Consider the following 144,179-nt stretch of genomic DNA (forward strand, 5'->3'; position numbering starts at 1 on the left):
GGGTACCTGAAGAGGGAGAACAAGAAGTTGAAAATATATTTGAAGAAATAATGATGGAAAATTTTCCTAACCTGGTGAAGGAAATAGACATAAACCCCCAGGAAGCTCAGACAGTCCTAAAAACCAGAAACCCAGAGAGGCCCACACCAAGACATACCATAAGTAAAATGCCAAAGGTTAAATACAAAGAGAGAATCTTAAAAGCAGCAAGAGAAAAGCAGTTAGTTATCTATAAGGGAGAACTCACATGACTGGCAGCTGATTTCTTGAAAGAAACTATGCAGGACAGAAGGGCTAGGCACAAAATATTCAACATGATGAAAACTCAGGATCTACGACCAAGAATACTTTACCAGCAAAGATATTATTTAGAGTCAAAGGACAGATAAAGAGCTTCCCAGACAAAAGTAATCTAAAGGAATTTATCAACATCAAGCCAGTATTTAAGAAGAAAAAACATGTATCAAAATCATGAATAAAAAATGGGAATAACTACCTTCCTATCAACAAGTACCTCAAATGGAAAAGAATTAAGTGCTCCAACCAAAAGATAGAGTGGCTGAATGGATAAGAAAACAAGATCTCTACATGTGCTGCCTACAAGAGACTCACTTCAGATTGAAAGACACACACAGACTAAAAGGAAGGGGATGGAAAAAGATGTTGCCTTGATAGATCTAGGGAGTATTGCACTGAATGAAGTAAGTCAGATAAAGACAAGTATTGCATGATTTCATGTACACATGGAATCTAAAGAAATGACAACAACAAAATCTAAATTAATGGCAACAACAAAAACAGAAACAAACTCATAGATACAGAGAATATTTTGAGGGCTACTAGAGGGAAGGGGAGTTGGAGGGACTGTGAAAAAGGGCAAAGGGATTAAGAAGTACAAATAGATGGTTACAAAATAGACATGGAGATATGCTTAAGGAAAGTAGTTAACAATGTAATAAATATGTAAGGGAGAAGAGGGGTACTTGATTTAGTGGGGTGATAACTTTGTGAGTTATATAGATCTCTAATCACTATGCTGTACAACTGAAACTAATATATTATTGTATGCCAACTATAATTTAAGAAACTCATTGAATTGTAAAAAAATGTTTCAGATAGACTCTAAAAAACAGGTTGATAATTATTGAAGCTAAGCAATGGATATGTGGGGGTCAAGATATTATTTTCCCTATTTATATATAGTTTTGAAATTTTCCATAATAAAAGTTTTATTTTTAATTCCCCCACACACACCCACTTCCAACCCTGACCTACGGATGTTGCCATCTCCCCTTAAGAACTGGATCTCTGAAGGTGGGGCATCTCCTCCCATGCACTCATGGCGCACACCCTGGGCACAACTGGGGTCTGGCGCACCTGGGGTATGGACCGTAGCTCCACTGGGGCTAGAATCCAGGACCTTCTGCATGTAAAGCAGATGTGCCAACCAGTACTCTATGGAAACACCCCCATAATAGGAGATTTTTTAAAAGAAAAAAAAATACAGTGTGCTCTGTACTATCATATGCATCCTTAGAGATTTGGGATATGGAAAACATGATGATTAATAGTGGATAATTATAATGATCACAGTAGAACACAAAAAAAGTGAAAGAGGAGATATTACAATGGATGCCACAGATAAGCAAAGGATGAACAATTATTAAATGACCAATAACTAAATGAACAATCATATGCCAACAAACTGGACCACCTAGAAGAAATGGATAAATTTCTAGGAACATACAACCTACCAAGACCGAATCAGGAAGAAATAGAAAATATGAACAAGCCCATCACCAGGAAGGAGATTGAAACAGGAAACAAAATACTTTCCTGCAAATGAAAGTCCTTCAATGGTGACCCTACCAAATGGGCAATTCTTCTCAAACTCTTCTAAAAAATACAAAAATGGGGAATTCTTCCGAACTCATTTTATGAGGCCAGCATGACCCTGATTTAAAAATAAACAAACAAACAACAACAACAAAACACCCAGATGAGGACCCCCCAGTAAAGAAAATTACAGGCCAATATCTCTGATGAACATAGATGCAAAAATCTTCAGTAAAATATTAGCAAACCAAATTCAGCAATACATTAACAAGATTATATAGCATGATCAAATGGGATTTATTCCAGAGACTCGAGGTTGGTTCAGTATCCACAAATTAATTCACATGATACACATTAACAAAATGAAGCATAAAAATTATTATCTGAAAAGCATTTGACAAAATTCAACATATATTTGTGATAGAAACTCTCAACAAAGTGAATATAGAGGGAATGTACCTCAAAGTAATAAAGGCCACGTATGACAAACCCACAGCTGATGTCATACTCAGTGGTGAAAGGTTGCAATCCTTTTCTCATTCCTATGAATTCTGTTCTGTAGATTATCATAATTGATATTTTTTGCTAGTTTCAGTACTAGATTTTTAGAAATTGAAAAAAGACATGCATTGCCAGAATTCCTTATCATATTTACTGAGCATGTTCTGATAAAGTTAAGACTAATTTGTTTTAGACACTCAAATGAGAAAAAGAAATGAGGCATCCAAATTGTAAAGAAGTAAAACCATCACTATTTGTAGATGACATGATATATAGAAAATTCTAAAGACTACACATACACACACACACACACACACAAATGTCAAAACTAATAAACAAATTCTGTCAAGTTGCAGGATGCAATCGATTCACAAAAATCTGTTGAATTTCGACACACTAATAAACTATCAGAAAGAGAAACAAAGAAAACAAATCCATTTACAATTGTATCATAAAGAATAAAATACTTAGGAATGAATCGAATGAAGAAGGTGAAACAGCCATATATTAAAAACTTCCAGACATTAGTGAAAGAAATGAAGACACAAATAAACAGAAAGATATTTCATGATCATGGATCAGAAGAATCAATATTGCTAAAATGTCTATACTACCTAAAGCCATCTACAGATTCAGTGCAATCCCTATCAAAATGTCAATGGTATTTTTCAAAGAAATAGAAAAAAAGAATACTAAATTTTGTGTAGAACCATAAAAAAACCTGAATACCAATAGCAATCTTATAGAACAAAGAACAAAGCTGGAGACATCAGACAACCTGGTTTTAGCTGTATTCCAAAGCTATAGTCATCAAAACAGCATGGTTCTGGCATAAAAACAGACAGAGATCAATGGCACAGAACAGAGAACCCAGAAATGAACCCACACATTATGGTCAAATAACATACAATGAAGAAGCGAAGACTACTCAGTGGGGAAAGGACTATCTCTTCAGTAAACGGTGTTGGGAAACCAGGACGGCCACATGTAAAAAAAAATAAAACCCGACCACTTTGACACCATACACAAAAATAAACTCAAAATGGATTAAAGTACTTGAATGGAAGACCTGAAACCATAAAACTAGATGAAAACATAGGTGGTAATCTCTTTGACGTAGGTCTTGGTAATCATTTTTCTTTTAAGATTCAGCAGCAACTATGTATGTATGTATGTATGTATGTATTTATTTATTTATTTATGTATTTATGTATTTATTTATGTCCAGTTAAACTTTTAAAAGGTTTTTTATTTTTTCTCTTTTAACGTTTTTATTTTTATTTTTTCTCTTCTTCCCTCCCCTCTGGTAACCATTAGTCCATTGTCCAGGTCCATGAGTCTCTGTCCTGTTCATTTGTTGCTTTTAGGTTTATATCTTACATATAAGTGATGTCATGTGATTTCAACCTTTTCTGTCTGGCTTATTTTACTTAGTATGATAATTTCATGGTCTATCCATGTTGTTGCAAATGGCAGTATTTCATCTCTTCTTATGGCTGAGTATTATTCCATTGTATATACGTACCACAGCTTTTTTGAAGTCTCTTGCGTCCAATATTAGTACCGCTACTTCTGCTTTTCTCTGAATGCCATTTGTTTGAAATATCATTTTCCATCCTTTCTCTTTGAGTCTATGTTTGTCTTTGGAACTGAGATGTGTCTCATGGAGACAGCATATGGTTGGCTTTTGGTTTTTGATCCAATCTGCAACTCTGTACATTTTTATTGGTGAGTTCAGTACATTTACATTTAGGGTGATTATTGAAATACGAGGTCTTCTTATAGCCATTTATCTTTTGCTTTCTGGTAGCTCAGTGTTTCCATTGCTTCCTTGTCCATGTGTTTGTTTTCTTTATTTTGGTTGGCTTTTGAGGGTTTTCCCTCTGGTCCTTCTTGTTTTATGTTATATACTTTAGTTCTGAATCTTTGGCATGTGGTTACCATTATGAATATGTAAAAGTTATACACACACACACACACACACACACACAGAGTCATCCATTTTCTTCTGCATGTGCCTTATCTCCACTCCTCTTTGTGAATTTGGATCTGTGAATCCTCCCCCTTTCAGTCATTTTTGTCTCAATTTGTCTCTATGTATGCTGAATGTTCATTACTATCTTGCTATAGCAATTCTCTTCCTGTTTAAGCTTATAATGCCCTGTTTTTAATAACGGTTGCACTCCTCAGCTTCTATTTGCCTGATAGTCACCTTACTCCTAATTATGTATTGTTTTTGTCATTTTATTTTAGGTAAGATAACTCCTTTCAGAATTGCCTGTAGTGCAGGCCTCGTAGTGGAGAATTCCCTCAATTTTTATATGTCTGGTAGGTCTTAATTTCTCTTTCATATCTAAAGGAGAGCTTAGCTGGATACATTATTCTAAGCCAGTAGTTCCTTTCACTTAATATTTTGAATATTTCATTCCACTCCTTTCTGGCTTGTCAGGTTTGTGCTGAGAAGTCTGACGATAATCTAATGGGTTTTCCTTTATAAGTTACCATCTTCTTTTCTCTGGCTGCCCTAAGAATTGTCTTTGTCGTTGATCTCTGAAAATTTTAATACAATGTGTCTTGGTGAAGGGCTTTTTCGGTTGAGGTAATTAGGTGTTCTGTTCACTTCTTGAATTTCAAGCTCCAGCTCATTCTTTAGATTTGGGAAATTCTCATCAGTTATTTGTCTGAAAATGCTTTCTAGTCCCTGCTTCTTTTCCTTGCCTTCGTAATGCCCATTATTATGTTTCCTCTCCTTTCCTCAGCTAGTTCTTGTATTTCTCTTTCATTATTTTTCATTCTTTGGTTTCTCTTCTTCCTTCTGATTTATTTCTAGATTTCTGTCTTCGATATCACTGATCCTTTCCTCCATTTGGTTGACTCTGTTTCCCAAGCTTGTTATTCCATTTTTCAGCTCTTGCAGTGTATTCTTTATCTCCAGGAGGTCTATTCAGTTCTTTTTGAGGGTTTCAATCTCCTTGCTAAAGAACTCATTCTGCTCATCTAGTTGTTTTTCAATTCCTGAAATTGTTGATATGATTTATTTCAGATCTCATTGTTTTTCAGAAGTACCATCCTGAATTCTCTGTCATTTAAGTTGCATATTTCTATGTCTGTAAGCTTATTTTCTGGAGATTTTTCTCTTTCTTTCTGAGATGCCTTGTCACCTTATTTGTTCATGGTGTTCAATAGACTATTTCTCCACCTGGGCATTAAAGGAAGTGTGTTCTGCTTTTTTTTCTCAGGAAGATTGATTATATAATGGTCCCTAGCCTGTTGCAAAGAAGGTGTTTTTCTTTTGGTTTCCAGTAGGTGGTGTCTAAGCCTCTTGGATCTCTGCTTTATATAAAGTCTTAATAATGTCTTTTTTTTTTCTTTCTAGATGTTTAATCGTACTCACTACCCTCAGTCTCAATTCCTGTCAGTGTTAGTGACAGTTTCGGTAGTGTTTGCTCAGATTCCCTTGGGGCTCCATGGTGTTTCGTCTCAGAGGGTATGGGAGGAGAATCCCTCTGGGTTGGGGGATGGGGGCTGTGGCTCAGCCTTTGTTTTGCAACTACGGCTGGTAAAAATCAACTGTTTCTCTGCTGTCCCTGCTTTTCTGCTGTCCCTGTTTCTTTGCCTTCTGCCCTGATGACTGGACACTGCCATTGGCCACATGGAGCTCATAGCAGTCCCAGGGAGGGCTGTTCAGAGAACTCACCACTCCTTCTTCCCTTCGCCTTTTCCTACAGGGAGCTCCAGCTGCAAAAGGCAGCTTATTTATTTCTCCCGGTCTACTGCCCAATACCTGGGGTTCTGACCTGTGGTAACTCTGATGCACAGAACCCATGCTCAGATATGCTGGTGTGCAGTTTTGGTGTTCTTTGTTGAGTTTTATATGTTCAGCTTATTGTTGTTTCAAGGGGAGGAATCTGGGATCATCTCGCACTCTGCTATGTTTAATCCAATCACTTTGGTGATAATTTTTTGAATCTGACACCAAAAAGCAAAAGCAAAAGCAAAAATAAATGGAACTACATCAAATCAAAAAGCTTCTGTACAGCAAAAGAAACCATCAGCAAAATGAAATAGAAACCTACTGAATGGGAGACAATATTTGCATATCATATATCTGATAAGGGACTAATATCAAAAATATTTTTTTAAATGCTCATACAACTCAATAGCAAAAAAAAAATAAAGTCTAATGAAAAAATGGGCAGAGGATCTGAAAAGACATTTTTTCAAAGAGGACATATAGATGGCCAACAGCTACATGAAAAGATGCTCAACATCATAATCAGAGAAATACAAATCAAAATCGCAATGAGATACCACCTCACACCTGTCAGAATGGTTATTATAAAAAAAGAAAACACAAGAAGTGTGGCAAAGATGTGGAGAAAAAAGAACACTTGTGCACTTTTGGTGGGATGCTAATTGGTGTTGGCACTGTGGAAAATATGCAGTTTCCTCAAGAAATTAATTCGTAAAAAAAGCAAAAATTAAAAAGTGGAACAATTCAGTAATTCCACTTCGGGATATTTCTCTGAAGAAAAAAAGAAAAACACTAACTCAAAAAGATATATGTACCTCTATGTTCATTGCAGTTATTTATAACACCCAAGATATGAAAGCAACTTATCATTGATGGATGAATGGATAAAGAAATTGTGATACACACACATACACATAAACAATGGATTATTAGCTATAAAAAGAATGAAATCTTGCATTTATGAAAGCATGGATGGACCCAGAGGGTATTATACTAAGTGAAATAAGTCAAAGAAAGACAAATACCATATGATCTCTCTTATTTGTGGAATTAAAAGAAAACAAAACTCATGGATACAGAGAACAGGTTGCTCATTGCCAGAGGCAGCAGTGGATGGCAGAAGAAATGAGTGGAGGCAGAGTCACAAGGTTAAAAAATGCAGTTGGTATAAAATAGAAATTTTGAATTATGTTCAAAATACTATATACAAAATGGGTTTGTATTCTCATGTATATGATATCATATTATATATATAAAGACAGTTACATACCCAGTATTTCTAAAATAATGAATATCATATATAATTTCTTTACAATGAAACCAAATGATAGCATATTCTTAGAAAATGGAATAAAAACTGTAAAATAAAAATTCAAGAAAACCATGTGTGACTTATTTTTACCCAGCCCAACTTTATAAGAAGGTACAAAATATTCATTTAGCTGATTACAATGCAGCATTTCAACTATGCAGAAGTAACTTGGAGATCATTCTCTTCATCTTTAAAAGCCATTAAACACAGAAGGACTCATTCTGTTGTCATAAATTTCCTTTCTCAAGTTGACCAAGAAAAATGTGGCGGCGGCGGTGGGGGGGGGGCAAATCTAATATTTAGAAGCACAATAAACACAGTAAAGAAGCATAATATATTGAGTTTGTCTCATAACCACTTTAATATGTAATGAGAATTATTCATAGTAAAGCATGTTCTTGAGTCTATTGGGGCTAAACAGGCAATTTTCCGATTTATACGGCAGGCAGATATGCTTTGAAGTTGAATATTCCTACTTTGTAGTCCACAAGTGACATGTACTTGAAGCATTCTGTAAACAGCCTTAACATTTACTTTAGAAAAGCAAAAAATTAAGTGGAGCCACATCAAACTGAAAAGCTGCACAGCCAAAGAAACCTTTAACAAAATGAAAAGGCAACCTATGGAAAAATGGGCGAGAGAATCTGCAAACCACACACCTGATAAAGGATTCAGATCCCAACTATGTAAAGAATATACTGTGCTCTCCTTACTGGTTGTCTGATATCTTGGCCACACTGCCTGCACTGAGAGCTCACAGCCCTGCCTCCAGGAACCAGGGTCTGGCAGGAAGCAACCGCTGTGCTCAGCTGCCACTTCACTTCCTGCTCCAATAAAGCTTCTGAGCTTGCATCCTACTGGACTGGAGAGAGCCACCTGACACCCACTTGTCCCAAGATATGAGGGAGGGCTTGCAATATGCAGGTTGGTTCACGTCAGGGAGTTAGAATCTCCCAGGACCTGGGATGGAGTCAGGCCCACAGTAGAGCTCTGGAGGCCAGCTGGAGCCATCCTCACATGAAATCCAGAACCTACCCTCAGGACGCAGGAGGTGGAGCTGTCTGCCTCAGCTCACACCCAACTCTTCCTCTAGTCACTGTTGTGACCTCTGAGCCCTAGCTTCCTTCCACACCAACACTAGCACTGTTCTATCAGAAAGTCTAGAAAAGACAACCCTTCCAAACCCACATTACCTCTTTTTCTTCAGGAGTTGGTGAAGCACTGTCCCCCTCTCAAGCCTATGAAGCGACACTTCTATTTCACCAATGAACTGTTCACCACATGCTTATTGAGTAGTGACTCTGCCCTACTGTGTGATTGAGCTGGATGAGTTTCACTGACTCAGGACCTAGAGTTGTGACAAAGGCAGTGAGCCTGTTGACAGGGCACTCAATGTAAAATGTCCCGAAACCATGTTTCCATTGCTCCGAATGTAAGGTCAAATCTATAAAAATTCATCTAGGTTAGTCATAGGTAACATATTGGACATAACAGGTAGCATTTGTGCAAACGTGTCTGAATTAGCATGTGGCAAAAAAATGATGGCAGTGATGTTAAAACTGGATGTAAAAGCAGTCTTAAAACAACTGGAATCAAATTAGCATAACATCAAAGGGAGAATCTCTTTAGATAGGTATGAAATTAGAAGTATTATGAGAAACACCATAACTACAAAACACTAAATAATCCCTCAGGCTAGATTAACCCTATAGACTTTAATATATCAGTGAATCAAAACCATGGTAAATAGAAATGGAACAATGAAAAGTGAATATTTCCTTTCTCTCCACATGCACTTAATATCTCACCCACAAAACCATTTACTTTATAATTTTTCTCTCAGAAAAATTTGATAAAGAACAAGTTGGTTATCACAAAGTATTATGTTTCAGGACAGGATTCACATTAAAAGACAGGCAGGTAACATTTAGAGCTATTTCAGGGTGTCTGTCTTGGGTCTGTACTCTCTCTGCCTCCTTGGAGAGGCCAGCCTCCCTCAGAGCCACAGCTAGTCTCCTTCTTGCTTTCTTCATTTTCCAGGTATGTCTGCGGCTATTTTTAGAAGTTATCAGTTGTCTGCAGAGGGGGTGTGAGAGACCCAGACCCAGTACTGGGTTCACTTCCACCCAGTTGAAGAATGGCCAGTAGGGAGTTGGGCAAGTGTCCAGAGCCCAGCCCATGGAGTCAGCTGGCCCATCCACTGCAATTAGTCTTAAACAGTTTTCCAAAGTGATAGTTGCTCCAGGTACTCTTCTCCACCACCTCCCACATGCAGACTCTGCTGGGTGTGTCTGTGTGCTCCTCCCCTTGGTTTCACCTGACCTTCTGGCCAGCTTGGGGCTATTCTAGTAACTGGCCTGTGGAATAGGCAGCAGGCTGGGCCCATCCAGACTACAGCACCTAAGTCAGACCTCCTGTTCCCTCTAGGAAATCCAGGGCAGCATTTTTATGCATGCTTTTCCTTTAAAAACAAATTACAGTGCAAAGCTTTAACCACGAACCACATGGGGCTGAAGCGAGCCATCCTGGAGCCCTCCCTTGGCTCACTGGGACCCTCCCTCTTCCTCTCCTGGAGGTCCTGTCTCATCCAGCACTGAGATCAGTCATCTGGATGGCTGTTGGACCTCAGACCAAGTATTCCTCATTTGGGGACCAGGAACGTGCATTTCTTCAACATGGGTACCAAATATTGAGAAGTAGCCCCTGGGGCAGCATTGAACAGATGAGTCCAGGAAAGAAAGGTCAGGGTTATGTCCCTTCCACCACCCTCCTTTGAGGAGGTCGCTCTCTTCCTGTCCCTGTCACTGTCAACTGTGCACATGCTGATATCCTCAAACCCACATTATCTGAGAACAGAGATGACAGGTCTCTTTGTATTCTGAGGGTGTATTTCTTTGTTCTCATCTCACTGTCCATGGTTTCATGCCCACTCCAGTCCACGTCTTGTGATAACAGTATACCTCTCCACCTGATATTCTCAGTCTCATGTCTGCAACCTGTTTCACCCTAACTTCTCTGCTCATAAATTATGAACTCTGAATGACCATGTCCCAACCCCACACTTCCAGTGTGACACACAAAGACTGCCACTAAAAAGGACCATGCAAGTACTTGATCTCTTCTAGCCAGAACCTCCTGTGAGGACCTTCTCCACTCCCTACTGGTCTGGGCTCTTTGTTCAGCCCTGACATGACTGGCAATGCTTCTCAGAGATCCTTCCTGCTCTTACCCACCCTGCTATGCAAGCTGCATCCACTACACTGGATTTGAATTCCATTAGTGAACCAGAATCAATTTGTTAATTGACAGAATCTGTGCAGATCTGACTCCAACTTGCAGATTAAACATCTACTAACCCACTCACCACATCATAGATAATGTCCATGGCTCAGTTCACACTGACCAGGTATCCCAAGCTGGACTGATTGCATCCCCAGATAATATGATCTTCCCTTATTGATCCCTGACTCACTTTTTGGTACTGATAACCTGTCTAACCCTGAGTTTCATTCTGGACACCCTGCCACCCCACACTCCTGTCAATGAGCCATCCATTCACCCTCCTGAATCCACCTAGAGATTCTCAGTGTTCAATAACTCCTTGTCACCTTTTAAGTTGCATACCAAATGTCATTTCCACAGAGCATTCTTTCTTGATGCCACAATCAAAAAGATATTACATTTTTTCTCTTTAAAAAAAAATTTTAGTTGTGTGTATTACCTATTCCTTTCATATTGTTTTCTCTTGACTTGATGAGATGCTCCTTGAAGACTAATGTGAACTTTAAGCATTTTACACAGAAGTATTCAAAGATTACTTTGTAGTAAGTGCTCAGATTTATTGAAAGTCTAGATGACTCAAACTCCAAACTCTTAATAGTATTTCAAATACATTCACTTAACTACAAGTATATAATGATACAATTTTTGAGTGGTACTCTGCAATAATTAATTGCTACAGTTGAAATCTGTGTTTTCTATAATCCAATTATAAATTCATAGTCACAATTTAAAAAATTCCTTTACTTCTGTCTTCGGCCATTATTTTCAGAAAGATGGACCTTAAGTCTCATTTCATTCCAGTTGTCCTGATGTAATTATTAATACTATCCCTCTCAGTACCCAAAGTGTCCAAGTTCAAAATGAAAAAAATTGATCTTTTTATTTATAGAGCACTAAAACCCGTGATCCAGAAACAAACTTGAAATCGTTGCCCGTTTACTTTAATCATGGAAAGAAATAAGCCAACAAAAAGACCGATGAATTTCTAACATAAATCAGGTATAATTAAGTGCCACGATAAACAATCAGGCAGAGATAGAAATCAACGATGACTGGGGTGATGGTGAGATTAGGGAAAGACTGACTGATGATGTGATATTTGAGCAAACAGCTGAATAAAAGGAAAAGACCCAGCACGTTCTGGAGAAACAATTTTCCAAAGAGGGAAACAATTTGAACAGTTCATGAAAAAAGGACTACTTCCTCCTTCTGGCGATGCTGGTTAAAAAGACTCAATGCCAGCCTATCGTCCCGAGAAGTCTTCACCTACCAAAAAACATGATACGGTTCGTATCACTCAACAAATATTTATACCTCAGATTTAACTTTCCAAAAGATATTATCTTATTTTGAGAGAACAGTTGGTTAACTTCGAGAGGTTTTACAGAAGAAAAAAGGTACACAGGGACCATCTTCTGTTGATATGGATTCTGTACTCACTGGAGATGGCTGGCTCAGAGTCCAGGCGAAGGCAGGTGTCCCCGGGGCTGCAGATTGCCATCTTCAGCTGGAAAAAGCAGCAACTGGATTCCCCTATGATGGGTGGAGAGCAGCGGATTGTGCAGAAGAGACATCCTGTCTCACTATGAGACTCCAGATTCCTGAATCTTTATACAAAAACACTAGTGTGATAAGTCATACCATCAGATCCTGTTGGTGGGGAAAAAAAACCTTAATACATTTGTGAGAGTGATATTTGCAATTTCTATCAACATTTTAAATGTTTCCTTTCTCTCCCACTATTTCAACATGAATATATTCTACAGAAACAGAACTTTCTGTGTGCCAAATGTTCAAACATCATTCAGAGACTGTTTACCAATAGAAGAATGTCCAAACATCTGTTAACAATTCTATAGAATAAATCATCTGGCCTTTAAAAGGTAGTGTTTTGTGTATTTACATTTCAAGTAAATTTCAGTTTATTTCAACCACCTTCTTATTTCCCTATGCTTTGTCCTAACTTCTTAATGGCCCTTCCAACTCTTGACTTGACTTCCCTGAGACCCTCTCCTGAATTTTCAATCCTCCCCTGAATTTTTCAGCAGTGTTCAGCTGTGCTTTTGTTGGGATACTAACTCTTGAACTGCCTTCTGGTATCATAACCCAGCTTCTAGCTTCATTCAATCTCATCTTAATTTCTTATATCCTTAATTTGAGTTCTTGACTTTAAAAACACAATAGCTTTTAGAAAAATATATTAGAGCAGCTTCCCAACTAATGAGAAGAATTTTTTTTTTTTTTTCTGAAGGGACAATAACGCTCAAAGCAGGAGAAAAATCACTTGGTTCATGTCAAGATCTATCAGAAGCTACTGTTTATCAAAATTCAACAATGAGAGAAATGGAGATGAAAGGGAGATGAGGTTTACATTATACATCTGATGAAGTACATCAAGCTGGAAGATAATCTTGTCAAATAAAATTTATGTACTGAAAATCCATTAGAAAAATGGGTAAAAAAAACCAAAACCCTGAGTAAACACCGTACAAAAAGGAATAAACACATGGACAATGAAAGTGTAAAAGAAAATATTTAACCTCTTCAGCTTCATAAAAATGCTCATAAAATCACAAGACGCTAATAACAGACGAGAGTGATGCCAGAGGCTGCCAAGTCTGTGGGGCAATCAGACAACCCAGGGACTGCTGGTGGGAGTGTAAATTAGTAGCGCTTGTTTAGTCAGGGTCTAGTTACTGGCTTAATTTGGAACACTTTTGGCAGCAGCTGTAATATGTATACACTCAGGCTGTTGTCTGACACCGATGACCCTAACACGAGTGTGTGCATCCAGCACAGGTGTGCTTCAGAATAGCCACAGCTCGACATAGCTCCACACTGGAAACTGACCTGATGCTCATCAGAGGGAGAGGGGACAAATCCGTGCTTGGTACCCCACACAGCAGTCGAAATTCACAAATAGAACAGACTCGAAACTAAGGCGTCACCCCACGAACCTAATGTTCACCTCTTTCCCTGAACAGTGAATACCTGGTGATCCCTTCCATGTGTGCAAAACACTGAAACTAGTAAAACTTCTGCGGCCCTGTCAGGGGCTTTGGGCAGCCAGAGCAGGATGACAGCTGGAGTAGGATGACAGCTGGAGGCACTAAGGGGAAGAAGCTGATGTGCTGTTCCTTCAGTGCTGGCACATGTGTGTGTTTACAAGAGTTCAGTGTGCTGAGTCCTAACTGCTTTTCCCCATGGAAGTTATAACTCGGTACTGATTTAGAAACAAGGTTGAAGCATGTCAGTCAGCAAATGGTGTTGTGAAGCATAGAGGAAGAACAGAATCATCCCCATGATAGAATTACATATTTGTTAAAAGATATGCATTTATATACATTCAGATCAAAGATGTGAATAGAAAAATTTCAGGTGGCTACATGTTGAAAACTATATTAAAGATCGAAAAGGAATACATGAAGGATTGCAAGATAGATTTTACATTTGATTATACATATTTGGCTTTCTGAAATACCTAATGAACTGTGGACTTTTCTACACAAAATTATGACTAAACATAATAAAAAAAAAAAGAAAAAAAGAAAAAAAAAGCATGCGCTGCACTAAAAAATTGCATTTTTCAAGCGATTCACTTCTGCCAATAGCTTATAGCAATTTTAAAGCTGATTTTCAACATTTTCACTTTGGGGGATGAAATTGTACAATTTGAGTGACATTTTAAATGTTGTATACCTTTTTTCACATTTTAAAAGTAAATTCAGAGACTCCACATAGAAGAACAAAACAAATGCACCACACAGAAAGGCCCATAGATACAGAGAACAAGCTGAGGGTTGCCAGATGGGATAGGGGTTGGAGGGCTGTGTGAAAAAGGTGAAGGATTAAAATGTACAAATTGGCAGTTACAAAACAGGCATGAGGACAGGAAGGACAGCACAGAGAACAAGGTCAATGACACTAATAACTGTGTGGTGCCAGATGGGTGAGAGACTCATCAGGAGGAGGATCACGCTATAAATGATATAAACGTCTAACAACTGTGCTGCACACCTGGAACAGACAATGTTGAACGTCAACTATAATTTTAAAAAAAAATAAACTAAGAGAAACTAGAATCCAATAATACAACGATTCATTAACAAAGATTTCATAGAAGCTTGTTATTTGATGTTGCAAACCCCCATGAGTTACTACATGAGCAGCCCTGGTCTGTGGCTCATGGAATGAGGTCATCGCTTGGTAACCTCTTCCTCATATGCTACTAATATTAAGGTTCTCCACTCATAGTCAATACTAATCATGCTGCACAAGGCAAACATTCTGTTGATACAAACAAAAACATAATTATGATTATTTCCTTCTCAACTTCAGATATACAGATTACTGCTTAAGTTTTAAGCCAAAAATGAAACCCCTAGTTCTTACCCATGCACATCTGCTCCACTACATAGCATTAGGATGTAGTTCTTCATGGAGAAATCCCAAGAAATAAGGTGGTGCAACCAGGGAGGATGGAGGTGAGGCTTCCTCTGACCCCAGGCAGCTAAAGGGTGGGGCACAGCTAAAGTCTGCCCAGAGATGTCCAATCTGACCTGAGGCACATGGAGTAAAGAGGGGTGTGTGGGGTGGGATGCCTTATTGGTATTCTGATAACCTCAAGAATTTTGCATGCTTCCTGTATCAAGCAAGTAGTGAGTGACCAGCTGTAACATCTCTAAGCATGGGAGACCCCACAAGCTCACGTACCCCGGGATTTGCTCAGCTCTTCCTTTCTCTCCCTCTTCTGTGGGGAAATATATACTTTGCGCTGAGTTCATGGTGTCTGAGCCTGTTCTCTCCAAAGTTCCTCGTCCTTCCAAATGTGGCTCCCAAACCTGCATATCTGGCCTTTCACCTGGAGGTAAAAGATTCCTGTGGCCATTGCAGACAAACACCCCAGAGCAAAATGGTGGAAGCCAAATTTATCACCTAGCATCATCTGCTCTCAATTGTGAATCAAGCCTGACCATCTACTCCAATTGTTCTCAGCTCTGGCTTTGGGTTGCATGGGCTATATGGTAGCTCTGAGGCATGTCTTGCCTCTTAGGAACGGCTGGACAGTTGGGAATTGCTTGAAAGTTAGATAAATTCAGTTAAACATTCCTACATGGAAAACAGAATAAAGCCAAGATGGAAACTGATGAAATGCAAATCCATTCTATCCTATTGCCAGCCTCTCTCTGCCATACGCCTGCCCAACTATTTGCCCAATGAACAAGAATTTGGGGGTTTAGGGATATTTCTGGAAGAAGCATGGTTAGTTTTGTGGGCCTTCTCGTTTAGGGCGATTTGCAAATGGACTAGGGTGGCAGGTGGATCCCAGCAACCGTGCTTTGGGCCATGTTCCTTTATCAAGTTGACAGCCGGATACTGAGCCCCCAGAAACAGACTCTCGGGGTCACTGCAAACAGACTGATGCACTTGGTTCCTAGAGACAGACCAGGTGGATGTATGAGGGTCGCTTGTCTCCCACCTTAAGTCAGCCTGAAATTGCTGACCCTAAGCCTCCACCATGCTGGACCTATCCAGAGCCTTTGTGACTTGCAGAATTACATACACTTCTATGAAAATCTCTGATCCCCAAGGCTTCACAGGCCCAGTAGATGGCGATTCAGCTGCTGGCCCTTTAATCCTTGTCCTGTCAGATGCAACACCTCTAGACCTTAAAGAGGAGGAGCAGAGAAGCTGCTTGTCTCACTTTCCCCAGGCCCACCTCTGCTCAGTTTCTTCCCACCTAGATAACAGCAAACATTCCTGCGTACCCAGTTCTCTCTTCTTGGCTGATCCTGGGAGCTCTGTCTGTGCTACTTGGGAAAAGAAGGCGGTGTGGGGGACCAGAGCTCTGCAACAGGAGAAAGTAGAGAACATGCTTTTATTTGGCATCAGAAGCCATTCAGAGATGGAAGGTGCATGTCTGATTGTCAGATCTATTCCCCTCTCACCCTCAACATCCAAGGGAAAACTCAGAAATATGGCAGCCCCAGGATAAAAAGTCTGTGTTGAGTTATCTAACTGCCTCAGTAGTTATCTAACTGCCTTCCATCTACCACGTACCTTCTCTGCTTGTCACTTCCAAGTGAAGGGACTCACAATCTTAAACCTTTATTTGATAAAAAGCATTTTCTTACATTACATTAAAATATAGCACCCTGCAGTGTCTTGTACACTACGAAGACCAGGATCCTTTGGGTGGTCATTGTCAGAGTTCTTGGGGAACTTGAATAAGAATAGCAGAGACCTACTGGAGACAGCTTGTATTGGCCATTTTGCATATTGTATTTCGGGGAACTTATGCAAGGTCAAAAGATTTTGTCAAATCCAGCATGACACTAACATCCCTGGTCCTGATCCATTTCCTCCCCATCCCAGCGTGGTCCCATAACTGTCTATGTCTCTGAGTGTGGATGCTGGGGGAATTGATCAGGGCTGCTCCCAGACTGGGGCCCCAGATGAGGACACAGTGCAGCAGTGGGGATCTGATCACCATGAGTGGGTCAGAAACAAGCCCCTTCATTCTGGAACCAAAGTTTTATGAATGCCTCAAAGATGGCCTCGACCTTTGGTGGTCTCATTGCACTGCTCACATACTGAGTTAATGTCAGCCATAATACCCACATATCTTTTCCTTAGTATTTTATTATTATATTATATTTTAGTGGGTGCTAAAAAGTGGGGTGGTGGTGATGAGTGTGGCTATGGTGTCTCATCTTTGTACCTTTACAAAGCCTCTAGTACAGTACTAGCATCCAGAGACTCATCACTAAATGCCTGTGTAGTGAATGACTGTGACAATATCCCTAACTCCAGATACAGATGTATGGCTTACCAATTCATGCTTTAATAACATTTTGTATATCTACTATAGCACATAGATTTTTAAAGTTGTAAACGATTTTAAAGAAGTATAGAGGAGACTTGGTAGCAATCGAGGCAAACCACCATCCTTTAAAAATTATATATGAACAAAGCCTTCTTTAACATTAAGGAAATTTATATTATCCTTTTTTTCTCCTTGAATTCATTGTACTAATTCTCTTCCAGTATGTAGTTTCAGCCTTGTATTATACGTTTTTATACTTATTGATCACCCCAACCAAATTGTCTATCTTAAAATTATGAATGTAAATGGGATTGAACTTTTAAACCATTTCCTATCACCATAAGGCTCTAAGTGCTGAAAATTTATTCTGGACTGAGTTATCAATATGATTCATTATTAGCATACATTTGAAACAAACACAGATGTATTAAAACACTGGTAAATAATCATTTAACATTGCATTATTTAAGGTAATGATGGCTGCTTAAACAAACCCCCAACTCCAGAGGCCCACCACCATCAAGGTTGATTTTTGCTCATCTGCCAGGCTAAGGTGGATTTCTGGTCTGTACAACCCTTCAGTTTTTCAGAGATTCAGTGTCCTCACCATCTTTGTAGAATCCAGCTGGGGGGGAGGGAGGAGAAAGTTTAGAAAAGACACAAACTTTTCTTAAAAGCTTTGGCCTGGAAATCACATACACCATGACTGCTTATTTTGTATTGATGACCTGTAATAACACAGTCATCGGTACATAAGGTAGCTGGGTGAGCAGCTGCTTCCTAGGGACGACTTCAAATCATAGGGTGGGATGGCAGGGAGCACAGAGGTTGTCAGGTGGGCACACACACAAAGCAACATACGTGCAAAGTACCACATGCAAAGTAGAGTTTGTTGAAAACATCTCTAAATGAGGTGGCTGGCTTTTAATAAATTATATCATGTTCCATTGATGGATTTTACTTCATGCTAAAGTGGGACATTATTTAGTCTCTATTCCATTTCTGTTTTCCATTTCTATGGATATAAATACTAGGAAACATTGTTCTCAGAAATATGTAGGTGGAAATAGGAATTATGTTATAGAATTAGCACTCAATCCTTGGAACTCCTTCCGAATTATATGTCAAATCTGTATCCTTATCCATTATCAAAGTTGTTTTTTAAATTAATTGTTAGCTGATGACTTAACTAGTTTCTCCAGCAATGCTACTGAAATCAAATAATTTGAAACCACCTTTTATGCAAATGGATGTTACCCATTCATTACAGTTATTCCTTATTTAAATCTCTGGGAAGTCTAACCAAAAAAACTTTCCCAATATGTATTAAGTGACAATTAATTAATTATATACATGCCACCTCTTTACTTACAGGTACCTTATTTAATCAGAAAGGGTCGGGGAAATTGTAATTTTAATTTTTATGTAACTTTGTCAATACAACATTATTTTATAAAATGTCTTCATCATTTTACTGCTTTATACATATTTTTATTGTGGTGGAAATTGAGCTTATCAGGTTCACGAAAAGCGTCAGTCACATAACCCAGTTAGCAAAACCAGTCCTTGTTGGCCAACCAGCCAGTCATATCAGGCTTACTCTATTTAATAAAATTAGAAAGAACCAAGTTTATTTTCCAATGTGTTTTTGAAGAATATTATTTTAAAAGTACTGTTAAGAAGTAAAAGGGTGCGGTATGTCCAAACCCAGAGCATCCTGAAACAGGCCAGCCACCCTGGTTCCAGTGCCTCATGTGATCCTTCCAGCACCATTTCAGAGGTCTGCAGCAGAGATGGCCTGTAGTGCTTTGATGAGTCATCACAGGACTCATGCCTACAGGCAGTATTCTCAGTTGTCTCTGGTGCCACAGGGTGTCTTACAGCTCAGAGTGAAGTATAGCAGTTAGGTTGGAGAGGAGCCAGGGCACGCCTTTCACTTTTGTTAAAAAAGGCCATTGTAGAAGGGAAAGTGAGAGAGAAAGATTTTCCTGCAAAGTCTCTTGCTCTTTGTACCCTCTCCTGCTTACAGGACAGGAGAAAAACCTCATTTTATAAAGTTATCTTAAAGGTCAATGACAGAGACCAAGGGTGAAGATGCTACGCTGAAGGAGATGTAAGCCTCAGAAATCAGTTCTGAGGGACCTGAGCATGATTTCCTTACATATAAAGTTGACCTCTCTGAGGTGTCCCAGCTTAGCAAACAAGTTAAAACTAGTAAAAGCAATTCCCGAAAATACAACTTCCGAATTTCTGTACCACACAGACAAATGCATCGACTACAAAGGATGCGTTTCCTTGATAAACCATGATAATGGAGTAGCAATTTAACAAAAGGAGGAAAAAGAATCTGTAACAAATATTAAGCTTTTTCTTTGATTAGCCAAACAAACATGGAATGAATGTATGTTTACCACCTATGCTTCACTCTAAGACTCCCTTTTCTGTTCGCCCTTGCTACGCGCGTTTTGTATTTTGTATTTTCATTGTTTTCAAAGCCTTCTTTTATGGCATCTTCATGCTCTCTGGTTGATAGTCTCACACAAGGCAATTTGCAGCACCACCACTGTGTGGCAGCATCCCCCAGTCGTTGGTGAGTTTCCAAGAGGGGACAACCAGGGTGGCTCCATAACCTCAGCAGCCTTGGACAATTGGGGCTGATCCAGGACAAAGTACACAAAATCCCCAGGAACCGAAGGGAGAAACACCCACAACAGACAACAGGCAAGCTAAGGCCTCCAAGTCTCATTTCCACTCACGTCAGCACAATGGCTCAGGAGATGCACACTTAGCAGAGGCGGTGAAGGCTGAAGGTTTCTCTGGGGCAGTGAGGAGGTAGCTGGTGACTGTGGGGACAGTCCTCATTTTCCCCCAGGGAAGGCTCTGCACAGTAGCACCGGGCTAGCTCACTCAAGTAGCTTCTGTCTAGAATCATCACTGGATGTCGCTGAAGTCTGCTCCCCTGTGCCCAGTGTTGGAGGCCAGACTCAGTGCTTTCCTGGAACCCTTAAGGGAGGACAAGGGAGCACACATGACCTGGCCCCACCCTGCCTCGTGGGAGCTACTTGCTATCCCTTAGGGGCGACAAAAACTTTCACTAGCCCAGTTCCTTCGTGCTTTTAGGGGCTCTATGTGCTGTGTGATTGAATAGTCAGTCCAGACTCCTTGACAGACCAACGTCACAGCTGCCCATCCTGTTCCCATAGCACCTGCCCCTTTCCTCTCAGAGCTCACTGGGCTCCTGAAGCTGAGAGATAAGAATACCTTGCCAAAATGTGGCACTGCTGTCACCTCCGAGAGTGCTCATGTTCTATCCTCAGTCTCCTATGCATAATGCCATTTACATTATGTCAGGTTCTGTGGTCACATGCAAAGAGCCCTACTGCATATATTAAGATCGCTTTGTACTGAATCCATGCCTCAAATCTTTCTATTTCCATTCCGGGCACATAGAAAATGCTCAGTAATTTTTGTTGAATAAATGAATGAGTAAACAGTAAGTGCAGAGAGTGACTGTGTGACAGGGTATGTGACACAGGAACAAAACTGAATGGAGGGAACAGGGCAGAAGTGAGAGGCAAAGCAGGGGAGATGTTTAAGCAGAAGTGAGGTGTAAGCTGTTCTGATGGGTAGATATGGTTTAGAGCAGGGTGGCCAGGGAGATGGGGTGAAGGATGGCACAGCTGTGGATCCGGGCACATTTGCAGGCATGGTGTGGCCACCTCGGGCCAGACATCTCAATTCCATAAACATTTACTGAGGACCTACTGTACGCCTGTGGAGGCACTGCAGATTCAGAGATGAGATCCAGTCCAATTGTGGTGGGATGACCAAATTACCCAGAGGACACCAATCATGACAGCTCAAAGCAGAATACCTAGATCGCTCCAAGAGAGGTGCATGCCAGCATTCTGGGGGCTCCAAAAGGATTGAGAGCTTGAGCGTGTCCAATGCATGATGAAATGCAGAGCTCCCAGCACAGTTAAGTAAGCCATAAGTTTCAATTATTCTATTATTCAATTAACCAATTAATTATCCAGTTATTAAATTAACCAATTACTCCATTATTCAATTACCCAATTATCAATAATCAATTATTCAACTATCCAAATAACCAATTATTTAACTAAATAATTATTCAATTAACCATTTATTCAATATCCAATTGTTCAATTTTCCATTTATCCATTTTTTCAATTAACCAGTTATCTGATTCTTCAATTATCAATTAATCAGTTAACCAATTATTCAATTATCTGAGCAAAGTGATGGAGCCATTAGCTGTTATGTGACAGTCTCTTCAAACCTCAGTTTCCTCATCTATAAAATGGAACCCTAGAATCATGCTGCTTCATGGATACTTCAGGAAGTGAAATGAGATGACTTTGATAATGATGAAAGTGAGCTTTTACCTAAGTTTATCAATCCAACCTTCTTTATAGATATGCATATAGGCATGTGTATGTACATATAGATTTGCTCTTAGGTACTTATAAAATATATCTCTCTATGTTAAAAGAGGGTACAAGTTAATGCAAGAACGTTTCATTCCTTTCTTGATGACATTGGAGTAATTGATTCCAGAAGCATCCCACTGAACCCTTACTGCATGGTGGAAACCAAGATAACACTTCTACATAAATAAAGACAACAGATGATAGAATTCAGTGTTGTCAGTTTTCAAAATTTGGATGAAAACTGGTGGAAGATTGAGTCCAGGCATAATTTGCAAAACAGGTGGGTGTTCAGGCAAATGCGATTTTAAACAGATGGGTCTGAAATACTATCCCCATTGTGCTGTGCCTATGAGAAATCTTCCCCTTCCTTAATTATGGATGTGTATAAATTTTGGAATCCAGCCTGATCTTTAGCTCAGTGGAAAATTCTGTTGATTTTTGAGCTGAGTTTCATCTGACCACTGGAGAGACAATAAAATGTCCTAGCTGTTCCTTCTCCCTGAGAAAAAGCTCTCTGTGCTTTTATTCTCCTCACTTTGTCTCTCATTAACATCCCTCTAATTCTTCCTCTGTTCCTGCTGCCCTCAGAATGGTCCGCACTGCCCCGTACAGCTCTCAGATGATGACAGTAGCCGCCTCGATCTCACCCACTTTGTTCTAGGCTGCCCCAGATCAGTAAATGCCATTGAGATCCACCAAGTTGATGAAAACCCAGAAGTGTTTCCTCATTTATCTCCTTCTCTGGAGTCCCTGCCTCCAGTCCATCTGCAAGTCCCACTGAATCAACTTCATCTTCTCCCAGTGCCTACGTACCTCTCAAAAATATTGTGTACATAGTTCTCTCTCCTAGATCAGATCACATTAACTTAGGCCTGTGTATCAGTCTGGGTTCTCCAGAGAAGCAGAACTAATGGAATACACACCCAGACACACGTATATACACACACATATATATACATATATGTTAAATATCAATATTAATTAATTTATAATATAATATAGATCATATATTTCATGTGATATATTTTGTGTAATGGATTTTCTATATAATATATTTAAAATATAAAATAGTTTATGTTATATATTTTATAACATTAATATCAATAAATTACATATTATAATAATATGTTTTTTCTCTCCCTCTCTCTATACATATATATGTATTTTATGAGTCCACATGGCTAGGTTCAGTCTCCCAGTTGTTATGTACCAATTGAGATGTCACTGTGAAGGTATTCTGTTGATATGATCGACATTTAAATCAGAAGACGAAGTAAAGCCAATTACCTTCCATACTGTGGGTGGGCCTCATCCAATCAGTTGAAGGACTTAAGAGCAAAATAAATGAGGTTGCAAGATTGGTCAGCCCCTCCCTGATGGCTCCCAGTTGGGGAAAAGCACATTAATAAGAGAATCTAGAGATGACAATTTACAAAAACAGATTGAGGTGTTTTATGTGTGGAAATGGGTGCCTGCACAATCTCATCCCATTTCTTAGGTATGCAGTTGCATATACTGCCTGGAACCCAGCCTGGCATTTAGTTCAATGAAAATTCCATGGATTTCTGGGGAGCTGAGGGTCTATCTGGCCACTGGGCCTTGTCTGAAAATGTGAATGGATTCTTCTTCCTGATCACTAATTCCTGATTAAAAGATGGGGATGTCTTTTTTATTTTTAATCTGCCAGGGGCTTTATTTGATTGAAATGGCAGGCTCATCTCATAAACGCAAAATTCTAAACACAATGTTGCCACATTCTATCCAACAATGTATAAAAGGATAACACATCATGCCCAAGATGACTCATCAATACTGTAACAAAATAAAAGTTTGATATAATCCTCATCCATTAATGATGAAAAAATTTAGGAAACCAGCAACAAATTTCAGCAAACATCAAAAGCAACAGTGAAGTACTGAAAACATTTTTTTGTGAGGTTGGGAATAAGATAATGATGTTCACCCTAAGCACTTCTGCTAAATGTCACATTGCCCCTTTATCCTTCAATCTTGCCAATGTGTCTGATTAATTTTAATAATTTATGTAGAGGTCCTTTGGATGCAGAAGTGGATTTCTAATCTTTCTCCTTTGATCAGACTCAATCCACACCATAATTATCTCCTTTTACTAAAAAATCTATCCAGTCCACTCACCAACCTTGTGCCTTCACCCTGGTCCATACCCACTTGGATGACAACAGCAGTCTCCCAGGACCCCCCTCCAGCTTCTCCACATTGCCTGCCTCTAAATGTCACCACTATCCACCAAGTTCCTCAAGCTCCAAACCCTCCTGACTTTGCCCTTTTCCCCAAATCCCCAACTTCAAGTTCTGTTGACTCTACTTTTAGCATTCACTGTTTGCAGATTTCTAAAGAGCTTTCTCTGCTTTTCCAATGCCCACTTTCCTCTGCTCCTACAGACTAGACTGAAGTCCTACACTAGATTTGTAACTCATCTTTTTATCTCTTTTCAATCCCCTGACTGATGTTTTATTGGGTGTGTAACATGTCTGCATTGATGTTCTCAAGAAATTAAATAAGATGCTAGACAGATGCATTAAATAATATTAGAATTAAAAAAAAATCTTTTTCAGTCTCTTTTGGGCCGTTATATTACATAAAGGATAATGTCTTTGATTTGAATGCCTTTAGCAATATTGACATCTTTTTTGAACCATCTTCCCTACCCTCCAACAAATAAAGCAGATGTTAGGCTCAGAACTTTGACTGGTAATATGGTAATTGCATCTAATTAGTACTAAAAAACATTTCTCTGTATTTTCTTTGTATTATCTCTCTTTATTTTTATTTTCCATTTATGGCAAGTAAACTGGTGTTTTAAAATTCCCTTTAAAGAGAATATTTATTTCAGGTATAACAGAGAAGATTTTTTGAAAGTATTAAGAGTTTAATAATACAGCAAAATGCCAATATGGCAACATTCATCCAGGTGATACATGAAGGGCTGTATTTTTTTAAACATTATGCTCATCAATTCATATCCAACTCATAGCTCAAGTGGCCTTTCTAAAATGCAAATATGACCATGTCATTTCTCTATTTAAAATTCTAGTGCTTTCAGGAGAACACCTACTTTTCCAAACATGACTAATGGAAGAACACACCTAGCACTCAGATCCTGTTTTCCAAATACCATTCTCCACTCTAGGGAGCTAGGGATCCTTGGAGAAATGGCTGAGTCCTGGAATATCTTGACATGAGCCTGGAATATCTTGAAAAGAAAAAAGTGTTCAAAAGTTCTTTTAAAAAATGTTAAAAGGTACAAAAGCCAACTTCCTAAAAAGTTTCCCATGACCATGACTGGAACAGTTCCAGAGAAAAGTAAATTCTGATAGTAACACATTACAAGCCATAAAGCAAAGTTAGCGTCTATAAATCAACATTGAATAGATAAATATGGGAGAAAGGAAAACACAGATTTACCGAAGTATACCAACAAATAAATATATAATAAGGGGTGGAATTAGAAACTCGTTTTTTAGCAAGCAGCACAATAATAACTACTCCAGGCAAGAATCATCAATGGATACTATATATAACTGGTGAGCAAAAATATAAGGAGAAACAGGATATTGACATAGGAGCTCCCCACAGATGATTAATTACGAGGGGTAAATGATAACTTCACAGTGGCAGATGCCACTTTAAAAAACGATGAAAGCGAACTCTATCAACATTAGGACAAATGGACACCATAAGCCTGGTGATAGGATACAGTGAAAAGGAAACAAAATCACTTGTGCACCAAAATGCAAACCTTAAATTCATTATGAGGGAACATCAGACAAACAAACTGAGGGACATTCTACAGAACTTCCGTATTTCTTAAAAATTTCAGTGACATGAAAGATAAAGAATGGCTGACACACTGATTCATATGAAAAAAGACTGGAGACAAGACAACTAAACAGAATGCATATTCCTGGATTTGACTCAGAATCCAGGAAAAAAAATGGTATCAAGGAAACTGTTGGAATAACAATTAGTGTGAACATGGGCTGTACATGAGATAATGTGGCAAAATGTTAACAACCAGTGAAAAATGGGAGTCCTCTGTACTATTCTTGAAACTCTTATGTCAATTTGAAGTTTTTTTTTTAAATAAAAGGTTATATATACCATCTTCTCCCTCAAAAAATTCTATCTGGACTTGAATACCACACCAGCCTCTTCCCTCATTACTGTCTCCAACCCACCCTATATTCCAAATTAATTGAAAGAATATCTATGAAAATAATAAAATGTATTAAAAAGCACCTGTGATGCTTAATTTTATGTACCAAGTTGACTGGGTCATGGGGGTGCCAGATATTTGGTGATACATGATTCTGGGTGTGTCTGTATAGGTGTTTCTGGGTGAGAGTTACATTTGAATGTGTGGACTGAGTAAAATAGATTGTTTTTTCTAATGTCAGTTGGCCTCACCCCATCAGTTGAAGGCCTAAATAGAATAAAAGGCTAAGTAAGAAATAATTCTTTCTTTCTGCCTATTTTTGAACTGGAACATCAGTCTGCTCATGCCTTTGGACTTAGACTTGGAATGGAACTTATGCCATTGGTTCTCGTAGATCTGGACTTCTCAGCCTCCATTGTGCGAGTCAGTTCCTTATACTAGGTAAATGGAAATATGATCATTGGTTCTGTTTTCCAGGAGGACCCTGCCTGACTAATGCAGCATTTTCTTCTCTGTCCTATTTTGCCTGTAGGTAAGCCATAAGGTACACTTCAAAGTGGAAATTTCAGAGATGGGGTCTTGGTTTCTTGGGAATTGCCCAGAAATTCTCTCTGCCACAGCCTATTGGCCTCCTATTTCACATGGATATGGGGCTAGTGAGAAGATGAGTCAACAGTGAAACTCAGCAGTCATCTTGACATCAGGGATTTCATCGTATCACTCACACAGGAAGTCTTGCTAACAACTTGTCCACTACAGAGCTTAGCTGAGTGATAAATGTCCACCACTGGGTAGATTGTATGTGTTGTGGGTGGGGAGACCTGCCATTCATTCACAGATGGGCACAGTTTGTAAGAGTGCATTGGACTTTACATTTGTTTAGGGCCAATAATGTATGTTTTCAATTTTAAGATGTGCTAATTTTTTGCTCATTTTCTCATTTTTTTCTTATCTTATTTTTTTTATTTATTATAACATCTCAGAAATTGAGTTGCCTCTTAAAGTTAATGGCATGTTATAGTTTAATTGACTATAATTTATTTTTCTTAATGATCTCTATAATAATGATTCATTCACAGTGGACAGCATCTTCCATTTGAGGAAATATAGGACTCTATTCATAGAGAAGAAAATTTGAAATTCTAAAAGCACATATACGTGAAAAGATGCTAAACATCACTGATCAACAGGGGAATGCAAATTAAAACCACAATGAGATATCACTTCACACCTGTCAAAATGACTATGATCAAAAAATCAACAAACAACAAGTGTTGGTGAGAATGTAGAGAAAAGGGAATCCTTGTGTACTGTTTGTGGGATTACAACTTGGTGCAGCCGCTATGGAAAACAGTATGGAGATTCCTCGAAAAACCAAGAATTGATCTATCATATGATCCAGCAATCCCTCTAGTGTGTATTTACCCCAAAGCCTTGAAAATCCATATCCAAAAGATATTTGCACACCGATGTTCATAGCAGCATTATTCACAGTGGCCAGAACTTGGAAGCAACCAAAGTGTCCTACGATAAACGATTGGCTAAAGAAGCTGTGGCGTGTGTGTATGTGTGTGTGTGTGTGTATTTTTTTTTCCCATGTGACTCGCTTTATTGCAGTGGTCTGGAACCAATTTGTAGTATCTCAAAGGTGCACCTGTATGTGACTTTCCCCTTACACTCCTGACTTTAGAAACTGGCCCCAGCATAAGACACTACTCCAGTGAACAAGAATCTATTGATGTACAGGGCACTAAAGTCCAAATACCTCTTCATCCATAAAATCCTCAGGACCAAGAACAGATTTGTCTGCTCTGTTCTGCCGCGAAGACACAAAGGAAGAGGGTGTCCATCCTTCTTTTGAGCCAACAGTGTTGAAATACTCAGCAGAGAACCTTCCACTGAAGGCTCCATGAAACTGTTTATACCTTTCTTTTTCATCTCTGACAGTCTGATCCTGAAGAGGAACTGGTTTCTTTGGTCTTTCACCATCTTCAGGTCTCTGCTCAAAGGTTACTTTCTCCATGAAGCTTTCTTATTTTAAGAACAATCCATACCTGCTTTGCTTCTTATCTCCCTTACCCTGCTTACAATGGCATATTACTGAGCCATAAGAAGAGATGAAATACTGCCATTTGCAACAACATGGATGGACCTTGAGATAATCATGCTAAATGAAATAGGCCAGACAGAAAAAGTTGAAAATCACATGATATCACTTACATGTGGGATATAAACCTAAAAGCAACAAATGAACAGGACAACCAAACAGAGACTCATGGACATGGAATATAGTCTAATGGTTACAAGAGGGTAGGGGGTGGGTGAGGAGTGGGGAGGTAGACGAGGTAAAGGGGGTCAAATATAAGGGGGTAGGGGGAGGGTGAAATGGGTAAAGGGGATCAAATATATGGTACCTGAAGGAAACTGGACTTTGGGTGGTAAACACACAATAGAATATACAGATGTAAAATAATAATGTACACCTGAAAATTATATAATTGTAGTAACCAATGCTACCCCAATAAACTTAATTTTAAAAAATAAAAATTAAAAAAAAGAAAATTAAAAAAATTTGCTTTAAAAAAATAGAGCTGCCACAAAACCCAGCAATTGCATTTCTGGGTATTTATTCAAAGAAAACAAAAACACTAATTTGAAAAGATATATGTGCCTCTACATTCATTGCAGCATAACTAGTAATAACCAAGATAGGGAAGCAACCTAGATGTCCATCAATAGATGAATGGATAAAGAAAAAGTGGCACATATATACTAGGTAATATTACTCAGCTATAAAACATAAAATCTTGCCATTTGTGACAACATGGATGGACCTAGAGGATATTATGAAAGAGAAAGACAAATACTGTATGATTTCTTTTATATGTAGAATCTAAAAAAAATTACAAAGTGAATGAATACACAAAATAAAACAGAAACAGACCTATAGATATAGAAAACAAGCTAATGGTTGCTAAAAAGGAAGGGGTAAAAGGATGGGAAAAACATCTTTTTTAAATGCACAAACAAAAATAAAAAATAAAAGCACATACAGTGGAATGTTTCCTCCTCACTTGTATAGGCAGTGTTGGCGTGGATGTTATTAACAACTTCTTCTGGAGAATTGCACCTGGCTGATAGGAGCTACCTCCACCATAGAGGCCTTGGAGGTAACACCATCTCTCTCTCCAACTGGAGGCAGCCAATGACCGACTGTTGGGACTACAAAAGCCTGGCCCCCTTGTCTCATAATGAGGCAACTCTGAGGTATGATTTATACTCCTAATCTTTCCTGGATCAGGCCAAGCCTAGACTTTACCTTAGAACATGGACTTGCTAGGTAACTTCCCCTTCACTACCTTATTCCCCTTACTCTCCCATAGGAAAGGCCCCCTCAAAATCACATGTACCAAATCCCTGCCTATTTGGGCTGCTATAATAAAATATCTTAGATGGGCATGCTTATAAACAACAGAAATTTATTTCTTACATTTCTGGAGGCTGGAAGTTCAAGATCAAGAAGCCAGCAGATTTAGTGTATGGAGAGGCTTGCTTCCTGGTTCATAGATGTCCATCTCTTCCCTATAACCTCACATGGTGGAAGGGGTGAAGGAGCTCTTTGGGGTCTCTTTTATAAGGGCACCAGTCCCATTCAGGAGACATCTACCCTCATGACTTAATCACCCCTAAAGGCCCTACCTCCAAATACTGTCACGTTGGTGATTAAATTTCAACATATGAATTTGGGGGTATCACAGACATTCAGTCTACAGCATCACCTTAAGACATCACCTCTGTCCACCAGCCACCCAGTACCCCTACATGATATGACATAGTGTATGAATACACTCATTGCATATATATTTTATATACCATTATATATTTTAACATATTTTATAATTATATGTTGAATTATATTACATATATTTATATGTATTATATATTCCCTTTTCCCTTTTTTACACAACAATGGCAACCCTTCACATTATTACACCTTTTGCTCTTTCAGTGACTAAAGAAGTTCATACCTTAGAATTTTACAGCATAGAATCTCATTGAATCCATTCATCAGGAAATATCTAGCCAGACCCTCATAAAGAATATTGAGTTTATTTCCAATAGTTTGTTATTACAAATTATGTTACAATAAAAACCAGGGTTGGGAAAAATTTAAGCTTGTATATGACCCAGCAAAGGCAAGCTAGCAGGAGTAATGAATGTGGTCCAATGTTCCTGGCTGACTATGACTGCACCACACTGTGTATTTCAAAAAATCTGTCTGCATGGATGTTTGTAATTATCTCTGAATTCTTCACTCTCTGTCTATTCTGCTTAGGATCATTACATAAACTCTTTTCATTACATAAACATTTTCAGTTTATTTTCTGTAAACCTCTGCACAAACTCTCCTCTCTAAACCACCATCATTTACTTAGAATTATGATATTTTAGAGCCAGGATGGCCACAATTTGAAAAAAAAAATCAATCTGTGAAAAGGCCCATCATCATTAGACCAAAATTCTGACAATTTGTACAATTTCATGGGGAAAAGCAAGGAAACATTTGCTAGAGCAGATGGTCAAAGCTTTGTCTCCTATGCCATCTGCTTATTGAGAATTTCCCCAGCTGGCCATTGAAAGTCCCATTGGGAAGCACCTGTCCTGAGATTTTGAATTGTGATGAATAATTGCAGCATCTCGAAATCAACAACAATCCATTTCTGACTGTATCACCAAAAACAATCTCCGTTTGCAAACCCTCTATCCTGAATCTTGAAAATAATGTAATTTGGGTCACAAGTTATGGCTGATTCTTCGGTTTCATTCAAGTTATTGTTTGTGTCTTGGGGTAATTGGGTACTAATGGAGAGCAGAAAACAGGTGCCCGTCACCTTTTGAAATGAGGATAATTGGAACTCTCTTACTCTTGTGTTTCTCGGGGAGAAAGATATGTGAAGGGGAGAAAGATATGTGAAGCTTTTGAAACCCGGTTTTCATTTCTTTGTAAGGGGTTTTTTGCAATTATAGTCAAGTGCCTGCAATGTCCTGGGCACTCCATCAACTTGTGTGGAAGGAAGAATGAGGTACAGCTGAATGGTGAGAATAGATAATAGATGTGTTATTAACACCTGCGACAGCTGCTTAAGGGCGAACCTGTGATTTTTTTAAGAGTCAGCAGGAGCTTGCATTGACAATTTCTTTTTTCTTTTCTTTTCTGTACTATCTTTTCTTTTCTTCTTTTCTTTTCTTTTGTTTTCCTCTCTCTCTCTCTCTCTCTCTCTCTCTCTCTCTCTCTCTCTCTCTCTCTCTTTTTCTCTCTCTCTCTCTCTTCCTTTCTTTCTTTCTTTTTTGTCCTTCTGCAAAAACCCCATCCAAGGAGACCTTTTAACGAGGACTGAAAGCTTGAGTAACCAATAATGGAGGGTGGGGAGGGACTGCAGGACCTAGCCATCTCCCTGTCACACCATCCCCTGTCCATGCTCTTCTGTTGTCAACAATTCCTCCTTCTCAAGGATCCTCAACTGACCTTACTTAGCAGATTAGTGGACCGACTGTTGCCATGGAAACTACAGCTGGAGTGGGCGACAGGGAGGGCTAAGGAAGATGCAGCCTGAGACTCGGAGGTTGGAATTTTCCAGGCCCTCAAGTCATACAATGTGTAGATACCAAATTCTAGTCTAGGCATAGAGCAGGTGGACAATAAATATCTGTGTTTATTATTTGTGAATGAATGAAAATACAGGGTCTTTGATTTCACCTCTTCGAAGCCCCAGTTCAGTTACTAGGGCTGTGGAGTGGATTAAGCTACTCCCTGCCTACCCAGGCCTAGCTGCCCAAGTGTACCTGGGGATACCCTGGCTCAGAAGTGCCTGGCCAGGTGGAGGTTTGTAGAGATGCAAATCCCTAGGCTACTCTCTAGACTTCCCAAAGCAAAATATATTAGCCAAAGTATCCATCCACCTTCACAATCCTCGACACGAGGCCAGGCCTCAATGGCGAGTCTTGGAAATCTGAGCAGTGTCCGGCCAAAAACAGTAAGCTCACTGACACTGTCCCCTCCTTCATGTGTCCAGGCCACCAAGGCATGGCACTAACACCTCCTATTTACAACCCAGGCTCTGACTCCCCAGATCTGCCAGCAAGGCAGGAGGTTGTCCCAGGGCTCAGCAGAGGTCCAGCCTTGGTCAGCCTGGTGGGAGGGATGGCATATGAGGACAGAGCTTTGGCAGGCCCCTGACTAGTCACAGACCTGTGGACAGGTCCCTTCCAGCTGTGCCTTTGTTTGCTCATCTATAAGACAGGCCTGATTGCATGGCGAGCTGGGCAAGGCCTTGCCATCTGCTACATCCCTTTCCCACGTGGGACAACTCAGGCTGAGAGGAGACAGCCTCGCCCTGGGCCCAGTGAACTGTGACCACTGCCCAGAGTCTCCAGGACCCCCGAACCCACTGACCCCAGGGGTCCAGATCATGTTCACCTGTAGCGTCCAGGTGGCCATTCCACAAGCTGGCCAGATTCCGGGAACCCCGGGAATCCCAACGTGAATATGGGGCAGGCCATGCTACTCGGATACTCATCTTGGAGCGGGGCCTCAGGAGCATGGTCTCAGGAATGTGGAGAAGAGAAGCCGCCCTGGGACTCGAGGGATGGGGCTACTTCCCGGAGGTGGGCTGCTATGGGAAAGGTACTTCTGGTTGCGGTGGGGCAGGTGCCAGACCTGAGCCTTCAAACGGAGTGCGGCTCTGGAAGGGCACCAGTAGGGGCACCCAAGAGGTTGCTGAACTACTTGTCCTGCGTGCTCAGGAGCTGGAAAGGGGTGGCTGGGAGTGTGGGCGGGACCCCTCCCCTGTGCAGCCAGGCTGCTGCCTCATCTTTCAACATAGCAGTTTTTTTCTTTTCTTTTCTTTTCTTTTCTTTTCTTTTCTTTTCTTTTCTTTTCTTTTCTTTTCTTTTTAATTTATTTTTCAATTACAGTTGACATGCAATATTATATTGGTTTCAGGTGTACAGCATGATGGTAAGACATTTATATAACTTACAAAGTGATTCCCCAGGATTAGCCTAGTACCCACCTGGCACCATACACAGTTATGACAATATCATTGACTATATTCCCTCTGTTATAATTATATCCCTATGACTGTTTCGTAACTGCCAATTCATGCTTATTAAGTCCTACCCTCTTTCTGCCCAGTGTCCCATCTCTTCTCCCATCTGGCACCCATCGATTTGTTCTCTGAATCTATGAGCCAGTCTGGGCCATTTATTTTGTTCTTTAGATTCCATATGTAAGTGAAATCATGTGATCTTTGTTTTTCTCTGTCTTATTTCACTCAGCAGAATACCATTTAAGTCCATCCATGTTGTCACAAGTGGCAGGGTTTCGTTCTTTTTTATGGCTGAGTAATAGTCCATTGCATATATGTCTCACCTCTTCTTTATCCATTTGTCTATTGATAGACACTTAAGTTGCTTCCATATTGGTTATTGTGAATATAGTGGTGCATATGTCTTTTTGAGTTAGTGTTTTAGATTTCTTTGGCTAAGTACCCAGAAGTCCTCCACTGCAGTGTGTAGATCTGTGCCTTCCAATATGGTAGCTGCAAGCTCCTTGTGGCTACTGAGTGCTTGAAATGTGGCTGGTCTCAAAGAGACATGTTGTAACTGTGAAACATACACCAAATTTTAAAACCTAGACAGAAAAAAAAAACCATAAAATATCTCACTGATAATTATTTTACATTGTGTCATTGGTTCAAAGGGTAATATTTTACATATATTGAGTTCAATAAAACCTATAGTTAACATTGACTCCGCTGGTGTGTCTTTTTACCTTTTTCAATGTGGCTACTGGAAAATTTAGAATTACATTCATGGTATGCATTTTTGGCTTGCCTTCGAGTTCCACCATACAGTTTTAGAGTCTGAAATAATCTTGCTAATTTATTTCTTACTCATTTGTTTTCTGCATCCTCGTAGGATGGTGAACATTTCATTAAATAAAGGCTTAGGATATCTATCTTCTTGTTTATCATGTTCCCAGTACCTAGAATAATCAAATGCACATAGTCGACTACTTTGGGTTCTGGAGAAACTACAGATGTTTTTTGTTAGTGCTATGGTTCAAAATTGTCCCAGGAGACTAGTACAGATTTGGGGTTTGGGGGAAAGTGCAAGGGCCTATCAACCTGCCATCAGAAACATCTGTTCCTTGTAAATTCCCTGTCCCCTGCTCCACACCTAAAGTAGCTCCTGATTTGTCACTTTCTGTGCCCTACTCCAATTTATTATTCTCTAGAGAATGCCATTCTACCATAGATTTGGCCGTATTTATTAAATAGTTACATATATTATTTATATATATACATATATACATATATATGTGTGTATATATGTATATATACACATATATGTGTATATATATGCTTATATATACACATATATGTATATATACATATATACATATATGTATATATATATACACATATATATGTATATATACACATACTTGTATTTACTGTGTCCTTGAGTAAGACGTCATGGGTGCCTACCACCTAGAACAGTGTCTGGCAAACAGTATGAACTCGGAAGTATTTCTCGAATGAGTGAATCAGTCAAAGAACTAATTATGAGTGAGAACAAAGCCTGTTTATGTTATTGGAGCTGGTGGCCGCTGCAGAACAAAAACATGTTATTTCTACTTGTGTCTGCAAAGGCATACACAGCCTGTTTTCATTTGTCTGCTTTGTTTTGTACCCTTCTGCAAAGATACCATTTTTAATGGGCCTATTTTAAATTGTGAGGAGCCCAAATCCTGGGCAGGAGGCATAAGGCCTGTGCCCTCCCCTAGACCTCGCCTTCTTCCTGTCCTGTCATCTATTACTCTGCCCTGGTCCTTGAGAGCTCTCACTGGGTCTCAGTGATGAGGGCAGGCTCTGCCTGTCACCGTGGGAACTCTGGCCAAAGTGCTGTTGGGAAGGAGACTGAGAGACACTGAGCAGATGAAAGTTTCTAGACTGTGTTTGAATTAGAACTCCAGCCTGCCCCTACTAATGGTTCTCTATATTTGTGGGGGAATTGAAAAACTGTGGGATCATGGGAAAGTGACTTCACCTTTTTAAGAATCAGTTTTCTAAAAGTGGAGAATTATTTTTTTCTGAACCCCAGGGTTGTAGTGAGGGTTACGATAGATTCTGCTTACAAATCACTGGCCATTATGCCTGTCATATTGTAGCCAGGATTTGTAAAAAAGATGTTCTGGTCTTCACTTGCATCAGAATGGAGAGGTGGGAGAGATGAATGATTAAAAAATACAGAGTCCTGGGCTGCCCTGCTCTCTGCTCTCACTTCTACTCACCATCGCATCTAGGAAACAATAGGGAATGGTGTGGAGTTTGGCAAAGGGGAGCCTGTGTTTTGCTGAAGTGGGCAGATGCCACCAGACACAAGCCAATGGCTTCTATGCATTAAATTGAACCTAATGTTGCTAAATCATCTGGAGAAACTGAAGATCCATATTTTTATGTAGGATTTCAATGCTGCTTTAATGCTCATACATGGTTAATGGGTGCGTAAACTGGTACAGTATTTATGTGGGGCAAATTGGCATTATCAATACAAAATTTAAGTGCCTATCCCTTTTAACCCAGCAATTTTATTTCCAGGAGTATGTTGAACAGATGCACTTGCGTGTAGATGTGTGAAATAGTGTGTGTACACAGCAATTCACAGCACTATCATTTGTTGTAACAAAGGGTTGGAAATTACCTCCATTTCCACAAGGAGGGGATGGATTATATGTTATGGGACATCCCTAGAATGGGTCTAGATACTCTGAATCTATACGGAAAAACAAGTAAACCACATAAGAACTGGTATGCAATGATCTCTAGGATTTCTCTGTTTTATTTAATGTGTGTGTATCTGCACTCTCGGTGTTTTGCAGATATTAACTCGTGTGATCCTCACAACAAACTCTATTTATAAAAGCTGAGGAAACTAACGCACCAGGAGATGAAGCAACTGACCCAGAGTCCCACCGTAACATATGGAGAAACTGGAGATCAAACTTAGTTGGCTTCAATCCACATTTTTAACCACCATGCTATTCTGTCTTCACGTTTAGTGGAACATAGAAAGTTGCAGGAAAAATAGATGTAAAAATTACCATTCTGTTAAAAAAAAAAAAGGCAGGGGAGGTTGAGACAAGGGAAGAAGGCCAAATTTTTATTTTACAATATTGCACAGAAGATGATTATGTTCATGAATTTAAAATGTAATCACTATTCAAAAGGTACTACCATTTAAAAGGAGGGGAAAAGGTGAAGTTCAAAACAGTATTGGTGGCTTTGTCCTCCCAGAACTTACCCATGCCTGCTATCATATTATATATTCATCTCCACATGCGTGCCACTGCATCTAAGTTGTAAGAAGAATCATTAAAGAGGGCACTGTGGGCTTTTCTTTCTTCCTCATGGTCTCCCTGGAACAAAGCCTGGAGTTTAAAATAGGTATAGAATGGACATATTACAACAAATTATCTATGTTCACCATCAACTTAAATAAATGTTTGTGGAATTAATAAATGGTTTAATGAATGAAAGCATCACTTGGAGAAAAGGTAAGGTTTATATCACCGGTTCTTTAGAGTGATTTGGGGTTTCTATCAGGCTGCAGAGACCCTCACAAACCCTTCTCTCTTCCCCCCTTTCTGCAAAGACCCTTGTCTGAGGATGCATTTTAATTGCATAAAAGCCACAAGAGGACTTTTAATAGGTCCCAGTCCTTCCCATCCCCCCACCAGGCTACTTGGGTGGTTATCAGCCTCAAGAATTGTTATCTGGCAACATTCATTGCTATGGAAACCTCAGCCAGCCAGGGAACGGGAGGAGGCTGTAACAAGAGCAGAGAGGGACTCAGGGAGCCTAGAATTTTCGAGGACTATGAGTGCCTGCAGGTTCAAAATCCCAGCCTGGATTCCAGCAGGGCTTCTTAGAAGTTCGTGGAGGGCATTATTGGGAAGTGGGACTGTGGGCAGGTGGCTTCTCACCCCCACTCAGAACCCCTCACCACATGCAGAAAAGCATCAGAGTTCATGGGGCCTGGTGACAACTAACTCAGCCGCTGTCCAGTATTTAGTTCCACTCCTGGAGGTCCCAGCCTGTGTTTCTCAAGATGGGCCCTAAACTCCTCCTGCAGGGTCCCAGCCAAGGTGAAATTTGTTAAACATGCAGATCCGTGGGCTCTACCTTAGAAAAAAAAATTTCTAGACTCTTCCATCATTCTCACCTCAATCATTTTCTGGTCATATTTTCTCCAGATAATCTGTCTGTGTCTACGATCTTATTTCTTGTTTGCTTGTATTTGTCCCTCTCTCCAGTTCAGTATAAGTGAATCTGTGAGCTGGGCCATGTCTTAGTTACCTCTGGTCTCTTGGTGCCTTTAATAGTGTTTGACACAGGGTAGGCCTACGGTACAAAGAACTTGGCTTGAATGAATGGGTGAATGGGTGAATAAATGAATGGATGGTTGGAGGGAGGGATAGACTGATGAAGGGATGGATGGATGGATGGATGGATGGATGGATGGATGGATGGATGGATGGGCGGGCGGATGGGTAGGGTGGATGGATGGAGGAATTTGTGCTTTCCTGTTATATCATGATCTCATAGGAGGTGATTGGAGTGGAACATATTCTGGATTCTTCTGGCTTTCATGGGAGGTAAAATGTATAATCCTGGCCTGCGCCTCCTTCATACTCCTCTCCAACAAGAGGACTCAGATTCTAGGACAGGAATGGGGTACATATACCACTTGATAAAGAGCCCGGATTCTCTTTTTTGGTACCAGCTTTACTGAGGTATAATTACAAATTAAAATTGTATACATTTGAGGCATACAGGGTGATAATTGGATATACCTGTACATTGTGAAATAACCATCATTATCAAGTTAATTAACATCCATCATCTCACAGTTACTCTTTCTTTCTTTCTTTCTTTCTTTCTTTCTTTCTTTCTTTCTTTCTTTCTTTCTCCATCTCTCTGTCTCTGTCTCTGTCTCTGTCTCTCTCTCTCTCTCTCTCTCTCTCTCTCCCCCTTCTTCCCTCCCTCCCTTCCTTTCTTCCTTTCTTTTTCTTTCTTTTCTCTCTCTCTTTCTCCCTCTCTCTTTGTGTGTATGTGTGTGTTTCTGTGTGTAGTGAGGACACTAAAGATCTACCCTCCTAGCTAATTTCAAGCACACCACACAGTATTGTAAACCATTGGCACCTTGCTGTCCAATAACAGGAGATCCTGGATTCTTCCAGGTCAGGCGGTGAGTGGAGGGCATGCTCTCACCTCCCTTCCACCACTGGTATGCCTGGATTTGAAGCCAGGTTAATTAGCTGTGCACCCCAGGGCCAGTCACTTAACTCCCTGTGCCTCGATTTCCTCATCTGCAAAATTAAGCTAATAATAATAATGCCTACCCTGTGGGATCATTGTCAAGATTGAAAGGGAAAAGGCATGTAAGCTCTCAGCACAGAACTTGCACATAATGGAGGCTCAGGTAGTGTCCTGTGGAGTTACATTCCATATATTTTTTTCATTTCATAAATATATACATTTCAGTAAATAATCAATGATCAACATATGTTATATGTAGATAAAATCAATATATATATATATATAATCTACCTGTATAAAATATAAATAAAACTCGATAGTTCTCAACTGAGGGTAATTTTGCCCCTCAGGGGACAATTTATCGATGTCTGGAGGAACTTTTGGTTGTCGCAAAGGGCATCCCGTGGTTGGAGGCAGGAACGCTGCTCAACACACTACAATGCACAGGACAGGCCCTCACAGCAGGATGATCAGGCCTCAAATGTTAGTAGCACTGAAGCTGACAAACCCTGGAATATACACTATTTATAAAAGTCTAGACCAGTAAGAAATAAAGATATAACATGGGCCACATATGTAGTTTAAAATTTCCTAGTATCCTCATTAAAAAAGTAAAAAAGAAAGTGGTGAAATTAATTTTTAGACTATCTTGTTGAACCCAATACATTCAAAATATTATCCCTTAATGAACATGTAATCAATATAAAACATTATTAATGAGATAGTTTCCTTTTTTTCTCATACGTCTTTGAAATCTAGTGTGTGTTTTATACTTTGCAGCACATGCCAATTGGCACCCAATTTCCAGTGCTCAACAACTGGGTTGGGCTGGTGCCGTGGTATTAAATAGCTCAGGACAAACCACATCACATGCTGAAAAAAATGGCCAGCAGAGGGCGTCACGAAAATACCATGGAGTTCTTTAAACCCTATCCAACTCGAGAGAAATGTATCCAATTGTCAGAGCCTGAGAAAGAAGAGAGTTTAAGGCCATAGACTCCATTCTCTCTTCATGCAGGGAGAAGGGAAGCAGAGAGGAGAGGCAGGCTGCTGTCTCCTCTTATGTATTGTACGTCACCTTCTAGGGAGATGAAAGCAGTTAACAACAAAGACTTCCAAGCCTGATGACTCAGATCCAAATCACTCTCCTGTCTGCACAGGCCCATCCACCCTACTGACCTAGTTGTGTCAGTCTGTGGCCTGAATTTCCTCCATGGTCTGTCCAGCCTCAGTGCCCCTCTGGCAGCCAGAGCCATCTTGCTTGGACACATGTCTGACTATGGTCCTCCCCTGACTAATGTCCATCAGGGGCCTCCTACTGCACTCAGGGTGAAATCCAAGCCACTGACCTTGGCCTAAAATATATCTCCTCATCTGGCTTTCACCAAGCCCTCCAGCCTGGCCCTCTCAGCTGCCTGGCTCACCTGGGTTTTGGGCTATTACAGGTCTAGTTGTGTCTCCCCAAAACTCATGTGATGAAACCTTAACCCTACTACCTCAGAATATGACTATATTTGGAGATGGATCCTTTAAAGAAGTGATTAAGGTAAAATGACATCATACGAATGGCCCTAATCCAATGACTGGTGTCCTTATAAGAAGAGATTAGGAGACAGACACACACAGGGAGACAACCATGTGAGGACGAGGGGAGGAGATGACATCTACACGCCAAGCGGAGAGGCCTCAGGAGAAAGCAGCCCTGCTGATACCTTGATCTTGGACTTCTGGCCTTCAGAACTATGAGGAAGTAATTTTTCTTATTTAAGCCCCCTGGTATGTGGTACTGTGTTATGCCAGCTCAAGTAAACCAATGCAATCACTCATTTTTCAAAAAATGTATTTAAAAAACAAATATATTCTGGAATCATAACTGATACTAAAACAGATCATTGTTGTACATATTAGAAACTCTAAAAAAAAAACCCCAGATATCTCAAATGAAATATGGAGACTGTGGAGGGCAACTGGTAAATCTCCACAGAAATGCAAATCCGGAAAGGAGCCAGACCCTGTTTAGAATCTTACACTCCTGGGGGGAAGAATTGATTTGTTCACAGTATTTACATAATGATATATAATCTGACTCTGAGTCCCCTCTGAAGCCTTCTTGCTCATTTCCACCACCACCCTCCGCCCCACTCCCATTCTGTAAACACATCACGTGCAAATCCTCTTATTTTGCCTTTCCCCAATCAGTCCTCTCAAACGATCTTGAGCTGTACTGAAAATGCAAGGTCATGGAGGTGATAGATTTGGTGGTTGTCCCACTAGAAACTTGGTCCCAGGCTGACAGTCTCTTCCTTGGAGCTGATGAGACACAGCTGGGAGAGATACAAGAACACTCGTTAAATGCAGGGTCATTCTTGTTTTGTTGACTGTGTCAACGTTGGATTAATTGTTAGGTCAGAAAGTCTAGTTTCCACGGGTTTTGTGGTGAACTATGAACTGTCAATATGATGAAGAAAGTAGAGGCCAGTGGGGAAACAGGGACCCGGGTCGGGTTTCCTGTTCTATTTTATTTTCAATGTTATTTTAATTTTAAACCTAACTTCCTTCATTTTTTTTAAAAATAGTACATTTGAAAAGGTTAAAAAGATATATAGTGAGAAGACCCTCTGTTGTCCTGTGGTTATCTAATTTGCTTCCTATGAGGCAATTGTGATAAGGCAACACTTTCTAGTCACATGCAGATGGCCTATGGATGGGCAAGTAAATATGCTTATACATTTTCCCCTTTTCATACTAAATTTAGCATACTACACCTACTGTTTTATATATTGTTTTTAATTTTGGAGAGTATGATGGAACCTAAAGCACTTCTGTGTTCCTTTTTTTTACAGCTGTGTAGTATTCCATTTAATGAATTAAATTAGAAATATTATTACTCCTCATAAATGTATGTCTAGCTTATATCCAATCTTTGGCAAGCAAAAATTATGTTGAAATAAATTACCTTTTTGGTGAGTAAATGTAAAGACACCTGGGTGTAATGATGCTGCTGGGAGAAAGAAAGAGCAGGCTCAGTACTGACATGCTCATGCTCCGGGTATTTTACATATTTGGAAACATCTGTTTGGGGCGATGTCAACAATCTCTGAATACTTTGGCATCTGCATATCCCGATTAGGGCAACACCATACACTTTCCATGATAACTGAGCATTCCATGCTGATTCCTGGCATGCTGAGCAAGTCCTTCTCCCTTAGCTGACATTGCCTGCTGAGGGCTGTGCAAGAAATGTTTAACCCTGTCCCAAAAGAGTTTTATCTCTTTGTCCCTATCCCCTGGGGGTAACCTCTAAGCACTTGGAATGTCCTTCCTGATAAGAGTGTCTTTGTGTATTGCCAGGAACAAGAAAATAGCTGGCAACTAAATTTTGACTGTCATTGATTTAAGACACAGCCTAATTTTGGTGATGCAAAAGTTTGGGGGAAAGAGGTGCATTTTAGAATAAATAGATCAAAGGAGGCAGAATGAAATGTGCTGGGTGTTGTAATGGGTGGTGGGAAGACTGACTTCATAGACCTGAACACAGGTTATGGAGCCGAAGTAGAGAGGTTTCTGGGACCATGTTACCCAGGCACTTGTAGACCCTGGCAAGGAGCCTAAGTATGAGTGACAAACTGTGATTTGGCACCAGGAAATGTTTTTAATTTAAGGAGCCAGAGCAGGAGAGAGACATGATTATATTTTCTTTTTTGACTACTGATTGCTCGTTAGACATTGGATGATAGCAGAGAGACAGTAGAAGACAAGAAACCAAGTGATAGTCTACTGCAATAGTCCAAGCAGGAGGCCATAGTGGTTTGAACCAGAGGGGTGAGAGATGGAAAAGTCTCAAAAGGAATAGAAAAGATGACAAAGATGGGAGAGACATTTCTGACCCAGGAGTAGATAAATGTAAGATTTTTAAAGCAAGGATGGGAAACCCAAGGAGATGCTTGCTGGTCCTCTGTAGAAATTTTTGCAAAATGCAAGAGCCCAGATAGTTCCCAAGGAATTTTTGTGTTGCTTTCTATCGTCTTGGATTCAGAACGATGTAGTCAGTATTCGAGAATCACCATAGCCAAACCATAAAAACATTTGAGAGCGAGTCATTGTTCTCCAGAGCATATCTCTGGGCTCCACTTCCCACCAGCTTTTCTCTAATTTTCTTCTTATGTTATTGCTCTATGTTCTGGGTGCTCGATGTAGTAAGTTTTTATTATTAATTATTAATAATAATTATTATTATTGTTCTGTCACGGTAGAGCACAGGGGTGCATCAGACATGTTGCCTCATGAGTTAGTTTATCGATCTGTTTCTTCTGTTGGATAGTGAGTCACTCAAGGGCAGGCACATGTTCTGTATTTTCCCTGAATAGTTCCTTGCACGCAGTAAATAATCCCACCTGTGGAGCCAGACCATATTGTATCTGAGGGATCACCCTCAAGAGAGGCAGAGTTTCCCAGTATATTCTATAGCTTCGATCTATGCAGATAAAAATGCTTACACATGCTGCTCCTTTTTCCTGCTTTCCGAAGTAGACCCTATCAGTGGTGGTTTCAAATGGTGGGCTCTACATAGGTTTAGCCTTATGGGTGGTCATTTCATAAGGTATATAAATGTCTAGTCAGTATGTGTACACCCAAAACTAACATGATATTGTATGCCAACAGTGATTGAAAAAATAAAAAATAAAAAATAAATAAAGATTTTAAAAGGAAAGACATTTTAGTTTAGCAAAAAAAAGATATTGAGGTATATATGGTTGAAATGCTATCGTTTCTGAAATTTGCTTTAAAAATAGTACAGGGTCGTGATGGGAGTGTGGTTGCTGGAGCGTGAGTGGGTGATTATTGAAACGGTGTGTACATTGCCAACTCTCGTGTATTTTCAAACTTTTCCACAACACTGCCCCCCACCCATCACTTCTCCAGCTGCTACCCTCAGAGAGAAAAAAAGCCAGGAAGAGACAACCTTTAATTTTAAAGATTAACAATTTTTCATTTAAATTTTGCTGAATTCCCACTGCACCAGGAGCAGTGGATGCTTCTCAGTTTGAGGTGAGAAAATGAAATATTGTGAAGCCTATGATGACATCTTTGGCCTTTCTGGCTATAGGCTTCCCTCCTTGTGGGCACATTTTCCCCCTGCAATGATTTTACTGCAAAGACTTGCTCTTTGGAATTGAGCGTGATTCAGACCTCAGAAAATATCAGTGTTATATCCCAAATGAATTTTGCACTCAAATTCCCAAAGCAGCAGTTCTCTATCATATGTGCATCCTGTATGTCATCTGCATGTCACGCTGTGTTTCTTTGGGCGCCTTCAACGATGCCCACCTGGTGTGTTCTCCTTCTTCTCTAGCCCATGAGTTCCTTGGCACTCTTGTGTTCCAGGAGCGGACATACCTGAGCCATTTGTCACAGGGTCAGCTTTCCTTAAGCTAATCCCCACAACAGCTGCATGGCCCTGGGGCTTCTCAGGCTGCCTCTGCCAGCACAGGGTCTTGCACAGAGGGGACACAGACCTGTGATCACAGCCAGCTGCTGCCACATTGTGAACTCAGGCCGCCCATTATAGCCCTGGGCTCCGTCAGAGGGGAGCAGCAGCCAGACACCCCGCTGTCTAACCTGAAAGGCACTCCCTGAACCGATAGGGACATCCGTTGAGACATCTCGGGCTCCGTAGCAAATGATCCCACCCGCCACCGTGGTTTGACACCACCACCCAGGTTTTCCTAAAATCGAGGACATGGGTCAGTGACCTCTTTTCTGAGTAGAGGACCAGGGGCTCAGGTGAAGCGTCCGGGTGTCCTTCCTACAGGACGGGGCCCAGCGGGACACACTGTAACAAAATCTATGGAATCCAGCGTCACAGCAGCTCGTGGCATCTCTCAGAGCTGATTTTGGCTTTTTGTGTGTCCCCTAGCTCTCCCTGCACCTTCGCCACAGCCATGGTTCCCTTGAATGCCTGTCCATTTCTGAATTATTCTGTGCCATGCCCAAAACACGAGCAAGGGGTTCCCAGCACACACCCACCCACGGCCCCTGACCTTTCGGGCATCCAGCTCCCCATCTCAGAGGTGACCAGAATAGGCCCCACCTCTCTGGTCCAAGAACAGGAGGTGTGGCACTAAGCACAGAGGTGAACTTCAGGTCTCCAGGTGTGTGAGAGAGTATGACTGCTGTGTATGAGTGTGTCTGCGAGTGAATGTGTGAGCATTTATATGTGTGAGAGTATATGAGTGTGTCTGTGTGAATGTGTTAGAGTGTGTCTGTGAGTGTGTGTGTGTCCATGAGTGTGTGTGTGTTGTCTGTGAGTGTGTGTGTGGTGGCCAGGTGTGGAGAGGCAGGGATGATGAACAGGCACAGGGGATTTTAGGGCAGTGAACACTCTATGACACTGTACTGATAAATACGTGTCATTATATGTCTATTGAACCCTCAAAATACACACTACCAAGAATGACCCTGATGTAAGCTGTGGTCTCTAGGTGACAATGACATGTCCCTGGGGTTCACCAATTCTAAGAGGCACGCCCTCTGGTGGAGATGTGTATGAGGGGGGAGGCGGTACATGTGTGGGGACAGGGGACTTATGGGAAATCGCCACTACCCTTTCCTCTCAGTTTTGGTGTGAAACTAAAATGCTCTAAAAAATAAAGTCTTCATTATTAAAAAAAAAAAAAAGAAAAGAAAAGAAAAGGAAAGAAAGAAAGAAAGAAAGAAAGAAAGAAAGAAAGAAAGAAAGAAAGAGAAAAAGAAAGAAAGAAAGAGTGAAAACCAAACCGTGAAAATTAGGGTGGTTAAACCAGTGGTTCTCAGTCAGGAGACAGCTGGCAATGCCTTGGGGACATTTCTCTTGTCACAACATTGGGGAGGGGAATGTGTTATTTGTATCTGGTATATAGATCCCAAGGATGCCTCTGAACTTTTTAGAGTGCCCAAGACAGCCCTACCACAAGTATTACCCAGCCCCAAATATCCCTAGTGTCCCTAAGGGTGAAGCTGAGAAACCTCGGCCACCAGCTCTTGCCTTCCAGGGACCTGAGCAGAGCTGCCTTTTGTCTAGAAGTGATCAGCGAGTACTCCAAGCATGCCAGGCCTAAGAAAAAAAAGCCCTCTGGAACAAAATGGGAAGAATGGACAAGGGAATAACATTTGGAGACAGAAACATTTTTGAATGAGAAGCTGTTAGGATTTTCATATGAGGCCAAGTGGCCAAGATAGGCCCTCAGCTCTGCAGAATTCCACGGAATTTCTATTGAGCTAAGTAAGGGCCAGGGTGGTGTCCAGGCAGTATATACACTCATGTCACCAAGGATGGTGACGGCTCTTTCGGACCCAGCCCGGGACAGAGAACATACCCGAGAAAAAGCTTTCTAAAACATGGGGGGAAAGTAAAAAACAAGAAAACAAAATAAAACAAAAATGTAATACTAACCATCTGCTTGGCGCACTGTTATCACCACATTCTGTTCCTAAGCAGTTTTTTCTGTACAGTTTGAGAGCTGGTCAATTCCCAACATTATTCTCTGAGGAAGTAACTTTCTGTCCTATGGACCCTTCACGGTATCTGGAAAGCAGTCTGTGTCAATTAAATGCTCACCAAACAATTCCACTAATACATGTATTAGAACAAGAAGTATTTGTGTTTGTGTGGGTGCCTCATTCTGTGTGTGTGACATCTGAAAATACATTTATGTATGCCTTTATATATATGTTCATAGACACACGAATAAAAAGATTAGATATGATAACTCCAGGTACCACATTTTTTGCATGTGTGTCAGGTCTTCCAAGCCTCAAGCCAAGTGCTTTATGGGTAGATCAAGTCATTTCATTCACGGGGGAGGCACCGTCTCCATCCCCTCTTTGCAAAGGAAAAGTTCAAGATCAGAGAAATTCTGGCACCAGCCGGAGGTTCTGTTACTGATAGTACTAGACTGTGGACCAGGTCTGTGTGATGCTAGGCTGGTCTCCATAATGACATGTCCATTCCAGCTTGAGAACTGCAGCCTCCATTCTGAAGGGCTAGGGGCAAAGGGCTGTGGTCCCAGACCCACTGGGACCTTCATGTTCGTTTCCCTGGTGCATGGCCTTTGGGCCCAGCATGTGCTAGCATTTGATACATATTTGTGGAGTGACCAGCAAAAGGTGTACTATTAGTGTTCTGTTGCTTTGTAACAAATCACCACAAACTCAGAGGCTCGAAAGAGCATGAAATTCATCATTTCTCAGTTTTCCAGCTCAGGAATTCAAAGTCAGGCTGGCTGGGACTGCCGTTTAGGGTCTTATCAGCCTAAAGTCAAGGCATTAGCCAGGACTGCGGTCTTATCTGAGGGACAGGGCTCTCTTGCAAGCACATGCGCATGTGTACACATGCGTGCGTGCGTGTGCGCGCGCACTCACACACACACATACACACTCACAGGGAAACTTTTTTTGGCAGAATTCATTCTGTTGCAGCTACAAAACTAGATCCCCTGTTCCTTGTCACATGATCCCATACGCAAATCGTAATGTGGCGTCCACCTCTCTTTTCCAGGCCAGAAGGTGGCATGTCCCTCTGTGATCAGCTGACTAGCTGACCAGCTAGAGACCACGCTGTGCTGTTAAAGAGCTCAGCTGATTAGGTCAGGCCCACCTAGGTTATCCTCCCTTCTGCCAGAGAAGGTCACATGACCATGGAAACATGATCTCATCATAGTAACAGGTCCCCTTGCACTCACAGGGATTACACAGGGTGTGTCCACAGTGAGTAGGAACCACGGGGAGCAGGGCTGCTGATTACTTAATAACTGTGGAGTCTGCTTCTAATCCATCTAGGAGTCCTGTGAGTATGAGTTTGTTTGTTTGTTTTTTAACACCTACAGCACCTGGTATTCCTAGGTGGTCTCCCATCCAAGTACTAACCAGGCCTTACCCTACTTAGCTTCTGAGATCAGACGAGATTGAGCACGTTCAGGATGGCAAGGCCATAGACAGTGTGAGCTTTTTTACCAGTAGCTTAGATTTTCTGGATACTCTTGCTTCTGCCATTTTTTAAGTTTTAGGAAAGGCGATACATTTGAATGTTAACATGAGAGAAGAGGTAGCAGAGAAATAAATCTGCTTCCACCTTTGCTCTCTCTGTCCTCCACTCCCCCACTCCGGTTGACAGTTTTCTTGTGTGTCCGCCCTGAAATATTCTTTAAGTGTTTTAAGTGTGTGTGTTATATGTATGTGTGTGTTTATTTCTAACTACAATTTTTAAAATAATAATAATAATAATAATAATTTCATCTTCATACATACATGTTAAAATCTGGCTTTTTCACTTAATTTTGGAAATTATTCCTTAGCACACTAGAGCACAGGTTTCCATGGCAACCTGAGTCTGCCTCCATCCCCCACAGCCGTGAGAACTCTGGGGGAGAATGTGGATGGTAGAATGACAGACCCCGGAACTTGCCTGACTGGGGGTACAGAGGGGAGGCGTGGACTTGAGACTCTAATCAGTGGCTCAGGTTTGTGTTTCATGCCTATTGAATTGGGTCTTTGGATAAAAGGGCTTTATAGGGAGGCAAAACCGAACTGTGTTTGCCTTCTGCAGGATCAGAAATCACAATTTTCCAGTAGCTGTGCAAGTGTCTGAGGCATGTCAATGGTCTCTTCTCACCATTCATGAATTTCCTCCTTCATCCCTTCTCTTGTTATGCACATATTGAATAACACCTACATATGGGCTATTCACTCTTGTGTGTCCCAGGAACAAAACTGTGAGTGAACCCCCTATTTGTAATGGTTAAAAGGTGGAAAGAGCACAGTGTCCATGGACAGGTGTCCAATGGATAAACAAAATGTGGTGCATTCATGCAATGGAGTATTATTCAGCCTTAGAAACAAAGGAACTTCCGACATAGGCTACAACATGCATGAACCTGAAGACATATGCTCAGTAAAATAAGCCAGTCACTGTATGGTTTCACTTAAAAGAATGTACCTAGAGCAGTCAAATTCATAGAGACAGAAATTAAGATGGTGGGTGCCGGGGGCCTGGGGGAGAGAAAGGGGAGATTTATTGTGTAATGTAGACAGAGTTTCAGTTTTGCAAGATGAAAAAAAAATCTGGAAATGAATGGTGGTGATGGTTGCACAACAATGAATGTACTTAGTGCCACTGCACTGTGCACTTAAAAATGATGAAGATGCTAAATTTTATAAGATGTGCTTTTACTACAATCAAATTAAAAAGAGAAAAGAGAAACTTGATCCCTACAGTAGATGGGCAAAAAATCTCACCGTCAGTGGGAGGGAAGGGGAGATGTGAAGAGTGAAAACAAAAAAGAGAATATCACTATTTTACAAAAATAAACCATGGCTCACCCAGGCCGTGAAACTACAAAGAATGCCAAAATAATCATTATTATAAAAGCGGAGACTGTGGTTACCTCTTGAAGAGAGGGGCGGTGGGGGCTCCTGGGACCCCGTTCCCTTTATTAACTTAGGAAATAGTCACAGTCCTGTTAACCTGTGCAAATGAGTGACACGTGCCTTTCGCCCTCGTGTATTTCATATCTCACAATGAAAAATGTTATGGAAATTTTCTTAAATTGCGAGGAATCCCTTGCTGTAAGAAAAGACAATTCTGTGACACTTGAAAGAAAGAAAGGGGGAGGGGAAAGGTAACTATGGAGAGAGCTTGTTTGGTGGCAGCTTTAGAGATGTGCCCTGAACAGAATCACTGGATCACTTCCCAAATTGTACAAATGATGCAAACGTGCTGTGACTCACTGAGGTTGGAAATTTGTGAGTGAAAACAGCTCTGAGCAGTTCTGTGCTGGGTTTTGAGAAATGGTATTTAGCACTTAAATGTCAATGTGTTAAGCCTAATGAATGGGCAGCCAAATGGCGATTATTGCAGGACACTGTGTGCCAGATGTGCAACTCAGGGTGACAGGAACAGCTCACAGGGTTTTAAACATCTGCTCTAGCGAACGCTGTATTTTCTTCTCAGTATAACTGAATAAACTCATTTATTTTCCTCTAGCATTTTATACTGGAAAATAAAATACACTTTCCAAAAAGTGCATAAAACATAAATGCATAGGTTAAGAAGTATAAAATAGACACACTGATGAATATCATCTCAGTTAAGAAATATGATTTTGCCACTGTCTCCATCTCCTACCACCATATGTCACAGCTTCATTCCTCTACCCAGAGGTAACTGTTTTCCTGTTCGTTTGTTCATTTTGTTTGTTTCTTTATTTATTATTTTTATTATTTAAAAAAAATTTCCCCCAACTCAGTTGGCATACAATATTATATGAATTTCAGGGGTACGGCATAGTGGTTAGACATTTATATAACTTACTGCATGATCACCCCACTAAGTCCCGTCCCACCTGGCACCATACAATTACAATATTATTAATTGTATTTCATTCATTTTTCAAAGCAGTTCAGGATCAGGGTGATGTACACTGCATTCTGGATCTAAAATGTTGTAGCCCTGAGCTGGTTATATTCTCTTGGAAGGGAGGCAAGATGCTTCAAACATTGCCAAACACCTTCACGTCTGTGGGGTTCCAGGAAGGCTGCTAAAGGAAGGCCATTTTCAACACATAGGAGGTTGTGAGGTATGAGATAAAACACTGAGAAGGTGGATCAATCCCGCAAACTGGAAAAGAAAACCAATTGCTTTCTGGACACAGACACCACAGCTTTCTGGGAGGTTGTACACTGGTTGATTTAAAACCCACTGTCTTGCTAATACGGCTGTAAGTTGGGGGCAGTGGCCGCAGTGGGGGAATTGAGTTAATTCAAAAGAAAAACCTCATGCTTCGGTGAAGAGGTAACCAAAGGCAGGTTCCAGTACAAGAGATAACCCTCAAATGTGTTTATTGCCTGAGTAATATAACCAACCCCCCCAACCCAGAAGGAAATTGCTGGAAGGGAAAGTTGTCTGTTTATGTGTAACCTAGTGACCCCACTGATGTTAGCTAAATGTGCTGGCAGATGGCAGTTTTGAGGAGGGGTATGGAGAGAGGATGATGAGGCTGCTGTGTGCACGGAGGGGATGCAGCGTGTCCAGACCCCACGTAAGAGATGCTACCGCAACCATGGTCTAGGCAGAGAGGATGCACCTGAGGCTCGGGAGAGAGGTTGCCATGAAGACAGAGCACCCAGTGACAAATTTTAGTGAGATATGGATGACCCTAGATGGCAAAGGTTCCAAGGCTAGACTTTTGGGATTGATATTCTTTCCCCGAATAGAAGCCATCAGAACATTGTTCCAGGCCAAGCGTGTGCACAGGAGACCTCAATCCAAGCTGTGACATAGAATGCTCCCCGAATTCATGATCAATGCATGTTGGGAACTCAGGGTGTACGTGTGTTTATGCTGCCATTTTATGAAGAGGAAAAGGAGAGGGGCTTTTCAGCAAAGGCACAATGTACTCACATTCAGTGGCTGTCCTTTTCTAAATGGAAGGTGTTCGAGCCCTTCAAGATTACTTTGCTGATTATTTCCATGCACACTGCTAGTTGTAATTATATAAAAGTAAGGACAGAAGCTAAAAACCTGTCCTTCTATTTGATAATGCAATGGCTTGGAATTATGGATTCTGGTAACAGTACTTGGCCAATGATTAATAAACCATAAACACTCCTTGTTCTGATGTCTTGGGGGAAAAAATGAGAGGTATAAACCAATGGGGGAAGTTTCTCTTTTCTTACTTTGTATCTCCATGTATAAATACACACAAACAGAGACACACACAGATACGCACAGAGACACAGTAATAATATTGTCTGTTTTCTTTTCTTTTTTTTTTTTTTGCAACAATGTGGCATGAGTTAAGGAAAAGCAAATGAAGCCTCAGGATATATCCCTAACTTTCTACTTCTTACAAAATATTTCCCCTCCCCCAGGTTCCCTCACAGAGGAAATTCTGTGGCCTCACAGTCTTCCTCTTCATTGCACGAACATTATTAATCCACTGGGGGCTTTGGGCTGATTGTGACATGGTCAGGTGGCCCTTGAGCAGCTCAGCCTTGTTTATGATGGGTCTCTCCATCCTTCAACGCTGCCTGGTAGGTACATTTCAGATCATATGTGGTCAGAGTCATTATCTATTCTTTGATACTAATGGCTTTGGGTCATGCTTAACAAGACCTTTGGCACACTTTGATCACAAAAAGCACTCATCTATGTTTTCCCAGGGTGAGCATTTTAGTTTTCAATTGCTATGCTACAATAACCACAAACTTAGTTCCTCAAAACAGTGACCATTTCCATGGACCAGGGGTGCAGGTGTGGCTGGACACTGCTTGGGTCTCAGCAGGCTGCAGTCCAGGTGGCGGCCAGCCTGTGTTCTCAACTGGAGGCTGGACTGGGGAAGGACCTGCCTCCAAGTCCACAGCCTGTTAGCAGGGTTTGTTTCCCTGTGGCCATGGGACCGGGGGCCCAACTTCTTGCTTGTGGTCTCCTGGATGTTATTCTCATCTTCTAGTGGCACCGGTGGTCCCTGGCCATTTGAGCTCTCACAACATGGCCAGCAAAGAGAGTCTAGAGCAAATTTGCTGGCAAGATAGTCTTATGAGATGGAACGTAATTATGAGAGTGACATCTCGTCACCTTTGCCATATACTGCTTGCTAAAAGCAAGTCACACATCCCATGTGCACTCAAGAAAAGGGGTGTGAATGCCAGGAGGTGGGGGGTCATGGGAGGCATCAGTGCCTGTTCAGTAAAAGAAGGAAGAATTCTCTTTTCTTTTTTACACCCAGACACTGTCCTTTTACACACCTCTCAGGAGGCATTTGTCCCATCTGGGGTGGAAAAGAAGGTTCAGCTGGAAGAAACAGTCTGACATAGCTTGTCGTGTCCAAGGAGGTGCAGTAGAGTGTCAAGACTCAGTCCAGTTGCTGGACAAAAGCTCGGCCTGATAACACCCAACAGAACTTTCCCCAGAGGAGGTCAAGGAAGTGCTTGTGTTTTCACAGAACTCATGAGGAGAGCAGCTTCTTGGGAAAAACTCGGTATGGCTAGTGATACAGTGCTGCCCATGTTCAAACTGTCAAAATATTTTAATCGCAGCTGTCTGCTTTGCAGGTTACATCCCCAGATGCCACTGATAGCCAGTTCCCCTGAATTTCCTGGGACCAGCTGTTCTTTCTCCTCACAGTCTGACATAACTGATCCCTGTTTTACATGCCTGAAGGGGGTTCAGCACACAGTTGGCTTTCATGGGCGCACATTTCACATTTCAATGTTGTGATGCAAACTTCTTTTTAGATACGCTTGTTGTAGTGAATTCCATACGACGTTATGCCTTTCTCAGCCTTGGCACTGCTGACACGTCAAGCTGGGTCACTCTTTGTCGCAGGGGCCTGATTTGTGCATGCAGAAGGTGGTGGAAGGTGGACTGGGGGTTAACTCTTGGTCTTGCACATTCTCCAGGTTTGGACAAATGTGTAATGACATGTCTCCACCACGACAACATTACAGAGTAGTTTCACTGTCCTAAACATCCTCTGGGCTCCACCCAACCCTCCCTCTCACAACCCCTGGCAACACCTGATCTTTTTCTGTTTCTGCAGTTGTACTTTTTCCAGAATGTCATCAACTTGGAATCATACAACATGTAGCCTTGTCACACTGGCTTCTTTCACTCAGTCATGTGCATTTAAGGTTCTTCGATGTCTTTTCATGGCTTGTTAGCTCAGATCTCTTTAATCCTGAATAGTATTCCATGTCTGGATGTGAATGACTTTTTGAATGAATGAATGAATGAGGGTGAAGGTGTCTCTCTTGACAGTCCGTGGACTCCATTTTATTCCACATGTTTAGAACAGCTTTAGTCACACGAGAATGGGGGTGCTCCGTCAATATTTCTGACTAAATGGGGCTTAGAAACAGTGGTCCTCAGAGGAGATGTGGGTTTCTATCTATGTCTGTAAATGCTGGGGCTGCTAGTTTTCCCTAACACTGACAAGAGATGCTAATAGTGACGCGCTTGAACATGTGTAAAAAACCACAGGAACCTCAGATGGAGAGACTTTCTCAGCCAGGCTGGTTTGATGTCTGCCCCTCTGCCCATCCTCCCACAGAGGTGATGACCTGTTGTGGGGAACCAGGCAGGTTAAGGTGTTGCCATGGAAACTGCTGAAGTGGGCAAAGGAAAAGAGCAGGGACTTAGAATCAAGGCCCAGCATACAGTAGGCCCTTCATAGATGCTGACTTAGTGACTGTGCCTCAAAGGATGGCCCTGAGAAATCTCAACCACACAATGTGATCAAACTCAGAGAACTTGCCTCAGTTTGGGGGCAGAAATTAGTAAGATCTTCTATCCCAGAATAGAAGTAACATAATTTCCATTATTAGAATTCTGTAGGCAACTGAGTGGTTTTTTAAGCCAGATCACAAACTCGTGAGTTTTGCAGGCACATCTCAATGAATGGATATTATTCTCATTTATTTACGAGCAAATGGTGGCCCAGAGAGCTTCTATATAGGTGGACTGGATAGAGCCAGAGAAGGGGAGATGCTCAGAGGGCCCAGCACATGTGAAGACCCTGGGGCAGATTCAAGGTATCCCTTCCAAGGGACATGCTGAGGAGCACCAATAAAGGAGGGATGTAAGTGTCCACCCACACTCACATAAATACGGGGTACAAAGGGCAGGGAGGTAGGTCCTGAGATGAAGTTTCTGTCACAGAGCAATTGCTGCAGGAGACTGAGGAACAGGCAGTCTCCTCTGGATGCAGGGTGAACCTCTGGGGAGGGTACTTCGCAGAGCTACATCTGCCCAGGCCTTAGTCCCCAGGCTCCCGGGTCTGGATTTTTGGCGTGCATCCAGGCGTGTATGGAAGAGGGCTGCCACACAGGTATAGTGACCCATGGAGCCCTCGGGGCAGAGGCCACATGCACTTTGGAGGCTGTTGGTCCCTTGTTTGAATCTGCCCTCCTTGGGTGGCTACTGGGAAGAAGCTCCCTCCATCATCGGGGCAGCTGCTGGTGATTAAAAAAATATGCGATTCAGACACAGCCCCGTGTTGCTCTCTCTGAACTGGCTCATGGTTTCAAGGAGACTGGCAGCCATCCCGATTGGAAGTTGAGGCTGTGGGGGCTCTGGCTGGGAGGCTAAGGCTGAGGGGCACAGTGAGGGGTGGCTACCCGGGTGGTTTAGGGGGTCCTAGGCCTAGTCAGGCTCCACATCTACTCTGCTGGGCAGCCAAGGGCTGCAGCCAGAGGGCCTCGCTTGTGTCACTAACCATGTCCATGGCTGACCTCCGGCTGTCCCAGTCCCCACCCTCCCCCCACTTCCATCTCCACTACTTCCTAACGGATCTCCCTGCCTCCACTCCCTTCCCTCCCTACTCGCTGCAGTCCCTCATCACTTCCACTGGAGCCATGATCGCGATGGCAATGAATGGTCTGAGCCCAGAGGCAGCTCTGCAGAGGTGGGGGCTCCAGAGCTGCAGAGGGGACAGAGGGGCGGATGCCAGACTCGAGCCACCGGGGATGTCGCTGCCAGCACAGGCTCCACATCTGCTGTGCGTATTGAGATGTGCCATCGGTACCATCTCTGCAGAAGGAGCAAAGAAATAAAATAAAAAGCAGCTGTTTCAGCCTCCACCAATTCAGGTGGAAATGGTGACCCCATTCCAACAGTAGTGACATAGCAGCTCATGTTCTCACGTTTGCCAGTTTAGTACATACAGATATTGTACATGAATGCACATTGTTAGATGAACATTACACCTACGTGGAGTCATTGAGACACTTTGCCTTACATACTCTATTCCAGACCTGGAAAATAAAAGAGGAGATAAGGCCAGGTTTCTGACCTCTTGCAGATATTTCCTTCATTCCTTCACCACTAAATTATGTGTTTACTCTGCAGATATTTCTTGAGGTCCACTATGGGTCAGCACTGAGTGAAATGTGATACATAAAATAGAAACTCAGACAAATACCCCACTATGAATCTTTTATCTGTGGGAGAATATCAGTCAATAAATACAACTTAAATAACAGATGCTGATAGGTTCTATAAAGTAGAAGCAGGGTGAGGAGAAGGAGAGTGAAGGAGAAGGTTCTTTTAGATCAGCTGATCAAAGAGGTCAACCTGGAGGTGGCGGTATTTGCACTGACCTGAAAGAACGGAGGGCACAGCTCTTCGAATTAGTAGAAAAACAATCATTCTGGGCAGAGAGAATAGCACCTGGACACATCAGGAGGTGGAGCATGTTGGTCATGCTTGGAAAACAGCAAGGAGCCCAAGGTATCTGCTGGTGAGTGTGCAGGGTAGAAAGTAGATGGAGGCGAATTCAGAGAAGGAGCTGGAAAGAGATCATGCAGTGTCATTTAGCTTATATTTAATGAATAAACACAAAATTAAATTTATCATTATAGTGTTCACAATTTTTTTCTTAGAGATATATTTTCTTTCTTTGTTGGATAAATGGATGGATAACAGAAAGGATGGCTGGATGGACGCTACAAATAAAATAGTCACTTTTTTCTAATGAAGATCATGGCTTTGGGATAGATAGATACATAGATAGATAAATAAATGGAGAGAGAGAGGAGAGAGAGAGACAGAGAGACAGACAGAGACAGAGAGAGACAGAGAGAAACAGAGAGAGAGAGAGAGAGAGAGAGAGAGAGAGAGAGAGAGAGAAATTGAAAGATGGTCTCCTCTATGCATACAAACACCTGTAGGATTCAGTCTTATTTTCATATCTCCATCCCCAGCCCAGACTTCCCTTCTGAGCTCCAGAAACATATATTCTGCCATACCCTGGATGCCTCCCTGGGATGATATTCAGTACAAACAGTGCAAGCTCAGATCTGACCTAACCACCCACAAACTCAGCCCACCAGCAACAGGTCAAGAAGCCTCAAGATATATTCCTCGGTATATCTTTCAAGTCAGTCCAGAAATTTCACTCTCCATAGACACCACTATCTCTCGACTAGACCAGTGGTGTCCAGAATGGAGCACTGTGGAAAAAAGGTCTAGAATGCTCTATTTCTATTTTTAAATTTCACCTTTTAAATGACTTATTTCTCATGAATGCTTTTCAATACAGAGACCACAGGGCTGTGGTAACATATTGTTTATACGTAACTAGCTAAACCTCTTTGGTGGCTCCATGTTGAAAATCTTGTCACTGAAATAGGTGGAGTCAGAGAGTGGTAACTCATGTCTAACATATGAGCTGGTGCCTCAGTTGTCCCATTTCTAAAATGAGTGTCAGCCCTTAGATGTCTAATACATGTGGGCACAGCCCTGGCTGAAGAGCCCAGACCATGGAGTCTGGCTGCCTGTGTTTGAGTGATGGCTCTACCACTTACTAGCTGTGTGACTCTCCACAACTTATTGACTTCTCTGTCCTTCTGTTTGTTATATGTAATATTTGGACAATATCAGAACATATCTCAAGTGACCATTAATGAAAAATAAGTTTAGAGGACTGAGCGGCATAGGATAAATGCCAAAAATAAACAATACAGTAGTCCTCACACAATGTCATCGATAAGTTCTGTGATTTTAGGAGAAGTGATGTATAACAAAACCAATGTTCTTATATACTAATTGATACAAACAAGAGTTAAGTTCCTATGGCATCTCATCAAAGTTACAACTAAATGACGTCAAATAAAATGATGTTATTTGAAGACCTGATGTGCATAATTTCTGTAATTATGGTGTAGGTTCAAAATTGGAAACTGTGGCTACAGTGACAGGCCTGAAGTTACCTAAGAAAGTACCACTAGTCCTCTTCTGATAAATTACAGAGCTAGAAATCCATCCCAGTCACATTGTTTATTATGGTTAAAATTGGGGGGTTGCAAGCCACAGCCCTTGTGAAAAACAGTATGGAGTTGGCTCAAAAAATTAAAAATAAAATTGCCATATGATCCAGGGTCTTGAAATTACATTTGCACATCCATGTTCATAGCAGCATTATTCACAAGAGCTAAAAGGTAGAAGCAACCCAAGTCTCCATTAATGGATGAATGGATAAGCAAAATGTGGTCCACCCGCACAATGGAATATTATTTAGCCTAAAAAAGGAAGGAGATTCTGACACCTGTTATACCATGGATGAACCTTGAAGACATTATGATAAGCAAAATAAACCAATCAAAAAAGGATAAATACTGTATGATTCCACTTATATGCGGTAACTAAAGCAGCCAAATTCATAGAGGCAGACAATCAGATGGTGGTTGCCAGGGAATGGAGGAGAACGGGGAATGAGGAGTTAGTGTGTGATGGGGACAGAGTTTCAGTTTTACAAAAGGAAAAGAGCTGTGGGTATAGATGGTGGTGATGGTTGCCCAGCAGTATGAATATACTTAATACTACCTAACTGTATATATACATATTTTACCACAATAAAAAAAATTGGGGAAAAAATTGAGGGACTTGGGGAGTGGGAGCTACAATCATCCAGGGTTGACGTTTTACCTAACGACTATGGCTGGGAGTGGGGAGAAGTGATAGGTACAGATGATATATGGATGGATGGATGGATGGATAGATAGATAGATAGATAGATACATAGATAGATAGATAGATAGATAGATAGATAGATAGATAGATAGATAGATAGATACAGATGATACATAAACAGATGATACTTAGAAGATACACAGATACCAATAAATACAAGATAGATAAATGATAGATGAGAGACAATGATAATGATGTTTAATAGATAGATTAAGTAAATAGATACAGAAAGATGAGAGATATACATGAGACAAAGCTAGAGAGAGAGGCAGGAGAGGTGAGATGGACCCAAGACTGCCAAAGCAAAATGAAGGCAGTGGGGTGACATACATGGAGAGAGACGGGGTGGGGGGATCAGTAGAGAAATAGATGCGGTCCCAAGATTGACCCTATAGTCTTACTGCAGAGCCTGGAAAATCCCACTCTCTGTACCTTCCCAGCCTCCCCACCACCTTCCCCTGCCTTCCTAGAGTTTCCACGGCAACAGCCTGAACTCCTGCATCCTTCAGGAGAAGATGGGAGCTCCTGTGAGGGGGCCGAGTGGGGAGAGGAGGGGTGAACGGAAATTCTGAGCATAGTCTAAGCACCAGTGTTTCATGTTCTCAGAATATGGATTGATCACAAATAGTAACAGTGTGTGTGTAGGGGGTGGATATGCTCTAGACCTGGGGAATAAAATAAGCAAAACATATGCTCGTGTCTGCCTTTCGGAGCCCAGAGACTAGAGGAGACACGAACTTCCAGACCCTCATTTCTATGTTCACCCACCCTTTCTTTCATTTCTGACATTTCCTAAGAGTGTGATCTATGGCAGACCCTGAGCTAAGTGTGGTGGGTCCAACAAATTGCCAATGGATAACACTGTAGGCTCCTAGAGCTCATATTCTGGGGGGCAGGGCGGGGGTCATATCTTGTACACAAAGTAAGATTTCAGCTGCTAGGAAGTATTAAGTAGGAAATAAGTCAGAACTGAAAGGTATAGAGAGCATATTTATGTTGGGTGGTCAAGGAGGGCTTCTTGGAGCTGGTGATATTTAAACCTGCATGGAGGGAAGGAGCAAGTCCTGAAACTATCAAGGAGAATAGTTCAGATGAGGAACTGATCCCCTGAAAAGCCCCAAGGATGGATGTTGTCTGGCTTTAGGACCAGCAATGGGACCAGTGACAGACATACCCAAAATGTTTAGTTATTGTCCACGGCAGCCTTCGTGCTTCAAAGGCAAGGCTGAGACGTCATAACCTCAGCATATCTGGCCTGCATCCTGCTCACTGCAGAGGGAGCTGGGCAGTGGCAGGGAGTCAGGGATGGGGTGGCGGGGCCCTAAGACTGGAAGGAGAAGGGAGGGCTGTTTCCAGGTTTGAGAAGCAACTCTAAAAAGTGAATGTATGCTTGTGTAAGTTTGATGGACTAAGAGCTTCTGACACAATATCATAGTAAGTATGTATCTCTTACAATTCTAAACATTTCCACATGTGGGAGTTCATCTCTTTCTGACAACCTGTAAGATGGGACTCCTAGTATCACTGTCTGCATCCCAGGAGGAAATAGGCTCATAGAGGTGATGTCACATGGGAGGAAGTGGCAGACAAGGGAAGTTGTGGGATGTTCGACTGCCTGTCACCTGCATTCTTTTTTTCTTTCTTTCAACAAATAAAAAGATGTACGGATTTACTGTGTGCACCTCAGTGAGTTTAGGGGTACATGTGCACCTGTGAGACCATCACCACCATCAAGGCCATGGACATATCTGTCATCTCCCAACATTTCCTCCCTCCATGATTATTATTGGGGGAGCAGTAAGAGCACCTGATATAAGATCTAACCCCAGGTAGATTTTGAGCGCACCTACAGTGCTGGTGGCTCTTGGCAGGATGCCGTGTAGAGGATCTGTATTCTTAACTCATCTATTCCATACTCCTTGCTTACAATTTCCAGAGTCTTCCAGTCCTGCCTCCCAGGACACACCCTTGGCTGCTATGAGAAAGAAGCATGCATATCCCCATGTTCTTAAACAGCTGCCTGGCACCCTGTCAGCACTGAAACTGCTTAGACCTCAGATTCCCAAGTCCTAGTTTCGCCAACAAATTTCAAGGAGCAGAGAAAGCCTGAGGACACCATTCTTCCTCTATCTGCCTCACTGTCTCAGTCCAGATGCTCTCAGGACAGGAAACACCAGAGAAACACGTATTTCTTCTTCCAACAAGCATTTGTTAAGTAGCCCCTAGGTGCCCCGCTGAGGGCTTGAACCCCAGATTCTGGAAAATTCCACTCTCAGGGGCTCCTTCTGTTGTTCTCTCTCGATTCCCTCTTTCTCTGTATGCCTGCTGCAGTTTCCATGGCGACAGCCTGAGCGGTGGTCCACACCAGGTGGGGCTCCTGTGGGAGCACAGGGCAGAAGGATGGGAAGGGAGGACTGGGAGATGACTCAGGCCCACTGGACCCCCACCAGGGATCATGTGCCCCTTTGAGTACAGCCTTGAACTGAGACCTGCCGCAGCATGTGTGGTCTGTGTAAATGCTGGAACTCACGCTCATGCAGGGGTATTGGTGCTGTCTCTTCCCGCCACGCACCCTCCCTTTCACGCAGGTCACTGAGTCCCTACGTTGTTGTGCCAGCAGCGGTTTCAGGTATGAACCCTTTGTCAGGGGCTTAACTGTGTCTCCCTCAAAAACTCATAGGCAGAAGCCCCGACTCCCCAGCCCATCAGTTCAGGGCTATATTTGGAGATAGAGTCTTTAAAGAGATGATTAGGGTAAAATGAGGTTGCTAGGGTGGGCTCCAAGCCAGCACGACCAGTGTCCTTATAAGAAGTGGTACAGACACAGACACAGCATAAAAGAGTGACCATGTGAGGACACAGGGAAGAGATGGTGTCTACACACCTAGGATAGAGGCTACTGGAGGAACCAGCACTGTCCACACATCAACCTCAGACTCTCAGCCCCCATAACCATGAGAGAGTAGATTTCTGTTGTTTAAGCCACTCAGTCTATGGGGGCCAAAGCGAATTAATATAGCCCTTCGTATGTGCTGGAGTCTTTATTTTTTAAAAATGTTTTTTACTAGTACACCCAATAAATATTTGGCCATGTTCCCGCCGACCTCTCCAGCCAAGCTTGTAACATTCCTTGGTTCAGCTTTGCTATCTATGTGCACCAGCCTCCCCTCCACCCTTGAGACGTGCAGAGTCCCTTCCTACCTTTGAGCTTCCACATTGGCTGGGTACCCCACGCTCTGCTCTGTCTGGATTATCCCACAATGGATTCTTCCTGACATCAGAGCACAATTGATATCACCTCAGCTTGCTCTACATTCTTCATGGCATGGACTGCTGTTAGGAATTCCTGTTTTACGTATTGACTTCTCTGCTGATTGACTTCTCCTTGATGGGAATAGAAACCCCATGAAGGCAGGGACTTTGTCCTGTCTTGTTCATCACTGTACTCCCTGTGCCCAGCACAGTCAGTATTATTTGCAGGAAGGAAGGAAGGAAGGAAAGGAGGAAGGAAGAAAGGAAAGGAGAGCTTCCCAGAGCATTCTGGGAATCCTGGCTGTTACAGGCAGGGATTTCTCCGAAACCCAAGCTCACTACAGGGGATATTCAGAGGTCTCTCTTGAGCCAGGGAGTACTCAGAGCAGCCTCCTCTCACTCCTCCTCCCAGTGCGCATGCACCTGGGAAGGACAGAGGTGGGCAGAGGGTTCACTCCCTGCTGTTCAGGTTGCACTATGCCAACTTGGGGCTTCCTGAGACTTCCTCACCGTCATCCTCAGGCCACGTAGCGGCAGGGTACACCAGCAGAGGGCAGGTGGTTTCTGCTCCTGGCTCCAAGTCTCGATGGAGGGTGATAGCGGCACATCTACCCTGAACCTCCTCCGATACAGGAGGGTCTGGGGGCCTCCCTACGACAAGCAGGAACTTTGCAAAAAGAGAGGTTGCGGGAATGGGGAAGAGGTGTGCTGGGCTTGGGCAGAGGCTTCTGGCCTGTGCAAGAAGCAAATACTCAATGTTTATAAATTGAGGGTGTAACATTTTAAGTCAAAAAAAAAATAGACCTCGTTTTTTAAAAGAATTTTTTTTTTAATCTTGAGGAGTTGCTGTTGAAAACACATCTCAGGGGCGTCTCCTCCTCCAGAACCATTCAGTGTATCCATTCCCGTTAATCTTAACACTTTCAACTAAAAACAAGCAAACGTAATGTAACTTTTCTTAAGTGTTTCCAGCTGTGAGATGTCAAATTTTACAATTTAGTCTCCAGATGTGCTGTTATAGTTAATAAACTTTAAACTTGAAAATTTAAGCTTTAAAATATTGAGTTGCATTTACGAAAAAAAAAAACAAAAACTAAAACTCTCTTTGCTTTCTGCAGCTAACGTTTTTCGAAGGCTAAAAAGCTCTGGTTCAAATTGCTCGGGCTTTGAAAAGATATGTGCTGGCTTTGCTTAGAATATTTCTTATTTTTGGTAAAATATATCATTAGTCTCTGTGATTTGGAAATGCTGTGATTTGTATTTTGTGGTTATCCAAATGTAATGATAGTTTCTTGTATGAATGTGCAAGTCGTCTGTACATAATGATGTAAAGTTTGCACTTATAATTTAAAATTATAAAAGCAAAAATATAATACAAGTTTTTAGATTATTTTCTAAATTACTCAGAGTTAATTTACAGCAGACATTCTTCAGGGTTTTTTTGTTTATTTGTTTTAATGCAATTATTACAAAGTGTATTAATTATCATTAGCGGGGAAATGTAAATAAATTTCTTTATACTTAAAAGAAGTTACTGTGATTAAAAGAAACAGCCTTGTTTTCAGAAAATGTTTATGAATTAATTTATTATAGAATTATTTAATTATCATATTTGGGTTACAATTTAGGCTAATTCTGTTTTTAAAAATGTTATATATTTTTAAAATGTTATTACTCTGTAAAAAAAAATTGCTTGATGTATTTATACCTTCTCTTGTAGAAAGGCTTTCATTCTGAAATTTCTGTGGTCCAGATACTCAGGAGATGTTCAAAACAGGTCTAGGTGTGCAGCAGAAAATGAGGAAGCGAATTTATTTGTTTTTGTTTTATTTTGTTTAATGCCATAGATTTTCAGATGTAAATTGTTTTAGGCACCACTATAAAAGAAAATCATCGTCTACTAAATTGTGGCAAAAATATTAAAATCTGAAAAAAGTATGTTTTAGAATAAATGAAAGACATCCCTCTGTGATTTTGGACACTAGTCTTTTGACAAAATACTTGTATAACTTTTGATACTGTAAAATTCTGCATCACATATGTGTTCATCAAAGCAATGGTAATAAATTATGAAAAACTCAAAAACCGTTTGTTGTTTACCAGAAATTCAAATTTAACAGGCATCCTGTGTTTTTGTTTGCTAATTTTGGCAACCTTAAATAATAGTAACAACAGCAACAACAAATATAATAAGCTCAAATGTTCATTAAATGTTTACTGAGTACCTGACCAGCGAATGATTCATGTTATAATTTAAGTTTTAAAAAGAGGGAGAGAAGAAGCCAAACAATATAAAAACCTCATGACCCCAGTTTTCCAGAAACAAAATTCATTACTTCCTTTATTTACTCTTCAATGATTATCTATTGGCTTCCTACCAAGTGTTAGCAACTGCAGCAAACTTTGAGGGTAGACTGGCAGACAAAACATAGCACCCCAAATCATAGAATGACGTTCCAGATGAGAAAAAAGAAAAGCGAAAAGTGCGCAAAAAAGGAATAATGGATCCCATGTATTCTCAGACATATCTTTCAGGTTTTAACATGTTTGCTATAATTTAGTAGGCAGTATTTTTTTTTCTATAATGGTGCCTGAAATAATTTGCCTTTGAAAACCCATAGTCTCAAAAAAATAAAGAATAAAAAACCCACAATAACAATGAATGAATGAGCTGTTTAATATAAACATTTGATAAATTCAAATAGATATCTACCGTTAGGGAGAGAAAAGCCATGGTTAGATTAGATGTTTTCTGCGGTAAAAGAAGGCAGAAATAAGAATGACACAAAAAGACCTGCTTTGAACAAGGTGATCAGAAGGAAAACTTGTAGGGGAAACAATAGCCTGGGAAGAAAGCCGAGAAATGCTTGTGAAAAATACAATCCCAGGAAATAATTTGCAAAACAGATGGATAGCATTCAAAGAGCCAATGGGTTTGCAAATGGTTGGCTCTCTGGGACCCTCACCACAGTGTGCTGTGTCCATGGCAACCATTCTCTTCCTCAGTTACATGGCAACATGTGTGGAATTCCACTTGGCTTAGCAGGGTGGAGGAATCGCAAGGAAGAGCTGTCTGAGCTGAAGTTCTGGGGTGCTGAGGCTGTCATCACGAAATACCGTGATGACTGGGGTTTCAGCAACAGAAATTTACTACTCACAGTTCTGGAGGCTGGGGAGTCCCAGATCAGACCCCCTCACGGTTCTGGTGAGAAGTCTGTATTTCTCTGCCTTCTTCCTGTGTCCTCACATGGCAGAGAGGTCATCTCTGCATGTCTTTTCATATAAGGGCACTGATCTCATTGCGAGGGCTCCACCCTCGTGACCTAATCACCCCAAAGTCTTCGCCTCTAAATACTACCCATCCAATTCGGGGTTAGGGCTTCAACACATGGGTTGGGGGGAACATAAATATTTAGTCCTTAACAATCCCTTAGCCCAGGGTCACTGCTCAATAAATTTTAACACTTGAGTGTTATGGTTTTGAGTTTCACTAAGACAAAAATGGAAATAAGAGAAGACTGGATGAATGCAGCTGCCGCTGATTCAACACTCAATTCACTGCCATCTGCCTAGCAAAGGGGCTTATTCCCTCATCAGAGATAAAAATGGGCAGTGGGGTGGGACAGGGGACTCACCACCATATGACTTGAGGCTCAGCCATTCATTCTCTCAATAGGTATTTCATGAAAGCCTACTGGGTGCAAGGTCATGAAAATTCAAAGACTGGAAAATTCCAGTTTACAGGGCTCTCTGAGCCCCTTCTTCAGCCTCTCCCTTCTCCCCTCTCCCCACTACTGTGGTTTCCATGGTAATGGTCTGAGCCATCCTCTGTTGCTAAGGGAAGATCAGCAATTATAAGATGGAGCAGCCACGTGAGTTGACTAATCTCATTGAGGGATGGTGGTAAGAGTGGACCAGTGGGGAGGGTGAGATTCAGAAGGAGCTCTAGTCTGCAACCACCCCACCAGTGGCACATCTATAGGTACCTATGAATGAGGCCAGGTTATAGAAGCAGTAAAACACACATATGAGGCTCTCTGCAGAGTCCGTGAAAAATCTTGCATTTCCTGAAACCTCCAGTGATACAAGCTTTATGCGCCCTCAGAATTCATCAGGTTGTTCAATAAATATTAATTGACCCCTTCTATGTGCTGAACCCTTGTCTCTGGGCAGATAGTAAATGTCAGGCACACCTGCTACCCTGTGCTTTGTTCCAGTGGGAGGCATGTTCATTCATTTCTAAACTTCGGTCCTTTATTTAACAAGATGTCTGGTGTCTACCGGGAGGGAGGTATTGGTCTAGACCTTGGAGACCTGGGAGTAAGATGAGCCAAGCCTTTGTATTTGTAAAAGCGTTGTTGGTGCAAGGGAGATAGAAAATGAAAAAAGGTATGAACATATCATAGATTTACCACCTTAAGCAATGCAAGTGTTCTTTCAGTGGCATTAAGTACATTCACACTGTTGTGCATCCATCACCACCATGTCTACCCACTACTCTTCTCATCCTGCAAAACTGAAACTCTATTGCTATCACACACTAACTCCCCATTCCTCCCTCCCCCAGCCCCTGGCACCACCGTCCAACTTTCTGTCTCAGTGGATCTGACCACTTTAGGGACCTCCTATAAGTGGAATCATGCAATATTGGTCTTTCTGTGACTGGTTTATTTCACTTAGCAAATGTCCCCAAGGTTCATCCATGTTGTAGCCTATGTCACGACTTCTGTCCTTTTTAAGACTGACTAATATTCTATTGAGTGGTCGCACCACATTTGTTTATCCATTCATCTGTCAATGAACACTTGGATTGCTACACCTCTCGGTTATTGTAAATCGTGCTGCTATGAACATGAGTGCAAAAATATCCTTTCAATCTTCTGCTTTCATTTCTTGGTACAAACCCAGAATTGGAATTATTGGATCATACAATAATTCTGTTTAATTTTCTGAAGAACTACCATACCATCTTTTACAGTAGCTACACTATTTTACAGTCCTATCAATGATGCACAAAGAAGAACCCAGATCTTTACTTATTCATAAATAATGAATGAAAAACTTGAAGATTCTAGGCTGGGATTTTATACATATCTTCAGTCTGATACAAGATTCCAGAATATTTCATTTTCTGAGGTCCTGGCTGCTGATTTTCAGCTACCTCCACTTCTTCGGTCCTAGCAGAAGTTTCCATGGCAACAGATTGAGGCTCAGTCTGCAGTCCCACCAGCAATGTGGTTCATGCATGTCCTCTGAGCCTGTTTTCCTAAAGCATCTTTGGGCAAAATGTTGGCCCTGAGCCTTTTAGAGCATAGAAGACCACACATTTTCAAATCAGCAATGTACACTAACGTAAATATTTAGTGTTTACGCCATATTTTCATCCATTCTTACGTTTTCATCTATTTGTTATTCAATCAACAAATATGGATTGAGTGCCTGCCTACACTGGTAAAACCAGTGCACCAGACCCTGGGAACACAACGATGAGTAAAGCACAGATATGTTGAAGGGTAGCACCCCCAAAATATGACCACAGGCATTCAAAGCGTGCCACCCCAAATATGCTGCTTGGGTAAAGTGATTATTTTGACTGGTAGGCACCTGAAAAACAGCAAATGCTGGGAGAGGCTTATTCTGAACTCCCCTTATCCACCTACAAACTGATCCTGCAAGAGAAACTCAATTGTCATAAATCCTCTCCCGGGAGTGTCATCAACCAGGAAGATTGGTTCTTATCACCAGAGAGGAGACTAGAAGTCAACACCACACCCCAATACACTTCATCACAAACTATCACACCTCTTGTCTATTCTTCTAAGGTCCCATTTATCTTTTCTAAAAATCATTTCCTCTCCCCTAAGAGGCCTACATCCCTTTTTAAGATGGCATTTAAGCCTGAGTTCTAGGCCACTTCTTTGAATTACATGAGTTATACATATTGAAAACTTATGTTGTTATTCTGTCTTTTCTTGTAGGGGCTCAACCAAGAACTCAAAAGGGTAGAGGGGAAATTTCTTCTCCTCCCCTACAGTGTTTTTTTTTTTTTTTTTCTCATAGAGATTAGAGCCTGCTTGGAGATGCTTCCATTTGATCATTTCACTGTGGTCCACTCTGTGCCAGATACTGTCAGAGAAAAGAGAAACAACCCCTTCTGCAGATAATGGGTGGGGCGGGATCGATCTTAGTCAAGTACTCAGTGCTTCATCAGTGACTCAGAGGCATTTTATTTTTTTATTAAAAGGCATCCTTGCAGTGTCCTATATCTTGATTGTAGTGTTGATTACACAGGCACATGCATTTAAGGCATCCTTGCAATGTCCTATATCTTGATTGTAGTGTTGATTACACAGGCACATGCATTTGTCAAAACCCATTATTTGTACACCGACAATGGGTATATTTTGTCATGTGTCAGTTATGTCAATAAAATGATTTTTTTGAAATGCATCTTTTGGGCAGCATCAAAAGTCTGTGGACTCCTAAAGAAATCACAAGTGTCAAAGAGAGCCATTGATGTCACCAGCATCCGTTCTGTCCCTTCATGCACCAACCGATGATGTGTGTCATGTAGCTGTGTTATCAGCCTCTGGAAGACGGGTAATCAGTCTCTCCCAGGATCGGTAAGCTCCACCTCCCACACATTGAGAGACATGAAAACATTATAAGAAATAAAATTTTAAAAACATAAGTAATGCAGCTGGGCAAGCAGATGGCTTGTTAAGCAGATGGGCAGATGAATTCAAATGCTGACTATATACATGTCCACCCCAAAACTAGAAGAAAAATTCCCAAGTACCAGTAGAAATGAGCTCTGTGACACCCCTTCTCCACCCACTGGCACAGCTGATCACTGAGGCATTCACTTATTCATTCACAAACATTTATTAAGTTCCTACTATATACTGGACCACGATTGTTAATTCACACACAGTTGGTAGCCAAATCATGGGACATTCCAGTTTCCCAGGTTCTCTGCTTCTCTCCTCAATCTACTTGGCTGCCACCCCTAACCCCTCATCCCCTTATCCTCTCACCTCCACCCCTCGGCTGCAATTTCCATGATGAAAGCCTCAGTGGATCACTGTTTAAGGGAAACAGGCTAGCTTATCAGATTTCTGGCTGGAGTCCCTGGGGATGGAGATATATCATAAACTCTGGGGACTGCTGACTGGACAGCAGTGGTTCGAATAAATCTTTTGTGTGCATTAAAATGTAAAGGGACTTTGCAGAATGACACAAGGAGACTCTTTTTTAGGAAGCACCAGCTGACCACAAGCCCCAGTGGTATGAACATAACCATAAGCCATAACTCACTTATTGAGTCAGTCAACAAACACTGACTGAGTCCCCTTGTGTGCCAGGCACTGTCCTAGGTGAGGGGAATAAGACATGAAGTGCAAACAAACACCATCTCGACTTCCCCAGGCATTAGGCAATCCGAAGAGACATTTGTTCACTTATTCTCCCCAAATCCAGTTAGTTCTTTAACAAGTGTTTGGGGACACAATGTAGCCTATAGCCAGTGCCTTGAGGGGGCCAGGAAAATGCAAGCCCTGAACTTTGCAGCAGTCCCCAACTTAGTGCCCACGTGTCCACGGCAGAAGCAAATGCAAATTCTGCTACACAAAAACGCAACTTCACCCAGGAGCTCAGGGAGTCTCCATAAATGACTTTTCAAAAACAGTAGTGAGCTCAGGGAGAAATAAGCTCCCACCTGAGCCCAAGACCTGGAGAACTGAGTCCTGCTATCATCTGCCTGAGCTCAGAGAAGGACCCAGAGAGCCAGGGAGCAGCCTGCTGACACCTTGACAGCAGCCTGTGAAACTTTAAGTGTAATTTCAACTCACTCACTTTGTGATGATTGTGACACAACCATAGATGACAGATGCATCAAATGACTGAATGGAGGAATAGTTCCTTTAGAAAGAAGTGTGTTTTATTTTCTTCCCCCACAGGCAGGGTTACCTTTAGATGATAAACTAAGTTAGTTTATCGATTCGGCCAAAACTGCACTTGACTTGAGTCTCAGTGGCACGAAAGCTGTTTTTAGAGGTAAATATGATAAGGAGGAGACTAATCATAATTCTATTCCTTTTCCAAAGACTTTTACTCAAAGGAAATTTTCTGGCAAGACCCCGCCTTCAGTGAAAACCTATTTCACAAGCTCCACAGGCAAGTGGCAACCTGAGGATGGCCCATGGAGGACATCAGCCTCCCTGGAGATGTGGCCTTGGGCTGAATGCCTGTGCATTCCCTCCATGAGCCCTCCTTTCCCAGGCAGGAAGGGCGGCCATTTAACTGGGGACAAAGACCTATATTTTAAGTCAATTTATTGCAAAGCAATGTACTATGTAAGTTCAGAGTCTGGAAAATTCTAGCCTCCTGGTCTCTCTCTGCCCCTTCCTGGTCCCCTCCCCTTCCCATGCTAGCTACAGTTTCTATGGCAACAGCCTAATACTGTTTCTGATGCAACCAACAAAAAGACTCCAAAAAAATCTGGTAAGGGATCCTGAGGGGTAAATAGAATGACTGACATCAAACCAACCAGGATGGAGTATGCAGAAGACTCAAGACTGCGGATACCTCACCAGTAGCTGACACTCATTAATTTTTTTTTTATTGTAGTAAAGTATGCATATCATAGAATTTACCATTTTAATAATTTTTAAATGTACAGTTATTCAGGATTGTCTTGCAACTATCACTACCATCCATCTCCAGAATTTTTCATCTTTTCAAACAAGTTCTAACACTAACTCCCCATTCTCCCCTCCTTCAGCCCTTGGCAACCACCATTCTACTTACTGTCTCCATGATTTGACTCCTCTAGGGACTTCATATAAGTGGACTCAATATTTGTCCTTTTGTGACTGGATTATTTTAGTTAAATTAGTATCTTCAAGGTTTATCCATGCTGTAGCCTGTGTCTGAATTTCCTTCCTTTTTAAAGCTACATAATATTCCAGTGTGCGGATGAACAGTATTTTGCTATTCAACTGTCAGTGGATTCTTGGATTGCTTCCATGTCTTGGCTACTAGGAACACGGGTGCACAAACATCTCTTTGAGACCCTGCTTTCAGTTTGGGGGGCATATACTGTGGAATGATATTGCTGGATCATAACATAATTTTATGTTTAATTTTTGAGAAACCGCCATACCATTTTTGACACCTGCCACACCATTTTATATTTCCACCAGCAACTATGCATGTCTTTTATGACTGTCAAATTGCTTCCTTTGGTGGAGTCTTTGCAGATGGGCAAGAGGATGGCTCTGGAGCTTCTGCTGACTCCATGTCATCACAAGTGGTTGACTGAAGAGTTGTTGCAGTGCCAGAGGCATAAAAGTCATCTGTCTCTTACCTCTGTTATTCTTCATTCATTTAATTATTTGTTTACACACTCATTCACTCAACACTATTTATTGAGTGCCTACAATCTACTGTGTACCAACAGTAAAATAAGGAGTGAAAAATGTACCCAGTCCCTGCCTTTATGGGACATAAAACACATGGATTCAGTCACTTACTCCATAAGTACCTCCCGAGGGTCCACTCTGTGCTGTAGCAGACACCTAATAATAGTAAATAATTCACCAGGCAGTGTGGTCTTCACATGTAAACTTACCCTCTCAGAGCCCACACCTTGCCACCTCCTCTGTCAGGCTCTTACCCACAGGAGGACAGCCTTCATGCCCCCTGGAGAGGTGCCAGACAACTGGGGATGACCCCCATCTCTAGAGTGCACCAGAATGATTCAAACCCAGCAATTCTAAACTTGGTCACCCTACTCACCATTCCTCTCCGTGGGAACCACAGTCATGCTTCTTGCCCACATTTTCCCCTCCTGCTCTGTCTTCTTTTTCAGTATGATGCTGGTCTAGAGGAACAGAACCAATATCCATTCCCCAACTATCTGCTTTCCAAGACATTGGCCCCCATATCTAGTCAATCTGCATACCCTGAAGGTGTCACTCCACAAACAACTCTGCAGTCAGAGAACTTTGCCCGAGTTTCTTCCTTGAAATGCCACAATCACTTTTCAGAGAAAAATCTGACCATCTCCTTTCACACTCAACTCTCCAATGGATAGTTATTTTTCTTAGGACATAAATCCCATCCCTTCACATGGCCGACCATCAGTGGATAGCTCCAAAATTGTTTAGGGGAGGCTTGGAGGGGCAGTCTTGTTGGCAGGGGCATCCTGGGGATTTGTGTCCAAGCTTAGCATATAAAACATGAGCTCTCCTGGTATCATGGAACCATGGGGAACACCCTGGGGGGTTACTTTGACAAGGTTGCACTCAGCATCCACGATATCCCAGGCCTGTGATCCATACTCGAGTGGAGGCATCTTCATACGCTATAAAAAGTATTAAAAGTATTAAAAAAAGATTCCAGTCTCAACAGATGCCTAGTAATTAAAGTAGAGTTATGCTTCAGAATTTTGTATCCTCAGAACACTAGCCACTCTGTGTTCCAGTCCTAGGGCTGCCATACCAATTGTTGCAAACTGAATGGCTTAGAGCAACAGAAATATATCTTTTCACAGTTCTGGAGTCTAAAAGTCTACTAAATGTTCGGCTTAGTTTCCTAAACATCTACTGATGAGGAAATCAACCTTTCACAATCAACAAAACTTCATGTCTTATGTTTGGAAAAAATCTAAGCGAACACACACATCCTTGTTTCATAGACTTGAACCCTTAATCACTCCTTCTTCATGTCACTCTCATGTTTGGTTTCATAAAAAAAAAAAAAAAAATGCTGCGACTTCTCTTATTTTCAAATGGACCATTGACCTCTTTTCAAGCATACTTTTTCGGTTTATGCTTTCCAAGTTTGTGGATCTGTGAGTTCAGAGCCCTCTTTCTCCTGCAGATAACACAGCAGTTGCTGGAACTGTGTGTGTGTGTGTGTGTGTGTGTGTGTGTGTGTGTGTGTGTGTGCACGCACACATGCACACTCATGCACATGGGTGTGTGCACACACATGCGTGTAGAGGGATCTGTGAGCGCTGAGACTTAGAAGAAAGTCTCTCATTCTGATGTGTTAAAAGAGTCCTCTGTGCGGCTTCCAGCCTCTGGCCCCTCAGCCCCTCCTTCCTTCCTGCACAGAATGTTTTATAAACAGCAGTCTTGTGTTTAAGATTTGAGTCTGTGGGGGCCTCCCCTGTGACATTCTTACAGAGCAGCAGTATGTGCTCAGAGAATTCCTGCTAAACAGAATCCCTAGGATATGTCCTATATGCGATTGTAGTCTTTTTTTATTAAAATTTTTTTCTATTACAGGTGACATTCAACATTATATTAGTTTCGGTGTATAGCACAGTGGTTAGACATTTATGTAATTTATGAAATGACACCCCCCCACCCACCCCAATTACTCTAGTACCTTCTGGCACCATACATAGTTATTATAATATTATGGACTATATTCTTTGTGCCTTACTTTACATCCCCGCGACTGTTTTGTAACTGCCAATTTGTACTTCTTAATCCCTTCTCCTTTTTCATCCAGCCCCCTCCCATCTGGTGAGCACCAATTTGTTCTCTGTATCTGTGAATCTGTTACTGTTTTATTTATTCATTCATTTTGTTCTTTAAATCCCACATATAAGTGAAATCATATGGTATTTGTCTTTCTCTGACTTATTTTACTCAGCCTAATGCCCTCCAGGTCCATCTATGTTATCACAAATGGCAAGATTTCCTTTTTTTTTTTTTTTATGTCTGAGTAATATTCTATTGTAAATATGTACCACATCTTCTTTATTCACTCATTTATTGATGACACACGCTTAGGTCACTTTCATGTCCTGGTATTGTTAATGATGCTTCAATGAAAATAGGGGTGCATATGTCTTTTCAAGTTAGTGTTTTCAGTTTTTTGGGGTATAAAGTCTTAAGAAGATTTTAAATGTTGCACTTGGTCACCCGATACTTTGTAGGTGTGTGTACTAAACATGTGTACTCTCTGAATAGTCATCTGTACTCATTTCTTGTTTCCTTGTCCCTTTCCCCACATTCTCTCTTGACCAAAAACCAGCCAGGTTTTCACCACATGACTCCAAGAAGCTGCTATTATCAGGGGCCAGTGATCTCCACATTCTTAAGTGGAGGAATGTGGCCCTGTTGTCAGGTTTTGAACTGTGCCCTCCCTCCTTCTGCTACTCCAGGGACACCAACCTTCCTCTGGTCTTTGCCTTACTTCTCCAGGTGCTTTTCCATGCTCACCTACAAGTAGGGAAGGGCTCCACCTTTCTCACCTGCATTCGTCAGCTTCTGCTACATAACAAGTGACCCCAAAAAGTAGAGACTTAAAGCAACAAACATTTATTATGTCACCCCATCATGTGGGAATCAGGAGCTTAGTTGGGTGCTCCTAGCTCTCAATCTCTCAGAAGGGTGTAGTTAAGATGTTGACTGGGGTTACTGTCATCTGAAGGCTTGACTAGGGCTGGATCGTTTCCTCCTGGCACGTTATGCTGGCTGTGAGTGGGAGAGAGTCCTCAGTTCCTCACCAGAGAGCTGCTTGAGTCCCACAAGACGTGATGATTGGTTTCCCCCAATGCAAGTGAGTTGATGGAGAGTGTGAAGGAAGCCGTGATGCCCAGGCTTGGAAACCGCACATTGGTGTTTCTGAAACCTCTTGCTGGTTACGCAGGTCAGCTCCACTCATCATGGGAGAGACTGCACAGGGGCATGAGTACCAAGAGGCCATCTTGGAGGCTGGCTTCCACCCACCTTCACTCTCTGTGGAGCTGAGCTCATCCAGAGCCATGTTTACAAAAACCATCCTAAGCAACCTAAGCTGCGTCTCCAGGCTTGATTTTTGGTCTGAATTCCTGCCTCCTTGACATCTCTCCATGAATGTCAAGTCGACATCTTAAGCTAATGTGCCAAATACAAACCTTCACAACTCCCCTCAAAATCTACTCCTCGCCTCCCTTCCAGGTCTTCCCAACCTCTATAAATGGCACCACCCTCCACCCAAGAGCACAAACTCAAAACAAAGAAGTAATTCTTCTCCTTCCATCACACCGCAAAGCCACATCCCCACAAAGCCTTCCTCAGCTCAACCTATGAGACTAACAGGATTCGATCTGTGTGTGTCCATTGTGGTCCAGGTGCTACCATTTCTACCTAGACAACTGCGACACCCTTTTGAATGGGGACATTCCAGCTCCACAGGTAGTCCATCTTCCATCAAGCAACCCCCAGATCTTTTGCAAATGAGTCAGGGCATGTTGCTCTCTCCCCATCCACCTCTCACCCCAACTTAATCTTTTTGACTGGTTCAACAACACTCATAGAATGAAAGGTGGTATCCTGGCCCCTGTCTGCTTCTCTTTTTGCGCAGCCCTCATTTCTTGGCTTCCAACTCTTGCCACCCTGTCGTTCCCCAAAACTTTCTGTGCCCTAGAATCTATACTTTGGCCTGTCCTCTAATAGAAATATCCTTTCCCCACAATTCTCATAGCTGGTTCTTTCTCAAACTTCATATCTCAGCTTAAAGGTTGCATTCTCAGAGACAGAGGTGCAACTAAGATAAGGTGAGCTTAGGAGGCACCTGAAACTGCAGTTATTTAAGGTAAATAATGCTTTAATGTGAAATTTAAAAAAATCAAAATGGATACACAGAAAAGGAAGGGAAAAAGAACAAAATGTAAATAAAGTCCAGTGTGTGTAGCTACCCTGAAGCCTGAGACAAGGGAGGAATGTCAGCCCCTACATAGGTATTCGTATGCAATTTTTAATGGTTCATTTTTTCCAGAATATTTTTCCAGGAAAAAAATTGAATAATTGAAAAATAGGTCTATTACAACTCATGTTATCTTATGTTTAAGTATTTTATTTGTACAAAAGAAAAAAAAAACAGAATTTATTGTAATTTCACATTCCTGCTTCAACAAAGTCAAGCTCATGGATAATATTTTCAAAACCTATTTCTGGAAGAAAATTAACCTTTAAAATATATACAAAAGCATGAATAGAACAGTATCCATTTTTCCTTTTGCCTCAGTCTCCAATGCGACACAGCACAGGACTGTTAGATTCATTCTTCAAAATCTTGATATTTTGTTCATGGCGAGTATTTTTTTTTTCATGTTAATGTTTTTTCTCCAATATTGCATTAAAATATTATTTATCCTGAAGCTTGAGCATTTTTGTGCTTTTTTTTTTTTTTTGAGTTTGCTGTGTGACCATCATTCCTTTGTTCATTTAATCCTCTCATCAATCTTGAGAGCCAGGTCCTCTTTTTTTCAAATGAGGAAAGTGTGGCTCAGAGATTATAGAGACTTGTGGTGTGATGGATTCTGTCCAAGGGAGTCTAACCCTGAGGTTAGAATTCAAGATGATCGTTCTTTCTGTCTGCATCAGGGACCTCATATATAAAATTAGAAGGTAACATCACCCACCATTCATTCAGACTGTCATGGGGGAATTCAACAGAGAGCACTTAGCACAGTACTTGGGACATAATGTACATAATAAATGTTAGTTATGTAAAACGATAATAATTGTGATGACGATGGTGATGGTATATCAGCAATCATTAACCTCATCCAAATTTGAAACAGCTAATTCTGGATGAAGGACTCTTCATCTCAGGGCAAATAGCTCCACCATGCAAAGCATGCCATTTCTGCCTCTCTCCATGGCTGTTACACTCATCTGGGCTCCCTGCGGTGCTCATGGCTGGGGGTGGGGGTCTACCCCATTGGTGCCCCAGCCCAGAGAAGTCACAGTAAATATTTGTTCTTCTAGAAGTTTATTTTTGTGTGACTACCTCTTTGATCTCTCTCTCTCTCTCTCTCTCTCTCTCTCTCTCTCTCTCTGGCCTCTGACCTGCAAGAAGGCAGTGGTTAGGCCTGTTTCCGTGACCTGGTGATCTCAAGGTCCTTGAGAAAGCCTGGCAGAGAGTAAATATTCAATCACTATTGACCACACTAACAAAAGGAATCATTTTAGTAGCTGAATGATAAATCCCAAAGTTCTCATCATCTGCAGGGTCCTTCTTGATCCACTCCATTCCACCACCACTGCCTTTTCTTCCTTTCCCTCCTAATAACTCTTCAGTCACGTGGTTCTCCTAGTTCTCGAATGTACTCAGTATGTTTCTACCCCAGGGCCTCTGCACATGCTGTACCTGCTCCCTGAAATGTTGTTTTCCTGTGACTTGCTCCCGGCCTTATTCATCTCTCTCTTCAGTTATCACAACCTGAGAGAGGCCTTCTCTGAGCATACCATCCCTTCCATCCCAGTCACTTTCTGTCCCACAGCCCACTTTTTATTATCATGGCACACAAATCATATTTTCTTTATAGTCTGTCTCCTTTCCTAGAACCTAAGTGCCACAAGGATTTTCAGGGCAGGTTCTGACATCCCAGGGTTTCTCAGCCTTGTCACTCCTGACATTAGGAACTGGATAATTCTTTAGTGTGGGAAGGGGTAGGGGTGTCAGTGTCCTGTGCGTTGTGGAGTGTTTAGCAGCGTCCCAGGCCTGTGTGCACTGGTTGCTAACGGCACCCTCTCTCTTTAGTTGTGACAAAGAAAAATATTTCCAAATACCAACTTGGGAAGCAAAATTGCCCCCTCCCCCGTTGAAAACCACTGCTATATCCCCATATCCTACAAGAGGGTCTGCCATTACTGTTGGGGTCACATCAATAGTTTATAAATGAATTAACGATTCAATCAAATAACCTTCTACGAACGTCCAAGGGCACAATTTAATTACAGGAAAGAACATGTTTGGGCCTCTTGCACATTCCCCTGGCCTGAGACCTTCCCACACTGGTTTATTTTGTTTCCCCAGACCTCTCGCCTGGTGTGCGGGACAAAGGCGGGCTCAGTCTGTTGCCATGGAAACTGCAGCTGGCGGGAGAGGGAAAGGGGCTGCGAATTGGGTGGGACTAACATCCAGGCTCTAGCAGTAAATGTGTGTGGGTTCAAAAATGTCCCAAAACTCAGTGCCACCCAATATGAGTTTGTGGAGAGAAGGAAATGCGTGTGCCATCCCCCCCTCCTCCCCCACAACAGTACACAAAGGTTCCAATTTCTCATTCCACATCCTCCCCAGTACTTGTTATTTTCTGGCGCGCGCGCGCGCGTGTGTGTGTGTGTGTGTGTGTGTGTGTGTGTGTGTGTGAATAGTAACCACTTAATGGTTACTATTGGTGGTGTCTCATTGTTTTCATGTGGTCAGACTTAGGCGTCTTTTCTTTTACGCTAACGCGCTTTTGTGACCTGCAAACGACCCCTTCCCTACCGATGAGGGAAAGAACGTTTACACTTTTACACGGGGTTTCGCGTTGAGCTGAGAAACAGTCACTGTTAGTGTGCTCCATTTCAGTAGGAAAAATGTGCTCCTCCCAGGTCCTGGCTCCAGAGTTCACAGAGGACTTGGAGCCAGAATTCAATTGGAAAGGGGTTTCACGTGGGAGAGAAGTTTCTCCTGGAACCTCATGACCATTTGAACAAACTCTAAGAATGTCAGCCTTCAGCCCAAGTGCCTGGTAAATCAACCCATCTCGGAACTTCCCTGATTAATGAGCTAACCGCCACACTGGCGTCAGGGCGCTGTGCATATGGCCTCTGACTCCGGAAGGGCAAGGCAATAAAACACAGGCTGAATTCTGAACACATTCATTCCCAAACCGTCAAAATCCATTCCCAAACTGTCAATTTGCTGAAGACCACTTGTCCATTTTGTAGAGTACATCCCTGAAGCCAGAGGCCAAGGAGTGTCTCTCTGCTTTCCTGGGGTCAATATCTTGACTATTAACATTCTAAAGGGCCAGTGACTTTACTGGGGCTTCGCAGACATCAGGCATTTACACAGCCCATCGACTTCCAAGATTCTGCACTACGTTGAATTGAAGTAAAAAAAAAAGAGAATATTGATAACTGAGATATATGTGTATAATAGCTGAGATATGATGAGAAAAATCTTTATGATTTTGTAACCTTACTTTTTTGTGTGTATGTATTTATAAATTCACCTATGCAAACACATTGGAAAAAAATCATTTTTTTCTCTTTTCTCTTATTCCTTCTCTCTCTCTCTCACTCTTTCTTTCTTTCTTTCTTTTTCTTTTTCTTTTTCTTTCTCACTTCCCCTTCTTCTCCTCTCTCTACTTTTTCTCATTTGTCTCCTCCTTTCACTTCTGCTATGTAAGGATCCCCCTTCTTTTTATCCAACATATTTCTTCTTTTTAGTTCATTTTTCAATTAGAGTTGACATTTAATATTATTTTATATTAGTTTCAGATGCTCAGCATAGTGGTTAGACATTTATACACCTTACGAAGTGGTCTCCCGATTAATTTAGTCCCCATCTGGCACCACACATAGTTATTACAATATTATTAATTATAGTCCCTGTGTTGTACTTTACATCCCTGTGACTATTTTGTAACTATCATTTTGTACTTCTTAATATCTTCCCCTTTGTCATCCAGCCTCCCAGCCCCACTCCCATCTGGTGACCATCAGTTTGTTCTCTGTGCGTATGAGTCTGTTTCGTTTATTTTTAAAATCCAGTGCTTTCCATCTTGACCTGCCCTTCCTCCACTTCTGACTTGGCCTCTCACCTTCTGTTATTCACACTGCTCAGGGACTGCTGGATTCTCCCCCAACATCCAAACAAGCCCTATCCTCTGGATTTTTGCTAGTTCAACTGTCTAGCATCTGTTGCATCCATACCCCCTGGTTTGTCCCCTGGAAACTGGTGAGCCCTTGGTCCCTATGTGTCCAATGATGAAATGCATGTGTCAGGTAGAACCCATTTCTCATACATTAGGGTCTCGGGACAGAGATGGCTGCTTTTTTTTTTTTTTTTTTTTTTTTTTTTTTTTTATCCCCCTCACCATCGCTTCCCTGGCTTCAGGGACAGTGTCAGCACAATAGGCCTTGATCGATATGTCAAATGAATCAAAGCTCAGACCAATAAGCCCAGTTGCTGCGGAGGTCTGAGGGTTTTTACGAAGCCTGCAGAGACTTAAAGGGCCAGTTCGTTTTCTTCCACAGTGCGGTTCCCATGCACTGATGCCCATGAGTGTGCACAAGAGGTGGCCTGACCCAGCCACGGAGGAAACGCAGGGCTGCAAGCGAGAGCCTTCCCCAGCCCTCTCCCCCACTGCCCCCCCCCCCAGGCTTAGTCTTTGTCAGGGGGTATTCATCTGTTTTCCCTCAGGAGCTGTCACCTGATGTGCAAGGCAGAAGCAGGCTCAGGCTGTTGCCATGGAAACCATGGCCTGATCTTGGAAGGAGAGGGGAGGGGGCCAGAGAGCAAAGGTCTAAAGAGGCTAGAATTTTCCAGTTCTGAGTGTGGCCTATGTTGGGGTCAGAAACTTGGCCAACACAAAGCAGGCAGGTCCTGAGGGTCTGTTGAGACAAGAAATGCAGCACGCCCCTCCCTCCCCCTCGCTGTGCACACTCCAGGGAGAACTTCTTGTGCCCTTGCTCTCTCCCTCTCTCTAAACTGTTCTTCACGTTTCTTTGTATGAACACATCTCAGTGAATTTGCCCCTTTTCTCGCGGGTGGGTGTTTATGTCTTGTTCCTTTTTCCCTCACTTTTACAAGCAATGCCGATGTCTCCAGCACCCAGTACATGCTTTCTGCTCAATACATATTTGTTAAATGAATGACTGTCCCAGTGAACATTTTGGAACTTGTCTCCTTGACACGTGCGTGAGGGTTTCTTCCAGGGCACAAATCTCAAGATGGATTTTTTGAGTGGCAGGGTGATTAAGACACATCATTTGCTTTTCTAAATGTTATCGAATTGTCCCCTACCATGATCTTGTGCATACATTCTGTCTTCTCCACTAGCTGAAGTGGATGCTCTATGAGAATAGACACATTCTAAGTTTTTCATTTCAACTGTGTCCTTGATCCTTGATGAGGTGTCTGTCATGTAGCAGGAATTCAATAGATGTTTCTAGAAGGGGAATAAATAAGCAAGTATATGGGTTGTATTTGCTCAAATCTGGATAATGATGCATAAACGGTTTTCTAATATGGCTCATGTTTATTTAACGTGAAATAGTAAGATCAACTAGTCTTCAAAACACAGTTTCTTTATCAAGCAAAGAACTTATGTATTTGTTTTGTGAAATCCTGAAACACTGTGGCACCTGACAGCCCCCAACCACACATTCTATGCATTTTTCAATGACTGCTCCCTGGGGAGATTGCCTTGACCCCTGAGCCAGTGTGCGTGTGTGTACTTTTGTGAACGTCTAAGGGGGCAGAGTCCCAGAAGTGGATTTGCTGGGCTGAAGGGCATATACATATTAAACTTTAATGCCTGTTAAGAAACGAGCTCAGAAAGATGACAGCAGCTCATACAGGCATATATTTCCCACACAATTGTCAGATCTGCTCAAATATATTTTCATCTTTGTCTATCTGACAACAGGAAAAATGACTTACCAATTTGGTTCTTACATTATTATTATTATTTTTAGTACAAAGACATTGTAATATTATTTTGTATTTTTTTAAAATTTTCCATTTTTTCTTTTAAAGACTCTTCTGTATATATATTTTAAAGTTCATTTTAATTTATTTCTTGTAAACATGATGGACATATAAAAGATGTCATTCCTTTGATTCTCAGTGGGTCACAAGTAGTTTTACCCATTTTGTCACTTTACTCTGGTGTCCTTTTTTTCCTCTTCTGTACCTTTTCCATCTCTTGTGGAGTCAGATAAATTCATCTTTTATTTTTTATTGTTTTAAGTTGTAGAGCTGTGTTTTTTGAGATCTTCTTCATTAGTGGTGGCAAGCAGGATGTTGAAGTCTACCAGCTCTCTCCCTGTCCTAAATGTCACCTTCCTTCCTTCTACTCAGATAAATTCTAGGGTTTTCAACACCCAAACAACTTCTCCTCCATCCAAGAAAGGAAATGCAATGCTATGACATCATGTTAAATAGATAAAGGCACCAGAATTCCAATTTTGAGCTGAACAGAATTGGTGCACTTGTTCATTTTTTCACATTCTAAAAATGTTTGAAGGTTCCATGTGCCAAACATCCTGTTAGCCAGTGAGGATACAGGAGATTTTAACTAACTCTCTCTCTCTCTCTCTCTCTCTCTCTCTCTCTCTCTCTCTCTCTCTCTCTCTTTCCTTCTCTTTCTCTCTCCTATGCTCAGTAAGTCCCCTGTCATGCAATGTTTATTCCATAACTTCGGCTGACAGAATCTGAACAAAAATCTTGTTTATAGAAACATTTGCCTTTCTCATTTCAAAGATCGGAACAAAGAGTGTGCATTTTCCATTTTTTGTTTTTCTTGCATCATCAGCTCCCAGTAAAGTCAATCTATATTTGTTGAATAAATGAATAAGTAAATGAACAAGTGGAAGAAATCATAACACCGATGTCACTGGTACTTAAAAAATGTGTGTGGTTTCTAACCAGGTTCATGGAGACCTTCACGGCCAATTTAGTGACCTGTTGCAAAGCCCCCACTTTGTGTTTTCAGGGCACAAGAGCCCTGCACAAATCAGGCTGGAGGACTGCAGGTTGAGCCTTCCCCACCCACACACACTTGCTCTTTCCTTCAAGGTCAATTACCTGTTCCCAAGAAGCAAGCAGGCTCAGGCTGTTGACATGGAAACTGCAGCTTGAGCAAGGAAGGAGGGGTCTGGGGATGGCTCCACTGAGACTGGACTTTTCCAGGCTCTGATAGAGAGAGAGAGAGAGAGAGAGAGAGAGAGAGAGAGAGAGAGAGAGAGAGAGAGAGAGAGTGTGTGTGTGTGTGTGTGTGGTGGGGGGAGGTCAACATGCCAGGCTAGCACACCTTAGATGCATAATAAAAGCTTGTGGAAAGAATGAAGGATTGTGTCCCTCTTGCCTCTACCCCCATGTATAGATGTCTGGGAAAGTTTTTCTCCATCCTGTAGGGCTAAAGTCCAGGTGTTCACATTTGTTGCTGCCACAACTGCACTGAATCTAATTAACTCCTTGTAAATTAGATTGTGAGAGGAACTAAGCTGTAAGCTCGATGGAGAAAGAAGATACTCTGGTATAGCTGGAAGGGTAACAGAATACAGGTGACAGAGAGGTGAGGCTGGCTGGCTAAGTGGGGGGTCTGCCAGTGCCACTCGTTCTCATGAAATCTATATGGACACACATAGCTCTTATTCTTTCTCTTTCTTTAAAATTTATTTTTCAGTGATGGTGGATATACAATATTATATTAGTTTCAGCTGTATATCATAGCAATTCGACATCTATGTACCTTGTAAAGTGATGACCCCGAAAAGTCTAGTCCTCATCTGGCACTTTACATAATAATGTATTCTTTCCTCTGCTACATCGTATTCTTAGGATAAATGCACCACAATTAATTTATTTATCCATTCTCCTGTCAATAGACATTTAAGTTGGTGCCTGCTACCCCCTTTGTTTCATTACAAAGAACATAGATAGCTTCCATCCCTAGTGCATAGATGGCATAGAATAAATATTGCAGCGAATAAATATTGCAATGGGCGTTCTCATACTTGAGTCTTTGTAGAAACAGAGGGGTGTTCTCCCTACTTGGGAGTGGAAATTGACATTCTGGGCCAATTGCTTTTTTGGGGGAGTGAGTATAGGGGCAGTGCCAGGAACTGTACGATGGTTTTTGTTTGTGTTTTGCAATCTTCTTTCTTTCTATTACAGCTGATACTCAAGATTATATTAGTTTCAGGGGTACAGCATAGTTTCAGTGGTTAGTTACTTACACACCTTACAAAGTGATCCCCCCATAAGTCTAGTACCCACCTGACAGCATATATAGTTATTACAATAAGATTGACTATATTCCCCGTGCTGTACTTCACATCCCCATGACTGTTTTGTAACTGCCAATGTGTACTTCTTAATCCCTTCAACTTTGTCACCCAGCTCCCAACTCCTTTTCCTCTGGTGACCATCAAAATGTTCTCTGTATCTGTAAGTTTGTTTTATTTATTTTGTTTTTTAGATTCCACATATAATTTAAATCATATGATATTTATCTTTCTCTGCCTGACTTATTTCACTCAGCACAATATCCTCTAGGCCTACCCATGTCATTGTGAATGGTAAGAGTTTATCCTTTTTTACTGCCAGGTAATATTCCATACATACCACTTTTTCCTTATCCATTCGCCTATCGGTGGACAACTAGTTTGTTTCCATATTTTGGCTATGGTAAAAGTGTTGCAATGGATTGATTCTTTTTTTATTTTTATATTTGTTTTTCTCTTTCAATTACCGTTGATATACAATATTATATTAGTTTTAGGTGTAATGGATTGACTCTTAATTAATCCAGCCCAAATGCACAAAGACACTGATAGAAGGGGAATATCATAGCATGCTTGTGAGATGAAATAATCAGAAACAAGCCTGTAAACTACAGGAATGTTTTATAAAATAAGAACTTAGCATAATTATAATTAGAAGAAAATCACAAATCCCTTTCCTTTTGAAAAAGCAATAAAAATTCTCAAGAAATGTTTTATATCATGGGGATATCCTCATGAATAGAAAAAAATTGGATGATAAACTGCAAAAATATAGATAGCCTCAATTTCAAGCAAAAGCGTATAGGCCTATCTATGCAGTGAAAATGACTGAATGAAAATTCAGCCACAAATAAACAGGAATATAGCTGAGCTGCCAGATTCAGAATCAAATTCAGGAATATGAGCAAGTCATGAGGACTTTGCATTCCCTTTGACCCAGTAATTCAACTTCCAGCAGTTCTTTCTAGGGAATTAATGAGGTCCAGAGACAGATTTGAAAGGAGGCTGGGCATTCTGTTTTTCCTCTGGAAAGTGGAATGTTAGAAAAACATTTCCCCTCACAGAGGTTCTTTCTTCTTCCCGGGAGGTCTTTACCCAGCTGACTCTAACCTATTATACTTTCAAATTCTCCCCCTTCTCCGGGAGGGAGGCAATTAACCTGGTTCACTAAAGCAGAAAAGGTGTATGTTTTAGTATGAGTTCTACCTGAGAAGCAGAACCAGCAGTGTGTGAGCTGAACTGTGCCCTGCCCTGCCCCTGCACCGCGCACCCCCCCCCATTCATATGTTGAGGTCTTAACCCACAGGACCTCAGAATGTGACTGTATTTGGAGATGGGGCCTTTAAAGAGATACTTAGGGTAAAATAAGGTCACTAGGGTGGGCCCTAAGCCAGTATGACTGGTGTCCTTGTAAGAAGAGGAAATTAGGACATGGACCTGCACAGAGGGATGACCATGTCAGGACGCAGGGAGAAAAGAGCCATCTACAAGCCAAAAAGAGAGGAGATATTTCAGGAGAAACCAGCCCTGCTGACACCTTGATCTCAGACTTCTAGAACTGTGAGAAAATAAATTTCTGTTGTTTAAGCCATCAGCCTGTAGTATTTTATTATGGCAGCCCAAGCAAACTAAAGTAAGTACTCAGAGATACATATAATGTACAATACAAGTAGGATGTAACTACATATATGTGTGTATATAGATTTATCTATATATCTATATATATGCATCTGCATAAATGTTTAGGACTTATTTAAAAAACTTATTTTAGAGAATTGGCTCCCATGGCTGTGGGAACTGCTGGGTTAATAATTTGTAGGGCTGGCCAGCAGGCTAGAAACTCAAGCAGAAGTGGATGCTGTAGTCTTAAGACAGAATCTCTTCTTTCTTGGGAAACATCAGTGTTTGCTCTTTAGGCCTTCAACTGATCAGACAAGGCCCACCACACTCATGAGGAAAATCTCCTTCCTTAAAGTCAACTGATTGTAGATGCTCACCACATCTGCAAAATACCCTCATAGCAACACATGGAGTCAAGTCTGACTAAGTAACGGATGCGAGCTTGGCAGGTCCTGTGTCCTGGCTCCCCATCTGCCTCACCCCAACAGAATCTGAGGCCTCCTATTTATCACCTATCCAGACCTGTGTCTCATCTTTCCTCTACCCCACTCAACCCAGGCCTCCAGCCTCTCCTTCCCGTGATCCAGCAAATAACCATCTCTTTGTTGGTCTCCTCCCCTCACCAATCCTGGCTTTTCATCCACATTTGTGCCAACATGGACTTTCTTAAAAGAAAAGGCACCCATGTCTACTGCTTGGGTTAAAACACATCAATGAATTCACATTGCTCTTTAGATAAAAATTTGATTCCTTACCAGTCTAAGCACCCGAAATTCGAGGAGGGGCTTGGGGAACACATTAATTTGCAAGGGATGCTATAACAAAGGACCACAGACTGTGTGGCTTAAACAACAGAAAAGCGTTGTCTCAGTTCTGGAGGCCAGAAGTCTGAAATCAACGTGTCAACAGGGTTAGCTTCTTCTGAGGACTGTGAGGGAAGGCTTTGTTCCAGGCGTCTCTCCTTGGCTTATAAACAGTGATTTTCTCCTTTTGTCTCCACATTGTCCTCCCTCTGTGCATGTCTGTGCTCAAATTTCCTCTTCTCATAAAGACACTAGTCCTACCGGATTAGGATCTACCCTAACAACCTCATTTTAACTTGATTACTTCTGTAAAGGCCTCATCTCCAAGCGAGGCTACCTTCTGGGGGTTAGGACTCCAACATATGAATTCAGGGGGAGGCAAGTTAATCAATAATGAGAAGCAATGAGTGATTTGCTCTGAGGCTGTGTTTCCATAAAGTTATTAACTATTATACAAAACAAACATAACAGTTATAGTAGTATGCATAATAGTTACGCAAAAAGGCAGACCAACCTTGTAAAGGGAGGTAGCTGAGAGCAAACTAATTTACATGTACAGGGTAAGGTGAAGCAATAAAAGTAAGTTCTTATTGATTTGATTCTGAATTGAATTAATTACAGAACTTTGGTTCCATAAGTGTATTCAGGATCAGGGTGGAATCATGACTGAACAGTAGAGGAACCAGAAAATAATAACAGGAAAGGATTTCTGCTTCTCATCTCTCTCCTCCTTTCATGAAACAACTGTCCCCAGGTGATTCCTGACAGGACCAGGGGATGTGATCTGAAAATTACAACCAGAATGAAGTCATCTTATGGTTTTGAAATGGAGGTCTCTAAGACGTGGGTCAGGTCTATGTTATTTCTGAGAAGACCACTGCTTGCTAAGTTTAGACAGTGGCATCTTCGTTGTTTGGATTTTAGCCACACATTCCATGTAGGGGCATTGAACTGAAGTGTCATCTGGCAGTTGACGTGCTAACTTCTTCTCATGGACATGGATTTCAAGTCAGAAAGGTCATTCTCTTCTCACCTGCTTTTCTATCAACTTCAGCCCAAATTCCTCCAGTGTATTGGGAGCCAGAGTCCCCTCACAGGTCTAGAGATTTCATCTGAGTGGGGGTAGAAGGGCAGTATTTGGGCTGGAGAAGGGCCAAGGGTTTCCTTTTATCTCTCATCACAAGATAGCACGGAAGAATATTTTTATAATCTTGGGGTGGCCGAAGCAAGGCAAACGATAATGCTAAAACCAAAACACATTAGCAAAAATGTTGATAAATGTGGCTCCATAGCAGTTAGACATTTACACACAGAGAGGGGGTGAGGGAGTGTAAACCAGATAGAAATGAAAATAAGGGAAAATCATTGCAATGTGTGTGGCCGTCAAAGGCATTCTTCGTTAATTCACAATTTGTAATTACAAGTTCATGAGAAAAACTGGAACGTCAAAATAGAAAAAGGAGCATGAATCTGACCATGGAAAAGAAAATGCAAAGAAATATGAAAGATGATCCATCTTATGGTAGATACAGCAAAATCAAAAGGAGAGACCAAATCCTCTTTATCCAACTGGCAAGCATGAAAAGAAAAAAGGACAAGATTTTGCAAATACCTGGGGAAAATCTTGAAATGGTGATAGAAAGGTTAGATGTTAACAGCAGCATTATTCATAATGGCTCCAAAGTGAAAACATCTCAAATGTCAATCACCTTATGAACAGACAAATAAAATATGGTCTGTCTATTCAATGGAATATTAACTAGCTGTAAACAGGAATGAAGTACTGATAAATGTTACAGTATGGGTGAATTTGAAAACATTAAGCTAGGTGCAAGAAGCTATCCACAAAAAGTTGTATGGTATGGTTCAGAATTGGAAAATCTATAGTGACAGAAAGTTGATTACTATGTTGTTAAGAACTGATGATTGGATGAAATGACTGAACAGTAGAGGAACCAGAAATTATTAATTAATAAAATTAATTGTGGAACATTCAAATTAAAGTTGACACTGAAGATGCTAGATGTATGCCAAAATAACGCCAAGGAAGGGATAATAAAATAATTAATACAGAGAAAATAAAACTTCAATTCTTTAAGAAAAATAAAAATTTGAAAGCTTTTTTTAAAACCCAAGAACTTCTGGTTTTTAGCTAATCTAGTTTTAAAAAGTAGAGAATGTTCAAGTGTCAGATTAGAAATGATAGAGAATTAATTGTGAATAATATTAAAGAAAATTTGGCAGAACAACTTACTGATTTTTGAAAAAACTAAGAAAAAAGTAGATTAGTGTGTTGTCTAGAATTAGGGGGAGTTGGGAGGAAATGGGGTGGAGACTGCTAACGAGCATGGAACTTATTTTTGCAGTGATAAAAATTTCTAAAATTGATGACGGTGGTGGTCACACAATTCTGCGACTATACTAAAAACCATTTAATTATAGACTTTACATGGGCGAAGTACATGCATGAGATCTCAATAAGCTGTTACTAAAAAATGAACAAGTGAGTTTTTATTTGCTTGTTTTTGCCCTGAGTGTGTTACAGGGTTTTATTCCATGGGCGTAGGCTGCCGTGCACCACAGCGTAAAATACCCACACTCAGTCACTGTCGGCACACCCGGACCCCTGACAGGCCCTCACAATGGTACCTCAGAAAGTGATTGGGAAAAGGAAATGAATGAGTGATGAGAGGCAGGTACACAATCTGCCGAACAGATGGCTAGTATTTCATGTTCTTAATGGTTCGAAAATGGAGGTCCTCAGAACACTGGCCGGGTTGTGCTCTTTCCAAGAAAGCCAGTCCTTTCCTGAGTCGATGGCAACATGTATATGTTGTTTGGACTCCAGTCCAGCATTTGCTCATTAATCAGGGAAACATTCCATGGCGAGTTGTTGAACTGAGGTTTTATCTGGCAGCAGGGCCAGATGTTGACATCCAAACTACTTCTGAAGGGCTAAGCATCTCTAGTCAGAAACGTTTCTGAACCTCTTTTCTGTTTGTTTGGGTTGTACCCAAATCCTTCCCGTAGCAACTTAGGCCTTCCTGAAGTAGATCAACACTGTGGGATTATAGTGTGAGCCACGTATGTAACTGTTTTATAATGGCCATTACTACTCACTATCTTTACTCTCTTTTAGCTATTAAAAGAGATGGGTGGAATTAATTTTAATAATGTTTCATTTAACCCAATATATCAAAAATATTATCGTTTCAATGTGCCATCAGTATAAAAATTGTTAATGAGGTATTTTACATTCTATCTTTATTCTCTTTCAGCTATTAAAAGAGATGAGTGGAATTAATTTTAATAATATAGTTCATTGAATTCAATATGTCAAAGATATTATTGTTTGAACATGCCATCAATATAAAAATTGTTAATGAGATATTTTATATCATTTTTTTTTGTACTAAGTCTTTGAAACACTTTGTGTATTTCAATTCAGATTAGCCACATTTAAAATACTCAGTTGCCACGTGTGACTCATAGCAGGTCTATGAGATAGTTTTGTGTGAGTAGGGAAAGTTTGTGGTGGAGGGAGGGGCTCATGGCCTCCGTTACATAGTTATGGCAAAGAAATTTAACAGAATGTGTTTGAAGCCATGGGATTGAAGGATATATAATCATGACACAAAAGTCAATGAACACGATACAACAAATCTATAAATCTAACTCCACAAAAATGGAAAATGTACATAGGAAGGGAACCTTTACCACAAACAAGACTTAAATGGTCACCCCTGGTCAAATTAGAAATAGAGATGATAGTCAAATCCATAGTTTACTGAAGGGTTCACTCTTAGTTTCATATATTCTGTGGGTTTGAGCAAATGTATGACGAGTATCCATCATTGCAGTATCATATAGAGTGTTTTCACTGCCCTAAAAATCCTCTTCCTGTTCGTCCTTCCCCCACCAAACCTGGCAATCACTGATCTTTTTACTGAATTTAGAGTTTTGCCTTTTCCAGAATCCCACAGAATTGGACTCATACAGTATGTTGCCTTTCAGATTGGCTTCTTTGACTCAGTAATATGCATTTACGTTTCCTCCATGTCTTTTCATGGCTCGAGAGCGCTTTCTTTTTAGCCCTGCATAATATTCCATGTCTAGATCCTAAATGATTTTTGACAATTGTAAAAGCAATCCAATGGAGGAAGGGTAAAATTGTATAGAACTTAGTACTCACATGTGCATGCACACACACACACACACACACACACACATACACGAGAACATGTAAAATTGGGAAACTGTGCTATATAGTTTTGCAAGATAGGGCCATTGGAGGGCTCTAGGTAAAGTGTACATGGGATCTACAAACTGCTTATTTATCTATAATTATCCCATAGTAGAAAATTTCATTTAAATAAAAAAACAGCGTCCAGATATGCCATCTCCTAAATGACAGAGACTATTAAAGGCATTTCATTCATTCATTCATTCATTCATATAGGGCATTACTTTTAATTTCTTAGGTGAGAAAATGGTATTGGAGTTATACAGAGGATGTTTTAACTCTTTGATGATGCAGCTGAAGGAGTGAGATGCGATGTCTAGACTTAAAATGATGAACTTTGAAACAGACACACATGAATGTGGCTAAGTAACCATGGCTAAAGGTCAGAGATGTGGAATCCAGGTGTTGAGCAGATAAGTATGTGTTCAGTGGACTCTTCTTGCTACTGAAGGAGTCAAAATTTTTATTTAAAAGCATTTAACATAAGATATATTTATGGTTTACAGATGAAGGTCTCCAGATCAGAGTTATGTGCTGATTCAAGTTAAGTGATTCTCTTACCTAATTCTTTAATTGGAAATATTTGGACAGTGGCTGGCATTCAGCTCATGCATCAGGGTGTGACATCCTAGGTGGGATGCTGGCCTGAGGGCCCACCTGGATGCTGGAATTCCTCAAGTAAAGGGATTCAGGAAGCAGAAGCTCTCCCAATTCTCCTCTCCTTTGTCCTCTCCTGCTGGTCACTTCTCAGCATTGGCCACCACTGTCATCTGGACCCACCTTTATCTCCATGCTTTCACTCATCCCTCAAGGCCCTCTCCAACAAGCAGCCATAGTCCTCTTTAAAAACATAAACCACGTCCTACCCCTCCCTGTCTGCAGGTGGTGAGCAATTTGTCCATTTATATCAAATTTCATTTCTTTGACCCACTCTTTAATTCCATGTCTAGGAATTGATCCTCAGTGTGTACAGCCCCAAGGTAAAAAGAGTGTCTATAATGATGGAGATTTGGGCAGCCTTGTTTTTAAAATATATACATTGTGGTCAAGTCTGCACAATATCCCCATCGGGATGGTAAATCCAATGAGCAGGTCTCATTTTTCTAATCAGAAACAAATAGTTGTCAATTTTAGTCAAGCAAGACGAATAAGCTAGAAGTCTGCTGTATGACACTGTACATTTAATAATTTATTAATAGGGTGGATCTCATGTTAAATGTTCTTACCGCAATAAAATAATATAATAGAAAGCGGGCAGGCAAGAAAATTCTGTTCAATTTTCTCGCCGTGACTGGAATGGAGGCTATGAGCCCTCTCTCTACCCTAAACAGAGTCAAGCTCTTTTTCTCTTTCAAAATAAAGTCATATTTTAAAGTATATTTCATATTGTAGAAATGCTCATGCATTAAATAAAATAGATGTTCAATCGCAAATTAAAAAATGGTGATTTCATGAAAAACTATGTAGAGGCACGTGTACAACAAAAGACTGAGACACGTGTACAACAAAAGACTGGAGACTGCAGCAAAATTAGACCAGTGTTTTTCACTGGGCTGTCTGATAATGGAAGAGAATTACATCAATGAAGTCCAGACCCCCCCAAAATGTTTATTCTCTCTAGTCAGTTTTAAAGATTGCTCTGTGTGTGTGTGTGTGTGTGTGTGTGTGTGTGTATACACATAAATCTTTCCTGTCCCTAAAATGTAACAGGCCCCAAAAGAGAGAGTGTGACTGCATCTCTCCCCTACTGAAGTCACTTCAGTGGATTCCCTTGGCTGTGTAAGCAAAGCTTGGGTTCCTTACCACAATTTGTAATCAGTTGGTATGCCAGAGTTTCTACAAAGGTGGCACTTAGTGGTGGGGGTGGAGGCACTTGTTTGGGAGAGGCTGCCTTTGAGATTCATTTGCATATGTTTTTACTCACAAATTGCCTTTAGGAAAATGCAAATGGTTTCTTTGACTATTTGTGCATACTTGTGTGTACACAAAGAAATAGAAGTGAAATCTTTATCATTGACCCAGCCATGATTTAATGCATTGCATAATTTGATCTAACCAAGCATATCCAGAGGTAGAGGGCTATTGCGTATAAAAATCTGTAATGTGCACATACAAGCACCAGTTTGGGGCTGGGAGTTAACATAGGCACCCAGCCCATCAGAAAATGAGGAAGCCCAGAAAACTAAGAGAAAAGCTTAGAAAGAAAACACAGAAGAATATAATCTGGAAAGAGATGGCTAGTGTTAAATACTTTCATGATTTGGAAACATGTCTTTGAAACAGAGGCCAGCATTGAATTATTGTCAAGAAAGCCAACCACTTCCTGCGAGGGAGGCAATTTAGGTATTGTTTGGTTTCCAGCTGAGCACTGATCTCATGAACCACTCTGAGTCTTTGAACTGAAATATAATCTGATGATCGGACCAGGAAGTAACAACCAAACTATTTCTTTTCCAGGACCACACATTTCTAATTAGACATGTGTTTCCCAACTGCACTCAGATCTGGCCCAAGTTGGTCCTGAAAAGATTGAGATCTGGGGGCCTTAATGAAGAGAAAAGTTACTAGGTGTGGGGAGTGAGGCCCGCAGCAGGCAGAATGTTCTTTTCTGAGCCTCACACAATATGATACAGGAGAATATTTTTGTAATCATGGGATGGGAGATGCCTTATTCAAGAAAACCCAAACATCAACAGGCAGAGAATGAAAGAATATAAAATCTGATCATATAAACACTAAGAATGTAAGGATGTGAAATAAGGTATAATAACCAGCTGGGTGAAATCTTTGCATCACATCAAATCAAAGGAATTCTATCGCTAAAGGCCAGAGAGTGCTGGTGGGTCCAGGTGGAAAAATTAAACATCAAAACAGAAAATAGGGAAGGGACCTGAACAGGCAGTCCGTGAAAGAGAAAATGTAAAACTTCCGGAAACATGAAAAGGTGTTCCAGCTTCCTTGCGACGCAAAACAGGAAGTCAATATTCATAATCACTGAAAGGTGGAAGCAGCCCGAGTGTCCATCGACAATACACGGATAAACAAAATGTGGTTCATTCATGCAATGAAATACTATTCAGCCATAAAAAGGAAGGACATTCTAACAAAAGCTACGACATCCATGGATCTTATGCTCAGTGAAATAAGCCAGACACAAAAAGACAAATATTGTATGATTCCTTTTATCAGAGGTTCCCTAGCGTAGTTGAATTCACTTAGAGACAGAAAGTAGAGGATGGTTACCAGGGGTTGGAAAGAGGAGGAAACGGGGGGGGGGGGGGGTTGTTATTTTATGAGGACAGAGTTTTAGTTTTACAAGATGGAAAGAGTTATGGGGAGGGATAGTGAATACATCTGCACAACAATGTGAATGTACTTAATGCCACTGAACTGTGCACCTAAAAATGGCTGATGATAAACTGTATGTTATGTGTATTCCATCCCAATTTAAAAAACAAACAAACCCGCAAGTCAAAAACAAAGGTGAACAAAGCAATGGCACCCAGAGGTGGCAAGAGTAGGGGGAAATGGACCCCTTTAGATGAGGCTGGTGGGGACATGGGTGGGAACAGCTTTTCTGGAAGCATTTTAGCAATAGGTCTCAAAGCATCAAGTGTTTCAGGTACTCCAGTCAATATGACATTCAGGAAGGTCCTCCTGTCTGTGTGGGGAACTATGACATTGGAGTGGGGAGCAAGATATTAGAAGCTAGTGTGTAGAACGCACACACAAGGGTGCGATATAACACTTTTCAGCCAGGAGAGACGGCTCCTTTTAAAAAATATATAAAAGGTATTTTAATGCTTAGGTTGAAGAACTATAATTAACTTTCAATTTAATCCACTACTGAATATTATATCTAAAAACCCTTCAACTCAGACATTTAATTAACTATTTAAAAAAATAAATTGTTTGGGAGAGAAAGCAAGGTAGAAAATGATGTATGAATAACAATCCCCATTTTGACCAAGATCATACATTTATTCATTCATTCATCCACATGCGCTCTTAGAAGAGTACTATCCAATAAAAATAGAGCATAATGTAACAGCCATTAACACGAGATACATGTGTAATTCTACATTCTCCAGTAATCGCTTTATAAGACAATCAAAAAATAAAACAAAATAAAACCGGTGAAATGAATCAACGCATAAATTTTTAATGAAGTATTTAAATATATATAAATATATATTTATATATATAAACATACATATGTATATATTCGCACCAACTCCTCGAAATCCAGCATGTATTTTGCAATGACAGTGCGTTTTGATTCTGACCAGTGACATCTGAAGCACTTGGTGGCTATACAGGGCCAGTGGCTTCCATGTTGGACAGCTCTGGTCTAGGGTGTACTGGGTTGTTTTTGCAACCACACCTTTACCTTTAGAGCAGGAAAATTCCAGACTGCTGGCTCTTTCTCCATTTTCACAGCCTGGCCTCCCTGACAGCCTGCCTACTACAGTTTCCATGGCAACAGCCTAACCCAGCCCCTGGGAGGATAGTATGAAAGCTCTTGAGGGGCGAACACAGCAAACCTATTCAAACAAAATAGTCTGGCTGGGGAATGGTTCGATAGACAGTTCACCCATTAATGCCTCATGCACAGCATTTGTGCTTGTAAAATGGCATCATCAGACAGGGGCTTTGCAAAAGAGAACAAAACTAACTACTCTGGGACGCAGCACACCTTGTTAGGAACCACAAATCTCCAGTCAGCTCCGGTGATATGAGCATTCTCTATCTGGCCAGTCGTACACTCATGCATCCATTCGTGTGATAATAATGGATCAAGTACCTCCAAACGGCTAGACTCAGGGCTGGGAGCTGGAATTGCAAATACAAACCAGCAACAGCAAGCGGAGCCTCTGCCCTGGGAGAGTATGGGAGACACACTGTTGCATTCAAAACGTTTCATTTCATTCATTGTTTATTTCACTAGTTTTCACAGAGTCTCTCTCCGACATGCTTGAGGTCCCTGAAACCAGGAAGAGAAGTCTTTGATTGTTCAGAACTTGAATTCTAAAAGAGGAGATGGGTCGTAATCAAATACATAAGATGATATTGGAGTGATGAGCCCTCAGATAAAGGCTAAATCAGGGTCATGGGATAGAGTGAAGTGAGGGGTGATGTCTCAGACAGAGATCAGGGAAGATTTCTCTAGGATGGCAGAACTGAGATGTCAACAAAAGGAGAGAGTGAGTTTTGAGCAAAGACCTTTCCAGTGGAGGACACGGGCAAGTGCAAAGGCCCTGAGGCAGGAGCTCACTTTGCATACTCTATGGGAGCCCACTGGAGTGAAGTGAAACAGTAGTCTGCATAATTTTCTTTTATTTTTAAGAATTATCAATCACATTAGAATTCAAATATGCCAAAAAAGAAAATGTGGTAAGGGAAGTCAGATTTCAGTCTGAAAGAAGGAAATCTGTCAGTCTTCAAAATATAAAAATGACTGAAAACGCTATTATTGTGATGATAAGGCAAAGAATCATGACAGCCAAAAAAAGATATAGATAATGAAAATGGCTGCAGAGGACATTTTTTTTTTCTTATTGCAAGAAGCAGGACTCTTCCCAATAGGAAATTAAAAACAGAAAGGAAAAAAAAACCACGGAAATAATAACAAAAGAAAAACACACTTTGCAGGTTACAATGAAACCTGTAGATTTTGATCAGAACCCTGAGCTTTCATTGTGACCTATGGTGGTGAGCAATGTTCCGTTCAACACTATTGAAAAACTAGTCTGGGTTTTTCTTCCCCTAAAGAGTGATCTCAGTAATATTTACAAAGAATCCTCTGAATATGTAATGATAATACAGTCTATTAGGAGATCCAGAGTAGTCTTTTTGAACACCAACATTTGCATGTCATTGTTTTGTTTAAAACAAAAAATGATTTTCAGCCAGAAAAGCATTTCTTACATCAGTCAGGTGTTACACAGAGCTCAGAAAGCTCAGTTGACTCAGATGTATTTTATTCAAATAAAAATGCATTGGACCAGACAAGAAGCAATATTTGCTCTTCAAATAATAAAAACTTCATGGGAGTCGTTATACTCATCAAGTGCACTTAGAGGAAAGAAAAGTCAAAGTGAGAAAATGAATGTGCTTTATTTAAACACGACTGTTATCTAAAGAATTGATTAAAGTAGTGGGAAAAATGTTTACAAAACGAAATAGCAAATCAAAGGCTCTAACCCAGGTGCTAAATCCAACTCTGGCTGTAAGAGCCTACACTGAATGTGACAGGGACGGATCAAAGGGCAATCTATTGGGGTTTGTCATGATGGAAAAACCTGTGAGAGACTTTTTGGGAAACTTACAAAGTAAAACAAATTCTGAGCGACTGTCAACCACCATGAATGACATCCTTGATCAGCATATGACAGTTGAAGCTGTTAAAAAATGTAAAAGCAAAAACCAGTGACTTTCTTTACGATCATTAATAAATTTGCCAGAATGCACCATGTGCCATTCGTGCCCTTAGTCTCAGCCGGTGAGGTTGCTATATCTGTGTATTGCAATAGTTACAGTTTCTCTGCAGGTTCATCTCATTTAGAAAAAAATGTTTAAATTGTGGCAAAGTACATATAACATAAAATCTATTATTGTAATGATTTTTTAGTGTACAGTCCAGTAGTGTTACATGTGTTTACATTGTTGGGCAACCAGCCTTCAGAATTTCTCATCTTGCAAAACAAAAACTCTGCCCCATCTAACAACTCCCCACTGCCCCTGACCTCCACCTGCTGTTAACCACCATCCTGCTTTCTGTCTCTATGAATCTAATGACTCCAGATACATCCTATAATTAGAATCATACTTCTTTTATTTTCATAAAAGAAGTTAATGAACCAGCATGCAGCCAAACAACAACAACAACAACAACAACAACAACAGCAGCAACAACAACAACAACAAAAACCATGTAGGAGAAAAAATATCATTGAGATGTGCCAAGAAGTTAACTAATACAACATTTTATGTCATTTTGGGACTTAGTGATACGTTATGAGCAGTTAAACAGTATTTTGAGTGATTTATTGTGATTTCTGTATGTACTCATTCTAAAGCAATTTTCATTCTTGTACCAAGTTTCTGTATTTGTCATTTTGTATTTTTCACCCTCCAAACTAGGCTCACCCCAAATTGTAAAGCTTTAGGCCCCACTGAACCTGGATCTGGTCCTGGTAGAAACATAGATTACTAGAGGGGATGCTCCATCTCTCAGATGTTCCAAAACTCAGACTTTGAAACCAAAAGGAGATATCATTTTTCCCTTATTAGGCAGACAAAGATGAAAGAACTGATATCAGCCAAGGGTGACCAAAGGGTGATGAAATCATCATCTTCACAGGCTGGCTGTGGGAATAGGTTGGTTCATCCTTTCTGGCAAACATTTAAGTAGTCATTATAAAAGTTTAAAATGTACATAACCTTCGTACATTTGGGAATCTACCTCTCCCCCCCACACACCTGGACCCCCACAGAAGCCACTCACCACATGAATGTTACAGCAGCGAGTCTGCGAATGCAGGAAACTGAAATCAAAGGCTGGAACATATCCCCAACGATGAGAACTCAGGTAGTGATCCTGTGTGGGACAGTCTTTAAACTCTTTATGATAAAATCTATTTAAAAACAAATAGTTTTCTAAAAAGAATATTTAAAAGGGGATCAAATATATAGTGACAGAAGGAGACTAGACTTGGGGTTGTGAGTTCATAATAGAGCATACAGATGTCATATTATAAAGTTGTATGCCTGAAATTTATATGTTATTAGTCAGTGTTACTGCAATACATTTAATTAAAAAATATTTAAGACTGTGAGAACATGTTATTTGAAAAAGGATAAAAACCCATATATGTGCCACCATATCAATTTTGGACAAAAATAATTCATTTATTCATTGTTTATATATTCATTATTTACCTAGAAACTGTATTGAGTGTCTACTCTCCACTCTGAAACCTCCTGGGGACACGATGGAGACCAAAGGTAGAAAAAGTCTCTGCTCTCATGGGGTTCTCTTTTAATGGGAGAAACAGACAAGGAATAAACTCCCCATCATGTATGCAATTTGGTGATATACACGCAGGTTGAAAGTGCGAATTCCCTACCAGCCACTAGTTCTACTGCTGGATAAATACCCCTGGAGGAACTCTCTCATACATGAGCAAGGAGACTAATACCAGAATGAATAGCCATCACAACACTGATTTATCTGACAATGAATACTTGTGTGCCAATTTCTATAGTGTTCATAAGAGCAAAGACCTGGGGTAGGGTGGAAGGCGCTGGTGTGGAACCTAAATATTCACCAACAAGAGAATGTATATATAAAATGGAGGTATCCACACAATAGAAAACTGTGTAGCCATTTAAATGAATGACTCAACACCACGCATTTGACATGAATACACCTTATGGACCCGATTACTGTATAACGAAAGAAAGTCACAAAAATGATGCCACAGAGAAAACACCTCCAAGTTGTCAATTACATCTCTCAGTGATATTTTCATCATCTTTGTTTAAATGGATCTTTTTTTTTTGCTTGTTTATAGCCTTTGTTGCTGCCTTGAGTTGGACCAGCCATAATTCAATTAAGGAGAGCAACCACATGAGCATACCTCTGCTGGAATCAAATGCTCTCTCCCAGGATTTCTGGCTCTCAGTGAAAAGTTTGTTCTACAAATATAGTTAGATTCCTTGTTCAAGAACATAGAGACTTGACAATGACATGCTGGGATTTTTTTTGTAAACCTATACATGTTTACCACTACAGTCTGGAAAATTCCAATCTCAGAGAAGCTTTCCGCCAAGGCCACTGCGGCCTCCCCACCCATGCCAGCCATCGGTTTCCATGGCAACAGATAAGCCTGCTGCAGTGCTGCAGGTACAGAGCAGAACAAAGCAGAACAAATACAATTGCCTGGCAGGGGAATGGGGAAGACTTCAGGAGGACTGATGCTCACCATACCCCCCAAATGTGGTTCCCAACTTCAGAGAAGCTTCTTGTCCACTGAAAATCCAATCCACAGGATAAAAGCATGATTTTAGGGAGAATTTAATGAATCGAAGATGAATGAGGAGGATGAAGGAATAAATGGGGAGGGTGAGTGAGAATCGGATTACTCTCCATCCATCTATACAGTGATTCCAAAGTGTGGTCCCTTGGGTCAGTGGCATCAGCATCATCTGGGGACTTGTTAGAAATTCAATTTTTTTCAGCCCCCCCATAGATTTTAATGAACCTACCAGAAATGTCTGATGCTTGCTCAAGCTTGAGGACCACCAGTCAGAACTACTGGCTAATACCTATTGGGGTTGATAGTTTTCTCAATTATTTCCCAAAGTGATAATACATGTAAAAGTTCTTAATGCAGGGTCTTCAGGTCTCTGAATATTTTCTCTACATTTAATCTGAGGATATTTTCTCTCCACACTCTCCCTGCCACACTCATATCCACCTACCAATTCCCCAGTTTCTCTCCTAATCCCAAACCTATTTCTAAGCTTCTCACACAAAGGTCAGGAGGGGCTGAAAGAAGGTGGATGGCGGGGGTGACTGCTTAGTAGGTTCTGCGGTTTCCTTTTGGGGTGACAAAATTCATTAGAACAAGATAGAGGTGGTCGTTGCACAATATATGAATACACTAAATTCCACTGAATTGTTTTCTTTAAAATAGTTAATTTTATGGTATGTGAATTTCACCTCCATAAATAATAATAAAAAAAAACTCAATACTCAAAACATTTCAAACATGGTCATATAATTTACAAGAAACCTAGTCAATCGGAAGATTGGGTCATGCATGATTCTCTTCAGATCAGCATTGTCCAATGGAAATATAACACAAGCCATATACATAAGTTACAATTTTTGAGTTGCCATATCTTTAAAAGGAAGAAAAGAAACAGTTAAAATTAACTCTAGTTATATATTTTATTTCACTCACCATGCCTGAGAATGGTCCTTTGTGTGTCCTCGAAAAAACATGAGCATCAGTTCGGACTTCCCATCTCCATAGCCCTGCAGCCAGTTAATCCCCAAGTGTGGCTGATTCTACCACAGAAATAGGTTTTGCATCAGCCTGCCCTATTTATGTCTTGCTCAAGTTACTGCAAAACAACCCTAACTATTCTTCCTTCTCAAAGGAAAATATAGCAAAGCCACCCCCTGCTGACCTTTTCAGTAGATTCCTATTGCTCTTTAGATAAATCCCACCTTCCTCAAGAGAGCTAACAAGGTGACCCCAGATTTTCTCTTTAGAGAAATTTGGGGGTGCTAGGTATGTTGGGAGGAGCTCTGTGGAATTTTCTTGCTGTGTTCACGCAAAGTTCTGAATCTTTAGACTCTATATGTGGAGTGGGCAAATTTTTTTCTGTAAAGAGCCACGTAGTAGATATTTTAGGCTTTGTGAGCCATCTGGTTTGTGACTCAACTACTCAACTATGCCATGAAAAGCAGCCATAGATGATATGAATGAACATGGCCATGATCCTTTATTTATGGACACCTCTCTATTTCCCCAACTACCCCATCTCACCCACACCTTCATCTCCCTCCTGTATCCTGCAACCACCTCTCCGTTGTATCCAGGGATTTATAAAGTTAGTAGCAGAGGAATAAGAGTGAAAACGTACGCACTGTTTGAGTTATGATTTCAATGTCTCTCTAATTTAGTTCAACAAACATGCCTGGGAGTGGCTTGCCATTATGTACCAACATTTGAAACCTTCATACATAAGGAAAACTATGGGCCATGGGTCATGATAGGCATTTGGAATAAACACTGAACTCTTCTCAAAATGAGGGGACAAGATTTTTATCCCCATAAAACGCGAGAAAGCCCAGTTACAAACATGATCCAAATATTGAATCTATAAACAGATGGCTAGTATTAAACATTTTTATAGTTTAGAAATGAACATCACCAGAATACTGGCCATGTTGTGCTGTTTCTGGGAAAACTGTTCCCTTCCTGAGATGGATGTCAGTGTATATAGAGCTTGGACTTGAGCCGGGCACTCATGGGTCATTAATCAGGGGGAAATTCCATGGTGGGTGGCTGCCCTGCATTTTATTTGGCAACCAGGACCCAGCTGATATCCTAACAGCCAGTTTTCAGAGATGGTTTGCTTTCTCTCAGAAATAATCGCCTGCAATGGAGCCCTCTTTTGTATACAGGTTTTGGTCCAGATCTTGCTTGTAGCAACTGGTTGCCAAAGGACATTGAGTGTATATAAGGGTTGAAGATGGAAGGAGGTATTTACAGCATGTAGAGAGCTCCTTTGTTCACTTCATCATATGACAACAAAGGTGAATAATCATGGGGAGGGGAGTGTCCCATGAAACTTAGCAAATAAGCCAGTGAACATAACAGAAAACATTAACGGGTCTGTCTACACAAACACCGAGAGTCAGGGGAAACCCTATCATGAATAATGGACAACTGAGTAAAAATATTTTTAAAATGTAGATTCAAAGTTTATATATTTAAGCATTAAGCATGCAGAGTGCCAAGAGGTAAATAAAATAAAATAAAACACCTTAAAATAGAAATGCAGACAAAAGATATGGAGGGGAGAGAGAGACAAAGAGAAAGAGAGAGGAGGAAGAGGATGGAAAAGTAAAAAAAAAACTTAAATGTTGAAAAACTTAAACAAATGTACCATCTCCCCTGGGATCCAAAAACTGGATGTCAAAACCAAAATCAAAAGACCCTCAGAGGTCACAACATGAAGGTACTCTAAGACACATGAGCAAGCCGGTTTTTACCTTCAGACTGATGGCAAACCATCAGAAAGTTTTAATTCAGAGAGATAATGTGTAATGTGCTCAGAGATGTGGATAAAAACTGTGCCTCTCAATGTATATGGAGAATGGATTGTACAGGAAACCCAGGACTGAAAGCAGGGAAACCAGGTGAGAGATGACAGTTCCTTGGACTAGGGTAGAACCATGATGATGGAGAGAATTTAATGGACACTGTTTGGTAAGTAGGACTGACCACACTTGGATTGGTTGGTGGGGAGAAGAAAGGAAAAGTGGTCAAATGAATTATTCATGAATTCCTGACTGGAGAAACTGAATGGATGGCAGAGAAAGCACATGGACTTTCATGCAGAAGTGGGATTGATCTGCGATTTGGGTTGGGGAGTGGAGACTCGAGATTTCCACTTGAACTGTGATAGTACTAAGTATTAGTTATCCCAAGAAAACAGATTACCCCAAACTTAGTGGTTGAAAACAACAGTAATCATTATGGTCTCTCACAGTTTCCGTGGATTAGGCATTTGGGACCAACCTGCCTGGACAGCTTTGGCCTGAGATGTTTCATGAGACTGCAGTTATCTGAAGATTTGACTAAGTCTGTGGTGTCCACTTTCAAGGTGGCTCAGTCTCATGCCTGGCAAGGTAGTGCAGACTCATGGTAGGTGCTTTCGTTACTCTGCAAGCTTCTCCCTTAAGCTATTGGCATGTCCTCACAACATGGCAGCTTGTAGCAAGGATGACCTGGCCTCCCGTGTCCACAGGATTCCACAGTCCCAGAGATCAGAGGAGGAGACCTCAGAAGCAAAGGAATACTAGGATGCAAGGATACTCAGGGCCACCTTGGAATCTGGCTACCAGAAACCAGAAACCAAGATGTCAAGTAGGCAGCTGGATGGATGAGATGGGGGAGCTTGAGGGAGAGGTCTGAGCTGGGATAGAAACATGGGAAGACAGGGACATATGGATTGCAGATAAGGCCATGGATGCGAATGAAATCCACCGACGTGAGGGTTTGGGTGGCCTGGGGCAGAGCCCAAGAGACACCGATATGCGGGGAGAGGGAACTAGCCCAGTTCCATGAGCAAGAAGGTCCAAGTAAATTGCAGGATAATAAGGAGTCAAGGTTGTCCACAGAAGAAAGGTGTAAAGAACCCCTTAATAATTGGAGCATGGTGACGTTATTCCAATGCTGCTGAGAAATTGAGGGTGAGAGCAGATAAGTTGTAACTGGGCTTGGCAACATGGAGGGCTTGGGGGCGGTGTGAAAGAACAAGAAGAGTGAAGGGAAGGAGGGTGGTAGAGAGCTTGCTAGTGTGCCGGACCTGTGGGGACTGAGGTTCTAGCTGGCAGCTTTAGGGACCTCTGCCCAATGAGGCAGGAGGAGTGAGGTTGAGGAGGGACCCTGGGAAGGGTGGAGGTCCTGGAGGGGAGAACAGCTTTGCCTGGTGAGCCTTGTTCCCATAAACCCCCTTTCTGCTCACCAGCTGTGCCTCCCCAGTGACACAGGCCCTTCTGGAGAGGAAGGAGCAGCAGCTGGGTGAGGAGATTGCCTCAGGGAGTGACTCTGCCCACCCTCCATCTCCTCAAGGCCTGCTACTCCTCTCTCAGCTCACCTGGCATCTGCCAGCTTCTCTTACCCTTCCTCCTCTCTCTTCCTGAGCATGAGGGCCTCTCCACCCCACTTCTGCCCCTCCCTGCATCCCACCCCACAGGCAGCACCAGGCTCCTGAAGGAGAAGCTAAACCAGTGGATCCCCACTGCTCAAGAGCCAAGAGCATCCTCTTTCCTAAGGCCCTGCATGACATGCCCTGTTATGTGCTCTCCCTCAGCACACGCATGTGCACACACACAGACATGGACACACACAGAGACACATACACAAACCCAGAGACACACAGACAGATGAACAGACACATCCTTGCCTCCTCAGCACTCAAGCTTCACTCCAGAGGTTAGTCACGGCCCAGACATGCCATCCCTGCCCCCTGTCCCATGCACAATGCCCCCTCATCTCCTCCCTCATCCACTGTCATTTCTCTCACAGCTCTTATCACCATCTTAACTCATTCTCCTAATAACTCACTACAAGTTTGCTGTTGGCCTTCTCCACCAGAAGGCTGATGTTCTCCGGGTCTTGTTCACTGTCATATCCATGACCTAGGACAAAGTAGGTACTTCTGGGCAGGGGAAGCAAGTTATGGGAAGGTGACCAGAAAAAGTAAGGCATACAAAGTCATTTTGTAAGGTTTGTTGTGCAGATTTAAGTGGGTGCCTTCTTTATTGATAAGAGTTATTAGGAAAAAGATCTCAATAAATAGAAACTTTTTTTTATATATGCGAGTTTACCTTATAAAAGGAAAATGTGTGCCCTGATTTTACGGCTTTACCTGCATCTGCTTGTTCTCAATGACTTTTAGCTCGAAATATTCCATATGCCAAAGAGTCATATTTTGGGGGTGTGCATTTTCTGGTACCTCTCAATAGCCATGTGGCCATTGTATCAATTAGATCCCATACCTACCTAGCACGTAGTAGTCCTGTAATGAACATTTTTTAAACAAAAAAATTAATCCACTATCAAAAAAATGAAAGCATGCTTATGAAGTATCATTAAGCAAAACAAAAATCAAAACAAACTGAAACGCTCAATTTTAGGTCCATATGTGCAAACCAGAGTTTGAATCCCAACTCTACCATACTTTAGCTATATAACCAGGAGTCGAAAAACACAATTCAACCTCGTAAATTTTAAAAATCTTGTTGGCTTTATTTCAATGATTCCTGAGTTGGTCAGCATCCCATCTGGTAGATAGAATGGTGCAGAAGGACATGGGAACACAGAAGGACAAGGGTCCCTCTAGTGCTGGCCAAGAAATTTCAGATTGACTGGTCTAAGATTCTATTCCTGGGGGAGGCTGAAGCCTGGAATTAAGTTAAGTATTAAGTCTCGGTTTGGTAATATAGGTCTGAGCGCAAGTGACTTCATTTGGGGCCTGTTGTCTTTTTTTTTAACATAGGTAAATCATCTCACGCTTCAGAACCTCACCTCTCTCCTCTATCAGAGGTAACTGTGAAATCTACCTCCGATGTTTTCTTGGAAGAGATAAATAAAAGGATGCCTGTTAGCAGTTAGCAGGGTGCCTGGCTGGTAACAGTGAGCACTTACGGAAACTGTAAAGATATAAGAAAAAAATGGAAAGGAAACATTCATTCATTCATTTCCAACTCTTATTTCCTCCTTTTTGGCAACCATCATCTTGTTCTTTATATTTATTGGTCTGTTTCAGTTTAGTTTAGTTTAGTTTAGTTTAGTTTAGTTTAGTTTAGTTTAGTTTAGTTTAGCTGTTTTGTTTGTTAGAGTCCACATGTAAGTGAAATCACTTATTTCATCTTTTTGTGTCAGACTTATTTCACTTACTGTAATGTCCTCTAGGTCCATCGATGTTGTGGCAAATGACAAGATTTTACTGCTGAGTAATATTCCATTGTATGTATTGATTAGATCCCATACCTAGCACGTAGTAGTCTTCTTTAACCAGTTGTCAATTGATGGGCACGTAAGTTGCTTCCATATCTTGGTTATTATAAATAATGCTTCAGTGAACATAGGGGTGTATGTGTCTTTTCAAATTAGTGTTTTGGATTTTTTCAGATAAATGCCCTCAAAAGGAATTGTTGGGTCATGAGGTAGTTCTATTTTTCATTTTTTTGAGGAATCTCTAAACTATGTTCCATAGTGGCTGCACTAATTCACAGTCCCACCAACAGTGCACAAGGGTTCCCTTTCCTCCACATCCTTGCCAACACTTGTTGTTTGTTGACTTATTGATGATAGCCATTCTGACAGGTGTGAGGTGATATCTCATTGTGGTTTTAATTTTTCATTTGTCTGATGATTAATGATGCCAAGCAACTTTCCATATGTCTGTTGGTCAAGGAAACATTTTAAAAAGAAAAAATTATGCTGGGTTGGTAACGTTTATTTGCAAAAAAATAAAAAACCTTATAATTTTTAATTGATACAAAATTAGGTGTAAGCGATAAAAGCAAAGAATTAGAATAAAATGGATCAGAAAATGAGTCTGGTGTTTGATTCTACAGAAAAGGGAAGAGAATGAAAATGATTTTTCATACTGTTACATTGGGGTATGGTTGTGGAGTCAGGACTATATCATCATTTTTAGAGTTCTCTATTTGGTTGCTCTGTTACAAGGAGTACATATTTATTCTGAATTAAAAACAAAACCAAAATAGTTTAGAATAAATGTATTTACGCATAGAGCCAACTGGCTTTGAATTAAAAAGACTGAGCTAATTTCTTCTGGTGTTTTCTCCACAGCTTCATCTGGAATTCGTTAGTATAATTCACAGGGGTGTGGGAGGGAAGAACAGCACAAACATGGGGAATCTCTAAAGTTCTTCCTGCATTGTTAGTACAAAAAATACGTCCCAAAGTATTTAGATAGTCTTGAAATCTAAAAACTTAAGGAAAGATATACAATTGTATAGTCCTAACATACAGGGAAACACAACTGAACTTATCAGATGGTTTCCTATTTATCAAATTTGAAGAATAAATAATCAAATTTCCCCAACTTCAAAGCAGTAGCTGTCTTTTCTGCATCCAGCCACCTGAGAAACTGGGGAACAAGATAAAACGTCTCCCTGTAAAAGAATAAAAGCAAATTCTGTTTAGAAAGTTCTCAACCTTCATGACCAAAACTAGAACAAAGAAATGGTGATATTTTTTCTTTTATAGAACACATGAAGGCATGTAAATTAATTTGGGAAGAAAACTCAAGGTAGCCCATGAGTAAACAAACAGAAAGAAACACGGGTTTTTGTTTTAAAAGAAAGAAAGAGGAGAGAGAGAGAGAGAGAGAGAGAGAGAGAGAGAGAGAGAGAGAGAGAGAGAGAGAGAGAGAGAGAGAGAGAAGGGCGGGAGAGGGAGGGAGGGAGGGAGGGAGGGAGGAAGGAAGGAAGGAAGGAAGGAAGGAAGGAAGGAAGGAAGGAAGGAAGGAAGGAAAGAAAGATAAGGTTATTAGAATATGAACATTACAAAAAATAAGTTGAAAGAAAGGTTCTAAGGATAGGGTGTGTGAAGGGATGGATGAGTTGTCTGTTTCCTGCAGGGTAGAGGGACTCCTGAATGCCAAACACGTGTGGCTGTGTGTTCAGGAACATCGTTCCTTTGCCAACCTCCCTGACATGTATATATGTTAGAATGACAGCTTGCTTTTAGCTTGGGGCAAAAGTCCAGCAGAGTGATGTGCTGAGACAGCATCTGGCAACAGCAGGACCTATTTTTCTCTTTAATCTAAATACCCTGTTTCCATGCCCATCAGCTTTTTTCCAAACAATTTGATTTCAAAACTGGTCTCCGTTCCTTGTAAGCCATGGGAATTTCCTTCTCTGGCAATGAAATACATCACAGATAGAGAGGAATGTATAAGCAGATACATCTAAACACTTAAAGATAATTATAAAACCAACCCCCAATATAGGATATTTCATGTTTAGACATTAAGAGCTTGAAGTCAATTCACTGAAAATCAGTTCTCCAAATGACCATTTTTGTCTCATGGTTAATTCCTTAAATGACTAAATTTACTTCATTCCTTCAAACAACAACAACAATCAACAGAATATGTTTCTTTTAACTATTTCTGACAGTTACAGAAGTCTGTTTGGAACATAGTTTCTGGAGACATCTGTGATGCTTAAATAATTCCATTTGAGGTTTTAGTTTCATTTTAGGGAAGTTTAGTTTTAGTTCAGATTTATGTTGGCTGCAGCGGTTTCGTCATGGTCGAATTGAAGTTTAGTGTGTTCTGAGGCTTTTTATATCTTAAAATGAGAATTTCTTGGTGTTTCAACAAAGAGTATTCTGTGTCAAGGATGTTATAAATGACAGAACATGTTTCTATTATCCAGTTCATTTTCGTGATTGTCTTTTGCCTTTTAAAACTCTTTTAACATTCAGATATGTTACTCACCACAACCACATAAATGTTCTTGACATGTTTTAAACATTCAAGAGGTATTCTGTGACCAAAATGAGAATTACACCCAAATCTGGTGTGTGACTAGGCTGTATTTGCAAAGCGGGCTACAAAGCCAAGCTAAACCTGCCAGAGAGAAACAAAAGCAAGAGCAAAAACAAAATGACACACTTTCAACTAAAATGAAACCAAAACATCGAAGAAAAAACTTATGATCGAGGTTCATTAACACCTTCCCATGTAGCACTATGTGCTGTCACAGGAATAAATATTTAATAGAAATTAGTTTACAATGAGTACTCAATTACAATTGTCTATTTGGCAAATTTAGTTTCCAGCTCCTTTTCTTGAAGGTCCCATCCCATCACTGGTTACTTGCTCAGGAATGTTATTTGGACATCTCTCTCCTGTATCAACCATTTGGTTTCCTCCCCATATTAGGTCATTCCCAACAAGGTACAGACAGGCTGTAACATCTATCATCTTTAAATGCAGTGCCTTCTAGACCCCGAGTCTCTCTCTAGCTGTTGCCCTATCTCTCTGCCCCTATACAGCAAAATGCAGGTAAGATGTCACCACGATGAGTGAAACCATCCAAGGGCTCCTCATCGTACTCAGAACAAGCTCCAAACTCTTCATGCTCAGAATAAAATCCAGACTCCTCATGTGTGCCTAAAAGGTCCCGTGTGATCTGTTGGTGATCTCTCATCTGCTCTGACCTCCCACACTGTCTGCCTCACACCCTCCACTCCCACCACACCACAGTCCCTTCTCTTTTTCCCTCCCTCCCTCCCTCCCTCTCTCCCTCCCTCCCTCCCTCCCTCCCTCCCTCCCTCCCTCCCTCCCCCCTCCCTCCTTTCTTTCTTTCTTTCTTTCTTTCTTTCTTTCTTTCTTTCTTTCTTTCTTTCTTTCTTAGATAAAACAAGTCAAATTTATTAGAGCTGTCTACTGTCAACAATGGTGATCTTCTTGCTGGTCTTGCCATTCCTGGACCCTAAGTGCTCCATAGCCTCCACAATACATATACCCCTTTACCTTGCCAAAGACCATATGCTTGCCATTTAACCACTCAGTCTTGGAAGTGCAGATGAGAAACTGGGAACTGTTTGTGTTGGGTACAGTATTTGCCATGGACAAGGTGCCAGGACTTGTATGCTTCAGAATGAAATTCTCATCATCGAATTTCTCCTCATAGATGGACTTGCTACCTGTGCCGTTATGGCATGTGAAGTCACTACCCCAGCACATAAATCCAGGAATAATTCTGTAAAAACAGAAACCTTTATAATTAAATCCTTTCTCCCCAGTACTCAGAGCATGAAAGTTTTCTGCTGTCTTTGGAACTTTGTCTGCAAACTCAAAGGAGATGTGGCCCAAGGGCTTGCAGTCAACAGCGATGTCGAAGAACATGTTTGAGCTGACCATGGCTTGGGACAAATGGCGCTGGAGCAGTGGCGTCTACAAGGCCTCTCTTCAGTTTCTTGAACACACTATATATCTCCACGTAGAGCCTTTGCACTTGCTGATCCCTCTGCCCTTCTCCCACATGTTGCCGTGGCAGAATTGATCACATCCTGCAAGTTTCAGCTCACTTGTCACTTCCTGTCTATGCACATAAACAGTTCTGATCCTCACTCTCTATCCCTCAACCTGCTTCACTCCTCTCTACCTGACATTATACTATCTTGTCATATTATTACATATTATATTATATCATTATATTATTCTATTACACATATATTATACTATATTAAATATTACATTATTATATGCCACATGATTACATGTTATTATATTCCATACAACATTATATTACATTATATCATATTATATTATATATTATTATATATCATTCCATATAACATTATATTATATTACATTATTATATTACATTATCATGTTTCTCATATATTGTATTATTATATACTATTACATATAACAGTATATTACATTTTTATGTTACATGTTATATCATATATCACATACTATACCACTATGTGTATCATATATTATACTACATTATATATTATTATACTACATTAATTATACTGTTTATTGTCTGCCTTCTTTCACTACCTCACACTATATTTTTTATGACTACCTAATGTTATTAATGTATTATATATTTATTTGTGTACTTTAAAAAGTTTTTATTTTATTAGTTTCAGGTATACAGTACACTGGTTAGACATTTATGTAGTTTATGAAATGGTCTCCCAATTGCTCTTTCTCTCCTCTGGCTCTACACCTAGCCATTACACTACTGTTGACTACATTCTCTATGCTGTGCTCCCCATCCCTGTGACCATCTATTAACCACCAATTTATACTTTTTTAACCCTACACCCCTTTATCTCAGCCCCTAACCCTTTACCCTCTGGCTGTTACCAGATTGTCCTCTATATTTATGAGTGTGTTTTTGATTAGTTTTTTTCATTCCTTAGATTCTACATATAAGTGAAAGCATATATTTATCTTTCTCTGTCTGAGTTACTTCACTCAGTGTGATAACCTCTAGGTCTATCTGTGTTGTTGTGAATGGTAGGATTTCACTTTTTTAATGGCTGAGTAATATTCCATCATATATGTGAACCATAACTTCTTTATCCAATTGTCTGTTGATGGGCATTTAGGTTGCTTTCATATCTTGGCTATTGTAAATTGTACTGCCATGAACACAGGGGTGCATAGATCTTTACGAATTATTGTTTTGATTTTCTTTGGACAAATACCCAGAAGTGCAATTGCTGGGTCAAAAGGTAGATCCATTTTTCATTTTTTGAGAAACGTCCAGACTATTTTCCATGCGGCTCTACCAATTTGCAATCCCACCAACAATGTATGAGGGTTCTCTTTCTCCACATCCTCACCAACACTTGTTCTTTGATTTATTGATGATAGCCATTCTGATAGGTGTGAGGTGATATCTCATTGTGATTTCAATTTGCATTTCTCTGAAGATTAGTGATCTTAAGAATCTTTTCATATGTCTATTGACCATTTGTATTTCTTCTTTGGAGAAATTTTATTTAGGTCTTCTACCCTATTTGTGTACTTCTTGACTATCTCCTCCACTTGGTTGGACACTCTGTAGAATGAGAATTTATGCTGTCTTACTATTTTAATTTCAACATGAGAACTGCACCTGGCCTAGAGTAAATGCCCCAAAGATATTCATAAGTGGTATTGTTGATTCAAATAAGTGAGATGTTTCAACTTGATTTTCTAAGAAAAACCTTGGAACAAGACAGCGAATTGGGATATTTCAACAATGTGATCATTTGGAAAATTGGCTTTCGGCAAATAAGCATTCAATAGTTAATTTGGAGACACAGTGGTTCCCCCAAAAGAATGTTAAAGGAAAAATTTCGGTTGGGATGCCAAGTTCATAACAGATGTCAGATGCCGATGTGGTCCATGGTCCAATCCACCCTGTGGAAATTTCCAAGTGTGCGATTGAGGATGGAAATGATAATAGCAGTTCAGGACTGATACTCAGGGGATGTGGTCTCCTGGAAATTGTGAAAGCAGTGGCCTATGACATGTGGCATATAATAAAAATTGACTGATAGCATGAATGAAGGAGGGTGGCGGAAACCTGCATGTGGTACAGGTTGATAAACCCTATGGCACAGGCTGACAAAGTGACTTCCCCAAATTGCGCTGGGTGGGAATCAGCAAGGGGTCTATGGAATTAAAAATAGAGAAGTTAGGCACTGGATGAGGACCAGTTTTCAGTATATATTTAGAAAAACCACAGCAGGACATGAGGCAGCTACAGAAACAGAAAGACTAACAGAACGGATAGCAAGTCTTTTAACATGGATGTAGAATGCTGAGGGGAATTGACTTTCCTTATGCAAACAAGCAGCACTTTTACAGTGAAAAATAAAAATAATGGAAAATAAATGTTTTTAAAAATCAACTTTTCAAGTTTCATAAAGCCTCTGTGAACGGAATCCCAAAACTGAGCTCATTCATTCTATTATCACTGGAAATTTGCACACATCCAAGAGTTCTCAGGATGAACAAAAGAGATTTCCAAGGCCTCCATATTTTCTGCCCTAAAGTGTCAAATGGTCATGAGACACATACCTTAATAAATGACCCTCTTGTAAGAAGTTGCCCAAAGGAATTTTCCGATGTCCTAAAGGAGAAATATAAATGGAATTATGCAAAGTTAACAGAATTTAAGAGTAAATGATTAAATTTTGCTCATCTCCTGCATATCAATTTTCTTTTTTATGTCTCTAATATATATATATCCCTCCGCCAGTTAAAGGAAAAATTAAACACTGTTTTGTAAGTTCTTATTCATTGTGACTGATGACAAAATCAACAGAAAAAAAAGTGTTGGTTATTAAATTTTATGGAACAAATGAAGGTATATAAATGAACTCAAAATAATCAAGCCTGGTACATAAAAAAAAAAAATAGCAAATACTGGTTTATGTCATTTTAAGGAACAAAAAGAAAAAGAAAAAAAGGTTGTCAGACCTGAAAATTAGAGAGAGAAGCTGACTAAAAACGGGTCCAGAAAAATAACTGCAAAACAGATGGTGCATTTAAATCTGTTTACTGTCAGGAAGTGGATGTCTCCCAAATACTGACCACATGGTGCTGTGGCTCCAAGAACACTGCTCTCTTGCTTAATCACACTGCAATGTATATATTTCTTGGAATCAAACCTAGATTTTCAGCCCAGAGGAAATTCCCAGGGTAGGTTGATGAGCTGAATTTGCCTCTGGAAACCAGGCCATCTGTTAAAACTCAAACTGTTCTGTCTTGATTTACACCAACTTTCCAACCCACTCATCCTTAGCTCAAATGCATGTTTCTCTATTCCAGATTCATGTGACATGAAGGTTGATACTTCTTGTTACCTTCAGAGCCATGGTCTTATCATGGGCCGAGATAGGGAAACGATGCATACAAAGGCAGTGAGAGACAAAAAGGATGTTTGATATAAACCACCTGGTACCCTGTGCCTGGCAGTACACTGGGGACCAAGCAAACTGGGTTCGATTTCCAGCACTGCTCTTTGCCAGCCTTGTGGTTGTCCATGCAATCCCCCAACTCTGAGCCAGGCATGTTCTAGACGTTGGCGTATCACAGTAAGTAGAATCAGGCATAGCCTTTGTCATTCTAGGGTTTAAATTCAAGTGAAGGAATGGATAGCATACAGCTCAAGCAAATTTAAATACCAATTGTCCACAGAAAAGAAACACAAATAGTCTCTCATATGTATGAAAAGATGGTCAACTTCAGCCATGATAAAAGAAACCCCAAATAAAACCTCAGCATACCATTTCCCATTCAGCAGGTAGGCAGAGATTAAAAACTTGATCATGTACTGTGTTGGTGAAAGTGTAGGAGTCAGTTACTCTCATGCATGGTTGGGTTGGAGGAGGGTGACCTGTAACGGTACATACTCTGAAGAACAATTTGATGATATTTGTTAAAGTTACAAATTCAGATATGCTTTGCTGCAATGATTCCTCTTTGAGTTGTCACGTAGCAGACACGCTCTTGAAAAAGGACTTGTGTATAATGTTTTCCACCGTAGTGTTGTTTGTAACAGCAAGAGATTAGAAATTCCCCAATGCCCACTCATCAGAACTGGTTCAATCAACATGGATAAACCCATTCATCAGAATCTTTTTTAGTTATTAAAATTAATGAAGTAGCACAACTGTAGCAACAGAGGATATGGCAGTCATGAGCTGGCACTTCTCAGATCTCTTCCCACAGTGAGCACCATTGGCCAACAGCCTCAGCTGTTGCATTCTGAAATTCATCACTGCAATGGCACCAAAGTCATACTGCCCCCCAGGCTGCACCCAGTGGGAATACCAATGCATACCCACTCCTGGGAGACACGGAACTCCTCAGGCAGGTGACTTTAGCTAGAGGACCGTCCCAACAGCCTTCTTGAACCTTCCTAGAACTATACAGCAAGTTGGACTTTTCCACCCAACCTTCCTTAATCCACTCTCTTCTTTACTCAGAGTCAGGCCTGCATCAGAATTCAACGGCTGTCCTAGACTCCCCAATCTTCCTGTTCGATTTTCCCTCACAGGTCTTCCCCAAAGAAATCTCTTTTATATCTAATGCTATTTCAGTGTTTATTTCTTAGAGGGCAAAACTAACAGAAGACAGTCACCAAGACATATTGCCAGGTATAAAAATCAACATGCACAATAGTGTCTAAAATGTGCACACATTTATATGAGTATGGAAGGTATAAGCAAATAGAAAGAGATATGTAAGCTGGTACATGCTCAGAACATCTCTACAAAGATATATATGGTCAATTCCTGTTATAGGTGGTAGTCGTGTTCTCTAAAGCCACTGTGAATGCTGATTTAGCCAATACCGAATCACATTTTCATCAACCGATCTACATATAAACTTGTTTTATATGAGTTTTATTTAAAGGCACCTTATTAAAATACATGGTTGACTCATTGAAATTGAACTCATGGCCAACAGCACTATAACTCATGCCTGAATGAGTTATAGTTATAGAAATATATAGAAATGTTATCTAAAACATTTTCTCCATAAGGCACATCACAGCATTCTTGTACTTGAGAACACTAGCCAGTATTTCATCTCTATGCTTGGAGGACATTTTCAACAGGCTAATCTCTAATAACAATTACAAAAACTCCCCCGAAAATGTGGCACTAAGTAGGTTGCTACAAGGGCACTTGTTTATAGTATGAGAACTGAAACAAGACGGAAGAGCATCATTACCTTGTCCAAACTCAGCTAGGAATGTTCACGTGGAATTGCTCAAATTTTTCATTAATGCACATCAATGAATGGCTTTGAAAAGTCAATGAATATTGATTTGATTTGGGGACTAAAAATGCATTTTTGTGAGTAGGCAAATTCACAAATATGAAATCTGCAAATAAAGAAGATGGACTGTAATTGTTAGTAGTAATTGTCTCTGGGAAGGTGACCTAGGTAGGCGAGACACAGGGATAGGCACAAAAATTCACTCTTTAACAAATATTCTATTTCTTTGGATCTTTATATCAAGTAAATTTACTACATGTTCAAATAAATAAATGAACAGTTTCAAGAAACTGCAGCAGTGACAAGAGTTAGTTAACTCCTGAAAAGCTTCATTCTGCCACCTATATAAAGGGTATGATAATGTCTACATCAGTGGATGGTGGTGAGGGTTTTAGAAAACTAGTTAGAAAAAGGCTTGGTGTGCCGTCTAGCCCATATTAGGCATTTGATAGAGAAGAGGGGTATTTTAATATCCTTCTTCACTCTTCTCCAGACCTTGAATATTAAGGTGAAAAAGTCTTCAGCCCTCCTTCTAGTCACACTTATGGCTTCTGGAGCCCTATTTATACCCGATTATTTCCTAAGTTCTCTTCCCATTTTATCACTGACTGTTCCAAGCACTCCGATTGCCTACTCAACATCCATTCTACACTTTTTAATTTTTTTTTAAATAACACACTCTAATTTTTTTTAGCACAGCAATTTGCTCAGTTAAAAATATCTACCTCCTTAGAATTCCCTTGCAGTTGCATGAATGGGGCAGACGAGCTAGTTCTGGCCAATGAATCATGCCAAAAATTATCTTGGCATTTATTCTTGAATAAAAAGCAAAGCTTTATGAGGAAATTTGGACTTTTACACTTTTTTTCTGTCTGAAACATGGATGTGATGCCTGGAAGTGCAGCAGCTATCTTGTGACCAGAAGGAAGAGAGCCTTACACAATGGAAGATGAGGAGGCAAGACAAAAGGAACCTGGGTTTTTAATGAAATTATTGAACCATAATGGTCCATCCTCAGTTATGGAAGAAAAATATTATTAATTTAGGCCATCACGGTAAATTTTTCTCACATACTCAGTTGAGATAAGCCTAAACTGATAATTACTTCCAATGGAACCTATACATTACAAAAAAGGTGTGGATAGTCCTCGCCTGCTTTCCTCACTAAACTTTATTTCAAGACAATTCAGCTAAGGCCACAGCCCAGCCACCACAGGGTGTGTCAATTGTAGCCCAGATCTCTCTCCTCAACCCAGCCCCCAAACTGCAGGGTCTCAAGTCCTTTTACATTCAGGTTACTGCTTTCATCCTTCTACCTACAAATGCACTTCTTCTCTTGATCCCTGTTTTGGGTCCTGGTTACCATCCACTTTGCAAAACAAAGCCAGCCTCACGCCCAACCTTGATCTGTCCTGAATGGCTCTGTGCCTTGAATCCATCTGTAAACTGAAATGATTAGAAGACATTTTTCACATGGGGTGTGGTGAGGATTGCAAAACTTCCCTGGGCTCTGAGCCACTTTATTGAGAAGAGAATGTGCTGACCAAGTAATGCATAGATCCAGGGGGGCTTAGCTGTTAGTTATGTCCTTGGATGCAGCTGCCTGGACACACATGCGTGCACATGATCTGGAAAGCCTTCAGTTGTTCTTAGTTTCAAACTACCAACAGGGGTTGTGGGCTTTGGTGTAACATGAGGAAGCTGGGATTTAGATTTATTTAAAATACTATTTGAATGTCTACTGTGTACCATGCACTCTTTTAAGTGCTGGGAATAAATCAGAGAACAAGCAGTCAACATCCTTAACCTTGTTTTGCTGGTGCAGCAGTAGTGGGGAGAAATAGAAAATGAACAAAGAAATTGATGTACAGAGTTAGGTTGTGAGAAGCAACAGGAAAAAATGAAGCTGGATAAGGTGCTAGGAACAGTACTAGGTGGGGATGGACTCAGTGAAGAACTATCTGGGGAGATGACATTTGAGCTGAGACCTCAAAGAATTCAGAGAGAGCTAGAACTTTCAGATTTTGTAAATAAAAATATAGGATACTCAGCTAAATTTGAATTTCACATAAACTACAAATGCATGTATTATTTGGGACATACTTACACTAAAAATTATTCAGTACATTGCCATGCAACCTGAATCAGTGTCCTGTGAACTGTATAGGAGAATGTAGACATGCACATACTGTATAAGCCAGCCATTCCACTCCCAAAGACTTACCCAAGGGAAAATGAAACTCATGCCCATACGAAGACTTGTATGTGAATGTTCATAGATATTTTATTCTTAATAGCCTAAATCAGGCACCAACCCAAATATCTATCGATAGATGAACTGATAAATTGAGGTGCATCCATACAATGGAATGCTATACAGCAAGGAAAAGGAGCAAACTGTAATTGTCAGCAAAATATAATTATCTCAAAATAATTAAACAGAGTAAAAGAAGCCAAACGAGAAAAGAGGACATGTTACATGCTTCCATGTATATACAAGTCTGATAAAGCAAATTAAATATAGTGGCATGAAGTAGACTGGTGGTTTCTCAGGGAGGAGTGTGGGGAGGCGAAAAGGAAGAGGCTGTAAAAGGGCAAAAAGAAACTTTTGGGGGCAGTAGATACATTTACTATCTTGATAGTGGTGAAGGTTTTGTGGATATATATAAATATATATTTGCACGCAAATATATATATGTCTGACTAGTTTAAATACCTCATATAAATGGAATCATATAGTATTCATCTTTTTGTGACTAGTTTACTTTACTTAGCTTAATATCCTCAAGGTCTATCCATATTTAAGCCTGTGTCAGAATTTCTTTTCCTTTTAAGGCTGAATAATGTACTATTGTGTAGACGGACATTTCATTTACCCATTCATTCATTGATAGACACAGGAGTTGCTTCCACCTTTTGGCTATTGCAAATAATGCTGCCGTGAACATGGGTATACAAATATTTTTGGGAATCTCTGCTTTTCATCCCTTTGGTTATATACCTAGAAGTGGAATTTTTGGATCATATGATAATTCTGTTTGATTTTTGAGAAACCTCCATAGTTTCTTCCTCAACTCTTAACTTTGGTGCACTAGCACTCAACAAAGTCCAGACAAACACCCTCTCTCCCTCCCTCAACTCAATCTAGAGCAGTCTCTGTAGGGTTTTATCACTATCATCTGAATCACAGGGTCATCCAGGTCTCTTCTTCTTCCCTTTCCTCTCTCACTCAGTGGCAGCCAAACCCCCTTGCTTCTGGCTTGAACTGTCTCTCTTCCCTGCCCCCTTTCATCTTGTCCCCTTCAGAGCTGTCCTCACTCAGTCCGAATCTCTCTCAGATCTAGCCATGTCTCCCCATCTCCACTGCTCCCAGTTTAGGCTAAACCATGGCTCCCGGGTAATCAGCAGCCAATAGCCTCCCAAAGCCATCCTGAAACTCCAGTTACAATTACCAACCTTTTCTCCTCTCTGGTACCCAGGGTAGCCCATCAGCATAGCGCCTGCCACATAATGAGCCTTAAAAAATATTAATATTTCTCTCTCTCTCTCTCTCTCATCTATAAAACATTATACATATTAGTGTATATACACATGTTTTATATATACAAATATATACAATATGGATGTATAAAACATAGGTGTATATATATATATATATTCATGTAGAGAGAGAGACAGAGAAAGAGATTCATACAGAAAATTGCTTAAAAATATTTATGTTAGGTTGATAATTATAAATTTCTGGAAGGTATTTAAAAAGATTTTTAAATTAAAAAAATAGTAGCAATCTTCAAAAAAACTACAAACTATACATAAATCTACAAAGCTGACTAGTGAAAGTCACTCCAATTCTACAGGGCCAATCACTATTAATGTTTTCTTATATTTTGTTTCTTTGAGAAAGCTTTGTGCAAAAGAATTATGTGTGTCCCTGTGTGTGCACACACATACATTGAGAGTTTCTTTTTTATGGGAATGAAATCATATTCTATACAGTGTATGGCACTTTGCTTTTTTGTTTTTTGAATCAATATTCAATTCAGGACAACTTTTTATCCCACAGTGCTAACCACTATTAGTATTTAATTTTTCCTTCCAGAAATTTTTGTGTGTATAAAAGTATAAGTAAATATAGATAAATATATACATGCACACATTTTTTTAATAGAGTTGAGTTCCAACTCTACATATGGCTCACAAACTTGACTTTTTTTCTCTCTCTTTTTAACCCAACAGTATGTCCCAGGCAAATTTCTGTGTCCAAATGCACAACTCTGCATCCAGCTTTTGGACAGTTGCTTATGATTCCACAATATGGGCACAACACTATTTGTTCTTACATTCCTATATCGATGGACAGACAGAGTATCTCCAATATTTTGTAATTCCCAACTAAAATATGTGCTTTTGTGAGCATTTCTGTAGGGTTAATTACTGGAAATATGTTTTCCGTGTCCGGTGTTATTTAAAATGTTGCTAAATCCTCCAAGAGGCCATGCCCTGAAAATGGATGTGAGTACTCACTTATGTCCGCCCTCAGCAGCTCTAGCTTTTATCAATATTTTAATTTTGTGATTAGTTTGGAAGTGAAATCCGGCACTGCGTTATTTTGATTTGTACTCCCTAATCACCCAAGAAGTTGATCCTCTTTTCCTCACTTTCCTGATCTTTTCTCTTTCTTCTATCATTCACCTAATTTATCGTTTGCTCCCATGTCTTTTTCCAATTTCCCTCCAGTCTTCTCTCCAATTCCCCACTCTACACAAATCAACTTGTAGAAGATTACAATTTAAACATCAGAAACAGAATGTGACAAAATGGCTGCGCTGGAGAGTCAGGGTAAAAACTGGCCCCCGCAGGATCTTAGGAATGAAATGTGCCAAACAGCCTCCAAGCTGGGGATTAAAGTCTTTCTTCCATCTGGAACCTGGCGTCTACAAAACAGTCACCACACTGTGAGCCTTCCCAGAAAAAGTACTGCGTTGCCTGGCTACCCAGTAATGTATATATGACTTGGCAGCTGGCCTGGCTTTGCAGCTCAGAGAAAAATTCCAGGGTGGGATGCAAGCTGAGGTTCCAAGGACAAATGGGCTAAAAGTTTTAACCCCTTCTTCTCAAGGATATTGAATGGAGGAGCATTCCAGGCTCCAGGGACCCAGACCAGGTAATCAGACGTCCAGGGTCTTCTTTTTTTGCAAAAATGTGCTTAGCAGGACCCAACTGTCCATAAGCTTTGGCTGTAGAATTCATGAGATTTATTATCCACATGGCAGTTCTGTGATCCAGCATTCGGAAGAACATCTTCCTATTTAGACTGGCTCAGATACTCACTTGTGTTGTGGCTTTGGGATGTTGGTTTCTTGTTATAAACTGAGGCCAATTACACCAATCTGGGTCAGATTGTGTGGAACACCCAATTTACAGAAACTGCCTCAACAGAGTGGGAAGATGATATAGAAATGCCCTGCTTCTCTCCCCTCTACTTCTCTTTCATATATATTCGGTTGGCCTGCCCTCCTTCAGGTAGTCCTCATAGCATCACTGACACCCTACCCTACTGATTCCACTTAAGATTTTGCTACGGTTTCCATACTAGTTAGTATTCAAGGAGAGACTTACCAGCCCACAAGGTCCTACCTCCATGCTCTGGCCTCACTGGTTTGCATTTTGCTTTTTCATTGTATCAAGGTAATTCTCACCTCCATACCAGATCAGGACTGGCTCCTTCTCATCTTGTGGGGCTCAGGTTAAATATAATCACCTCGAAGAAGCTTTTGCCAACTATTTTATCTAAAATGGTAGCTAAATCAAGTCTCCAATCTCACTCTAGGCCCCAGACCCTCAATGCCACTGGGTTCCCTGAAGATGACTCACCCTCCCACACCCATTCCATACCCTTCTGTGTCAAAAGTACCCCCCTTTGTTACTCAGAAAGTTATCTCATACTCATTGAGGTGGGCACCTGTTAGTTTTCCCACTCAATATCCATTTCCCTTTATTCTGGTCATATACTTTCTATGTTATGTGGGGAGGCAGGCTACCCTCACTTTTAGTCCTTGTAGTTTGAGTGGTGATGATATCACTTCCTGATCCAAAAAAAAAAAAGAAAGAAAAGCCCCAGGTCTGTCCAATCAACATCTCAGGCGTTAACTCATGGATGGGCCTGGAACTTTAGTGGAACAATTGAAATAGAAGCACTCTGTTGCCATTGGGATTGTTCAGCTGGTAGCACCCATGTCTGGAGCTGTTGGGAGCCATCTCTACTGCCTTGAAGGGAGATCCTGGGGCAGAATGAAGCCAGATCAGAGGAAGGTAGGTTCCAGAGGCTGAAACATAAAGATCCACCTCGATGACATCTTTTGAAATGCTGGATCTAACTGTACTTGAAGCTATTGAACTTTACTGATCTTGAGCTAATACATTCCCACTTATTTTGTTTAAGCCAATCTGAGTTCATTTTTCTACTTACACTTGAAATATATGGAACAGGTAAAAACCCTATCATAAGCCTTTGTAACTACTCCATTTCAAACATTAAAGTCATTCCAACTCTTCCCTCTTCTCCATTCCCCATACTCCAAAATGTTGCCATGTCTTGTGGAGTCTACCCCACAAATACATCTCCCATCTCGCTCATGTTTTTAAACTGTATGCATCCATTTATCATCTCTTGCACTGATCCATCTCCTAAGTTGCAGAATTCTCTAATGCTTGCTTGCCTCTACACTTGTTTTTTCCATATTATTCTCCAGCCAAAAAAAACATCCTCCTTCCAAAACACAAATCTGTCCCTCATCTGCTTAGAAACAAATCTTCAGTGACAAGAGACAGAAATATTATTTGCTAAAGCAAAAATAAACAAATAAACATGAAAGTTGTTTACTGAATTAGGTAACTGAGAGGCTCAGGGGTAGTTGACTTTAGGCATAGATGGATCCAGGTCCTCAGAAATTTTTATCAGAACTCCATCTCTCTGCATGTCTAGCCTCTGGTCTCCCTAGCAGGAATAAACCCCAACACTTGCAGCGGAACTCTTAGGGCTGTTTCTTATTGGCCTAGATTGAGTCACATGTCCATCCTGGAGCCAATTACAGTGGCTTCCATTGACCAGGCAGACATCGCAGAAGCTGAGTAGAGAGGCCAGCTCTCCATAAGCCCCATATACCTTGAGGGTTGGAAAGGGGGTTCTCCAAAATGAAAAGGAGGTCTTACTGCTAAAAGAGTGAAGACCTGCTAAGCAAAAACGTATATCCACTACACTTATCCAAAGCATACCCTTAAGATCAAGTTCAGGCTTCATGAGGCTCACTGTGGTCTTCCCTGCAGCCATACTTCATCTGTCTCCATCACTATACCTCCATGCACTTGTGAGAATAAACTCCTTCTGGCTCCCTCAACTTTTCCATCCCTAAACTTTTTCACATGTCCACTCTCAAGCCAAATTCTTGTTCCTCCTATCCTCTTCTTTTCAACAGACTCCAGATCAGTTTTGAGGCCCTCAATACATACGTAAGTTACTTCCTCCAAGAAGGGGGTCCTGAGACACCACAGAGAAGATTTTTTTTTTGAACTATGTAGCACTCCTCCTTGTTTCTTTGGGGATACTAATACTGCTCCCTATTTTGGGGACTGCTTCTCTTCTATTCACATTTCCACCAAAAGTGGTCTATTGTATTATTCTCTGTGCCATGGGCTTAGTGTGAGGCCCAGGCCACACCAGTTAAAAAACTTCTTTTAGGGATAAGGGAAGCAAGACACCTCACAGACAAATAACCTAGGAATAACACTGTTCTGACCTCATGGGGAAGTCTTGTGTGACAGCACGCTGCCAACATGTCAACTTAAGTGGGAGAAAGTCACAGCTCCTGGCTGCATTCCATTACCCTGAGCAAAGCTGCATCCCTTCCCTCCCTGGGGTTTGTTTATCAGAGCCAAGAAATTCCCCCTCTTTGCCTAAACTATTTTAAGTTGTTTCTGTCATTCGCAGCCCTCTATGACCAGCTACACCCCTACCATTCTAGAGTGGCCGCATGTGCTGATTGAAAACCCTCATTTTGAGCAGAAGGAGGCTTAAGGTAAACTAAGCCTGCCTTCTTTCCCCTGAAACCAGGAGAGTCCTGTAGGACTACCTCAAGTAAACCACCATCATATGATTGATGTACCTTCATACATAACACATTGATGTTAATGTATGAATTGCTGTTCTTTCAGGGAACTTTGTATAAAGGGACATTTCTGCCTACTGATGCCATGCTGGATGAGAATTCCATTTAAAATGAATTGAGTTCTGGAGACACATCAAAACATGTAAAGGATGGAATCTAAATTTATCCTGCCTCAACTCCCGCTCTAGCTCCATAAAACATGTTTTGTGTCTTTAAAAAGTAACTTAACTTCTCTATACCTCAGTTTCTTCATCTGTGAAGCAGGCGTGATGATTTTTTAAGAAGGATGACCTCAGAGGATTGTGGAGAGAATTAAATAAGAAAATCTATGCGAAGTACACAAAACCATGTAGTCAGCCCCAACTAAGTGTAAACTATAACTTGCTGAATGTTGAATAGAAAGAAGTGACCAGAAATATTTGCTACTCTACCAGAAACATGTGAGTGAAGAGGGAAAATATGAATGATCTGAATTAAGCTGATTTGTGTTTTTCACTATCTGAACATACATACATTCCTTGCTTTTCTTATAATAGCTACTATATATCCAACCCCATATGTTGTCTTTGCCTGCCAAACCTTCACTACATCTCTTCTGAGACATCCCTTCCCTCACTCTCATTTTCTATAGCTCAGGCGGGGCTGATCTCCACCCTGCTGACTCCAGGAGTGAGCTTTGGGGAGCTGAAACTCAATTACTGGATTTGTCCATGTGGGGGTTAGTGTTGTCCTTTCAGGAGGACGGTGTAGTGGAAAGCTTAATTGGAATGGGGTAAAGAGAGCAGGAGTGATGTGGAAGTAGAGAGAGGGACTGTAGAGTTAGATCTAACGGGGAAGAGGGAAATAAATGGTGGAGTGGCTGAATAGAGATATGGGGTCAAAGTGGACTTTTTAGGATGAGTTATATAGTACAGCACGTTGATGTACTGATGGGAATGTTCCAGAAGAAGAGGAAATTTTGGTGATGCAAGAGAGGCAGAGAATGTTAGAACGATGTCCTTGAACAGAGAAAAGAATGGGATCCATTGTGAGAGGGCAGCCTTAGAGAGGGGTGTAGGAATTCATGCATAGCAACAGGGGAAGGGAGACCATAGGGGCCCAGATGCAGAAACAAAGGTAGTGTTAGAAGAATGCGACAGTCTCTTTGGTTTTCCAATAGTATTTGAGGAGAAAGTTCTGGTGCCAAGTGACACACAAAATTGCCACACCCCGAACACTGGGCTTCAACTTCTATAGCTCTGCAGGAATGAGGTAGTACTGTGCAGTGGTTAGTTGGGAATCAGGACTCTCCCTCCCCAACAAGCTGAGTTCAAAGCTTGGCTGTGCTGTGTATTAGCTATTGGACAAAGTACCTCTCCCTTTGGTGACGCGATTTCCCTACATAAAAAAAAAAAAGAAAGAAAGAAAGAAACTTTGAAAGTGTCCAACCAACAGGTTGTATTGTGAGAACCCAATTGTGAGACTGCTTAGCTCAGGTACTTATCTTTGATGAATGTTGCCAATTGCTAGAATGAGCCAGTATTCAATTGCTACTTACTGCTAGAATGAGACAATATTCAATGAAATTCAAGGAGAAAGGTATCAGGAAAGTACAGGGCTTACAAAAGGAGTATGCCCCTCACTTACTGTAGATTATTATTATTACATTATAAATAACATATAGAATTAAATATACATTATATATTAATCATATCCATAATAACTACTAATGATATATAATCATCTTATTGTAGAATCCACACACAGTCTGCATTTCAGCTGACCCTGTGAAATAATGCTTGGTAGGAATAAACTAGCAGAAAAATGAATAACAGTGAGTTGGATATTTACTGACTATTGGAGATGGAGCTACAATTTGCAATCATCTGTCAGCAAAAGCTAGTGAAAGCCTTTTTCCTACATGTCCGGATAAACGTCCTGGGAAATAGAAGACACTGCATTTTTACCAACATATTCCTTTCACTTGACGTAAACCTCAATCTGTCGAGCAAATTCTGGCATTTTCGCTCCCTCTTGCTTTAAACAGTATTTCTAATCTTCTCTTGGTTTTGGATCCTGAAGGTTTTCTTACACCCCAGGACAAGGAAACTTGGTGAGACTGAGCGGGGATGGGGAAGAGGTGTGCTATTCATTTGTAAAGTGGTCGAAAGGCCACAGTGAAAAGAGAACCACAGGGTGCCTCTCTGGGAGATTGCTTCTGGTAAACAATCCTCCTTTCTTCCGCCCCTTGCAGAGTGTGCATGCCTCCAGGGTTACAAGTAACCTAAATTTGAAGGCCACAGCTCTAACGACCTCCAGGTCTCCAATAGATTTGGGAGCCTCCAGCCCTGAGGCCCACTCAGTCTCTCCTGGGACGCTCCCAGGCAGCCACCCAGACTGAGGGACGCCAGGAGCCTCCTTCCCTTAATCCCTCCAGCTGGAGCTGGAGGCCCTCTCAAGGGCCAGGAAGGAGGCCTTTTTCCCCAACTCCTCCACCCCTCAGCAGAGGGGGAGTTGCCTGAGGCCACTGCACTGACACATAAGCCACAAGATTTCTGTACCAGGTAGTACTAGGGAATGCAATCTTGCTAGCAAGGGAGAGAAAGCATTACTGTTTCCACATCCAGGGTTGGGGGAGGCCTTGACCTTATTAGTTTCCATATTCAGGAAGGGAGTAAGCACAGACTCTGTAAATGTTTCCATATCTGGGAAGGGGGCTAGACAGAGACCCTGCATCCTCTTCTATCTCCTTCTGGAGCAGGTGACCCAGTAAAGCTGTCTCCAGCTGTAGTGAAAAGGATTCAGGCAAGAACCAGAACTTCCTATATCTTCCCTCCAGCCTCACTAGAAGGCCTCAGGTGGCTACATACCAGAGAAGGGTAGCAAGGAGGGAAGGAAAGGCAGAAGGCTCTCACCCTATTCACGCAAATTAAAAAGCAAGAAGATTCCCATGCCCCAGCCCTGGTGCAGAGCCCCATGGGGCACCAGGAACTGCAGTCTGTCCCTTAGATGCTATATTACAGTGGAGTGACAGGTGGGTCTCCTCTAGAAGCTCCTATTCTCCCCATAAAGCCAACCAGAGGAATTCAGAGACCTTTCCTGTTACAGTCATGTGTAAATGATGAATAAAATTTTATCGGGCACCAACAATGGAGTATTCACTCATTTAATAAGCATTTTGCATGCCCATGTCTCATGGGAACTGTGCTAAATTCTGGGGAATCACTGCAACTCTTGACATTAGGTTCCTTTTTTCCTGGATGTGATGAAGTGGGATGTGGGGACTCTAACAAGGTCAAAACACCTTTTTAAATAAATGGAGATAGGCAATGATTTCTGGGCTATGACGCCAGAAACAGCAAGTACGAAGACCCTGGAGAGAACAGTGTTGAAGGAATGAGTGGAAACCGATGTGGCTGGGGTACCTCACTGTGAGTGGAAGGTGGGAGATTACTCTGGACTATGGTAAAGGTTTTGGTAAGAGCAAAGGGGCTGTGGGAATATTGCAATCCAGACTGAAGTTATGGGGACATCAGTGGGCAGAATCCTTTAACTAGAGAATATCCCCCAGCAGGGAGCAAGGTGAAGCAGGGTTGTCCACACTCTGGTTCCACCACTCACCACCTGCACATCTGGCCCAACCTTGGTGAAGCTTATAGTCTAACATGGATGAAAGACGTCACAATGTGAATGAGCTGGAGGTTGTATTCAGGGGAGGATAGGATGCTTGAGAAGCACAAGAGGGGATACCACCCAATGGTCAGCCTTTGCCAGGCAAGGAGCTCCTCGAGGGAGGGCCAGCCACCCATGCATTTCCCCATTTGTGAGTTGGCAAGTATGTCCTTAAATCAAATAACAGCTGTGGGGTGGAGGGGCTCCAGGTGGGAAGAATCAGGAAGAATTAAGGTGATAGCCCGTTCCTAATCCACCACATTTGTTCTGGCTTTGAAAGGAATATGTCATGCAACCTGTCCTGTCCCCTAGTTCTCTCTTTTAAATAAGATTTTTAAATTTTTCTTATGCTAAAAGGGATATGTGTCCATTGTGGCTACTTTATAAATTACAGAAAGAAAATAGTAAAGGGAAAAAAATTAAAATCACCTATAAGCAGACCAACCAGAGATGATTCCTGGAAATATTTTGGAGCATTTTCATCCATGTTTTTCAATTCAAATATATTCATGAAAACCTCTTAATGAAATTGTGAGCATACTATCATTCATTCACTTAACAATTTTTAACTGAGTGTCCTCTTATGTGTAAAGCATTGTTTCAGGTACCAATGATCCAGTAGCGAACCAAGCAGACAAAATCCCTAGGCTTTATGGAGTTTGCATTCTATGCTATATATGTATCATGTTTTTCATTTGACGTGATTGGATCAGCACTGCCCATATTCTCATTAAATATTCTTTAGAGACATGACTTGTAATGACTGCTTAAGTTTTTACTGTATGGATACATAAAAATGTATTTGCCATTCAGAAATTATTGGATTTTCAGCTCATTTCTATTTTTTTTTCATAAAGATCCATGTATACACATTGTTTTGTGCCTTGCTACTTCCAGCCTTATGGAGAATCCCCAGGAACAGAGTTATTTGGTCAATGAGAAGATAATTGAAGGTTCTTAACATAATCAGACAACACATGGCTAACTATTCTTAAGGGTTAGGGCTATTTATTCCATTTTATATATATATATATATATATATATATATATATATATATATATATATATATAAAATATATACCTGCAACCTGTATGTATGTATGTATGTATGTGTGTGTGTGTGTGTGTGTGTGTGTATGTTCACATTTGTCATAACTTAGGGATAGAGTATTTCTTTTTGAGATTGTTGATATATTTCAAAGCTGTGTTTATTAATTAGTAATATTAATTCTGAAGACACTTTAGATCTTATCGTTATTTCAGTTATTCAGTTTATAAACATGAATCGAGTTCTTGGGATATATCATGTGCGGTTTGGTTAAGTTTTGTATGTTTTCTGGTTTTAGTTTTCAAACAGAGTTTTTATTTGTTTTTGTTTTTGTTTTGGAAGGTAACAACTAAACAAAATGCCAAACTTCTGATACTTTCTTGGACCATAACCACATTTAAAGAACTTTTAAAAACCCACATATTTTAAAAGTGCTTATGGTTGAAAATATGAAATGTTTTCTAAAGAAAAACAGAATTGATTTTTTTCATTCAATTTAACCTAGGTAACTGAAGGAATGCTCGTTCATGTAGCTAACTCAATTTTTGTTTTCTATTTCTTCCTTATTCAGAGACTAGAAATGAAAGATGAACTTTCTTGCCTTTTAAATTTCCAAACAACTGATCAGTTTAGAATGTCTTATTCTAAAGAAAAAACATTGTTTTTCTCTATCTAGCCACCCATCTATTCATCCATCCATCCATCTATTCATCTATCCGTCCATCCAACCAACCATACATACATACATACGTACATTTATATCAACCTATACATTCGTCAATCTATCAATCTACCTTTTCAGATTTTGTCATCATCAGAAACTGAATTATGTTTGAAATCAAATAGTCCTTGTTCTCATCACTAGCCCCTGTCCCTTCAGGTCTTCCATCCCCCAATACACACAATTCACACACAAAATTCTTTGATTACATTGGCACATTTAGTCTACTACCTGGCTTTATGTTTCTCTTTGTCTAATTGAGATTCCATGGTCCATGTTGACAACAACTCTGTATTGGTGTTCTATTTCTGTTTAACAAACTACCAAAAACTTAGAGATTTAAAATAACACCCATTTACCATTTCACAATTTGATAGGTCAGAAGTCCAGTTAGATTCGACTGGGTTCTTTGCTTAGGGTCTCACAAGGCTGAAATCAAGTTATGGTCTGGGCTTTCATCTGGCAGCTTTCAAGAAGAATTCATTTCTGAGAATCTATTTCCACACCCCCATCCTTCACCATTACTGACTGTAGTTGTCAACCTCCAAGATGGTGCTCAGCTATCCTCATTTTCTTGTGAACTGCTCTCCTATAGCAAGCAGGGATGACTTGTGTGACCCATAGGATATTACGGAAATGACACTGTGTGACTGCTCTAGCTAGGTCATAAAAGACATTAGAGTTTCTGCCTCGTTCTTTCTTGGATCAGACTCTCTGAAGGAAGCTGGCTGCCATATTGTAAAGATACTCAAGTACCCCTGTAGAAATGCCATATGGGGAGGAACTGAGGGCTCCTGACAACAGCCAGCATCCACTTGCCAGGCACTTAAGTGAGCCATCCTAGAAGTGGATCACTCCCCTGGTCAAGCCTTCAGATGACTAGAGCCTTAACCTACATCTTTTCTTTGCTTTTTTTCATTGTTATTATTGTGGTAAAATCCACATAACACAAAATTTACGATCTTAATTTTTAAGAGTGCAGTTCAGTGATATTACATACATTTGTGTTATTGTGCGGCCATCACCACCACCATCTCCAGAACTCCCTTCGTCTTGTAAAACTGATATCCTGTACCTATTTAACAATAACTCCCCCATTTTCTCCTCCGCCAGTGCCTCCTGGCACCCACCACTGACCATTCTTTTTTATCTATTTGTAACCAAACAAGAAGAGAGTTCATCTGCCCAGAGCACAGCAGAGCCTAACATCAAACACTAAGAATTACAGAGGAGGAATTAGTGTAGCCATGCAAGGAGAATGAGAAGCTGTCGCTTCAAACCCAAAGTCCCTGATGGCTTACTATTGGAGGGGTTATAAAGGCAAAAACTCATGAGTAATCATGAGTAGGGGTTCAGGGTCATGGGTTATGTTGACTGGTCGTGTTGTGCAAGCTTCAGCAATTTTCTTAATCTGATTTATTTAGTTCTTGGCGGCACCCTGTCCGGGGTCTTTGAGACTGTGGCCAGGTGGTCTTCCTGCTTAGAGTTCTGCAAGACATCTTGGGATTGTGAGTCAGTTATGTTATCTTAAAAGCAAGGGGAAAAAAACCAAAACAAAACAAAACAGAACAGAACTATACATTTTGTGCTTAACAGGCAACATTCTTCTGTTATCTTAAGCAGAGTATGCTTTTATGATCTTCCCTGAAATGTGCTTTACAGGGAGGCCTCCAGGCCCCAGGATGTGACCACATTCCAGTATAACTATAACTCTTAAGAGAGCTAATTTAATAATTTTATTATGTTTAATTCTTTTTTTTATTAATTTTTTAATTTACTAATTTTAACTAAAAGCCAAATTCTAATATACCTATTCTGTTATGATTTGCTATTGGGTTCAACTATAAGTACTTCATATAAACAGAATCTTTTTGAGATGAACTGCCCAGGGATTCCAATATCCCCCAATCTTTGTCACGCTTGTTATTGTTATTGTTGTTGTTGTTGTTTTGTTTTGATTTGATTTGATAGTAGGTATTATGTGAGCTAGTTGAGGCAGTAGTTTGCTGTGGAAGAGTTTTAAGCTGGAAGACACATCTGTGTTTTCACATTCATCTGATGGCTGATGAATGGCTGGGAAGAGATAAGGGGGGATGCATCAATTGGAATTTACTGTAGTTATTATTGAGGAGAAGGTGGCAGCTGGCTCTAGAGTGGACCAATGGGGATGGAGAGAAGTGAAGAGATTTGAGAGTGATCTTTATGGCAGGGATAGAAAAAAGATGGCAATTGGGAGAGAATTTTTATGTCTGGACATTTCACTAGAACATGAACACAAGGCCCAGTGTCCAGATGAAAATTTCAGGTCAACAGCCTTCCATGGAATTTCCCACCCCCTCCCCGATTCATGAGCTGAATGCTGCCTAGAACCCAAGCTGTGTATATACATCAGTGTTTAATAATTAAGGAAGGGACCTGTTTTCTTGAAAGGGCACATTGTGCCCAGTGTTCAAGAGAATGCCTATTTACAAAATGTAAAAAGGTGTGAGGACCAGTTGCCTGTTTTGCAAATATATTCCCAGTTCCTAGTTTTAATAAGTTTCCTCCTAATATGCAGGGTACTGGCCATCTTACACTTGTATTTTCTAACACAGTGAGTATATTTCATATCACCTAACAAAGTATGTCTATAAAGAATGATTCTCAAGCTGAATAAAAGAACAAATTTAACTGTAAAGCAATAAAAAGAATTTTACTTTTATTATTTTGTCACCACACTTTATGGCAGTGGTTCTCAACGGGGAGCAATTTGGACCTCAAGGGGACCTTCGACAGTGTGTGGAGACAGCTAGGGGTGGATAGTGCTACTGGCATCTGGAGGTGGAGGCCAAGGATGCTGCTCATCATTCTACAACCATAGAATAGCTCCCTACAGCAAAGAGCGATTTAGCCCCAAATGTCATTAGTACTGGGGTTGAGAAACCCAGCTCTGTGGATACCTAAACAAGTGCACACAGCATAGCTATTGCCTCTTTTGCAGTGAGTTATATTGTCTCATGCTTAGAAAAACTGTACAAACGTGGCCTCAGGGAAAGTCGAATTGCTTCTCCATGGTGGTGGAAATTCTAGAGCTCCTGCAGCTTATGAGCCTAATGGCTTTTAATAAAAAAGGTTTAGGTTTTTTCCTAATAACAATGGGGAGGTGATGGTTGGAAATAAGTGAGTGGTAAAATGTTATTTGTGTGAGAAATCGATTGTGGGTGGGCAGGAATGGGAGCAGGATACCATCGGGAGACCAGTAGAATAATCCAGGAGAAAGATGAGGGAGTATAGATCAGAGAGGGCCAACAAAGGAGGCAAAGAGAACTGGTCTGAAGGGGGTGTTTTGGAGTCATAATAAACAGGACTGTAACTTGTAGTATATAGAGACTGAGGATAACACAAAGTTGCATTGACATCCACGATTCTGCCTCACAACAGTTATAGGTGTTTTTCTTCCTCAAGAGAAGTGGAGGTAGGACTTTGATTCCCAGAGTTTTTGAAAGTTAATGAGCAACCAAGGTTTTACCCTGAGAACAAGAATTAAATGCCTTACAGAGAAAAAGACCAGCTTGGCAAGGGGAGTTCTGGAGGCGACTCACGCCATTTCTACTCCTCTCCTCCTAAGCTCTCCTCCTCAGGAAGGACTGAGGCCCACATGAGGCAGATTTGGGGAGAAATGGGCAAGAACTGCCCAGGGTTACCACTCCATTTCCTGAGTAAAAGAAGGGCTAGAGTTCCTGCTGCCACCCTACCTGGGCTTGAATTACCTCGGGACCTCCTGGCATGTATCATTCATCATGGATTGTTTTGCATTCATTGTGATTTCTAAAAACATTGTATTACAATATTATTTATCTTGATTACTGAGTTCTTTGGTATCTCCTTAAGCACTGGGAGACTCACTTCACCCCAGATCCTGATACTATGAGAAGTACAGAGTGCTGGTTCTTACTTTTCCAATTTTAGTATATGTGCTGCTGAAGAGAGCACTGGTTCTTATTTTTCAACTGAGAGGACAGACACAGAAGGAGAAATGACCCAAACTCTCTAGAACTAATTAAAATCTTGAGGCAAAGGCTAGAGCATGATGTATCCAAAGGTTCACTTTCTCCACTCCACTTCTGCTCAAGGAATGTAAGGTTCCTTAAGTTGATATTGATCTTGATGGGCAAGCAACTACTGAGCAATCCAGAATACAGAGAATTTATGTGAAACAGATTTGGTTTATGTGGAAAACTCATGGCATGTGTCAAACATTGAAGATAATAAGGACTTTGTGTCTCCCATTGGAGGAAGGAAAGATGTTCACAGAAAAGCTTGGAGATCTTTGGAAATGACTTGCAATCATCTATGTAGCTGTGAATTCACTTTGTCAAAACACAATGAGCCTACTATGCTGTTATGGGCTGAATTGCATCCTCTCCCAAATTCATATGTCACAGTCCTAATGCCCAGAATGTCAGAATGTGACTGTATTTGGTGATGGAGTCTTTAAAGAGATATTTAAGGTAACATGAGGTCATTAGGGTGGGATTATTCCACCCTAATGGGATTATAATCCAATGGCTGACACCTTATAAGAAGAGAAAATTTGGACCTACGCAGGTACAGAGGGACGTCTAAGTGGGCACACAAGGAGAAGACAGCTGTCTAGAAGCCAAGGAGGGAGGCTTCAAGAGAAACCAATCCTGCTAGCACCTTCACCTGAGACTCCTAGTACCCAGAATTGTGCGACAAGACGTTTCTGTTGTTTAAGCTGCCCAGTCTGTGGTGCTTCGTCATGGCAGCCCTAGCAGACTAATACAATTCAATACAATGCAATGAAAGACAGTGCTGAGTTTATTTTTTACCATAATATGGGAGAGCCATGCTAGTCAGGAAGTCTCTCCATGTAGATGAACTGATTTTATGGGATTTGGAGCTCAGAGGTTGGAGGGCCTTCAGAGACATAAACAGGTTGACATCATTTGTAGAACTGTGGTTTCTTGAGTGAGACCCTCGTTGATTGGTTGGTATTCAGAGGCATGTGTATCAGAGTGAATCTATCCTTGATGGGCCCTTTCGTTGGTGACTTTCCAAAGAAAAGCACTAGCACTGATTATTTGGCTTAAAAAAGTGTGTTCACTGGAGTGAGCTATCATTGATCAGTTGAATGGGTTTAGAATGGATTCTGATAGTTGCTTGTTTCCCTGACTGCAGACTACACCATCTTTTTCTAAGTTTATGGGGACTGCCTTATTCTCAACTTGTCTGACAATCGAGACCCCACAAGACTTTCATCTCCATGAAAATAGGAACATGATCTCAGTTGCTCTTCTAAATGCATATCAGCAGCTCAAACATGACTGATATACTCACTCCCTAAATGTTGGAAATTATTATTATTCCTTGCTCAGTGTTGTTATTATTCCCTGGGAATACCCATCTAGGCTCTTCGAATGGGGATGGCCGAGTCAAAGGATATGCACATCTTCACCTTTGGTATCTAAAAGTAGAAGAAGAACAGCTGGACAAAAAAGTTGAGACAGAAAACCAAGAGAATAGAGGGCCAAAGAAGGCACTAGAAGAAAATGTTTTTAAGAAGGGGGAAGAAGCCAACTGTGTTGATGGCCATGGTGAAGTCACGTAACCTGATGACAGAGAAGTGACTATTACGTCTGACAATATCATGGATTTTGAGCAGAGTAGCTTCAGGGGCATGGGTGGAAGGGAGCCCGTTTAGAAAAAACTGGTGGGGGGATATGTCCTAAGATACAGTATATTAACAGAAAATTTGAGGTATATAGCAAGGCCAACAGATAAGATTTTCATTAAAAAGAAAGTTTGTTACTCACATTTTCTAAGAGGAGAGGGTACACCATGCCATTGGGGCCCCACAGAGAAGCACCAGGGTTGGTCTGGAGGCAAAGGGAGCAAGCGGTAACTGTGGACAGAAGCCTTTCTTGTGGCTTCTGTGAGAAGGAGCAGGTGAGGCAGAGTAACCTGGCATAGGATTGGCTAGGTTAAATACTTTCAGTGGATTCTGGGGTATAGGGAATTTCTCTAGTCCTCTGGTACTTGACTCTGGGGTGATTAGAGCAGAGCAATGGTGGCCCAGAGTGTGAGAGGCTGATAAGTGGTTAGGGGTGTATGGAATCTGGATTGATTTATTTGTTTGGAGAGCATGTCCCCAGGAAGAGGACTCCTCCTGAGGGGGAAGGCAAAATGAGGGAGGCAGGAAACAAAGCACAGTGACTCAGGCATAGTGTTGGTTTGTCCAGAAAACCAACATGTGCATCCAATATATATATGTTAGGCAGACGTTAAAGCACTAGAAACATGGTTAATACAAAATGGAAGGTGAGGAACAAGGCATGGGAGCAATGAGTACAGATACATCTTTAAAGAGAATGTGGGCTCCACAAAGAATTAAAAGTCGTTATGGCTGAAGTGGGGAAAGCTGGGATGTGAGTATCAAGATAAAGATGAAGTCCGAAACTATGTTCTGGAGACACACATTTCCAAACCAGAAAAAAGATAGCCCTGGTGATAAAGTTTGTCTTGCAGATCAATCCCTGGATCCTGGTTTTCACCAGTGTTGCTTCCATATTCGGGGGTCTAATAATCTTCCTCCCTCACATTCTAATAAAACAGTTCAGTGTCCTAAATCCCTTGCACAGTGACCAGCATAGAGAAAGGGTGTCATTATTGCCCATTGAACTAAATTCCAATACATATCCTGAGTGTAACCATACAACATGAGAATATTTTCAGTTATTATTTCTTAACTCACTGCATCTACATCAAGGTACACACACACACACACACACACACACAAAGTACACACTGATGAACATTATCTGATTTTTGAAGTAGTAATATGATAAAGTGGTTCAAAAGGTGATGCCAATGTAGCTTTCAGACACACTTAGGCATGCCTTATGTTCACCTATTTTTAAAGCCAATTGCCACTCCCTGGACCTTCCAAATGTAACTTGAATCTCCACTCTGTGTAAGCTTTGGTGAGGAGTTAATTTTTCAGCTAAAGAACCACAGGAATCTTTTGGAGGTTTTTAGGTAGAAGAATAACATAGTCAGATTTTCTATTTTAAAAAGGTCACAGAGAATGGATTTGAGGGGGTAAAACTCAAGGAGGATAGGATGTGATTGCAGGGACCCAAGCTGAAGTAGTGGTGGCCTTCACTGTACTGGAAACAATGAGATCAGAAAAAAGCTATTTTGGCAAGGCTGGTGATTGATGGGTTATGTCAGGTGTGGAGAAGAGACTAACAAGGGCAACACTCAAGTTTCTGCCCTGGACCCCCGAAAAGAATCACAGCTAAATATATGTGGATGGTGAGTCCTCTGCCAGACTAGGAATATGTTTAAGTCCATGACTGGGCAGAGGAGTTTGTGAAGGAAATAGAGCTAAGTATGTTTACCTTCTGGCAGGAAAGAGATGAACTCCAGGAAGTAGGGCTGGCTACATTGTTTACGGGACCTTAAAATGAAAATTGTTCAAAAAACAGTGAAAAGTGTGCATCAAAGGTACTAAAATATAATACTTCTTCCTTCCACTGTGGTCTCATGATATGTCCTGGTAATTTTCCTTTGCTAAATAATGCCATGCTCCCTGGGGTACAGGGATAATTGTGGGGCAAGTGTGGATCCTCTCAGGCAATTGGGAGCCCTCTCCATGATTCACTGGCAGGTGTGTTCCTTCTCCCATCTGAGCCAGATTGAAGCATCATGCCCTTGTATTTCCTCTTCCCATCCTAACATTGGTAGGCACGTGATTCTCAAAGATCTAAACCAAAGTTGGGTGACTCATGCCCTCTTCAAATCTCCCACTAAATGTCCCTGCCTTCACCTCCATGTTACCTCCTAGTCTGTATGTCTAATTGCTCTCTGCCTCACTCTGATAAGGATCCTTGTCACTGGATTTAGGGTCTGGTCAGGTAATCTATGATGACTTCATGTCAAGATTCTTAACTGAATTCTATCACTGAAGATCCCTTTTCCAAAGAAGGTAACATTCACAGGTCCAGAGATTTGGGCAATATCTCTAGCACCTAGCACCATGCCTAGCATACTATATATGGCCCCATAGTTCTGATGTAAATGAGCATGCAGATGAGGCTTGTCCCATCTTCTTCCAGCTTTATAAATGGAGTATGTCATAGAAGCTCACAGGACCTGTACTGTCACTGGTTCTTGAGTGTGAAGTCCTTAATGGCTGAAATCATGTTTTTGTATCTTCTCTCCTGTAGAATCTTGCCCAGGGAAGGTGTCTGCTATAAGTTGAATATTTGTGTCCTCCACCAAAAAAAAAAAAAAAAAAAAATCATGTTGAAATCCTAACCCCCAAGGCGATGGTATTAGGAGGTGGAGCTTTTGGAACGTGATTAGGTCAGTAGGGTAGGAGCTCTCATGAATGGGATTAATGCTCTAATAAAAGAGGCCCCAGAGAGCTCCCTGCCCCTCTGTAGAGCAAACTTCTAATTGCTGAACACCTGTGTTTCTTATCACTCTGTGAATGACTTCCTTCCCTGTAAAGCCACAGGGTACCTCACCTTATTACTTAGCTCAGGATGCCATATGTACCTCCTTTTGCCTTTCTCTTTCTCAATTTTTCATGTGTTTGGGTTCTGTGACTCTCTTATGTATGTGGGGTTCCCATATGCATGTATGTAATTAAATTTTACTATTTTCTCTTGTTAATCTGTCTTATATTAATTTAGACCAGTGGAAGAACCTAGAAGGGTAGAAGAAACCTTCTTCATTCCCTCTTCTCCCAAGGCCATGAATGTTTGATAGCAACTATATCTTCAGGATCTAGCATGGTCTGACACATAGAAAGCCACTTCCCCTCCAATCATTATTGGTTGAAAGATAGACTAAATGCATTAATAAATGACAAGGATGCATAATCTCAGTGTCACTGGTGATTGTAGCAGCTTCTGAATTGAAAACCTACGACTTTGTGGAGTGTTCAGAGATGCATATAGCTAACTTTTTATTCCTCTATAGAGACCCCATTCAAGAATGGACTTTAGCACATACAAAAGTCTTGCATAAACCACTGATGAAAGGGAGCTTTAGGGCTGTAGGCCGTCCTTTCCATCCCCCAACCAGGTTAGGTTGATGTCAATGGTTCTGGCTTGTTTTTCAAGTGCTCTTTGCTCTTGATAGCTATAGAATGCAGGTTAAATCTGTTACCATGGAAACTGAAGCTGGAATGGGGAAGGGGAGGGAAGCTGAGGAATGGGCAGAGACTGGAATTTACCAGCTCTGGAGGCAGACTGTGTGTGAAATCAAAAGACCAGACCAGCACAGAGTCAGTTTTCAATAAATATTTTTGAGGTGACTGAATGAAAATGTGGGAACTTGAACAAGTGACCTCCTATCTCTGAGCCTCTTATTTCATTTGCGAAATAATTATCCTGCATAAGAGGTTTCAATGAAAATAGCGTAAATACAATCCTTGACACAGTTCCAGGTACTTTATAAACAAAAATTTGTCAAGCATGGCCTTCAGACCTGCTTCATAATTGTTTGGAGGTAATTATTTATAAATTCTGGATACTGTTTTTCCCTTCTCCTGTTCTCTTTCCAAGGGGAATGAAATTATCTTTCCTCCTCACCTTAACACCTTACCTTCTCACTGAAGTGTCAGATAAAATATGGGAAACCCAGTATGCTTAGATGGCACATACTACTGCTAAAAAAAAAAAAAAAAAATTGTTGTTGATCTGCAATTCAAATTTAACTGGGTTATCCTGTATTTTTAATTGCTAAATTTGGCAATTAGTAGTCCTACAGACTACTTTATGACAAATGAAAAAGTTGGTTCTATCAGCTAATCTAGCAGATGATTCACTACAAACAGTAATTCTAACTCTGGATATAGTACCCCCTTTTAAGATTTCATTCTTTTTCAGTCATTTGAGAAATATTCATGAACTATCCATTCTGTGCTAGGCACCTTTAAGGTGTAGTGGATACTTGCATTGATAAGTGCTTACCTTCTTAGCACTTGTTTTCATGCTTATCATAGAATCATATATTTTTTCCCTAGAACATAATGAAATCTATTCAAAATATGATGTGATAGAATTCTAATAGAAACTGACTCTTATTTTTAAAGAATTACTCCTTCTAGAGTTCACAACTGCCTCTCCTCCCCCCAATTAGCTCATTGTGTTTGAATACACATGTCACCAAGCTCTATAGTAGACAGCTGGGTACAGCTAACCACTATCCCACGTTTGGCTCGTTGCTCAATATCTGTTTCAGGTTCTGGCTATGAGCTTCTTGAGTGCAGGACCTATCTAATCTCACTACAGGTTTCTCCGGCGCCCTTTCGCACAGCTCCGCACCGCGGGCGTGCGCACTACAAACAAATGTACCTACAAAGGTATGCACGTGCTTGCTGACCAGGAAATACCTGTTCCTGGGCCTGACCCCTGTCCTCTGTAAGTGGGGCAGTACTTGGAGATCAACTACTCCAATATCGGGGTAAATATAGGCCATGGTTGTACTGACCAGTCTCTACAGAGGGACTGGGCGACTAGTCCTCAGTTGTGGGCAAATACTTGAAACTACCCAACACCCCAGCTTGGGCCTAAACAGGAAGGCCGGGGCCCCAGGTACCTGCGCAGATGGCCGGGGGTGGTGCCATCGTGAGCTATCGCAGGAGGTGATCCTTCAGTGTTCTCGGTGTAGCTTTGGGGCCTGCGGTGTTGGTGGGCTCGCCTCGCAAGGCCTCTTCTGGATGGAGGCTTCCTTGCCCTTTCGGTGGCTCTTCCGGTGACCTTCAGACTGCAGCCCCTGCGTCCCCGTCTGGCCTCAAGCCTCGCGCCAGGCCCAGCCCAACGGAAGTGAGGTGTTTGCCAATGACCTCACAACCTTGGTTCCCTCACCGCCTCGGTTCCCCTACAGTTCCCTCACGGTCTCTGTGCAGTGGGGTTGCTTCTTGGCCAGGCCTACCAGAGACCTCCAGTCGCCCTGCCAGGGTCTTTTAAAAAGGGAGAAGAAACAAACTTCCAGAACTGCAGAAGTCCAGAGCCCAGTTCCCACAAAGATTTCTTCTGAACATGAGATTTCTTTCCATTAGCATTGACTTGAATGGGAGAAAGACTGTGGGGCGCGTTGCACCATATCTAAGAAGTGGCCAATTGATTATTGGAATATCTAACCGCCTCTGAGATATAAAATTACATACGTTAAAACTTCCCAATTGTAAATGTACAACTCGGTGCTTTTTAGCACGTTTGGGCAACCCTCACCTCAATCCCATTTTGGAATTGGGATTTCCATCACCCATCCAAAATTCCTCCAAGCTCATCTGCAGTAGGTGGTGGCCCCCAGCCCCCACGCAACCACTAATCTGCTTTATGTCTCTTTAGAGTTCCCTTTTCTGGATGTTTAATGAAAATGGAATTGTAAGATGTGATATTTTGCGGCTCCATTCTTATACTTAACATCACGCTTTCTAGGTTCATCCATGTTGTGGTGATTTTGTCAGGAGTTGGGACCCACCTCTTCTGAAGGAAGGTAGTTTTGGTTCAGAATTTCTCTGCTGGGAGTTTAAATGAACTGTGAAGGTTGTTGACTATGTTCAGGCAACTGGAGGAATGCCGTGGTCTCCTTACTTGCCATCTTAACTTTGGCTCAGTTTTACCAATTTCTGTTTTCCCTGGGTCAGGCATGTTTAATTAGGATTTTTAGATTTATTACTGGAAAATCGTAGGGAGTTTGTTAAAGATGCTGATTTGTTTACTGCCTGGCTTGCCGTTGGATCCAGGTCCTCTCACTTTCTAGTTGTGAGACTTTGAACTACTCACCAACCTCTCTGTCAGTTTGCAGGGGATAATTGTTAGGTTAGAGGAGTTACTGCATGAAAAATCTTAGAATAGTGCCTGGCACATAGTCACATAGTTCAGCTAAAAATGTTAGCTGTCATTCTCTTGCAGGGATTTTTTTTTTTTTTTTTTTTTTTGCGGGGGGGTGGTGGTGGTGGTGAGGGTGATGGGTCAAGACATGGATGCTATTGCAATCCCCTGGGCTAGGATGTAAAATTTGTTGAGAAGTTTTTTATGACTCAGGTCAATTTGTGGCACATAATTGTTTGCTCCCTGGGAGTTGGTAGGAACTTGATCCCTCACACCCCCCAAACCTCCAAGATTATTTTGATAGTTTGGTACTTCATATTTTCTTAGGAAATTATGCATTTCATTAATATTTGCAGATTTATTAAAATTAAATAGTGTAGTGCTAAGAGTGTAGTCTCTGAAGGCAGAAACAAGGGTTAGAGGCCTGAGCTCTTATTAATTTTGGTGTTTTAGGCAATGTGCTTAACCTCCTGAGGCCCCAGTTCATCCACAGAATTGAGTAACAATGACATCCTACCTTCCCCGGTTGTCAAGAGGATTGAATGGAAATCTTTTACTCAGCACAGCACCTGGCAGTATGGGGAGGGTTCCATAACTGTCAGCTGTTATTTTCATTATGCAGAGTTCTTGCCAGTTAAAACAGCTTAGGGATTGTAAACCTCTGTGAACTGGTTAACTAAAAGGAACTGGGAAACCCTCCACTGTTTTCTAGGCCTTGGAACACATAATGGAACAGAGAAATTATTTGTTCCTTGAAAGTTGGAAGAGAGTTTCCATTCCTTCTTCAGTTACCTTTTAAAGCCAAGCTTTTTTTCTTCTTTTGGGGGGTACTTTTTTTACATACCCGCCTCTCCATTTCAATAAGAATTTTAAATTTAATACCAAATGATGGGTAGGTAAACCTTTTCTGTAAAAGGCCAAATAGTAAATATTCCAGGTTTTGTGGGCTATATGGTATCTATTGAAATTGGCTCAGATGTTGTAGTGTGAAAGCAGCCACAGATAGTATGTGAACATGGGTGTGGCTGTGTTCAATGAAACTTTATTTATGGACATTGAAATTTGGATTTCTTTTGACTTTTTCCAACCATTTAACTACGTTAAATTCATCCTTTTTTTTATGTGGACTATACAAAAACAGCATGATGAATTAGGCCTGCAGGTGATAGTTTGCTGACCTCTACTATAGAATTTCATGACAAAGTAACTAGCAGTATGATCTGGAGTCAGAAAGACTTGGTTCTGATACTTATTAATTGGATATATTTGGGCAAATTACCCAGCACTCTGATCTTCATGTTCTTCATCTTTCAAATAGGCATTATACTAATATACCTACCTTCTCAGCTTGTTAGGCTGAGATAATACATGTGAAAGATCTTGCACACTGTTAGGAGTCTAGTGAATCACATATTAGCTATCTCACATTTTTTTTTTTTGACAGTTGAATGGGGTACATGTTGGAGGGTGAAATTAGATGACCTGGATTTACATCTTGGCCACTTTTTAGCCATGTGACTTTGAGCTGGTTACCTAACCTCTCTATGCCTTCCTTTCCTCATCCTTAAAATAGGGATAATAATAGTACCTACTTCAGACAGTTGACTTTAAGATTAAATAAGGTAACATTTTATAAAGTGCTTAGAAAAATTCCTGGCACATACACATTCTCAATATTTGCTATTATTTCACAGTAAAATATATTTGAGGTTGAAAACCCTCGTGCCATATTGCTGAAATGAAAGACTTTTGTCTCTTTGCTGAAGTGGTATAATTTATAAGGTATAGGAATTATTTGTTCCATGGAAGTGTGAAAGAAATTGCCCATGAATGGCAAAGGCTCAGAACACTTTTTGAAGAAAGCACTCCCTTGACATTTGCCAAGTTTTTATTATGTGCCTTCCTTTCAAGAATGATCCATTTCATTATGGCTTTCAAATTTAATAGCCTAGAAATGTACCCAGTGGTGGTTGAGAGCTCAGGTGTCTGACAAATTTGGGTTTGATTCTTGAATTAACACCTGGTAGCATGTAACCTGGGACAAGATACTAACCTCTCAAGGCTCACCTCTAGATAATAATAGTATCTACCTCATAGAGTTGTTATGAGGATTAAAAATGATGTGCATAAAGTGCTTAGTGCCAGGCCTGGCTGGCTGTAAAAGTTTAATAAATAGCTATTTTATTGTCCTCCAGGGCACTCTTAAAGTAAGACCCATTTGAAGTTGAAAATGATTTGCTAGGTTCTTACATGGGCAGCCTTTCCTCTTATTCTAGGTATGGAATACTTAATAGTATTATAGGAATTATTTGTTTTTTTTAGGAGATTGCCTTCATGAGCCTATTACTCATCAGTCCATGTTTTCTCAAAAAAGGGGTAATTCCTTAAAGATTTTCACTGTATTTTTATAGGATTGTTCTGGGATGTACATAATAAGCACTGTAGATAGGAAGATCTAGCTTTGAATCCTGGCTTTCTCAACCTGTTAGATTATGACCTTGAGTAAATGACATGTCTCTGAGATGCAGATCTCTCATCTATAAAACAAGTATCTTATAATTTAATTAAGATTATTGAGATAACTTACCCAGACATATATATTTTAATAACAATTTTTATCCAGCTATAATTCACATATTATACCATTCCCCATTTGCAGTATACAATTCAGTGGTGTTTAGTATATTTGTAGTTTGGCAACCCTCAGCACAATCAATTTTGAACATTTTCATTACCCTAAAAAGAAACCCTCACTATTCATTTCCCCCTCCCCCAGCCTAAGGCAACTATTAATCTATTTTCTATCTCTATAAGTTTTGCCTATTCTGGATGTTTCATATAGATGCAATCATAACATGTGGGCTTCCTTTCATTTAATATGTTTTTAAAGTTCATCCATGCTGTAGCATGTATCAGTACTTCATTCTTTTTTATTACCAAATATTCTGTTGTGTGGATGGACCACATTTTATTCATCCATCCATCAGCTGATGGGCATTTGGGTTGTTTCCACTTTCTGGCTATTATGATAAGGCTGCTGTGAACATTCATATACAAGGTTTCGTATGGACACATTTTCATTTCATCTAGAAATGGAATTGCTGGGTCCTGTGATAAACAATCTTTAACCTTTCATGAAACTACCACACTGTTTGCCTGACACAGAGCTAGTGCCTCATACAGACAGCTATTCTGGTAACACATTTTTGTTGTAAGAAATGAGTTCCTGAAAGCCACCCTTCTAATTTAGCTAAACAAACTGGCAAGCCTTCTGCCTTTTTTAAATGCCCTGGAACAATTTGTGCAGACTAAGAATGATTTTTATCTTTTTTTCATTTTGAAGGATATTTCCAGTCAAACCGAGATTTCAAGTAATTTCTGGTTCCCTAGAAGATGATGCATTTCTTTTCAGTTTTCTAATTTGTTAGCGTAGAATTACATAGCATAGTGGTTGAAGGGTTTGACCGCTGGAGTCATTTACCAGGTGGGCAAGTTTAAGTGAGATTTCTTGAGTTTCAGTCCTTTATATGTAAAATAAGTGAAGAGGATACTTATGTCAGAGGTACCGTAGATACATAAAATGCTTAATGCAGTATCTAGCACACTCAATAAATATTTGTTTTTAATCTCATAGAGCTTGTGTGGTTGAAGATCCTTGTGCTAGGTTATTAAAATATATCAGAGAGTCTTAGCACATAAGAATTCTTCATAATTAGGAAGCTTTTCCCTATTTTCTTTTTCCTATTCTTTTGGTAGGTAGTTTGGGTACTTTTTATTTTCCTTGAAAATTTTTATTTTCCTTTTCATTAAAATATTCATATATATTAGTCTAAAATCTTTAGTATTAACACAATTGCTTTAACTTTTAATATGTAACATATTTGGTTCAAAATTCAAAAAGTAGAAAAGGGTATGCAGTGAAAATGTCCTTCCTATTTTCATCTCCCAGCCCAGTTCTCCTCGCCCCAGATAACCAGTGTCACTAGTTTGGTGAATAACCTTTTCAAAGTTATTTCATGCATATAGAAGCAAATATGTGTATATGCATCTTTCCCTTTTTATTCAACAAATTAAGCATACAGTGTTCCATGTTCACCACCTTGATTTTTCACTTAATGTATCTTGGAGATCAGTCCATAAGATATTTCTTGTTCTTATGAATGTGGAATTTTCTATTATATGGAATTTTGCAAACTCTTTCTTTTATCTCCTGCTGTTTTTCTGCTCTCTGATTCATGTTTTACTTTTATTTCAATGATTGTCTTTTTCCTTTTCTCTTTAGATTTATCTTGTGGTGGGGCTTTGCTAAAACCAACCAGATAAGAACTCCTGTTCTCTCCTGCCCTGATGAGCTGGCTATGGAAGCCAAATCACCTC

General features: G+C 40.8%; 1 long non-coding RNA gene and 2 pseudogenes across 1 annotated transcript; all 3 read right to left on the reverse strand.

Annotated features, from left to right (window-relative positions):
• Positions 1–47,401: 47,401 nt before the first annotated feature.
• Positions 47,402–47,520, reverse strand: LOC118611788 (annotated as a pseudogene).
• Positions 47,521–54,907: 7,387 nt separating this feature from the next.
• On the reverse strand, positions 54,908–100,188 carry LOC107502313. Its single transcript, XR_001594954.2, has 3 exons — positions 99,734–100,188; positions 55,680–55,867; positions 54,908–55,110 (listed from the first exon to the last, which is right to left on the reverse strand). It is a non-coding gene; the product is annotated as an uncharacterized LOC107502313 (long non-coding RNA).
• An 8,302-nt stretch (positions 100,189–108,490) lies between these two features.
• LOC107502285 lies at positions 108,491–109,183 on the reverse strand (annotated as a pseudogene).
• Positions 109,184–144,179: the final 34,996 nt, after the last annotated feature.

The sequence above is a fragment of the Rousettus aegyptiacus genome, unplaced genomic scaffold (assembly GCF_014176215.1).
Source record: "Rousettus aegyptiacus isolate mRouAeg1 unplaced genomic scaffold, mRouAeg1.p scaffold_m13_p_14, whole genome shotgun sequence".
In the NCBI taxonomy this organism is placed as follows: Eukaryota; Metazoa; Chordata; class Mammalia; order Chiroptera; family Pteropodidae; genus Rousettus; species Rousettus aegyptiacus.